This window comes from Mercenaria mercenaria, chromosome 5 (assembly GCF_021730395.1).
Source record: "Mercenaria mercenaria strain notata chromosome 5, MADL_Memer_1, whole genome shotgun sequence".
Classification (NCBI taxonomy): Eukaryota; Metazoa; Mollusca; class Bivalvia; order Venerida; family Veneridae; genus Mercenaria; species Mercenaria mercenaria.
Genome location: NC_069365.1, coordinates 45430926 through 45575104, shown reverse-complemented (window position 1 = coordinate 45575104; position 144179 = coordinate 45430926). Strand labels below are relative to the sequence as shown.

At 34.6% G+C, this 144179-nt stretch overlaps 2 protein-coding genes and 1 pseudogene across 10 annotated transcripts; 2 read left to right on the top strand and 1 right to left on the bottom strand.

The window, feature by feature from the left end:
- The first annotated feature begins 24106 nt into the window (after positions 1–24106).
- LOC123557079 (angiopoietin-related protein 7-like) lies at positions 24107–27718 on the top strand (annotated as a pseudogene).
- Positions 27719–50891: 23173 nt separating this feature from the next.
- LOC123557077 (protein diaphanous homolog 2-like) lies at positions 50892–133154 on the bottom strand. 9 transcript variants are annotated; one of them, XM_053543387.1, is made up of 27 exons: positions 122086–122422; positions 108586–108774; positions 107845–107946; positions 106470–106591; positions 105617–105685; positions 104702–104765; positions 103770–103903; positions 102757–102976; positions 101703–101821; positions 100850–100966; positions 99895–100013; positions 99048–99217; positions 95784–95912; positions 88557–88934; positions 88056–88167; positions 87480–87575; positions 86242–86438; positions 81486–81572; positions 77237–77389; positions 75441–75570; positions 74665–74798; positions 72255–72419; positions 70378–70513; positions 66774–66890; positions 64805–64828; positions 63022–63080; positions 56744–56946 (listed from the first exon to the last, which is right to left on the bottom strand). In XM_053543387.1, exons 1-27 carry the CDS (start codon positions 122116–122118, stop codon positions 56890–56892), a joined length of 3432 nt encoding a protein of 1143 aa, XP_053399362.1. In that variant the 5' UTR covers positions 122119–122422; the 3' UTR covers positions 56744–56889. The 9 variants fall into 9 exon arrangements, with proteins under 9 accessions (XP_053399360.1, XP_053399359.1, XP_053399361.1 ...); XM_053543385.1 differs by lacking the exons at positions 63022–63080; positions 122086–122422 and adding an exon at positions 133040–133154 and having other exon boundaries at positions 50892–56946; XM_053543384.1 differs by lacking the exon at positions 63022–63080 and having other exon boundaries at positions 50892–56946.
- A 37-nt stretch (positions 133155–133191) lies between these two features.
- Positions 133192–136430, top strand: LOC128557008 (uncharacterized). The gene is made up of 3 exons (XM_053543398.1): positions 133192–133478; positions 134644–134836; positions 135955–136430. The coding sequence occupies exons 1-3, from the start codon at positions 133425–133427 to the stop codon at positions 136317–136319; spliced, it is 612 nt and encodes a 203-aa protein (XP_053399373.1). The 5' UTR covers positions 133192–133424; the 3' UTR covers positions 136320–136430.
- The last annotated feature ends 7749 nt before the right edge of the window (positions 136431–144179 follow it).

Here is a 144179-nt window from a genome sequence, read left to right as displayed (position 1 = left end):
CGAGAAATTGATATTTTAAGATAAAAGACACATTTGCAGACATACTTAAGTAATGAAAGTAATATATATGTTGATTTATTATATTTCTAAAGTAAGTTGTTTCTGTTATTATCCTTAGAAAGTATAAAAACGTAAAATATATTAAGGAGGTAGGTTACCTTTATATTTGAATGTGCGCATGTCCAACCGGAAGCTAACATGACGATTTACGACGACGTTTACGACAAACTAAATGTGTTTGTATATTCATTCTTCTGAAAACAAATCATAGACCTGTCTTCGATCTGACGCTTTATGGATTAATAATGCAGAAATAATGAATAAATTGCCGCAGAAACGCTTCAAAACAATGTTGCCTTAAAATGACGTCATTGACGTCATGACGTTACGTGTCAGTTACCGCGCAAAATAAATAGCTTTTATCTTGAAAGTACGTAATTTTGTGCTTTTTCTTTATTCAAACTATTTTCAAATAACCATTATTTGCTGAAATATTTTTTAGGAATCTTTTGCTCTGAATAATAATCAATATTTTGCTTCTTTTATGTAGTTATATTGAAATGTTATGCGGAATGTAAGAAAATGGATGATGGTAACCAATGTTATTTGGAATATAGTTGGGTGAGAGTTTACTTGTTACGGCCATTTTCAAATAAAAAATCTAGCAGTTTCATTTGTAATACCTATTTTTCAGGTTCCGTTGATATTTGTTACTTATATACTAAAACTAAGATTTAAAATTGTTCAAATTTCAGTAGAAAATTGTGGTTTCTTGAATTGAATTGATGTTACCATGGAAACGAAGCCCGTGACCTATGTATATAAATGTAAAATTCAAAAGCGTTGACACTAGTCTATTTAAGAAACACAGCTTCGGCTTTTTATTTTCATTTCAACAATATCCATGAGAATAATAGTAGCATACTGAACGATTTTTCCATGAAAAATGCCAGACGAGGGGCACTGCTGTAAGAATTCTAAGCTTAGAAATTTGTTTGAATAAATGCAGATAACACGAAAATATAACTTACGTTAGAAATAATATGTTTTAAAGCTACATCAACTAGAAAGATAATCTTATTCAATATTATTTTATAAGAAATTACGACAAAACGCAAGACATAAGCCATTTTAAACGTCTCTGTTGCCATGGTTACTTTAAACTTTAAGAAAAATAGGGTACCATGTATAGTGCTTGGTATGTTGCTAACAATATTACCCAAATATTCCATGTTAGAGTGGCACTGAAGCCGTCGAAAACCCTAATTTTTATACATAATTGTTTAAAAATGGGAGAAAATGCGTTACCATGGAAACACGAGCCCCGCGACATATACATTTTAAGCTTATATTAGAAAGCTAACGTGCATACTAGTAAAATTATATATTATGCGGACTTCTACGAATATCAATGAAACTAAAATACACCGAAAAGTGTTAAATATCCGTATTTTCCTTCTTCTTTCAATATGAAATAGCTTTGGAGGGTCATGTTCTTCAAACCTGGATAAAAATTGAACTTGAAGGGACAGAGACAAACGAAACTGAGATTTTAGCAGTTCAAACTTCATATTACACGAAATACAAAAAGATGCTGCGTTTCAACTAATTTGAATTTACCCTTGTAACAAGGTAACCTACCTCCTTAATGGAAATAAGAACGCTAGAGAGTTCTGATACATTTCCCCAAAACACTACGCGAAAGACGAATAACAAAATTCCTTAAATGTAGAAGGCTACTTATCAAGTACATTGACTAACCCAATAAAGTAACTGTATTTTGCTTTTGAAAACTATACACTTAATCTACTAAGTTTTTGCTGTATGGAAACATACATACACAGGTAATATTCTTTTTATCACATGATAGCATTTCTTAATTATGTTAATGGTTTGTCAAGCATATCCAAAGATGAATGTTTTTCATATATATACCGCTAATAAGAAAAACTGCAGGTTGTTTTCAATATAGTATCTTACTATGATATAGACTAACTTGACTATCGGTCTAAACGCTAGAGGAAACAAGTTAATGAAGTATTGCCATGCAATACAAAGTTCCCCTACTGGAAGGCACCTAATTTGCTCTACTGCGGTATAACATAAATGATCTGATATATGTCAATGATGTATAAACAATATACTTGGATTAAAATTTGCATATACAAAAATCTACAGTTGTTGATTGTTTTATAATATCTACAAATGTTTATAAGCATTTAATTTCAATTTTGATAACATTATTACGTTTGATTTTGAAATTGGTGGGAAAATATTAGAAAAAAATGTAAGATATCATCATATAAAGGGAAATAATTCTGACGAAATGACACCAACACTTTTTAATTGGTTCAATTTGATACATGAGCTTATTTAAAAATATTTTACACACAGGAAAAGATCAATATTGACTTTGGACCTTCAGGTGTGACCTTGACCTTTGCACTAGCGATCAAGGTATTGCACATGACACATTAACTATAAGGAACATTTGTGTCAAGTAATATTAAAACCCATCAATTGATGACAGAGTTATTGACCAGAAAGCGAAATTCATATTGACCTTTGACTCTTGAGAGGGACCTTGACCTCTGAGATAATGATAAGGGTTGCGTAAGACACGTTGTTTCATTATGGAAAACATTTGTGCTTAGGAATATTAAAATTCCTTCATAGACGACAGAGTTATCGACTATACAGGAACAATACCCCATCGACCTTTGACCTCCAAGTGTGACCTTAACCTTTGAATTAGGGGTATTGGTGTAACACATGACATATTGTGTTATTATGGCGTACATTTGTTCCAATTAATATTAAAATCCCTTTATGGGTTGTTGAGTTACAGACCGGACAGGAAAAAAGTCCTGTTTGCCTTTAACTTCAAAATGTCACTGACTTTTCAGCTATGGGTCCATTTCTTGTTTGGCATGACACGGTGTCTCATCCAAATATTTGTGCCAACTGATATTTAAATCTTCTCTTGCATGACAAAGTTATAGACCGGACAGGAAAAACCACTATTGACATTTGATCTCCAAGTGTGACATTGACCTTTATGCTACGGTTCAGGGTGTTGCACATGGCATGTCGTCTGATTATGAGGAATATTTATACCAAGTAATATAGTAATCCCTTGATGGATGACAGAGATCTGGACCGGACACAAAACAGATGCTATTCATGCCATGTTAGCATTTGACTGCCAAATGTGACCTTGATCTTTGAGCTAGTGTTCCTACAGATATGCATTATATGAGATATGAGGTACATTTGTGCCAAGTAATATTAAAATCCCTCCACGGATGGCAGAGTTATGGACCAGACAGGTAAAAAGCCCTGCTTACATTTGACCTCCAATTGTGACTTAAATCTAGGGCTCGAGTGTTGTGCGTGACACGTTGTTTCATCATGGGAAATATTTGTGCCAAGTAATATTAAAATTCCTTGAGTAATAGCACAGTAATGGACCGGACACGAAGTTGCGGACGGACGGAAGGACGGAAAAGCGCAATCCTATAGTCCCCGAAACTGATTTTCAACCAAGTAGGGGACTAATGAGCTCTTTAACAGACGGTCATGTTCGCATTTAATGGCTTCGATGTTGACCTTGGCCTACGAACGTACGAAATACTCTGTTTATTTACAAGGTAGTATAAAAATGTTGCATCATAATTGATATATTGAAGAAAAGGCGGCAGTGTCTAAAAGTCAGAAAAAAGAGTAAATAGTATTTCTAAATCTAGGAACTACTGGATCGCCAGCCAAAAAGTCGATATTTGTAATTTAATAAAGATCTTATTTCTTCTTTGTGATGATTGTCAAATTCAATTGTTCATCTCACTTGTATTTCATTTCATCCATCAATGAATATCTAAAATAGAAATTTATAAATCAAATCAAAATACATTAGCATTTAGTGATGAATTCATCAAACATTTACAAAGAAGAAATGAAAACATTTAATTAATTATTATTCGAGAGACACCAAATTTATCGGCAAATTGAAGTTTATTAGTATACATCTGATCTGATCTTGGTTTGACATCTACTTTCAATAGCAACTCTCTTTCACTATACGTGATATGGCTCAGTCATCATTCAAACTGAATCCAATTCATTAATATTAGGAAAAATATTCCAAGCCAAGTAAAGCTAGTTAATTCACTTTAATTCAATATATGAATAGATTGTTTTGGTTCAACAAACGATAGATAGATAGATAGATAGATAGCATGCATATATTATTCATATGTCTCACAAGCATGAGTTTTTCAAATTTAATTACATGTACTACTGCAGAGCGGGCGTACTATTTCAAAATAAACCACACAAATACTCCTGGCATTTTATTTTAGTCTGGACTTAATGCTTCTTTATTCCAAATAAAGTGTTTTCGAAATATCCATTAAGCTGTGATGGTAAATGCACGAAACACACGTTATGGGGAATTGTAAACAGGCTATGAAAATTTAATGATGTACAAAAATACATACAGAGAGTATAATGTAAAATGTGAAAAAGCATTATTAGAAGAGGAAAGTTTTAAACAAGTTGAAATGAACAAAACCTACATAGACCTACTGACAAATTATAACAAGTTTTAAAGAATGGAGCATAATATCAAACATTTTCATGTCTCAATTTAAGTAAACAATAGCTCTTGCCAGAAGTTTTATCAAACCTCGGAGCAGGGAAGGTGTGTGTGTGTGTGTGTGTGTGTGTGTGTGTTCGGATTTAACGTCTTTTTCAACAAATTTTCAGTCATATAAACGACGGTGTCTACTTGTAGCAGTGAGCACAATGCCCAACTTTATAATGCTGCCTCACTGGAATATCACGCCGTAGACACGTGGCATGATACCCCACCCAGTCACATTATACTGACACCGGGCTGACCAGTCCTAGCACTATCCCCTTAATGCTGAGCGCCAAGCGAGGAAGCTGCCAGTACCATTTTTTACGTCTTTGGTATGACGCGGCCGGGGATCGAGGAGCAGGGTAGGTACTAAATAAACCAGTGTATGTAATTTCTTAAAAAGAGATGAATAGCCACACTACATTATAGAATGGCTTTAAAGTGATTAAATCAACACAGAAAGTAAAATAAGAATTGTGTTGAGGGAAAACCATATTCAAAGAATGCAGCTGTCCATACAGTACTCTGCATGTAAATAGGTATCACAGACTCCCTTATTTCAGGTAAGAGAGTTTGCCAGCTATGAGGAATCACCGCCTTAACACAAGCCAACTGGATAGTTTCCCTTCTTCATCCCAAGTACTGTTCAGTACTCAAAGCAGTGAGGGACATCACCGACCTTATCTCCACCTCCATTGATAAAGTACACTTAAGAAATAAAAAGATCTCAAGCGTGGTTTATTGTAGAATAACTCGAGTTTTGATTTGTTATGCGTAAGAATATATCACGAAGGCCGTAGGCCTGAGTGATATATAGTTTCGCATAAAAAAAAACAAAAAATCTCGGGGTATTCTAAATCACACTTGGTAACTTTGTAAAATGGTATTAACTACTTCTTACGACATGAACTATACAAATACAAATACATGGCATTTATATGGCGCAAAAATTATAAAATATTCTATTGCACTTTACAATTACATAACACACATTTAACATATATACATACAAAATATGAACAGGATTCTAGAACTTAGATTTAAAGATTTGGACATGTATAAATACTATTTTACACCACTTCCGATATTTTGTATTTTAACAAGACTACACTCATTGTTCATGAAACTGCCTAAATAATGTGTTTTTCAGTTTTGATCTAAAGCTGGCTTCAGACTGAATGTTTTTCAGATAGCTAGGCAGATCGTTCCACCATTTGGGACCAACGACTGCCATAGATCTGTCTGCTAAATTTGTTCGCCGTCTTGGGATGTTAAAGTTAGTGTCACTTTGTGAGAGAAGTCTGTATCGTTGTCGAGCAGGTACAAACATTTCCCTCAGATATACTGGAGCTGTACCATTGATGACACGGAATACTATTACTAAAACTTTGAACATGACTCTAGCCTTAACTGGAAGTCAGTGTAATTCTTTCAGAAGTTCGGTACTTGGTTTTTCATAGGAAGCATTCTTGACTACTCTAGCGGCATGATTTTGGACTCGCTGTAGTTTATTGATTTGGTAGGCTGGAATTTCTGTAAATAAACTGTTGCAGAAGTCAATGTGAGAATGAACCAATCCATGCAATAATGATTCAGTTGGCTTTTGTGTGAGATGTTTCCGTATAGCCCTAAGGTTTCGTAACTGCACATGAGCTATCTGACACTTTTTCTGAATGTGATGGTCAAAGTTGAGTGTATTTGTCATAGTTACACCTAGGTCTCTGACATGATCGACGCATTTTACGTCACACCCACCAACGTTTACACTTGTGATGTTCAATTTCGCTAACTGTTGTCTTGTTCCATACATAATAATTTCAGTTTTAGACTGATTCATTTTCAGTTTGAATGTTGTCATCCATTTTATGATTTCATTGAGACAACTGTCGAGTTGTTGAAGAACAGTTGTCTCATTTTGAGAACTTCCCGCTTGAATTTTTATCGCAATCTTGTGGTCGTCCGCGTATCCATAGAGATCAGCTGGATATTTCTGCACCACTCGGTTGAGAGCCGATATATACAGGGTAAAGATCACTGGTCCAGCACAAGAACCCTGCGGGACACCAAACCTCAGTGGCTCCGTGTCAGATGCTGACTGTTCGACTAAACCTTTCATTGTTCTGTTCGTGAGATAAGATTCTATCCATTTCAAGGGAGTGCTATGTATACCAAAGTCATCTTGAAGGATTTGAATCAGTGTCGGGATATCGATGGTATCGAACGCTGCACTCAAGTCGATCATGACCACGACTGTTATTTGATTTTCATCTATGGTTTCCAAAAGATCATTATACATTTTGACCATTGCTGTTTCAACCCCATGATATTTTCTATAGGCACTTTGGTAAGCTATGAGGAGATTGTTAGCTTCAATATGCTTGTTGATTTGATTTAGTGCAGCTTTTTCAAGAATTTTGGAGAGGAATGTTAAATTTGACACTGGGCGATAGTTTTGCAGTTCAAGTGGGAGACCTTTCTTCTTCAACAAAGGTTTTATCACAGCACTTTTCCATTCCTCAGGGAACACACCAGATAGCAGTGATCGATTTACAATTTCTGTCACAACGGGAGCAAGTTGTGAAAAATGCTCCTTTAATTTCTTTGTTGGTATCACATCAAGTTCACAAGTTGTAGATTTTGATGCATATAAAGTTTCAAAATATCGTTTTCGGAAAGTGGTTTGAACGCAGTAAAAGTATTCATAATCACAAGTGGATTTGAGTAGGAAGAATTACCATTGGGTGTTTCAGTTGATATGTTGTCAAGATCATTTCTCAACTTGATTATTTTATCAGCAAAGTATCGTAGAAAGTCATTTGCCAAAGATACTGCACTTGTGTGTGTAATGGGAGCGGATTGTCCTTCGACCCTCCCAGTAAATCGGATGTTACAGCATATAGCTTTTTGATGTTTCCTTCTGCTTCTCCAATCTTGTTCTGGTAGTGTAGTACTCATCCTTGGCCCTAAAAAGTTCAGCACTATATACATGTCTTACACCACTATACACTTTCTTTGAAAGGTCAGATTTGTCATTCATAAAGATTTTTTCTATTGATCGTTTGCATTGTTTCAGCTGTTTTAGGTATCCAGAGTACCAAGGAACTGTCGGTCTCCAGAGAATAGTTCTTTCCTTAAGAGGGGCATGTTCCCGAGGGATCTAATTTCCAGATTTTATTTACTTCACAACAGCGGGTGTTAAGTGCTGTGTGGCGGCCGTAAAAAGTCGCCCCGACTTCATCTCAGTGTTGTTATATTTTCTGGTCCTTCGGGGTCATTGATTTCAACCCATTTAGATTTGAAGGTTGAATACTGCTTAAGCCGGTGCTAGGGGGCGTGGGCAGTGTTGCATTTTCCATTACTGCCCATGAACAGACTCAATCAAACCGAGTCTGCAATTTTCACTGTTGCATTGTTCTCGATGCTTCCGAGGGACCTAATTTCCAGATTTTATTTCTGAACAATGTCGGACGTGATTCTAGTGAACTCAGACACAAGATCATTGACATTGGACGAGTTCACTACAATGTTATTTAATTGACCGAATTCTGATTGTAATATGTCACTGGATACAGATTTCCAATTGCGATATTTGATTTCTTTTCTGATCAAGGGAGGGCGACACTGTTCAATGTTACAACTAACAAAGCAGTGGTCAGAGATGTAATAGTCTGGCAAAGGTTCTGAGACATTCACGTTTGTCTTCTAGCTTTATGATCATCAGGTCAAGAATATGACCACCAGAATGAGTAGGAGCATTGACATGTTGAACCAGTCCAAAAGATCTCAAACACTGCTGAAATTGTTTTGTGTAGCAGTCTGACTTATTATCCATGTGGATGTTAAAGTCACCTAACAGCACCAGAGACTCGGATCTTGTCGTTATTTGTTCAATAACTCAGTGAATTCTGTCATAAACATAGCCTGAGTTACTGGGTGTCTCTCCGAATATGGCGGTCTATATATACCAAAGATGTAGAGGATGAATGATTGACTACGTACTTTCCATTCAAAGGACTGAAAGGTTTCTGCTGGGCATCTTGACACTTTGAGATTGTTTCTGTATTAACAGGGCAAGTCCTCCACCTTTACGGTCGGGTCTCGGGACATCATAAAAGCAGTAACCATCCTGAGACAATTCCCCACTGACAACATCATCACCATCCGGCTGTAGCCAAGTTTCAGTGATCACACTGAGGTCTATACCCTCCTCTAATATATGCTGGAGAAGGTCAGCAGACTTTCCTCGCACAAACCTTATGTTCACAGTTGAAAGTTTCAGTTGTTTCTTTCTTTGGGCATTCAATAAAAATGAATGATCTAGTTTAATTTGGATCAAATTTGAACGTTCCTGTTGTTACTTTCTGTGTGTATTTGATATAAATGTATGATCTAGTTTAATTTGGGTCGAATTTGTCAAGTGAATATCAGCTTAAGATTTTATCCTCGGGCGACCAGCTCGTTTACCTCTGTATTTCAAAAGATTATACTTTTTCAACATAGCTAATGTTTCTTTATTCGGCACATCTCTATAATCCAGTAAATGGTCTCTACTGTATTGTCTACCTGTACACGGATTAGCCATAATTTCGAGTGAGATGTTGTTCACCAAAACTGATTGAAATTATTGAAACGTTACTCCAATATGTGTCAAATTACGATTGTTTTACTACATCTCATGCTACGCACCTGAATTACTCTATACATAGATGATGACGTCACTACTTTGCACGCACATGGGTTATTGCAAAATAACCGAGATTGATTTTTTCTTATGTGTATATAGGTTATTTGCTAGTCGTGTTAGAATTGTAGTTTTATAGACAAATTTTAGTTTATACATAATTTATTTTAGGTCGATTGTGAAGGAAGTTCTACAACTTATATTAATCACTCTCGACACCTCATTCCTGATGGAATCCAACGCCACAAGGGTATGAGAGAAGAGGCCAGTTTCCCTTTTAATGCTGAAACAACTTTTGATAGCATATACATCATTGCACACTCCTTACTCTGATTTTATCTGATTATCATTAAACGAATCTTCTTGTTACATATAAAATGCTGTTGATACGGTCAAATATTTTCTGTAAGAAATAATATACTCTTGAAAGTGAAGCGCTTTTATTCATTTCATCATCATACTGAATTGTATGAATTCTAACCTTCTATTTATCAAATATAGCTTTTGCACGGTTCCTAAACTGAGTGTTTGCAAATGCTTCAAAAATATGTTAATCAACCTTCCATATAATTTAAGTTTACAATGCGTTTACTTTGCATGTTGTTTGATATAGAGACGAAATGTTAAAATTAATTTTCTGTCTGCTCATTATTCGAATTTCATTTATATTAATGAAATCGCATAACCTATTTCGTTGAACATGTGAGTAGCTACCACTTCTATCAGATGACATACCTACTACAAATTCGTTGAAATATATTCCTTATTACATCTATTCAATCACTGACTATTTTTAAAACTCTGCCATTACTTAGATTGTGATTTCTTTATTCGAAAGGAAAAATCGGAAATTTAATCTGGAAATTTTAGATCCTTATTTAAGATAATGCAAATTCTATTACAAAAATTAAAAAGAATACGCGCTACTAGACAACAATATCTATGCTGCAAATTGATATATTGTGCTTCTTGTATGACTCGCGTATAATAAGTTCATTTTACGGCCTAAACCTGTGTTGTTACGTATTGCCTTAACTTAAACATGACATCGGCATCTTTTGTGATGAACTTGGCATTTTTCGTTTATTACTTTAAAGTGAAATATTTCTGCATACGGCATTTAGATAATTTTCGTGAAAGTTATGAAAGTTTTCGAGAAAAATAAATAATATCCGCGAAAAAAAATAAATCTGTCATTATTTCATTGGACATTTCCCTGACAATATCAGCTCGTTCAACGTGAGTTTTCCACCTAACAGTCTAACAGTGAGATTGTAACTTAAGTGAATGAAAATATCATATGATTGAAAATGGGTAAGTGTATACAAAAAAATATAAAATACATTTTTATAGCTCTTTGGTTTATAATTATGAAAAGTTTCTGTAACATATTCCTTGTGGGCCAATTTCAGTTTCATCAAAATTGCGATTTTCCAATTGCAGACCTTTGTGGAAACTGATTGCAGCACAAATCTGTCTAAATAAAAATAAACACACGTATATATAGCTGTTGTTGGCTAAATTGTCTTCGGATGATGCTTGAATATTTTTTTGTTTGTTTTCTTTTAATAAATTCTACATTGTAGAGCAATATTGATTTCAATCGTACAGAAATACTTTAATGATGGTAAACTTCTATTTCTAATTAACGCCTCTTGCGAGACCAATGGTGTATTTGTAGTTCATTAAACCGAGCATATAAGATATTATAACGAAACTATTTGATAACTGTGTGTTCTAAAATAAATCGTTTACTGATAGTTTCTTTGCGTGTTGTAGCTAACTGTTCAATGCATTTGGAAAACAGAAAGTGTTAGGTAGCATTTTATTGGAGACTTAAATGTTTGATTTTACCATTTTTCGAATTGACATACGGATAAATGTGTGTACAAATTAATAAATGTTTCGTTTAAAGGAGAGAGAGTGGTCAGTGTCATATAAAAAAAAAAATGTTTGGCTTAAGAGTCTATTTGGAAAAACTCCTTTATTATACATAAATCATTTTATGCAAATAAACTGAAAAATACCTACCTTCTTTGTAACGATAACACTTTCAGTTACAAGTATGTGCATTCGCAATCTATATCAAATTGAAATTATCGAACAATTTCTTTTTCTAACGTTAATCTGTTTTATTTCACAGGATTGCATAAATCTGGGGGGTTCGTTTTGAGGAGGCTTCGCTTTTGGTGCGTGGCATTCCCTGTTTGATATTTTTCTTTGTTTTTAAAACTAAAGGACTTGCTACTTTATCACAGGTTCGACGTTCAGTGTAATAGTAAAGATGGTAGCTAAAGAATTTAAATATAGGTTTTCAGTCGGTGTGAAATGATAGCAAAGTACACCAAAGTACTTTTACCTCATATCCATGCAAAAGCAGAAACATATGATATTTTAAAAAATAACCTTCTACTAAACATATCTGAACTCTTGTATTGACAGTTTTTCATTTATTTTAGGATTTCCCCAACTGTAGTCTATAAAAGTCTCCACAGGAAAATAAATTCATATATTTCTGATTTTTTAATTCAATGAAGAGTGACCTGTACTGTTGCATATATCCATCTATACGTTGATTGAAAATGGGTAATACTTAAGATTTAAGACTGAAATTAGATATAAAAATTATGTTGATATTGTTGAGAATGAATATCTTAGAAAACTCTTTACATGTTTTAGGTTATCGTCACATGCCCTTGCAATTGAAACTCAGTCTGGAAGATATGTTGGACTTGATAAGCATATAATGTAAGGAATCCAGATTTATAATTCTAAACTGATGAATTGTATAATTTATTATATTTACTCATAATTGTATTTGAAAGTATTATCTGTATATATTTTTAAATATTTTCATGTATGTGCACATTGTGATAAGAAATAATTTTTTGTTCATTAGCGAAAGGCAAGTTATTGCAGATTTTTGCTAAATAAATGTATTGTTGTGTTGTGTGTTGTATGGTAATAATGTTATATGCACTGGTTTATTACAACTCTAAATTGTTTGTGAGTTAGCGAAGTGTTAAAGATAAACTATATCAGTTTTCTACCTGTATAATTCGCAAATATATTGCATCTTGTCTGAGATACTTTCTGAATGAGGATTAATTCAACCACATTTGTATTTAGAAAGTGGAGCCACATTTAAATAACCCATTTGCAAAAGTCAGTGTAAGAGGAAAATCCTTGGCAGTTTTCATTAGTCTGACTGACAAACCTGAGGTTATTTCTACCACTTCTAAATTACTTTCCTTAAAGTCTTGTCAAGAATACTTGGGTATTTCGAAATCTCATTTGGTGAAGTATTCAAAATAGCGAAAAGATAATGATAATATTGCAGCTGCTTGAATCTTGTCACTGAATTCTTGAGAAACTGGTAACAATCCTATTTTATTTCCCATTTAAACAATAGCATATAATACGCGAAAGCCAAAACTACATACACGTTATCATTTGATTAATTTTACATCGATCGGAAGTAGCCTGACAGAGACTTGAATTGTCTTTTTATGACCATTATTTCCTTTGGACATACATTTTATCAATAAGGATATTAAAGTGTGTTTTCATTTGTAAATAAATATACTGTATCTAAAATATTTAAAAGACGTGTACGTACGAATTTATCGACAAGAAACTAAATCTAAAAGAATGAAATTTTCAGAGATACAAATGAGTGATGACTTCGACTTCTTTTTGTAGTTTAGGAAATGAGATGTTAAAATGCCAAGGGGGTTGGATGGTTGCTTATTAGTTTAACGACATATTTAACACTTCCAAGACATCAATGATATTTAATATACCCACCTTTGTTTTACTTTAGTGCCACATGACAAATTTGTTTTATTATGTGAAGAACGTTCAGCTTTTCAATGTTCAGAAATATCCCAGATGACCTGAGGGGAGCGACAAGAGATTCGAAGTCAGTGACACCAACTACCATTTACATTTCCAAGCCGATATTACGCATCAGCGTAAAGATACAGTTAGCACACAATCAAACTCAAATAAGAATTTCTCTGGCATCGAATTCAACCATAATTTATTTTTCTTCAGAAAAAATACAATAATTCTAGAAATAATTGGATAATATTATGTTGACGCCACTAAGTATATATATATATTACCAAATTACACATTTTCTGCAGCTATGGCTGCAAAATTGTGTCATTCTGCTTTTTAGTCCACATTTACAGGCTGTGGCGAGGCAGGAATAAGATAGTTTTAAACAGAAACAGTAATTATTATATAGTAATACGATGCTAAATAATTTTCTATGAAAACAAACGAACAACAGAACATGAAATTGTATTTGAATACTGCTGTATTTTGACGAAGAACATCATTATCATAAAATGTGATTGGAATTAGGTTTCCCGGGATATATCAAGAAATAATTTAAAATATACAGGAAACAGATTTAAAATGAAACAGTAATTATATAGAAATATGATGCTAAATCGGGATTCTATATTCTCAGTATGCGATTTATGTTTTTTCCATTTTTACGAGTTGCCATTTACGTACTGAACTATACTTTCGTCTGCAGAATGCCGTATATGTAATCATACCGAATTTGCCGAGTGCATTTGCGGGTCCACTACTTTAATTAGCTTTTTAAGGAAATATATAATCATAGATAAGCTGCTGTTTAAAACAAATTTGACAGATGCTCAATAGTTCATTTCTTTTTTTTCTCCTCAACGTGAAATACATTAAGTAATCTTTGCTGTTATATCAGAAGATATACACTTTCAAGAGGGAAGATTTCGTGCACTTTTACTTCTGGTTTGAATTACCAAAAGAGGAAAATCACCAAATTTAATTTTCAGCAAATTCTGAAGTTATCACTTGCCAGCACAGTCAAATTTAAATTCCCTCATCTCACACTTGAGTTTTTCTGCTGAATTGTTGATTTAAGAGAGCGTGTTCTTACGGAAGTCTGAAAAACTTTGTGTTTATTCAAAATAAATTAGTGTTTCAATGGTTTCAATGGTTTTCTTTCGTCAATTTCTGTCTCGTACTTCTGTATACTTATTAGCAATCATTTGGTTTTATTATGTACAGTTGCCAGTCCTTAAAATAAAAAAAAATGAAACCAATATTTTCTGTTTGCTTGTTTGCTTAACGTCGCATCCTCACATCTTTATACTATATGGCCATGATCCATTTCACATCCCTGGCGAGGTTTCTAACCAAACGTGATGCGGGGCAAGTGATTCGAAGTCAGCGACCATAACCACATTGCCACGAACGCCCTGAAAATCAAACAGTCCGTAAATACATATAAATGCACATCATAACCTGTATCTATTGTCACAAAAAAGACATTTGTATAAAACAATACGTCGATTTTCAAATTAGATATATTAGCAAAACAATATCGTCATAAATATACTTTCAAACATGAACACGTAGTCTAGGCAGCCAAACATGTCCTGTTGTTAAGGCATACGGCAGCTGAAAATCCCTTACTTTTATGCGCACCAGATTTGTGAAATTAACTGATTACAGAAAAATCAAAATACACAATGTACACGAAAAAGCACATCTAAAACATGCGCATGCCTTGTCGCGTCTTTCGAATAATAACCCCGATCATGCCTATTTGGGGTATCACGGTTATTCATTTGGTTTCTTATTGAATGTTTCTGTTTTAAATGTCAAGCACATGGTTTGGGTAAAACAGATTAAATGATAACTTTTCACGTTTCAAAATAGATTAATATAAACGCAAAAATGTTTGATAGTAAAGCCACATATAAAATATAACTGTATTGCCAATTAGTGATTTCTCCGCAGATTCGTACAGTAACTGTATTTATCGTATTTCTCATGCCTTGATTAAAAACGTTAATTTTGCTATTTCGATGGGTTAGTGCAACACGGTCGTAACTCATTTTTTGAAAACTTTACAGGAGAAGCAAAAAATATTTTTGTATTCAAATGATGTAATGAAAAACAATACAATCTATATTATTTCTATCAAATAACAATAATAACTACAATACTATGGGAAAAAATGTCAAAAAAAATGTTCACTGAGGAGTTATTTGGAAGTTTTCCAGTTACGACCATGTTGCGCTGAAATGTGTGGAAATTTTGTCAAAAACTTAGTGCAACAAGGTCGTAACTAAATGTTAACAAAAAATTTATTGGAGATAATTCATAACAGAGATGTTTATTCAAAAGACTATTAATTCAATATTTTTAAGCATATTCATTTATCTTTTTCTGTACTTTCATTGACTTGTTTTACTCGCAAAAATGTCAGAAAAATCATATAATATGTAGAAATAAAAATGTACTACTACAAAAACACATTTTAAATTATTTAAAAGTATTTTACAGTAAAAAGACAATAAGAGCTTGATCTGGGCTAAGATATTTGCATATTTTACTGAATATTACTGAGAATTTTAGTATTCATGTTGTTTCAGTATTTTACAGTAAATGGACATTGTAAGAGCTTGACTGGTCAAAGGTACTTGAATATTTTACTGAATTTAGGCACTGGGATCCTTTATGGTCAAACTTATTTCATTACTTTACAGTAAATGGACAACAGAAGCTTGACTGGTTCAAAATATTTACATATTTTACTGAATATAGGCTCTGAGAACTTTTATGGTCAAAGTTATTTCAGTATTTTACAGTAAATGGACAATAAGTGCTTGACTGGTCCAAGGCACTTGAATATTTTTCAGTATGTAGACACTGAGTGTCTTTAAAGTACAAGATATTTGCATATTCATAGAATATAGGCATTATGAGCCTTTAAGGTCTAAGGTATTTGAATATGTCTGTGTTTAGTTATTAGATTTTCATCAAGAAATATGCACTAGTTCTGCAGAATAAATAATGCATGCAACAGGAGCACAATACTATTCTGCAAAAATACATATGCATGCTTCTTGATACAAGTCTAAAAGTCTTTTTATGCCCCCAAAGGGAGGCATATTAGTTTTCAACTGTCCGTCCGTCCGTTCGTTCGTTCGTTAGTTAGTAAGTTAGTTCGTCACAATGTTAACTTTTTGCATGAAGGCACATTTTAATCGCGAACCACTGCACCCAGGACCTTCAAACTTCACATGCTGATAGTACTTATTGAGTACACGACCCCTACTGACTTTGGGGTCACCAGGTCATAAGTCAAGGTCACCAGGACAAAGGTCAAGGCGCTGCGGGGGCATTTGTCACCATTAGTGACAGCTCTTGTTATTTATAATACATAAAAATCTACACTTAAACAATTATCAATGGTATAAATTTGCTCTTTAGCTTGAGTAAAACTGAAAATGTTATAATTAAAGAACATGACAAACACAACAACACAGTCACATGAAACTAACATCCAAAATGATGCCATACACCAGTCCTGATGTAAAATTTGAATGTCAGTATGGTCTGTTCCTGGAAATTTTGTAATATATGTATGAAATGGCAGCCTCTGATGTATGTTTTTTGTCTAAATTTTCAGGTATTAAGAGGGTCCCCACCTCCTGTTAGGTTGGTCAGGGGAGTCTCCCTCTGGAATATAGGTATAAAATGGAAGCCTCTAGTGCCTTTTTGGGTCACAACTTTGACTTACATGATTGGATACCTCCCTCCTGTTAAGGGGATCAGGTGGATCTCTCCCTGGATTTTCTTTTTTAATACAGGTATGAAATGGTGGCCTCAGGTGCAATTGGGTTTAAATGTAAAGGTAGAGAAGGAGATACAAAGGTAGAGAAGGGGTTCAGAGGGTTTCCCCCTAGAAATATTTTAAACGTTCTTATAAAACTACATATATTATAAAAACGCTTCTTGTGCATTTTTGGGTTTGAATTTTGAGGTACAAGAGGTTAACCCTCCCTCCTGTTAGTGAGACTCAAGTGAGGAGAGTGGGGAGGGGCTCTCCCCTGGAAATTTCTGTAATTTAGGTATGAAATGGTTGCCCCTTGTGCATTTCTGGGTCTAAATTTTGAAGTAAAGGAGGGGAATCAGGGGATAACTCCTTCCTGTTTGGTATAATACCTCCTTCCTATTTGGGGAGGAGGAAAGGGTCTCCTCTGGAAGTTTTTGAAATTTAGGTATGAAACTACAGCTGCTTTTGAGAAAAGCGCATGTTTCCCACAACTGCCAAATCATCTGAATAGTAGTATAAGATCGGACGAGAAATGTTCAAGCGTAAACCCTACACCCTATATATTCTTAATTCCCAATCAGACTTCCAGTGCTTTAATTATCAAAAACAACCCAATCAGACTTTCAGAGCTTTGACACAACCTAATCAGACTTCCAGTGCTTTGATTATCAAATACAATCCAATCAGACTTTCAGTGCTTTGTTTATCAAAAACCAATGTTTCAAGGGCCATACTTCCAAAGTGCCTGGGCTAATTTGGCTAGTTATCAAACTTGGCTGAGGACTTACTGGCAAACACATTTTTTTCAAGTTTGGTGAAGATCGGATGAGAACTGTTAGACTTAAAGAGTGTGGACAAGATTTGTGATAGACGGATGGATGGACAGACAGGAGTAAATCAATATGTCTTCCACCACACAGTGGTGTGGGAGACATAATAATGGCCTCTAGAGCATTTTTCGGTCTATATCTTGAGGTATAGGAGGGGATACTTCCCTCCTGTTATGGGCTCGGGAGCATCTCCCCTCCTGGAAATTTTGAAATGCAGGCATGAAATGGTGGACTCTGGTTCAGTTTTGGGTCTATATATTGAGAAAATATTATTTTGTTTGCATGCGACTTCGATGAGTTTAAGTTACTGGGGGGTATAGGGGGAGCACGGGCTCTCTTGGTCATGGCCCTTGATCACCAGGCCTTTATGTTTGTGTTTTGCAACATAAAAATCAAGTAAATCATTCATTAAATTTAAATGTAATGCTGGTCAATATATTTATGTTTTAGTGGTTTAACGACTTATACAAATATTCGATATACCCAACAAAATCTTCTGTATATCCAAATAAAACTTATCGGAATACGAGCTTTACAAGCAGAAGTCATGCTTCACTTATAGCACAGAAACATTTCCCCCTTTAATAATACCATTTTGTATTTTGCACAATTCATGGAAATGTGCATACAAAAAGGAAAAATGTTTTTTCATTGTTATCCTTTCACAGTTTTACATGAAACTTGCATAAAGGAAAGTTTATTTGATAATTACAATTATAAAAAGGTGCCTTTTTTCCTCTTAAAATTAAGTCAAGACATTATGAATAGGGCTTCTGATGCTAAAAATTATTGAATTTGGAAGAAGTTTTGCTGAGAAATAGTTAACAATTTTTTATCAGAGTAAGTGTTTTGGTAAAATCCTAAACATGTTGGTCAATAAATTCTTAACACCACTTTGCATTGATAAAATATGAAATAAGGTAACAGTATTAATTTGTAGTATTAATACTATTTTCTAAGTTGTTTAAAAACAAAAATTATCCTTATTTATCGTTTAACTATTGTAATATGTTACACTTTGTGAGTTACAACCATGTTGCACAGAAATTTCAAAGTGAAATAGCATACTAACTCTGTGCAACAAAGACGTATGTTGAGTTACGACCATGTTGCACTGACTGGAAGTGTCTTCCTGAGAAACAACCTTTTGACAATTTTACTTTTTTCACTTTAATTTTAAGAATGTGATGTAGATATTTTAACAAGTGATGTTTTTATGTTAAATAAGGCAAATTATGTAAAAAAGTGTATTTGGTAAAAAAATCAAGTTACGACCATGTTGCACTGACCCATCGATTTCTCTAGTCGGTCTTGAGGTATCTCTTGAATGTTGGTATCTCACCACAGCCTATATCTGACTTTTACTTACATTTAGTTTTTTATTTTTTTTTTATTTATTTTTTTTTTGTATTAAGGGAAATCATAAAAAAAAATTCTGCTGTTAGGAAGAAACTACCAGATGTGCCTTTGAAACGAATTTGAATTTGTGATAACATTTACACCAAAATAGGCATAGTAAGCGTATAAATATGGTTTCTATACAAAGAAATAATTACTGATCCATAGCAAGATTGTAGTGTAGATAATGACGTCAACATGTTTTTTATTAACAGACAGTTTCCTTCCAAAATAGAACAAAAGTGTTGCAAATTTCTAGGAAAAACACGGTGATGGATTTTACTTGTATATTATTGTCATTTTTGTTTTCTATCTTTAACTCAAGTCTTATTATACAGGAACGAGCACAGTGGCTAACCGAATGCATACTATATAAAATTCCTAAAGTGAAGATTTTTGACATTTTACTTAATGACATATCAAGGAGGTCGTAAATGTCAAAAAATGTGACTCTCTGCAGACCTGGAGCTCCTGTATAAATTACAGACTCCGGTATATACCGGATTCAAGCAATTTGAATAAAAGGTGTATATATTTTGTAACCATGGTAACACTAACCCTAATCTTTAGTCAGTATATTACACATATTATACACTAAATGCGTGCGGACATGCAATAATTTGTGTATTGTTGCCATGCGCTCCAACTGATCACTTCTGGACATGCGCAGAAGACCGCTTCAGCTCTGCAGTGAGCAACATTGAATGCCAGTGCTGTAGAAAATAAGTAATTATCAAAATGTATAACTAACATTATACCGACAGTAATTCTAAATTCGTAGCTTTATTAACAGTCTGTTGTGAAATATCTTATTCTGCCAGTATTGAAAAAAAAATGAACTTCTAGAATAAAAAAAGTTAAATAACAAATCGCATCGGAATACTTGGTATAATATAAGAAAAACTTTAGCCGTGAATAAAGAATTTGCAAATGGAAGCATTTTGATTACTTCTAACCAACGAAGTGCTCATTGCTCATTCGATGCGCAAAAATTATAGTTCTTCACAAATACTTGCAGTCTACCAGGACATCGTTTCTCTATATATTACATTGCTAAACAAAATGTAGTTTCCATTTAATTAAACACTTTGAAATTTTTCGAACGGTAAGATATAATAATAAAGGTGGATCTGTGAATGCCACGGTAAGAAGCTACTACATATATGAGCCGCGCCATGAGAAAACCAACATAGTGCGTTTGCGACCAGCATGTATCCAGACTAGTCTGCGCATCCGCGCAATTTGGTCAGGATCCATGCTGTTCGCTTTCAAAACCTATTGCAATCAGAGAAAAAGTTAGCGAACAGCATGGATCCTGACCAGATTGCGCGGATGCGCAGACTGGTCTGGATCCATGCTGGTCGCAAACGCACTGTTTTGGTTTTCTCATGGTGCGGTTTAAATTTTATGAAAACATTCCTCTGGCGTCTCAAATGTTTCGTTCATTTATGATGATCCGTTGTTTCTCAAACATTATTTGAAAATGTCACCCTTGATGGCATAAATGACCTGTGTAAGAAACGATCTAAACAATTTTTCCTCTATTTGACCTATTTGCAGCGGTATAATTTTACATAAACGTCGTTTGTATTAGATATTCCTGTCCATGATCTGTCTGATTCTGAGATGAAGAAATAAATCGAAAGTTAAGAATCAAATCTATGATTAGATGATCTCATGCACCGTCACTAAAATGTTGATTATTGATATAAGACCTTATTTAAGATGTTATATTGGGATATTTAATACAAAACACCTATCAAGTGATTTAGCGGAATTAACTCTTAAAAGAATGGTCTACATTATACAGTTGACCCCCTCTGAATCAAACATTCCTGAAGCTCATCATATCATGCCACATTTTTTCGCATTTAAACAAATTAAACAGATACAAACTTTAAGGTAAACGGAGAGGATTGTAGCTATCACACTATTGCTCCGCATAAGGCGTCGAACCGGCTACTTCAGTAATTTAAAAAATCCAATTACGTCTAACTCTTAATAGCAGTATTGACTGCCAAGTTCAATTCATTCGTCTAATTTGTATTTCATTTCAAATATCAACGATTATATCAAAAGGAAATGACAAATCAAATCAAAATTCATGAGCGTATTCTAAGAAATCTGGCCGTTAATCAAACACCAAGGAAACCAAACATTTTATTGCATTTCATTTATGAGACGCATCATTTAATTGTAAACTGTAGTTGATTACAAATACGCCTGATTGTGGTGATATTCCATCTACATTAGCAGCTCTCCTTTCACGTTGCGTTATATGGTTCACTTATCCTCCAAACTGTATCCAATTTATTCATCGCAGAAAATAAATCCACGTCAAATAAGGTTTACCATTCAATATATGAATAAATAACTTATTGGTTGATGAGGCAAGTTGCATTCATCTGTCACAAACAACGACTTTGTTGCAGTTATATGAATACTTAAGGACGTATGCTAGAATTTGGTGCGAAAATTTTCCCAATAACAGAATTTCTTCAAACTTTGGATATTGAAGGACAATCATCTAAGAAACAAAAAAAAATGCAATAAAAATCATAGGTCACCGGATTCGAAAAAGAGTTATCTGCCCTTGAAAACGGCATTTCCCCCAAAATGGACGTTTTCAAGGGCAGATAACTCTTTTTCGAATCCGGTGACCTATGATTTTTATTGCATTTTTATTGTTTTTTTAGATGATTGTCCTTCAATATCAAGAGTTTAAAGAAATTCTGTTATTGGGAAAATTTTCGCCCATCTCATATACAGGGAATTTTAGCATACGCCTTTAAGTGTAATATTGCAAACTAAATTAAACACATTTCCTGTTATCTCTTCTCTTCTTGTAATACTATAGAAAATTAAGAATCTTGGAAAATTATCTTAGCATTTGTGTGTCTTATTCTGGACAAAATAATTTCAAATTAAAGAGAGGCATTTTAAAGCAGGCATTCGTTGCAACTTAAAGCAATTGTGGAAGAATTCAACTATATAGGCAACAGTATGTATAACGTCATTTTGTACTGTTTTAGAACGAAAATCATTAATTCATTCGGTAATCGAAATTAATTCACCGACAAATCTTAACATATTTATTCCACTGGATTAACCAATGACACTGTGTCAAACATTTTGCTTTCTTAAACGATTTTATTATATTAGCTGACAATCTTTTTTTCCTACGAAAGTCTATTTAATGTCCTTTTCGTGCCTGTATCGTGAAAAATAACGTATTTAGCGACTCATGGCCATTTCATGCTTCCGTAAATTCAAAATGTATGATACGAAAGTCACTGAAATGTCTACCTTAGCAGCTCTCAAAGGTAGAAACATTTGGTACCTGAGGTTTCTGCTGCTCCTTTTAGGACAACATCAATAAGGGCCCTAAGAACGATTTGAAAAAATTCCATATACCTTTGCTCCATTATGGATCCATGTGGGGTCTGTTATATTCCGATATTTCGTGCTCAACCCCAGAGATTGTAAAATCGTACGAAAAGGCTATAACATAACTCCACCTTAGCAATACGAAATGACCGCGCGCATATTTTTAGATACGGTTACCTCTTCGCGTGACCAATAAAAAATTAGAAACTTCCAGTTTCAAGTTGAGTCTGTGTACATTCATTTTTATTACTTCAGGGAAAAGTTGAATATCGTTCGACGTCATTTTCTGTGTTGTCAAAACATACATATGCCTTGCGAGACTATATAAAATGTACGCGGTGTCCTAAGGATATCAAAGAAAGTGAAAAAGTTTGTGTTTACCTATGAAAAACTTGGCTTTGAAAGCCTTTTATTATGAAAGGAATCCTGAACGAAATGAAGATGTTATTTTCAAAATTGGTGTGTTGAATGTCAATGTCAAATGTTTCTAAATCAATGTGAATGCCTTGTGGCCAGGAGTAATGTATTTGAGTTTCAAAGAGATCCATCAAAAATGAATGAGTTATAATCACGGATAAACTTTGTGAAAGACAGACAGAGCAAAACCAGTATGCCTCCAAATCATTTGATCCCGAGAACAAAAAAGTATGGATAAAATGAAAATAGTTTCAACAACTAAATTGAATAAAACAATTTCAAGGTAAATGGCAAAAGTATGTTATTCTTGTTTAATTTTATAATTGGCCATATGACCAATTCAGCCTTTCAGTCTAGTCCAAGAATGTATGCTGTATTTAGGATTGCAATAATCTGAAGTGGATTCTTTCTACAGCTGAACATTAAACGAGAAATGAAAAAATAGTTGAATTCATTACACACAAAAAAAAAGATTGTTACAAGAAACACTTTTAACTTGGAAGACTCGAATTGGTTGCACCTGAAAACTACACCTGTACTCACATGACCATATACAACTCTTTAATCTTGTTAATTTATGAAAGAAAGATATTTTAACCAGATTTTATGGTATTTAATGGTAAACAAACCCATTTTATTTATTTATAGACATACACATTCCTTTAAGAGTTTCATTTGTCATTCACTCAACGTGGCACACACTTAGCAAGAATACTGCATAAATCTTTTGTATAGGTAAAGATACCTATGATACGTTATCAAGCAATTTGATTTGCCATCTTTGTCATTCATATGGCATAGTTCATTGTAGGTCATTTTAAAACAAGATTGATACTGCTGCGCCGAAAATAGATTTTGTTTCTAAAAACAACGAGCGGCAAATCCGAGTAATTTTAACCATAAATTTCATGATAGATAATCAATTAAAGAAAAGCAGAAACCGCTCGCACATATTTACAACTTAAGAGTTTTACGAGTGTTTGGTACATGCATGTCATATTATGAATTTCAAAATGCCCTCTTAATGTTTTTGTCTAATTGGCTAAATGTCTCGAGAATTATAATTAAAGCTAAAAACTTCCGCCATAAATATTCGATAATAAAGTATTTCAAGCAGTGTATAAGAAAACTCGAAATTAAATCAGGCAAAGTTGTATGATTTTGTACATAACAAGATTTGTTGTACATTTTATAATTGTATCAAACTTTTAGTATTGTTAGATAGAGAATGGCTTATCTATATCTTAGTCTGTGTTTGTCGTTGCTAACATTAAAGCAGTGTTCTTCATTTAGTGTGAAATACGCTCTGGACAGGGTGGATAATGTAGAAAGCAGACTTGAAGCAATGAACAAGTTGCGACGTGCCGATCTCGCGGAAATATTCGGCAAAATTCATGCAATAAGCAATAAAATGTGTGTGTTAAATACAACAAAGGATAACTCTAACAGTGAGAGAAAGATGGAAGTAATAAATGAAAAAGAGAAGAAAGAAATTTCTGATTATCTTCTAAAAGGGGCGGCTTCCGAAAAACTTGAAAACGTTAAAACCAGGAAGGCGCTGACCAGCATGGTGAAATCATTTGCGGCTTATTATACAAATAACATCGTGCAGTTACAAAACATATTACATGAAATGAAAAGCGAAAGGGACACGTTGGTCAATAAAGATTTGCTGAACACAACAATGGAGAACACGAGAGACCAATGTTCAAGTCAAATTGAGACACTCAAGTCAGAATTAGAAATAAGGGATAGAAGAGAGCAACAGATGATGACTAAGATGAACTCATTGGCAGCCTTTGGAACTGTCTATAATAAAAGGCTTGAAAAGCTAGAAAAGGAAACGACAGACAAATGTGCGAGTGAAATAGAATCACTCAAGTCAGAGTTAGAATTAAGGAAGAAGCTGGAGGAAACATTATTAACAAAATTTGACTCATTAAAAACTAAACTTGAATCACTAACAATTGAATTAGGTGTGTATAATAAGAGTCTTAAGAATACTGAAAATGAGACACTGTTGGGAACAATTTTGTCATGTTCTAACCCCACGCATGAAAATCAGCAAAAAAGTGTTGTTTATGTTCTAAAGAATGGTATACGAGTTTACTGTGATCAGGACACTGACGGTGGTGGATGGACTGTATTTCAGCGTCGAAAAGACGGGTCTGTAGACTTGAACGTAAATGGTCAGACTACAAAGCAGGTTTTGGCGATATAGAAGGTGAATTTTGGCTTGGAAACGATAACATACATGCTCTTACGGCAACTGGAAACCACGAGTTAAGAATCGATATAGACGACTTTGAGGGGAACAAAGCATATGCAAAGTACAGTAATTTCAGAATAAAGTCAGAATCAGAAAAATACGCTCTGGAAGTAAGCGGTTACAGTGGTGATGCGGGCGACTCTCTGATGAGACGTCATCATGAGATGGCGTTCTCTACCATAGACAGAGATAATGACAAGTCGGCAGGTTGGAGCTGCTCAAAGTTGTTTAAAGGCGCTTGGTGGTACAACAACTGTCTCGACTCAAACTTGAATGGAATTTATTATCATGGGGCCAATTCTCCTGCTGGAAAAGGCATTGTTTGGTATCACTGGAAAAACATAAATACATACTCTCTGAAATTTGTGGAAATGAAGCTTCGGTAACATTGAAAAAAAAAGTTACTTTGGAAGCAAATCAGCTGTACCAAAATAAGATATTTTCATATGAATTCAGCATCTTCTTTCGTGAAATTTATATAAGTAAAATCCATCTTTAAAAGAGAAACATGAAGAAGCACAGTATTATTATAAATTAAGCCTCTGTTTTATATAGAAAGTACATTAATTATTTATAAGAATTATAGAATATATAGCTAAGTCTTCCTAGAATTCTTTCAATTGATGATTTACAGTACACATTAGATAATAAAAAAACAAATAAGGGAGTCGTTTGGAAATACAACCAAGCAAATAAATAGCAGACTTGGATTGATTAAGTCATTTCATCAAGGGTGATCAAATGTGCACCAATCTTCTCCACGCATCTCCCTCAAAAGTGGAGCTTATACGGACTACATGATTCTAAAGGACCAGAAAATATAACAACATTGTGTCCGAGTATGGGGAGACATTTTATGGCCTGTAACTGGTACTTTTAACGAGTGTTTTTGGGTAGTGATATACATTTAAATTAAATATTTAAACAGACCTCCGCAAAGCGGGGCAATATACGCCCACAGTTCTAGATCAGGGAAAGGGTGTGGGGAGAGGAAGTGGCAGATGTTGGTGGGGAGTGGGGGGGGTGTTGTATGGCAGCAGAGGTGGAATACTAAGAAACAAGAAACTGAATGTAATTGTAGTGGCAAGGGCTTAATGTGCGTGCGTATGTGCGTGCGTGCATGCGTGATTAATGTTTAATGTGGCTCGTTGCACTTCTCATGTCTCTTCGTCACCGCCCACCTTTAATCTAAGTTTTAAGTCAATAACTTGAAGTTGTGCTCTAGACACAAATTACAAAGGACAGATCTGAAATCAATTTGTGACCTTGACTTTTTACATACCGACCAAGTTCGTGTGCTTGAATACTAAGGCACAAAGATATAAGTGTAAAATATAATTGTTTTTTGGCGGGAGGTGAAGATGGGGGAGTATTGTGGCTTACCGCATGATCGTGTACAGCACACATGTATAATATACAACAGCAGTCGAAGGTTGTGACATGCCGAAGTAAAAAAGGTATGAATATCATCATTCACATTTATCAGGTTGATAAATTACTTCATAATTATGATGTACATGCTTAATCTTTACCAAATTGCTTGATATTGCTATTGTTTCTTATATTCCTGACAACATACAATTCTTTAATAAAGCAAATTTACACAAACATGTAATCAAGACTGTATGAATGCAGAGCAGTTTCTATATCTTACGAAACAGCCAGTCCGCCTACTTAGCTCGGTAAGCTGACCACAAGACTTTGAAAAAAATATGTCACAAGTTCGTTACCTCAAGCGTGACATCTGTTCTCCTTGATTATTTAACGTAAAACAGGTGTGCTTGAAATTGTTCGTTCTAGTATCTATCATGTGGAGAAAATGTCAGTTGCATGCGGAGAACAATTCAATACTGGTACAGAATCCATAAGCATGTGTAAGGGTAACTGACGGCCGTTGCATGAAAATTAAAAGCACGTCTGCTTAGCTCAATAGGGAGGTCGCAGATGTACGGATGGATCGTGGGGTCGCGAGTTCAATCCTCGGGCGTATGTTCTTCGTGACGATTGATAAAAGACATTGTATCTGAATTTGTTCTCCTCCGCCCGTCATTCATGTAAGGAAGTTGGCAGTTACTTGCAAAGAAAAGTTTAATATTGGTAGAGAATCCTGGAACACTATTTAGGTTAACTGCCCGCCGTAACATAACTGAAAACCTGAAATATTGTTGAATACCGGAGCTAAACCCAACACAAACGAAACATAGCCGTTACGGATGAAAAAAAAAGTATTGTAATTAACATATAACAAATCAGCTAAACAATCGTCGTTCCTGTAAGTTAACGTTTTTGCTTTAAAAATAAGACTGGGAGTATCTTCAAAGCAGAATTATGTTGCTCAATAGATTTTTTAAAAACAAAATGTCTCAATATTCAGCAGTAAGGGACATTGCAGTACCAAAGTATTTAAAACACATGTCAAAGTCTGGCAAAAATGCCGAAAATATCTAAATTGCTATTTTTTAAAGTATGAGATAAAATGTGTACCGCGTTTCCGTCGCAATAGAGAGCTTTGTTGTTGTTTATTTATTTTTTTTTTTATTTTTTTGCTTAACTTCACTTAGCTATATTCTATCATTTAAATTTACAAGCAGTAAAGACTAGTACAGATATGTACTTCTTACAGTTTTCTCAAGAAAACGGAGCTTATTTTAATGTCCGTTTGATTGCTTTGTTGTTGTTGTTGTTGTTGTTTTACGTAGTTTTTCGCCGTTTTTCCACATTCTTTTTTAATAACTAAACGGAGGTCAACTAACCTAACCAGTTTTTATGGATTCCGCACCAGTAGTGACTTGGACTACACAAATTTACAATGGCCGATAAGGTTGCTGGCTTCGTATCTGTTGTCGATAACCTCTGTGGGTTCGAAACGTTGCAAAGGGTTAATAATTGTTTCTTCTCAGAAGCCATGCAGCTGGCTTATAGAAAGTCATTGGTTCTACCAAGGTGCCGACTCAAGATGAGCTAAAGTCCGGAGGCCACATGACCTATTAATGTGTCAGTAAAAAGTTAAACCTAGCTAAAAGTACCTTACACATTCAAATTACACGAATGAGGATATCGATTACACCTTGTCATCTTTCAAATCGAGCTTGGAATTAAAGTTCTGGATGCAAAGCAATGTGTTTTACTTTATTAAACTAAACAGGTGTGTTTACATGATAAAACGAACATTTTAAACAAATGTTACATATGCTGGAACTACAAAAAATGTTTAAGTTCAAACACTAAATTTACTCGTAAGTGTGCCTCTGTATTCATATCCTTTTTCAAAAGTGTAATATTAAACAGGGACATCATCCGCGCAGTTTTCAACATAATTGTTTGGAAGAAAAAAAAATGATTTTGTATACGCATGTTATGTGTACGTCGTTTGCAAAGCACGAGCGCAGGTTTGTATTCAAATACTAACCTAGTCGTCAGGTTAGTAATTGGTTACCAACCTGCGCTCGTGCACTTTTCAGGTTGATACGCTCAATACAAACCCAATCAAAACAAAGGAGTCATGCGGTAAATCAGATACCGAGCCTCAGTGTTGGTATGCATCGCCATACTAACCTAAGTCCGTGCAATGCGTGAATACCGAGCCGCGAACATGTTTACCAAATACAACTTGCAATCTGTCACATGTTATGTAACGATTCACCATTAATAAAAGCATTGTGTCCTAACTCGCACCGCTGCAAAATGTCCTATAGACTGCGGTAGAATAGTTTCCTTAACGTTTAAGTTTTTTACTTTCCATTACGTTTCCCTGGAGACAAAAACACTTTCAGATCCAAGACTAATAATTACATATATGCATAAACTCTCGATATTACAGAAATAAATACTCACACGGTATTGTAAAGGCAAAGACCATTGTATGTTTAATAGACCTTTCGGCGTAAATGGAAATGTACACGACTATTTGATGCTTGGTACTAATATGAACTAATGGAACGTTATTCGTTGTTGTCTGGAGAATAGAGGCATGCTCACTTGATGTTGATGATTTATATCCAGTTTTATTTTGTTTTAACGAGATCTGTAAAATGAGCTGGAAAAGTTTTTCACGGTGAAGGATCGACAGGCGACGGATACCGTATGCCTCACGGGTCTTCGACACCTGGGGAATTAAAATACTGATGGTACACACGTCAAAAGTAGCAACACGTGATATTTGACTGGATATAACATTCAGATATCTAAATAACACGAGGTATACAAGCGTCATATCTGAATTAACTAGAACTGTCACAGGAGTGACTCATACCCCCACCATACGGTCTTGTCACAGAAGAATGGCAACCATAAGGAATCTAGATGAGGCGGAACAACTATTTTAAGTTTGAATCAAATCCATTTAGTAATAACTGAGATATAGTGAAAATACAACAAAATTAACCTGAAATACTAAGTAAAAGGGGACATAATTCATAAAAACTTGGTGCCAGAGTTATGCACCTTGTGTCACATGATGTGGGCACATGATGTGGGTGATGAGGTGGAACATCTATTTTAAGTTTGAATCAAATCCATTCAGTAGTAACTGAGATAAAGTGAAAATACATCAAAATCAGCCTTAAATTCTAAGTAAAAAGGGGCATAATTCATAAAAAAATGGTGTCAGAGTTATGCACCTTATGTCACATGATGTGGGTGATGAGGTGGAACATCTATTTTAAGTTTGAATCAAATCCATTTAGTAATAACTGAGATATAGTGAAAATACAACAAAATTAACCTTAAATTCTAAGTAAAAGGGGACATAATTCATGAAAACTTGGTGTCAAGAGTTATGCACCTTGTGTCACATGATGTGGGTGATAAGGTGGAACATGTATTTTAAGTTTGAATCAAATCCATTTGGTAATGACTGAGATAATAGATTTCGGGACGCGACGGGACGCGACGCGACGGGACGCGACAAAACTGACTCCTATATACCCCCCTCAAACATGTTTGGTGGGGGTATAAAAACAAATATTCAAAATAACAGTGATACAAAATGCGAAAGGGACAAGTGATATGTGATATACTGATCTACATCGGCAATAAATCTATCTGTCGATATTTGATTTACAAAATGAAACAAGAGCTCAGATGTAATGTTTTATCGAGTTGGTTAGACTTTGGTCAATTGTTTGTATCTTATGATATTGCGTCAGAACTTGTAACAAAATATGGTAATGTTTGATTATTTATCTCTTCTATGTAATAAAATGTCCTTTGAAGTATGCATTTATTCATATTGCCGACGTTAAGTGCACTTTTATTTCTACTTTGAACGCTTTAAAAGCATCTATTGCATAATACAGACATTTTTTTTACATTTTGATGTATTGTCCCAGTGAATTTGTCAATACTGTTATTGATATTGCTAAACTTTGAACCTTATTACCTACTAAGTTACCTAATATTTTATTCTGTCTTCAGTTAAGGGAATTAGCTTAGTGCAATTTGCTTGAGAAACAATACGTAAGCTTAAGCTATAACATTGAAAACATAAGTACAGACACAAAAATGAAATAAATCCCGTAATACAAATAGTTTTCAAATAGAGTAGGGAGTTGAAAATATGGCCTCTAGAGTGTTAACAAAGTATTCCTATTAATTGACATAGTGATCTAGTTTTTGATCCCAGAGAACCCAGTAACAAACCCGTTTGAGATTTTATTGAGGGTAACATTTGTTACATTGTAAAATTGGCTATTTGTGACTTTACAGTCTAACGAATCTTGGTCAGATACAGAAAATATCCGTGGTTTGCTGCCCAGCATGTTGTCTCATTATCACTGACAAGCTCACTGACCACAGTGAATTATGACCCAACACTGGAGGCTGATATAATGTTGAACATCTTGGTAAATTGTAATCTAAAAATCTGTAACACATTAACTTTCTATGTTTTTTTCTTGATCAAAACTTGAAACCCTTTGTCTGAAGACAAAATAAAATGGTGATGTGTACGACTTCAGTCCCAGTCCAGATGCACATTTTACAATATCGGTGAGCTTCCAAGCATGTCTAAAAAGCACAAAAACACAGCATTCATGAGAGCACCACACAAAAAGGTCTCAGACTGAAGCAACCTGAATTAACCACTAAGTCTATCAGATATTACGTAAATTGATTATGGAAGTGCATGTTACACTGACACTACAGTTTATGTGCAAATATAATAAATGTATCATTTATTGGACATACTAGACAGAGGGAAGGGGAGAAGGGCATCAGACCGGGGCTTGGGGGAGTGTGTAGTTTGCCCCACCTCCAGCAAGTTTAGTGTTGATATGATGTAAGCTCAGGATCTAAACTGCTTATACTAATTTCATCTGTGGATATATTTAATTTTGAGTTTGAACCCTTATTCCAGACTCATATTTGTGTCCTCCATGATCCCCATGATAATATGACCCCCGCCCTCCTTGTTGAAATGGCTTCTACGTGGGTATGTATGTATGTAATTAATATATTACATACATGTATTTATACATGTACAAATTGTATGCATGTAATTGTTAGGTTTTATTAATGTATTTTAGCTCGATTGTGAAGAAAGCTTGTAACTAAATTATTGTTCAAGTAAGGGCAAAAGTTCAAAACTATGTACTTTAAATAATTTTAACTCTAAATATTATGCTAGCGGCAATTGCAGTGGCAATTGTATTTGCCTCTGCGACCATTGCAGAGCAAGATCATGATCTACACTGTTTGCAATTCAGTTAGTAAGTTTTCAATTAATATCCCTATAAACTATAAATGGTACTGTCAAAATTGAAAGATGGGCCAGTTTATATTGTAGAAACTTAACAAGGTACATAGTAAGAGTTAAAGCTTCAAAAGGTTGAATAAAAAAATTAAGGAATCATGATCATTAATATTTTTCGGGTTGAATATAGAACAAAAATGTATTTGTGTTGGCAAAATTTTAAAAAACATACTTGTAATTATTATTGCTTTTTATTTTTACTTTTTTGTTCTAAAAACATGAAAAGTCGTTTTTTTACTGTAAAAGCATAAAAAGTTTGGGTCAGGATGTTTAAATTAATGTCTACTAGGAGACTCAAGAACATCAAATTCATTTCTTTCCCGTCTGACTTATACATTAATAAGACATTATGAGAACATGTACATCCTTCTTATGCCTATTAAAAATGTCAGGCTGGTCTGGATCCATGATGGTCGCAAAGCCACTATTTTGGGTTTTTTTTCATGGCGCTGCTCTATTTTGTTCCCTTTTCATTAAAAGTTACTAAGTGTTATCATATATATTTGTTACAGAGACTACATATTATAATTAAAAACTATAACTATTTAGGGCTTTTAAATTGTTAAGCAATGTTTTACCTATATTGACATTGAAAAAAACTGAAATTAAAATATAACAGAATTTAAACAATAATTTATTTATACTTTAATTTTTGACACTCTACTTTTAAGCAGTAAAATCATTTATTAGCAATAACTGTATATACAAAAGCGATTCCCAAAATAAATAAATGAGATAATTGTTGCTATACTGATGTAAAAAATTATGCCCATATGTCTTCTTTAATATTGTTTAGCTTCTGCTGTGTGTTTTGTAATTCTTATCGCTCCACTCTATCCCTCAATTGCTGACCACCAGCTGACTGTCAGGGTATATTAGATCAAAGGGTCTGTAGAGTATTATAACTCTATTCCTGCTGAGGTGTTACTGCTCAGGGCTGAGCAGTTTCTTGTCAAGATTCCTTAGACTGTTTAAGAGTATTTACAGTCAAACTGTTAACGACGCACGACGGACACCGTTCACAGGGAGATCACAATATCTCTACTAACCACACTTTGTGCTCGGGTGAGCTAAACATTCGCTGTCTAAAACTTCTAAGAATAATATTTCAAATTGATTATTATCAGATTTTTCATTTCTGCTATTAAACATATTTTCCGTGTCAATGTGCAAAGAACATACATATTTTTATAAACGTTTTGAGCAAGTTATAAAAATGCAAAAACTTGTTAAGAAAATAACGTTTTCTTGATGTGTTTGAACTTCGGCAGGAAAAAAGAAACAAAAATTTATGGACAAAACAAACTCATTTACCGTCTTGATATGGTTATAATTTTATACCATCAAGACAAGTATTTAAATCTTGGATTTCAAGCGTTGATATTTATATATTCAACACAATCACATATAAATGTACTTCTGTAAAACAAAAATGTGATATTGCTTCTAGGAATAAGGGAATCGTTGTTAAGTGTTAAAACCTTTTGTAATTGATGATAAGAAACATTAGTCACAAACATGTCTGTGCTAGTGTCGCAATACGTCAGGTTAATGTACATTTAACTGGTGTTCACCCTTGGTATTTATAATGAAATAGAGAAGTGGTGTAGAATTGAAAATTTGTAGGGGCGGACATCAATTTTGTAGTCTGCAAATGCGCTTATTTGTCGTTTTGTGTAGTTACGGAGTAAAATATATAACGTGTATTTTTCCCCAGTATTTTTGTAATATAAGTAGCATTTTTAGCTGACAAAAACTGGACTTCTGAAGCTGTAAATTGCAATTACATGTATAACTTAAACATCTTTACATATCAGTAAAACCGATGGATGGTCCCCGAAATAAGATTATTGCATATTTGAAGCACAAAAGCGAATTTAATCAACTGGACACATACCCCGTCTCTTTAGTGAAGCTTCCAAAAATGTTTTAACCAAAGTGGATGTTCAATAAATGCACAACTCCTCTTGGGAGTGAAACTTCTTATAGACCCTATAGACGGACGTTTCGCTGAATATCTGCCAGGTGTTGATAAGGAACAGTTGAATAATCAAACGGCAAAAATAACCCAGTGAAAAATCGTCCGACCGGAACATGATGATAATATTCGCATTTCCTCTTGATAGCAAAACTTTCTATGAAGTTTCGATGAATTCGAGCCAGTGGCTGCTGAGGAAAAATCCAGATAAGAAATGGTATTGTAGTATACTGTAAAGGCAATAACTCAGTGAAAAATCATCCGACCGGAAAATGAAACTAACATGCGCATGTCCTATTACTATTACTTTTTGTGGCTGCGTTATGTGCTTCCAACTGATCTTCTCATATATTTTTTCAAGTCTCAAGACATCATACAATGTGTGATGGCATAATGTCTTCCCTCATAATTATTTAAAAGCATTAATGATAAACCAGTACATTAATGTGTCCGGAACAGATAAAACAAATCGCTTCGTGGATTCCGCCTATTTTGTTGATTCGTTCAATTTGCATAGATCTACCTTTTACAAAATTGTTGATTACCGCGCTCAATGAATCAATCACATTTCAATTTTATTTTGTCTATCAAAGCATTTTCAGAATGAGAAACACAAAATTACGAAGGCAATTGGAATACATTAGTGTAATCTTATAGACTTATTCGTCCATCAATCATTTGTAAAAGGAAACATCTCAATCAATTTTCTTTCACGAGACGCCATATTTATGCGCAAATTACAGTTGATGGTTGTCTATTTTATTACACAAACATCCTGTCATCGCTAGTCTCCAAACTGTATCTTATTAAATTATCTCCGAGAAATATTTATAAAAGTCAAGATATGTTATAAAAAAGTTGATCCGTTTGAGGTACTTTTGTCATGTATTACTACTATGAATTGTTCGTGTGTCATACATGTACAAAGATATTCCCGTTAGAAAATGTGTTTTCCAAAAACAAAATGTGAACTTGCAAAAAAAAACAAAAAAAACAGAGTTGACGATAATAATTTCTTGCAAAATAATTGCTTAGTAAGAACTTGAACTTGAATTTGTTGACAATAACACGTGATGTGTCCAGAACCTAGTGTCCGGAATTTTCATATGGATTATTACAGTCAATCTTTCTCCATACACAACGTTTATTAAGAGACTATTTGCATTAAGAGGGCATGTTTTCTTTTCTTTTTATGTTATTAAATAACAAATTTTGTTGTACTAAGATAACATGTGTGTTAACAGACCACGATTTGTCCTGCCATTACGTTGTCTCTTAATACAACGTGTACATTATTTTTACCATTAAGATAAAACATTGCATGATACACGTACGAATGTATTGTAATTCCATTTGTGAGCAATGAACATAGTCAAGCAAAATCAAGCAGATTCGGTTTGATTAAGTATGTTTGGAAAAGACTAATAAATGTACGCTACCGCTAATGCCCGTCGCACCGTCTAAAGCTGATTTCGACATTTTTAACGCTTAATTATTTTCATAGTACTATGCAAAAGAAGAGTAAGTAAAACGCAATAATTCATACATGCACAATAAAAATGGACATGCTCCTTTGCTAAATGATGGACAGCTTACGAAGTATGCGTAACAATGTAACTAATTTTTTTTGGAATATACTATCAGTTGATATTTACCGTAAAATTAAAATGAACAAATCGTCATGGTGCCTACCATATGTTTGAGGTGTACTGATCTCTTCTGTGATCTTCTGATGCCAACTTCACATAAAAATATTAATTTTCTTGAAAACAGAAGTTGGTACGAATTTCAATCAAAGATACTAGATTGTATTTTTTAACGTTGAGACTCCCATATACTCTCTTACACATTCCAACAATGTTTCTAATTAATGTTTGAAATCTAGAGGGGGCAGCGTCCCAAATTAACTAAAAAGTGTATCTGAGAACACAAACTATACATATACGACAATATGAAACATTCTTGTGAGTGTTTTTATTCATAAGATAATAGTTTTTTATTGATTCTATTTTCTATTAACGCACTATTGTCATCCAAATATATTGTCTAATTAAAACAATCGCAAATTTGAAAAGCGTTATTCATTAGAATGTATGTAAGTACAATTCGAAGAAAATACTTCCGTAAGTCATAAAGCAAACGTCTAGTAAGAAATAATATCAATATGAAAAAATAGCTATGAAGACAATGAAAAATATATTGTTCGTAAACAGGCTTGTTAACTGTATAGTTAACTGACCTGAAATGCTTTTAACTAACAATGATATATGGTATGTATACCATAGATTCAAGTTTCTGTTGTTGTTTTTTTTTTATTTATCCTCCCGATCTAATCTTATTTTCAGATTCAACTACATGTATATTAACAAACCTTCCTAGGATTGGCAGTTTTCTTTTAGTTGGCTGACTGTCTGATATTTATATCAAAATCTTTATACAAAACAAACATCCGATGAGCCCATGGATTCTTTTTATATATACTAGTAATGAGCTGTCATAATCCCATCACGAAATATATGAGTAAATACCATTTTTCTTTGAAGACATGATCTCAACAAATTGCACGTCAAAATAATTATGAAGGATTTTATTTTTGGTTTTTGTTTATTTGTGATCAATCATGCAATATTTTGAAATTCCGTCATAAGAAGTCGTCACTTATATTAAAAGAGGGAGCTAAGTTATCTGTCGTTACTATTTCTGTCATAAGCAAGACCTTCCGAATGTAACGTAGTAATTATGGAATATTACATGCACGTACGATTAAGGAGGTTCTCCGAAAAGAAGCTTAAGTATGCACATGTCTGCAGCTATTAACTAATTATCAGCTAAACATACGAGTGGTTTTCATAGTTTACTAATTTGAAAGATTTTCTAAAAAAAATTTGTTGTTGGGTTTAATGTAGCACCGACACAGTTGTAGGCAAAATGGCGAGTTTCCAGCTTGTTACCTCCAACCACTGTTGCAGAAACGGGCTGGAAACTGAATAGAATCACTGACCTTCCATAAGCCAGCTTGGTGGCTTCTTCAAGTGCAATAATTCAGCACAACAAACGAGTGTTTGGACACACAGCAGTGAAATTGTCTGCTTTAAATATCCATATATAATCCCATATAGCCAATGCGTTATATCAAAGGTACTGTTGAATTCTTCTGTACCTTTGATATAACGCATTGGCTATATGGGATTATATATGGATAACAACATCTTTCGTGCTTTTCCCTAATACACTCGTTTGATAAATAAATTAGCTCCCACTTTTCGTGCTTTTCCCTGATACCTGTTTGGTCACGGTTGATGTGGCGTTTATGATTTGTATTTAATGCATTAATACAACGAAGATGTAATTCAACGGCCAAATGAAAAGGCATCAAGTAGATTGAACAATTCTACTCGTGTACGTGCTAAGTTAATTACATTAATTCTGAAAAGCTCGCTGATATTTATAATGAAATTGGTAGTTGGAGATTGTGCATTATACAGCATGCATCATGGAATTGAATGTAAGTTGACGCACATCCAATAAACTGGACTTGTTGATTTTAAAAGGAATTCGTGTAAAAACATATTTTTGATGACATTTTGTCAAAAAAAAATTATTCCTCCTAGTTGATTGCACATAATATTGTATAGCCTAGTCAGTCTCCGATATGTACATCTCTGTTTAGGCTGCGGCATTCCTGCTTCAACTTTTGGACATGTTTGCCTCCTTTTATCTGCACGACATTCATATTTTACATAGGAAAAAACAACAAAAGAAGTGGACATCGAGACAAAAGTTCAAGTAAGATCATTTTGAAATCCAGATTATACAAATAACAAGTAGTTCAGAATCAGAAGAAACGGTTTCTTCAGGGATTGTGTGTTAAACCAATGACCTATGATGTAAAAGCAACATATGATCACCCTGCAACAGCTGATATCTATTATACATACATGGTGTACCCATACGAGCTGATTTCTTTTAAAAATCAAGTTAATTTCAAACTATGTTTAAATATTGTTTTGCCCAAAGACAATTTTCTAATATGCCTTTTAAACTAATTGTCATAAACTGCGTAATTACTAAATTTTACTGCGAAATAAAAGCAATGTTCTTGCCAATTTAGATAGAAATCAAAGAATAATGGATGTTAAATAGAAGTTCCATCATACACGTATAAGATCAATTAAATCATTTAAAAGTAGTTTGAATCGTTTTTCAGTATGTAAAAGGAACGCTTAGTAATAATATATCTTTAAAGATATAAAATATATTAATATAAAATTTTGATATGGTTTACTAAGCAGTTATAATAACTACACATTACCTTCAACAAGAAAAACTATACCGCTTCTAACAAATAAATCAAATTTATATATTAATTTCAATTCGCCAACAACTTCCAATGAAAACACTCTAATACAGTGCAAAAATTCTTCTTCGTAGCAATTGTTAGAACAGAATACAAACGCGGCAATTAAAAACACTTGATATTTAATAGTGATTTATCTTCATTCTGATTCCCATTATTAAGAAATATAGGGCTTGTTTTTCAATATATGTTTTGCAATGCATAAATGCATGACCAAAATTTTAGAAACTTTCTTGAATAATAAAGTAATCTTTCTCATTTCTTATTCATTTCATTCACTGAATTTTCAATTCAAAATTCACCAGCCCCCCATAGCTGCTACATTTGATCTGTAATTGGCAAAATGTCTGAGTGGAGATGAAATACAAATCTGAAACAGAAAAATTAAATTCCTGATATTGGGATCTCAAAAATTGTATTAAGATATAATAAACTGTCATAATCAACATTTCGAAGGGGTTTTAAATGCCTCTTTTATTACATGTCATGATAAAAGCAATTTAATTTTTGGATTTTTGAAAGGCGTTTATTCCTGGTTATTTCTGTCCAAATACTGCTGGCTAAAATTGGGGTTTCTTGTCTGACGAAAAAGTGGGATATTTGATCACAATGTAGCACTAAATTGAAATCTATTTATGTCGTAACGTATCGGGCAATTTAGATTTCAGAAAGCAAACAGAATGCACCTTATTAGTAGGCTAATCAATATGGTTTATAGTAAATATGTGACAAACTTATGACGAGTCACAAATAGAAACATTATTGGTATCAACGTCATAGTAAAAGAATTTTGTGGAACATAGAAGATAAAATTTACTGATAAAATAAGCGCTCAGTAATGGTCAGACTTACATCACTAATAAAATGGTATCGCAAAATTCTGGTGAATTTTGAAGAATTGATCTCCCTTCCTGTTGCAACTGTTTCATAGTTTTACTGATTATGTAATAAAAAATATGTGAATTTTGTCCTTTAGCCATTTTCTTCTTATTTGTGTATGAGACGGTCTTTTTCACCATATATTTTATACACCATGTTAAAGAACTGAGAGGAATGTGATAATAGAAACGCATAGAAACGTTTAAAGTGTTCACCATAACTTCATTAGGCCTACTCAGATTCTCGATTTTCATAAGGTATTTTCCATTGAACTATCATTATCCCAAATCCCGGGAATGTATCAATTAATACCGCTTTTATTAGATATATATGCCATGAGCAAACCAATTTTAATTTCGGAATTTTAAAGGAGTTGTTCATTTTTTATTATTTCTGTTCAGTTGACAGTTTTGAAATGCTGTCAAACCATTACTAAAATTGCAGTTTCTTGTCTGATGGCAGAACATTTGATATCACTGTATACAAGTTGTATTTATTTCATTCGTAGACGATCTCAAGCAAATTAGATGACACGAAATGACCTAATAGCGTATGCAGTATTAATAATCAACATCTCTGGTGTCTTTGTTTTATTGTAAACTTATATGACCATTGCATAACGAGTTACAAACAAAACTGGATAGGCGTTTTAGTGGTAATTTTTTTCTGTAAAAAAATAAGTGTTCGGCAAAGGTCAATCGTGTCTAACTAGTGCTGATATGTCATGGTTCTAGAAAACATTTCAGAATACCTTCTTGTTGGAACCTTTACATACTTTTACTTCTTCTTAAGAATGATAAACAATAATATTTGTACAATATGTCCTTTGGCCATTTTCTACTGTAACATCATGTTCGATACTATTGACTATCACTGCATTGTTTTCCCCGCCTATCCCGACTGATCTTTTATATTCGGTTGCAGATTGGGGTTAGCAAATGCAGTCTTTTGATCAAACTTTATTTTACGTCGGACTTTTCTTGATACAACTTTAAATATTGAACAATACCATTTATTTTATATATCATATATAACTCCGAGCAGGAGGATAATAGACAGTATTTAAATTTTTGAAATATATTTATTACTTTTTAATTTATCACCAAAGCACGATTAGGTGTTTTCATTGTACGTTTCAGCTATTCTTTAATCTAACTGGTCTAAATCTCTTTAAACTGTATACCGCTTTACAAGTTTTCTGTCTAGTTTTTTTTCACATGTTAGTCCAGCTCTTTGGTTTATTGTCTCATACTTTCTATCATCGTAAGTGCTATAAAAGCGTACCATTTAAGCTTCAAGTTTCTTACTAAATCCCTGGCATGATCTCTAATTTTGAAAGTTGTCAGTAGGAAGCCGTGCTAGAAATGTACAACCTAAATCCGACCATGTGTGGTATTTTCGCTCCAACTAAAGGAAACAACACTTTTCACCATGGCAAACATAAAACATTCACAAATCAAGTATGGTAAAAAACATGAAAAACAACTTGGCAGATCAATATACTGTAGGTACACTCTCCTGAATTGGCAGCTAAATTACATGGGGTAGGGTAAAGTAAATGGCAGACAAAAACTAGTGCATTATCTAAAGCACTATATCATGTGCACAATAACTCCAAAGAACCTAGGTGTCACAGATGACGATGTTTTACATTACTGCTAAGCTTTTGACACTCCAAATATTAATAAATGCTCCGATTGCAAGGACAGGCATCAGAATTTCATGGTCAAAATAATTGTGTGTAGTATGCTTCACAATTTTGGAATGAATATACATTTAATGCACAATATATATAAATACTGGACATTGGTTTAAGTAAGAATAGGTAGTAGCCAAGGAAACATGTAGGATTATTAATAATAAGAGAAACCTCCTGAAAACATAGTCTGCTACATAAAAGGAATTTATATAAATTTCAAAGTATCAAAACTGAGTGAAAGTAATGTTTTCTAACTTGTTATGTCTCCAATTAAACAATGAAACAATTGCAAATAATAAATTTGGCTTGTAAAGATTTTATCATACAAAGTCTTAGCCGGTCGAAAATAGGTGGTGGTCTGAAATAGGTTGTTTGGGGATATTTATAAATGAAATGTTATTAACTTTTATGATATCTTAATTAGCATGAAAACAAAATTTCCTTGCAAAATCAGTTTGTAAAATTGCTAATAAAAAGTGTTTTGTTTCTGGAAATTGTGCCTCTGTCCGAATTTTTACGAGAAAACAATTACTAAAAATTTCACCTGGAGTAAAAAATACAACGTATGTTACCAAATTGGGCAAAATTTGTACCCTATCTCAGAAAATAGGCAGTTTTGATATAAAATGAACAGAAATCTACTGACGCGGGTATATGTATATCTTATGTCAAACGTCCAGATGCCTTTCAATACTTTCTAATTCCTTATTTCATTCTAATATGAAAATCGTTAAAAATGTGTTACTAAAGTAGCCTACAAGCTATAGATAATCTTTAAGCTGCCAGACTAACAGCTGTAAATAACATTTTTTTGGAATGTCTGTGCAGTTTATTCTATTTCGGTATACTGGCTGACATGTGTGTGCCAGTGTTACACTCTGATTATGGATGTGTATCTTTTTGTGATACCGATAATTCTTAAATTAGGAAACCTTGTCTCAAATGTGATGGCAAACGACGTTACCCTACAGCTGAAACGGAGTAGTTAGTGTAAAGATATTGTATTTATGTCCTACTATTTTCAGAATACAGAATCAGATATTAATTACTTTCTTGGCGACCTTGTCTGACATAACTGTCACACCACATGGGATCGCATAAAGAATATAAACTTTATAAACTGTGTGGCTATTAAAAGAGAAAAAAAAGTTGTTCATAGTTTTCTCGATAATGACCATCTCATTGATTTGAGTTTTCAGTTTGCACATAGTACTTGTCACAGGAACGATGTATACCCATGCTTTACTAGCAATTATCTATCAGAAGATACCAGTTCATCTTTCAAAGAACTAAAAATTGAAAATAAAATCAGACAATACAAATGCAATCCGAATAAATCTGATAGATTTAGACTCTCATTTTTTCTTTCTTGATACAGATAGCCATCTATTTAGCCTTTAAACTGTATTCAATCACTTATCTCTGGCCGAGTGGTTGAAGTCTCTGTCACAAATTGACATACGGGCCTTATTTTTTATGTATTGTAAATGCAGGTATTGCATCATCTTTTTGTAAATTTTTGAGTTATTGAGTAAATGCAGATTTCACGCATGAAAACCTCTCATGTTTTTCTGTATTTCATAACCCTTAAATTTCCATGTAAATTTCATTAAATTCTGTTCCCGTAATAAGAAAATTGATATTTTATAAACTTCAGTAATTTATTTTTATCCCCAAAACCACTATAATGGGCCTCAAATTGTCAATTTAAATTCGCGCCAAAGTAGTTAACCCCGGCTATATCGTGAATCCCGTGGAAAACACAAATAGTCGAGCTCACGCTAACCGTGAATCCCAGAAATTTAGTATTTGGCGGGACATTATCCTTTAAATAGACTGGACTAGATATGCCTTGCGCATACCACCTTCCGACTTTAAGACGAATCTATGTCTGAATTATTTTCTTTCTAAAAATTTATGCTCGACGAGGTAAGAAATTTTTTGTTAGATTTTTGAGATTTTTGCATTACGATTTTTAATTGGTAAATTTTTGTTCTTCTACAGAATTCTGTAACATTTACTTTTCGGCACATGATTTTAGCTAGTTTCGGTATGTCAGGATAATTTATTAAATTTTTCAGACTTTTGTAAATTATTTGGAAAGAGGAATCTAAATGTTTCGTTTATAAAAAGATGTAAAATTTGTACTGAAATTTGTAACATGATATTTATAAAGTACTTTGTTTCAAAACTTATGTCAAACATTTCGTTATTAAAGGAACGCCATTACTGCATTGTATTTTTATGTATAAATCTAATATGGCAAGTCTAGTGCCATGTTTGTAATATATTATTGTAATTTGTAATTGTGTGCCAGTCTAAAAGCACATCTAATTAATGTCCGTTGTAGTGTATGGCATTTGATATTATATGGATGCCAACATATATAACGTTTGATTTATATTGAATTTGTTAATTTTTTAGTTGTAAATAATAGCTGAGTTTAATCATGTCCGTATCTATAATGTTTCATCATATACTTTTCATATCTTTTTCATACTTTAACTTTAGTCTTTTAATAAGTAATTTTGTAAAAATGGAAGTAATTAGTGGCGTATTTTAATCATGTGACGTCTGAACTTAGTAGCACATATGTTTGTATAAGTAGCACGTATTATTTTGGGAGCCTACGGGGGTATGGTGTACCCAAAGGAGCATTTTTATGCCCTGATTCATTTGTTTTTTCTATGGTGCTTATCATATGTTATATATTTTAGCTTCTTCCGCAGACGATTTTCCTGGTGATGTCATAAACCCGGGAAATACAATGCCCGAGGTTCACTTGTCTTCACTCGCCTGGATGTGATATTCCCCGCGCAGACTTACGTCCCATGGTTGTGCCGTAAACCGCAAAGACGATGATTTTTGTTTATCCTCTGAAGTCAGCTCAGGGATGCAATCACCTACCACCATAGGGAGCCAACACGGAATCAACGTATTCACGGTTTAAAGGGACTGAATTTAGAAAGCTACGTTTTGTTTGTGCTACTTAAAGTTTCACAATTACATTAAGACCTGTGCACGTCAGATTAGAATGGAACTATAAGAACTTTTGTATCTAGAGATACTGAACTTTTTTTTTCTTTCTTATAATCAGTTTTTTTTTTCTTTTCATATCTATTCATTGTAAATAATCATCTTATGTAAATAAATTTGTAAATATTGTAAAGGGTGTTGATTTGTTCTGATGGTTGCTGTCGCCGGTACGGCCTTTCCTGTCACAGTCTCTGACTTAGAATCACTTGCCCCTCACCTATGTGGTTTCGAGCCCCGCTCGGGCTGTTGAATTCTGCATGTGAGGAAGTCATCCAGCTGGCTTACGGGAGGTTGGTTGTTCTACCCAGGTGCCCGCCTGTGGTAAAATAATGCACGGAGGGGCGGAGGGGTACGGAGGGGCACCAAGGGTCTTCCTCCACCATCAAAGCTTGAAAGTCGCAGTATGACCTATGATTGTGTCGGTGTGACGTAAACAAAAAAAAAACAACAACATTAAATCTGGAACGTATATTTACACGTCAAAATATGAAAGCTTTGAAGACAAAATGGGTCCTTTTAAGTTACGCTGCTGAACATAATTCAATATATAACGTTTTTGTTTAAAACAGAGTTTATTTGTATAACGTAGCTTCTATTCTGACATATACAAAAACTGTTTTACAGAGTCATATAATTGTGTGATCGTTACAGGCGACAACTTCGTTTTGCTTCAGTCTCTGTGATTCCAGCAATTATAAAAGTTTTGATTTCAAACCTCTTTTACTTTTTTCGATGTAAATGAGATATGAAGCTAAAATGTTTATGTTTGGCGCTATTTAGTACCAGCACTTTGTTGGACCGCCATAAAACCAAAATCTACCATTAAACCAATAGATATCATTATCAGTAGGAGTGGTATACTAAACAAATGGTATCCCGTACTTTTCCGAGACTAAATTAATTTGTATGTTACTTAAAATTTTATTTTTCATGCACTTAACGTGCATCTCAAAGCAGGTTAACTTCTATATAAGGAAAGTCTTCTATATTTCCAACCGTATCTGATACGATCCAGTTCGTTGTATTATAAATGAAACATTCTGATCATCTGATAACCTTTCCGCCATTTCATTTATATATATATTCCATCACACTACCAGGCAAATGGATGTAACACTGTTAAATTTACATATTCGTGTTCCGGTGTAAGTAAGAAATTCATGAATTACTTATGGATATGTACTAAACCAATTTCAATTGCCAAAATAACCCTAGACTGGACCAGTGTATATGTGCTTTTATTAATTAAATAGTTCTTTACAATACTTTCAGCCTTTCCTCAGTGCAGACATATTGGTTGAGAGTGCTTAGACGCTTTCATACGGGGGTGAAGAGCCCTGGTTCGATTACACCCTACTTCCATTGCGTTGTTCAGCTAATGTAAATTTAAGATATTAAAAAGTGAAAGTAACCATTTAGCTTTAATTCCAACTGTAAAATGATAAAAAAAAAAATCGCTGTAACACATATTTACTATCTTATTGCATTTTAATCAAAGGAAAGATGTTTAGACGCATTGATCGAGAGGGCTAAGACGCTTTCCTATATACGGAGGTGAAGGCCACGGATTTGATTTCTGGCTGCTCCCATTGCACGGTGTGTCCTTGTGCAAGGCACCTTATCACGATCGCCTCAGCCGATCCAGCTAAAAATGGGTACCAGCAAATGGCTGGGGGTAAGGTAGAATTGGGTTTGACTGTTCTTTAAGTATGGTCGCTCAAAAGCTCTGCAAAGCTTATGTTCATTGTTCACAAAGCGACGGTAAATAAAATTTACCTAAATTTACCTCCAACTTTCCTCAGATAGTATGGACCAGTTCATCAAATGATATAACCATTAATTGGCAAATGTTATAACGCTTTAGGTGATGAATTTCATTATCTTTTTAATGTAATCATTTTACAGTTGAAAGAAGGAAATATTTAAAGGAGTAGTATTATAAAAATGCAAATGCTGTCAAATTTTCACAGCTAATGAACAGCCCCGACAAAGTAGTATTAGTAAAACTTTCAGTCTTTTGTAAACATATTATGTATGAATGCAGTTAACTACTACCAATTCTCTCATACTCTGTTTATATTACATATATGTAAACACACACACATATAAAAGAGGAAGTTTGTTTGTTTCGGTGTGTGACTGGGATGTCTTTCGCGAGCGAGCACCGGGTGCAGTATTTTCACAAGTGACTTAGCTACGAGTGGGGATGCAGGATGTGGTGTTCGTGAGTAGGGGTATTCGGGTCCCACATGTGAAGCAGGCAAATTTTCTTTCCTTTTATTGCATGTTTTGACTAATTTACCCATTTCAGTGAAAATACATTCAACTTTTAGTATTTGGTTCTCATTGCGAAAATAGCTTATTATACATCATTCTGTTGTCCAAACCTTCACTGAAAACATGCAATAACTAATAATATTTCATGCTGTCATACTTGAATATCATGCCATTTCATTATTTTGTTACTGTTTATATTGTTGTTGTCAGATGCCCTTAAAGGGCCATGACTTTATCAATAAAACTTGAAACTTGGTTATTACGGATGATGGAGTCCACTCAACTTTTCGCTTGTACGTCTGTGCTAGGGGACATGCGTATTGCAAATACATTACCTCTCATGTCAAATCAAGTCTGCTATTGTTTCTATGCTTCCAAAGGATATTCCTATGTTTTTCATTCCTTAGAAAAGGCTGAATAGTCGTAAACAAAATTATACAATATTAGTTTCTATTATTTTGCGCTAGCTCTCATAGAATTTGATTCTGCTAGCCTAATGGAACAATAAATCTGGTGCAGTAGTGAATTATAGTCCTGACACGGTGATCTCATGCATTGTGATTATATGTAATGAACTGACGTGTAACTAGAATTTCGATCAGTAAGGTGCTGCCGCAAGGAAAAGGACGGAATGGGAGGCAGAGAAGAATAACATATTGGACGTCAAAATTTGATGTTTTTGTTGAAACTCTGTCAAAAACTATGGGATTTTTAATTTAATCAGGAAATATATGCTCCTTACTAGAATACAGTTGCATGAATTTAATAATAAAACAATTGCGAATGCATACCACTTTTCTCAGGTATCACCGAATATACAGGCAACACTTGTTTTATTATTACATCAAATCTTCAATAGATAGTGTATGACGTCATGTTGTTACGACTTCACAATATGATGGCATCACTACTACAGATCAATATTTTTTTTTTGCTCCGACCACGAGTCAATACGAATTTTATCATTAGTCATGCGATTTGAAAAATTATACAGCCGTAAATATAATTTAAATACTACTGATGAATATTACTTAAACATACTGCAGGATGATATTGATCGTTAAACTATTGAATTAATGATATGTATATCGTATTTTTATTTATTTATCAATCAAGGACGGTGGGCGAGAAAATGTTGCAAAAAATGAGTTTGTTTTTCTAGTCGACAACTCCTAACATTAAACAAATTGTCAGTCCTGTAAGCTGCCAGCCAAGCCAAGGGAGTGACAAACTGCGGCTGCTTAATGCAGGTGTAACTTTGTCGAAAATGACAATAAATTTAAGAAATAAGACGATGGCTTGCTTAAGGCAACTGACTGTTTAATACAGCTGACAGCTTGGGCAGGTTCTTTTTTTCAAAAACCAGACGTACAGCTCACTGACATATCAGCCTAGCCGTTTATGTAAATTCTCTGATGAATAAGAGGCAGGAATAAGACATATAGAAACCGGACAACAATCCGATTTTTGTTTTGGCATCTCTATGTATTGTACTGCAAAGCATATGTTGTACAACGTGTCATTACATATTCTGTTGTTGTTGTTTTTTCCACACAATATATCCTTACGACTGACAAGTACTGGTATAAAAGCTTAAAAGAGAGTAAAATACTGGAGAATTGGCTGTGAAATTCCTAGAGTGATGTCGTCAGTGAGGGACTTGCACATAAATACAAAGTCTAGGTCGACATATACAACCTTCAATTTGCCCACATTTCGAGCAGTATTTCAAAACTTGTAGTCATAATGCAATTTCTCTCGTCAAATTAAGTTTCGTCTAAGATCTTTAATTTAACAGCCCACTTAGCTGTACACAGGTGGGTTTAATGGCACTGCTCCTCTAATTAGGCAGTACATCAAATTTGTCGAGATAACGATTGCAGTTTTCTATGGTTTAAAACTTGTTTTACTGCATTGTGTAGGAGGGACTTCCATTCTTAGACTGAATGGTTTCTCATATAGTATCACTAAGTTCGGTTATTATCGATTGTCTCTTAAAATGCAGACGGGCGGTTTGAGGAGATCCCAGACCCTGCAGCATGTAACAACACTTTCTTTCTTCCATTAATGACTTCGATCAAGACTGATGGTGGCAATTTCAGCAGTCAGAAAAGTTGATAAAACAACTACCCATATCAAGGGCTGAGCGCGAAACTATTGTAACTATACATGAATAAAGAACAAGATACAATAGTTTCGCGCTCAGCCCACGATATATAATACAATATATAAAAGAAGCAATCTTGAAGCCGAAATCGCTCCGACAGCCATATTACATGTTTAAAAAGGGTAGCCGACACAACCTGCTAAAACTATGTACAAGGCTATACAAGTCAAATGGTTTATCGCGGCCAGAAATTTGTACAAACCGGACAGAAGTTGCGAAATTGTCATTTGTGCAGGAATGAAGCGTTTACCATAATGTCCAGTACTGGACAGGTATAGTGACCATGCACGGACACAGCCAATTTTCTCAGAGGGGGTCCGATCCCCTGCCCCCACCCCCACCCGCCCTGGAAATTTTGCAATTTGGCACTTCATTTTTTGCATTCTGGGACAGTTTTATGGACTAACCTGTTAAATTTGCGAAAATGATAAAATCAAGCTTTCTTGAAGGTAAAATTCTTAGTTTCTTTTAGATAAATAATATGAATTATGTCGGGGTCGTATGTAGCAGCAGCCGCATATACTTTACATGCAGTCCTAATGTTGCCTTTTTCGAAAAACATTTTCTTTCCTTCTTGTCTTCTTTCCTTTTTTAAAGATTTTCCAGAGGGGGTCCGGACCCCCGGTCCCCACCCCCCATCTGGATCCGCGCATGGTGACATATCATGCTTTCTGTTTACGCAGGTAAACTTGTGTTTGGTTAAATTTCAACAGAGCACAATTGTCTGAACAGTGTCAGACTCATTACTGTTTTTTCAGACAAGGTAGGAAAAAAAGTGGTAGACAATGAAAGCAGTAACATTTTTATTTAAAAAAAATAAACAATGAGACAAACATTTCCAACATCTTTGGACGGTTCAAAAATCCCATGTTAAACATACGATAAAGCCCGAAACGCGTGAAAATGTTCCGAATGTAAATCGGGTGAAGTAAGCGCTCTATGTAGATTATGCGTCTTGTGATTAAACTGGGCGAGTCTACTTACTTATTACTTGAGGATGAAAAAAAAAACGTGTTTTTTAAATGTTGCTCTTAAACAAGGGTGGCGGTTGAACTACTAAAAGTACAACAACAGTTGATTCACAACAAATCGTACGGTATGTTTTATAATCAGTAGAAGCTAGTCGTATTTACGCTTATGAGACCTGTTTCACCCATAAGTAAAGAATTGACAGGTCCATCATGAAATATTTTCCCCATCGTGCAAATACTTGTCCTATTCAATATGATCGCGGCCGCGATCAACTACATTACACCGACATAATGGCCTTCTTGAAGGAGTTCAGTGCTAATGGAGACAGTTGACTCAGACAGGCCATTCCAGACTGGTATTAACCTTGGTAAGAAAGAATACTTGAAATAGGCTGTGTGTGGAGAAGGTCTATGGTATTGATAGGGGTACCGTGTCTGATTCTGAGTGACCTACTTGTAGTCGGGGTCAAGTACCTATCCTTGTCAATATAGACTAGATTATTATGTATTTTATAGAAAAAGGTTAGACTTGAGACCTCTCTTCTATGCTCTAAACTATCCAGATCTAATTCAGTCAACATGTCACCCACACGACTAGTCTTACGCCACCTCCTACATACCCATCTTGCCGCAGTGCGTTGTACATTTTCAATCCTCTGCACATTTTGTTGGGTGTGTGGATTCCATACTAGGGACGCATACTCAATTTGGGGCCTGACTAAAGTTTTGTATGCCATAATGCCTGTCCCCTGTGGGGCAAAGGAAAAGTTACGAAGTATGAAATCCAGTGTTCTAGAGGCCTTGCTAGACACATTGTCTTATGTGTTTGGACCAATCCAAAGTATTGGTGAAAGTTACACCAAGATACTTAGCAGAGTCAACTGCCTTCAAGCCTTGACCATGGAGCACTAAACGCTCATCCTGTATTGTGATTAGTTCAAGGGCAGACACAGGAATAAGAAACCAAACCAGAACTCAATTTTACATAATATGATTGCTTTAATAGTTTAATAGTATAAGAAAAACAGAAAACTTGTATACTTAAAACAATAATATGTGTAACAGATTATATGCAATGAGCTGATAAAAATGGTTTTGCAACATGTAAATGCCCCAATGCAGGTTATCAAAATGGGTTTTATCCTGAAGACATTTGAAGCGTAGGTACAATGTATGCTACCTACATATGAGCCGTGCCATGAGAAAACCAACATAGTGGGTATGCGACCAGCATGGATCCAGACCAGCCTGCGCATCCGCGCAGTCTGGTCAGGCTCCATGCTGTTCGCTTTTAAAGCCTATTGGAATTGGAGAAACTGTTAGCGAACAGCATGGATCCTGACCAGACTGCGCGGATGCGCAGGCTGGTCTGGATCCATGCTGGTCGCATACCCACTATGTTGGTTTTCCCATGGCACGGCTCATATATAATAATTAAACAACTCTAGCTTTATCAAATACATCAGTGGAATTCTTGTTAAATTGAGAAAATAAATTCTTAACTCAATAACTGTTACATAATTCAATATTTCTTTTGTTTTTTATTAAACTGTGGCACTTTTATTCAGTCTATTAATTATTCTGAAGAAAAAAATATTGGAGCCATTTAAATCTGATATGACGAAATAAGTAAAAATGAAAGAAAAAGTGGCAAGTGAGATGTTATAGTATCAACAAAACAGAAGAAGCACAGAGATTTATAAATAAAGATTAAATAAATATTGTGTCAGATTTTGAGATAATAGAAATGAAGCTTGGACACTCAGTGAAAGCATAAGATGTACAGCTGACAAAGAAAACGGCAAAATAATCCTAAAAGTTGTTAAATCAAGCGTGAATAGAGAGGCTGGCAATTTCAATACTTATATGTGTTATGTGTAGTAAATCTGTCAATTTGTATTAATCATTCAATAAATTCTATCAAAGAGATCGCTACAGATAAGTCTACATATTTCAATGAACTCCTGATTTAGGTTTTACAAGATTCTTGACTTTTGGCTTTAATGGAGCACCAACACAGTATAGGTTGGGTTTTACCAGAATGGTGGAAAATTAGATACTATACTGTGTGAATAACTTGCTCATAACAAAATAAAGTAGAAAATCCTACACATAACCATTCTCATACAAGTATGAAATTGTAACCTCATTAATTACAAAATTTGTGATACATTTTATGACTAGGTATCCTTCAAAACATATTACCTTGCAACAGTTACAACATTTTGTAACAGAATAACATTTGAGCCTGTGCATTATAGTGAAATAATTAATTCTGTGTAAAATCATAATTTATACTATTTTATATCTATATCGACTTTTTACTTTCTGTCAAAAATGGGATATTACGTAAAAATACTGATGAATATTCTATACATGTAGTATATTTATACATTTTGCCCGAACATATATAATAAAATATGGGACTGTTAATTCAGTAAATATAAATTAACCTCTACAAAGAAGTAGCCTGATATGTATTTACTACTTCTGGTTGGAATTGCAAATTCTACCCAATGTTAAGGCTAGTTGCTTAATATCAATTAGCCCTAGATTGAAAATGTTTCCTATATAACATAAAATACAGATTCCGTTAAATGTGCTATCCATTACAGTTTTATAATATATACTATGGATGGAGTAAAAATCCTGAAATTCCTATACATTACTCATTTATATTGGAATGCTTTATAACAAAATACTGGTTTATCAATGAAGGTGACTAAACTACAATTTAATGCAACTTATTTTATATTACTCTCAAAGTGTAGCAAAAAGTGTAGCAAAAATATATTTTTACTTCACCCAAGTTCAACACATACTAAAGTTTCTACTACATTTTACAACAATATTTCCCCTAAGATAACATTACGTTATAGGAATGTTACTGTATTTTCTTGCCTGGCCTAATCTTAAATTTGGTAGAATGTTAAAATAGCTTATTTTTTCTGCATTCTTAACCATTAGTAATTGTTCAAAACCATGCTGACAAAAATTGTTAAAACAATAACAATGTGCATTTAAAAACATAAAAGCATTGTATACATGTCTAATTACATCACTCCATTTCTGGAATAACAGTTTTAAAACAATTATTCCTTTTTCAAGTAAGGAATAAATCAATTAGAAATGTTTAGTCATTAAGAACCAGGATGATCCAATTTAAAGCCAATGAAATGTTCCAGGGATTACCTGAATCAAAGAGATTGCTTCAATTAGAAAAAAATGTAATTGGACTGGGTTCACTTAACCCTTAGCCTGCTGGCGGCAGATGATTCTGTGCAGTCTGATCATGGTCTGCACTGTTCGCTATTCAGTCAGTAAATTTTCAGTGAAAACCCCTTTGAGTAATAAGTGGTACTGTCCAAATTGAAAGATGGACCAGTCCATTATAGAAATATAGCAGGTTAAGGGTTAATGCCAGAGCATGCAGCAATTAGTGACAGGCAAATAAAACCGAGTATAACTAAAATGAGCCGTGCCATGGGAAAACCAACATAGTGGGTGTACGACCAGCATGGATCCAGACCAGCCTGCGCATCCGCGCAGTCTGGTCAGGCTCCATGCTGTTCGCTTTTAAAGCCTATTGGAATTGGAGAAACTGTTAGCGAACAGTATGGATCCTGACCAGACTGCGCGGATGCGCAGGCTGGTCTGGATCCATGCTGGTCGCACACCCACTATGTTGGTTTTCCCATGGCACGGCTCAAATAATGTTACATTAAGATAATGTGATTCAACTGATTCTAAGGTAATTTCGGGATCAAAATTAATCAAATGTTAAAGATATGACATCTTATATTAGTTCATTGAACTAACTTCTTTACAGCAAACATTCGAATTAAGCATGCAAGTACACACACTGTTATTATTTAATAAATGAGAGCAAATATGCCAGTTATCTTTGATCAAAATATGTATATTCATACTCTACATTATTTGAATAAATAAACCTAAATGTAAGTAAATGGGCAATATTTGATGTAAAAGCTAAATAATTAAACACATACCTAACAGCTAATCCTATTGGTCCAGTTTAACAAGTGTAACAAAATGAACACAATAAAGAACAAAATATGTTGCCAGGTATGTATTATGAGCAGCAAATAAGACAAGAGCTCCATAAAAGGCGGGCAATATACCACCAAAGTTCTAGATCAGAGGAGGTGGAAGAAAAAAAAAAAATTTTTCGGAGTATTGGAGTGGGTTGTAATGTGGCATATGGTGGTGGTGGGGTTGGGGATTTTTGCACGGCAGCGGTGATGGAATACTAAGGCACAAATAACTGAAAGTAACTGGGGGCTGGCACGAAATATTAGAGTCAAATTTGACCTTTGAGCACATTTGTGACCTTGACCTTTGAATTACTCATTGCCGTCTACCAATATGCCAAGTTTAAAGTCAATACCTTGAATAATTATTGTGTTATGCTCTGGACATGAACAGTCGGATGGACAGATGCACGCACCATCACATAATACGTCTGGTTTTTTTTTCAAAACAGGCATATAATAAAACAACATAAAATGTGTGTGTATAAAACTCATAGCTTCTATTTACAAACTCCAAACTAATAACTTTTTTATGTTGCATAAATCCTTAATATTAATATTTTTGTTAGTTTAACTTCAGAAAAACACTGTTATAGGTTGTAGTTTCAAACACACAGAATTGAGTGGCAAGTGATTCACAGTCAAAGAACTTCAGCATTTGGCCATGTAGGTTGCGTTTTATATATTAAGTATTCCATTTTACCTATTTTTGGTTAAAGCCCAGTCAATAAAATATAAATAATCATGAAGGAGTTCATGAAATAATTTAGCACTTCTCTTTTTTTAACACAAAAACAGTCATGTTCTTTCAAATCCAGATCTAATTTTTTCATAACAGAACTTGAAAAGAAAATTAAATCTAAAATAAAACTAACATAACAACAGTGACCCTGATGTTTCTTACTGGGGAAAAAAACAAACTTCACAATCCTGGTTAAACGGGAAGACTTCAGTGCCTGAATATATGGAAAAAAAGACTAAACAATGCTTTACACATGGATTCAAAACAAAAATCAAACAGTATGTGGATCCTATAACCCTTGTCAAAAAACAATGCACTAGCAGCTAACATAAAATGCTAACTAAAAGCTTATATTCAGTTTGATAATAACAAGCAATTATACAGCCTACATGTGTACATGGTTGTTCAATTCAAGCTCATTAAAGTTTTTGCAAATATACATATTTCAATTCATAAAAATAATAAGCCTTAAAATACTGAATTTAGAGAAGAGCATTTCTTACTATGCACCTTTATGATGATCCATTCAAAAAATTGTTTAGCAGTATGCCAGTACAAGTATTACTGGTCCCATTAATTTTCTATTCTGTTTTTAGACAGGCTTTTAAACATACAACATAACTACAAGAGCAGTGTTCAAAATAAGTATTAAATGCACATGTTTACATCAGGATCCAAGTTTACAAAACAAAATTTGGAGACCAGCCTAGAAATTCAGCCTTGCCATTGGTCAATTTAGAATTGAAGTTCAAAATCAACCAATCAGATGCTGTAATTTTTAGACTGGGTCTGCAAAACCAGCTTCATCAATTTAGACCCAGGCTTAACAAATGCCAAAGACAAGTTTATATAGAAATGCATAATTAATGTTAATTGTAAGATGGCTGAAATGACAATTTTTGTCTTTTAGTTAATCTTTCTTTTTCCCATCCCTAATGAAATCCTGAAAAGCTTTCTGCCAATCTCACAACTTATAATGACCTTTTTTCAGATGTGTACTTATCAAAAAAGAGATACATTTCTTGATGAAATCAGAGCTTATGTTGCAGTTGACCATAACCATCTCACACCTACAAGGAACCTGATTTACCTGATCCCACAATCTCATATGCAATACCATTCTAACTCCTTTTTTCCAAGAACAATTTGTTCCTGGAATGGTCCTCCCCTACACAAACAATCTAGCCCCAGTTTGATTCTATTCACTGAGAGGCTGGCAACTGTAACTACAATTTTAATCTTAACAATTGTAGTTCTTTTTTACTTTGCACCTAATGAGCTTGCCAATCTTTTAACAGTCTGTCCCAGACAAGCGCCTCCCAGTCATAATCAGAATTGATTGTTACAGTACATCATAGATATAGATGAAGATGTAAAAGACATTCAAAAACCAAACAAAGTCAACGAAATAGTGCCATGTAGGTTTCATCCACATTATCTGGAAAGGGTGTTACCATAACTTGCAGTGTAAAGAACATGCAAAACTTCCTTAAATAAAGTTAAAATAAAAGCTTGATGAAATGATGACAGGTCAAACGAAATTAGACAATGAACAGGGATTAGTAACAATTAAATGCTAATACAACTCTAAGTGACCCCCTCCCCCCACAAAATCTTTGGGAGGGGGGCACAAAAAAATTAATTAGAATTTTAACTAGAATATTATAGCACCTTTTTAGAAGATTAATTGAACTTTAACAAATATAACGAAAGTAGCATACCATTAGGATATTATTTAAGACTTCCACACATTTTCCCACTCCTCAATTAAGTATTGACCCCCCAAAAATATAAGTAATATAACATGGGACAATCTCAGCCAGCTGTGTGAAAAAAATAATGTTATGTTTTTATTGTTCAAACCTTCTTATATTCTCAGTAAGCCTAAACTGATAACTGTACTGTAGCTAAAATTGAGATTCAACAAAACTAGAATTTTACTCAAGGCCAAAATTGCCCAAATTTGCCAGAACAATTTTTATTATATTTCTAGTAATTTATGAAGTTTAGTGATAGCGAGACATAGCGATTGACTGTAACTATATATAAACACTCAAATACTTACTTCAGACCTTTGAATTTGAATTATCAAAAATATCAAAACACTATGACCTATTTCAAGTCAGAATCTACAAAGAACATCGAATAAAAGAACACAGTTAAGTTTAAGATATGTAAGTGTATTTACAATATAAAGTTGCTGGAAATCACCCCAACCTCTGTTTTTCCCCCAAGTTTTTAAGTTGACCCATAATTTTCCATCTGTAATAAGGTAAAGACTAAATTGTCAATCTGATTGACCCCCACCCACATGTTAAATTTAACCACTCTTCCTTTACACAACATAATGAAGAATCATGCATCCACCCTTTCTTCATATAACCTCTTATATGTATCCCAAACCTCTCTTTTTACAAATATTTTGTCATATCACACAAATGCAAATTTAGCATGCTACTGTATAATACATAGTTGCTTTAAAACATTGCTTGGTTATAACAAAAAAACCTTTTCTACTTTATACATTAGCACACATATATGTAAGTTTGTATCACATGTCTACACCTCGTCTCGAAGCTTTCACAAAGCTCGTAGACGCGCTAGCAACTTCTCCGCTTCAGATTCATCAGCATCCTGTTGACTGTTCCGCCGCGGAGCGTTATTATTGGAAGGCCTTACGGGAGAGTCTGTTAGAGTATTGTCAAACGATATTTCTCGAGTCACAGTGTTCTCTAGATTTGAGATATTTGTTCTAGATCTTGATCTGGAAAGCTGAGCCCTGCGTTCAGCTGAAAACATAAAAATACCTCGCTGTTAGAGAATGAAACAAATCTAAATGAATTACACTTTCAAATGACCTATTTCATACCTTATTCATCTAAAAAAGACATTTATTAAAACATACAAATGATAAACAAGATAAGATAAGCAAAAAATTATTAGCATCAATCAAACTTCTGAAACATCTATCTAAAGACATTATGTATAAAAACATACATTAAACATAAGGAAGTTGTTTTTCAAAAATGGAAATAAATTCATAAGTTTAAATGATATTTTTGAAATATATAAATCTTTATACTGAATCACTTTTTAGATTTGGTAAAATAATACAAAAGGGAGTATTCATGACATGATGCTGATTAATCATTCAAGAATATTCTTTTATATGTGTATTACTTGAATTTGCTATACATTTAACACAATACCAATCTACTGTCTTAATATTATACACTTAATAAAAGGCTTGCAAGTCAATAGTCAAAACTATTGCCCAAGATCAGAAGGACCCAGGGCCATTAGTGCACTGACCATCAAGCTTTCCATTAAGTGTTTTATTACATTACATAAGAAATTAATTTTCAATTTTATTTTTAAATTTTTGACCTACCCAGTAAATAATTATGTGTTGAAAACAGACTGGTCATATTGCAAAAAATATGGACCGGTGATTTATATAATACATAACATTATCTGCTGTGTAATATCTATACTCTTACTAAAAAGCTTGCAAGTCAATAGTCAAAACTATTGCCCAAGGTCAGAAGGACCCAGCGCCATTAGTGCACTGTCACCAGCAAGCTTTCCATTAAGTGTTTTATTACCTTACATAAGAAATTGATTTTCAATTTTATTTTTAAATTTTTGACCTCAGTAAATATGTGTTGAATACAAGACCGGTCATATTGTAAAAACTATGGACTGGTGATTTATATAAAGAAACACGTAACAGATTTTAATACTGTACTGTACAACATACTGGGCAACCACTCAACATCAATACAGTACATAATATAAAAGCAATAACAACAACAACAACCACAGACACAACAATAGCTACAACACAGACATACAAGCAATCGTGGCCAAGGAATTATCTATGGCAAAACAAATGAAATATCTAGAAAACAAAAAAGCTAAAAATACAGAAAAGACCTGCCCAAATGAGTCAGTTCTCTACTTAGTAAATGAAACAAGTTTTGGCAAAAAGGATCAGTCAAATAATGAAACAGGATGTTACTAAATTACAAATGTATATATATTTTCAAGGTTTAAATGACAAGAACCACCTGTACAAAAAAATCTATCTGATCTGTTTTCATTATTAAAACAAGAGCTGTCTCCATAGGATGACACATGCCCCCGATGGCACTTTGAATGAATAGTAATATGGCCGATGTTAGGAGTTTAGGACCTTTGACCTACAGACCTGGGTCTTGTGCGCGACACGTCGTCTTACTGTGGTACACATTCATGCCCAATAATTTTAAAATCCATGCATGAATAACAAAGATATCGACTGGACACGCCCATCAATGCACTATCATGAAATATGACCTTTAACGTCTAATTGTGACCTTGACCTTTGAGCTATGGACCTGGGTCTTGCGCGCGACACGGCGTCTTACTGTGGTACACATTCATGCCAAGTTATTTGAAAATCCATCCATCGATGACAAAGATATGGACCGGACACGAATGCACTATCATGAAAAATGACCTTTAACGTCTAAGTGTGACCTTGACCTTTGAGCTACAGACCTGGGTCTTGCGCGCGACATGTCGTCTTACTGTGGTACACATTCATGCCAAGTTATTTGAAAATCCATCCATCGATGACAAAGATATGGACCGGACACGAAAATTGCGGACAGACCGACAGACTGACAGATGGTTCAAAAACTATATGCCTCCCTTCGGGGGCATAAAAAACACCCTTTTTTTAATTTACATTTTTGACTTTAGTGTCACATTTACACAATTAGGTAATATGGTTATTTTTCCCACTTTTGATGGTGGAGGAAAACCCCAGGTGCAACTACTGGCACTTGACGGGCACAAGGGTAGAACCACTGACCTTCTGTTAGTTAGCTTGATTACTTCCTCACATGAACCCCTTAAGTTAGGTCTCTAACCAACATCGTTGAGGAGCAAGCCATTTTGAAATCACATCATGAATAACATTGACTTTACAAAAGAACATAAACTGCTTATTTATAACTTTGGGTTTGTTTTCGCTAAATAATGGTTTGCATATTTTCCCCTTATTTTAATTGAGAAATGAATAAATAACATTTTACTTTTCCCAGTAAAAATGTACAAAATCATTGACCTTTTGATCTTAAAATAATGCATTTTCAAACACTTCTTTTCGTAAGTAATGTGACATAAGTATGGTACAAAGCTTTTTCTCAAAATGGCAACTTATCAAACTGAGTCTGGAGACCAGTTCAAAAACTCAAGCATTTGATTGGTTGCTTCTAAGCACAATTTTGAAACTGACCAATACCAATGAAGTGTTTTGAGACTGGTCTACTTGCAAACTCATAATTTTATAACCTTGGAAACGGCTTTCTGAGCAAGCTCAGTGATATAGCATATAACTAGAAAGATAGATGTCATGTGTTTGATCTCCAGCAAGTGGCAGAGTATCTGATCTGAGTTTGTCCAGCGTCTACCAATAGTTATCCTTTACTCACTTTTAGAACCTCCTCGAACTAGAGTTAAATGGCTGCTCTGTCAGAACTGAATTACTGTTTGATAATGGCATTTAATCCAATTTCAACAAAGAAACAGAACTTCTCAAACCAAGAGTGTTACTGTTTGGAATCAATAAAAAAAAAACTTGTCAGATTTACGAGACAATAAAATCAGACTGACAAGATTAGCTGAAAAATATATTTCAAAGTATATGACTGATGGTGCAATCCCAGTAAGACAAAATAAAACCAAAGTTCTGAAATTAGATCTGCAAATTATTCAGATGAAAACAAAACACATTACTTTTAAGATTATTTCTTATTTCCTCTTGTATCTTCATACAAACAAATTAAGTAGTTTCAATGCTTTCATCGAGTTAAATGTAATATCCAATAGGTACCGTACTGACCGTAATTGCAGCGCTTTCTCATACATTTGGTATTTTTCATGTCAGTTATATTTCGCAGTTTTATCATGCTGAAGAAACTACAGCTATGTCAGCGTTGTAAAGCAAAAGCGCTTCATAGCTACGTATTCATTCCTGAATTTTTAGAAATGTTTGCAAATTTTGGTAAAAAACAAATTCATCACACCTATCAACCAATCAACAACCTGTACTAACTAATGTAAAATAATGAATCAAGAGTACTGTAAGAATTCTGAAAGATTATAGACTCTTCTATGGGCCGTGGGTTCGAGCCCCACTGGATCACAACCAAGCCTTCTCATATGAAACCAGTACTGGTTTTTCCAGGAAGCAGACTCGTCGAAAGTGGATCAAATAAACTTGAAGCTTTCATCACAATCGAGCTAATATAAATTAGTATAAACCAAGTGATCAACTTAAAAAGTAAATTTATCTTTTCACAATCTTCTAAAACTTACTTTTCTGTTCATAACCATTTCAGATGACCAGGTACATACTGTATATACATAGTTAATATCTTAGTGAACAAGTTCCATTTAACTTCTTTCCTCTTTTTAAAACTCAAGTGTTAAGGATGTATGCTAGAATTTGGTGCGAAAATTTTCCCAATAACAGAATTTCTTCAAACTTTAGATATTGAAGGACAATCATCTAAGAAACAAAAAAATGCAATAAAAATCATAGGTCACCGGTATCGAAAAAGAGTTATTTGCCCTTGAAAATGGCATTTCCCCCAAAAATGATGTATTCAAGGACAGATAACTCTTTTTCGATACCGGTGACCTATGATTTTTATTGCATATTTTTGTTTCTTAGATGATTGCCCTTCAATATCCAAAGTTTAAAGAAATTCTGTTATTGGGAAAACTTTCGCCCATCTCATATACAGGGAATTCTAGCATACGCCTTTAAATGGTTTTGCCGCCATACTGATTACTGGATGCACCAAACAGAAACGATACGGTACTCTAATAAATGTAATTACTGACAAACAAATGGAATTGTGTACAGCAAATTTTAAATAGCAAAAAATAGATGAAGGATTTTCAAGACTATTCTTTTTTTTTTTTCAGATTTAATTGAACATCTGAACCCAATTTGAGAAAACATATAAATTCATTCAACATGCAGATGATGGAATCATAAACAAATTGCTTCGGACAATCAAAATTACACTTATTTTAGCTGAAAGAAGACAAAATGCTTCATAGGCTGCAAAAAAAAAATCATACTTTGAAATAACATGCATCAAACATCAAAGAATATCTGCAACTTTGCATAACGTTTTTTATATGTTTAAACTAATCATGCCTGTGACACAATTCACATGCCAACAGTGGGTGATATATTTAGACAACCTGTCTTGTGAGCTGTTTTTCCATTATTTTGATGTCTGTTATAAAATGATAATAAAGCATTCGTTATATGATATACATTCACTTAACAAAAGCATGATCAGGCCTTCACATGCCCAATAACATACCCATATTCTACTGGTGATTTAACTTTAAATGTCAGTGTAATGTAACAATACATCTCATCAACATATAAATTATACGATTTACCCCTTACCCTGCTAAATTTCTATAATGAATTTGTCCAGCTTTCTGTTTGGACAGTTTCCATTAACTGTTAAAAGGGGTGCTAACCAGAAAGATACTGACTGAATGGCAAACAGTGCAGACCATGATCAGACTGTTGTTTAAGGTTTTTATTGTTTTTTTTGTTGGGTTATAAGGTCCACACAGTCGAGGTGATAAGGTGTTCTTCAACTGAAATGCTCCTTCAGGCAGAATTTCAGACACAGGCTTGCACCTGGATAAAACTACTGTGAGCCTAATGGATGGCCTAATAGACACTGTCAATTTTCACAATATTAAGTGACACAAGGTGAAGGAAAGTAACTCGAGAGTAACTGGGAGAATCTGCCTGATTATCGAACTTGTGCAAGATATTATGCCCATATACATTGTTACCTGTTTGGTGAACACTGGATAAAAGCTGCTCAAGTAATAGAGCTAACGCTGTCAAATTTCACAATTTTTAGTAACTCCAGAGCCACTGAAACAATCCAGCTGGTAATCAAACTTGTCTGAGATATTATGCCCATAAACATTGTGGCCAAATCTTATGAACATAGGGTAAGAACTACTCAAGTTAGAGAGCAGACAGCTTTAGTGGATCAGGCCCACCTGCCTGCTGCCAGCTGCAGGTGATCACAAAATATGTCACGTTTTACAGCTTATAAAAATGTGCCTTATCCTTATCTAACTCTATAATATCTGTTCAAGACCATGATCCATAACTTGCCGTGCTAACTGCAAAACAAAAACAAAAACTGTCTACTAGTCTATAAAAAAAAATTTATATCAGCCATTAGCAAGCTACTGGCTGACCAGCATATGCATTATTATACTGATTAGAGTGACAAATCAAACACAAAGATATCACATAAAAGTGTCTTTGATAAATGAAAACTTCAGCCTTTTGCCTGCTGGTGGCAGGTTATTCTGCCTTTGCAACCAGTGCAGACCAAGATCAGCCTGCACAGATGTGCAGGCTGATCATGGTCTGCACTGTTCCCTATTCAGCCAGTATATTTTCAGTGAACACCCCTTGGAATAATACATGGTACTGCCCAAATTGAATGATGGACCAGTCCATTTGAGAAATTTAGCAGGCTAAAGGTTAGTGACTTGAGAAAACAACTGTAAGTTGTACAAATATCTTCAAACATGATATCGCTAATAGTATTTTTAAAATGTTTAAAACTGCAAAGTTATAATTTGTATTTCTTCATAAAATTTACAAATTACAGCAAAGGTGTGTTTCTAAGAATGATTTATCACTCCACTCAGAAATTATATTCAATCAAGATCCCAGCATGCATGATGGAATGGATAGTTCAGCAGACGGCAGGCGTTTCACCTTCATGTTGATAATGAAAGAAGCTTACAGGTTCACTCTCCTCGCTGCGTTTCCAAACTCGTGATCGGGACATATTTGTATGCCTATCTGTTCAACATATCATATAAATTTGATGACTAATATTATCAACATGTATACTTTTGGTCTACAATCTTAAGGTACCGGACCCATAATGGCAATCTGCGATTTCAACAGGATTTAGTATTGCTATCTGCTATTTTGCAAGCTTTAAGTACGTCAAATGTTATAACATCATTTAGCATTTCGGATAATGTTGCATTACGGTAGTTAAATGACAGAACATTTTATTATTTTTCTATGAAGAAGACCCCAACCAAAAAAGTGTTAGAAAAAAAATAGTAAAACTGAGATAAATGTTGGAGCCGTTCTCTTTAATATATTTAATATGCTATTAAGGTATTCTTCGTATGTTAAGGTAGCTCACACAAGCACATGACGCTCCCTACCAGTCAGGAAAACTGGTATCACATATGGAAAATATGCAGCTGAATGCCATTATGGGTGCATTACCGTAAGCTATAAGTCAATGGCAAAACTAATGAATGAGATAAAACAGTTAAAACTGTTAATCTGCCGAAGATTCTGAAATGAATTTTTTATTTGTAGTATTTGTTCTAAAATGCTCTGCTCACTATAATTTCTTAAACCGAAAGATATGACAAGTGAAGACAAGTTAACATAAAAACACCATATTAAACTAAATAGATATTGCCAAAGTTTATTAATCAGAACTTGATGGGCAAGTAAATGCACTTCTAATTCAAAAAGTGGTAAAAAAGAAATAATGAGAAGTAAATTTTTGTATGAACTATTTAAAATAAAATATGAATTATGGATAGGCAGTTAGAATTGTTGTTAATAACAGCAAGTGTTTGTCTATCATGTTTATCATGCAAGAGCTGTTTCAATGAGAGCATATATCAAACTGATATCCATTTTGAAAAGACTGAACAACATGATGATATTGAGACCTTGGTGTATGACCTTTCCCTTCAAAGATTAATTGGGCCGCACCATGAGACAATCAACATAGTGGCTTTGCGACCAGCATGGATCCAGACCAGCATGCGCAGGCTGGTCTGGATCCATGCTGGTCGCAAAGCCACTATGTTGGTTTTCCCATGGTGCGGCTCAATTCATTACTGTTAACATATTTAAGATTAATCAAAAAGCAGGTATATATGTATATAATGCAATGTCAACATGTATCACATGTGTATTTTATATCTTAATACAGAAGCAGCCAGTAATATACAACAATAAAAAATAAAAACAATTTTGCCACCTCAGCACAAAAAAAGTAGGTAAGTGCATTGACATATGGAGCACAAGTCCACTTTTAATACAAAGAACGGCATGTCCAAAGTCTGCATAAAGAGGGCACTCACAGAAAATAAATTGTTTGAAAGTTTCTTCCACAGTCTTCAAATGATATGTTAATGGATTTTACACAGGCTAAGTATTGAGGCAATCCACTTTTACACGAAAACTATATATATAGAAACAATATGTAATATGTATGCATGTCACGGCTATTTGGGAATTTTACAAATCATTATTCCAGACACAATGTAAGTATGACCTTTACAATAATAAATAATTTCTGAAGCACATAAATTGCATAAAATATCAACTATACATGACTATTAAGTCTGTACGGCTACATAAAACACCTTGATTAACAAATTTACAATATGATTATATGACCATTGGACTACAGTGTCTATATTGTAGGCATATAGAAAAGCATGGTACACAAGGTAGATGTTTGTGTTAGTTCCAGCTGATACCTTCAGCCGTCTGCCGCCATCCTCCTGTCAAGGGAGGCAATCAATGTCAATATTAATTTTGTTCTTCTAAAAAACAGCTGTATGTTATACAAAAGTCTCCTCATGATGGCCTGTCAGAGGGTACTAGGGTATGAAATTTTAAGTCTCAAAAAAATACTTTGACCTTGAACTTTGGTTTACTGGCCCCTAACAACAACAGAGGTCATCAACTAGCAGGCAATTATCCTATAAAGTTTGATGACGGTAGAGCCAAAGGTTCTCCAGTTTTATTTATTTGAACGCTTTACCAGTCTCGGGGGCCACTGTGACATCAACCTTTAAAGTACTGACCTTCAAAACAAAAAAGGTCATCCACTGACCACAACCGATCATGGAGTTTGACAACCTCAGATTACTGATCGGAAACCAAATGTTCTAGCAACTGATCGGCTAACAAGCAAAAGAAAATATCCCCTTCTTTGTGGTTGCAAGATAAAATCGGTCCCTTCAAAGGTTCCATGCACACTTCTCATAGATATTAAATAGACTAAGATTTCATACTTTTATTCTTGTTCAGAACATAGCAATATTAACTAAATTTAGGCATGTACATGTCCATGTCCAAAAACAGCTGTAAAACCTAACTTTGCCTTTCATGTATTGTACTGAAATCTCAAATTCTCTATTCTGTTTGTTCCTAAAGTAGAAAATTTGATAAGCCACCAATTCTAGTTAATGATTAGAAAACATTTAAATCATAGGCTTTACTATCAAGGAACAAATAGGCAAAAACAATAAAAATGCTAGGTGTTTTTTTTTCCACAAAAACATATGTCTCCCCCTATGTATACCCTTAGCTATGGCGGCCATTTTGTGCAGGGGAGCGGAACCTGTCGGCAATATGCACAACTAGACTTGGTACTAATCACTCCTTTGAAGTTCTGTCGAAATCGGGTCAACAGTTTGACCTGTGAAAGCTGGACAAGCTTAAAGCGGACGGACGGATGGCAAAGGCAAAAAACAATGTCTTCCATGTATTGGGGAGACATAATAAGTACTGTTTTCTTATGAAAAACATTATAGACTATTCCTTCTAAACAGAAGAAATGTATTTGTTTCATTTAACTGTCATGGATTCTTTAATGTTAGTTGCACTTTCTGCCACAAATTACAGGGGTTCTTATAGCTTGTATCCTTTTTTGTACAGGTAAGAAGTATGTAAATGACTTGATAAATGTCTGAGGTAGGACCACCTAAACTGAAGTTTTCTTCAAATATAATATAGCCATCTTTCCATCTGTATTTCTTCAGACTTCTATTTCTGTTTTTGGCATTTTCAAAAACTTCGCTTAGCTTGCAAAGAGACTAAAACAATGATACCAAATGTGAAAGCTATTCCAAATCTAAACACAGACCAACTCTCTGATTATGTTTACTAATAGATACATTCACACATCCGTGTAAGCACTTCCTAATGAAAAGTGATTTTTGACTAAAACTAACTGTAAGCTGTGAACAAGAATTAACGCTGTGAAGTAATTGTATGTTAATTCAACCTGAACTGTCCTCCTATAATTGCATTACAGTAACTGCTAGCTCACATCAGTAACTACTGCTTATTCTCAAGAGTTACATATCATACAGACCTGCATTACTGAAGTTAACTTCTTTCAAAGAAAATGTTTAAAGTTTCCTCTAGTCTCTGTTTATACTGCTCTTGAAATAATAAGCAGCAAAGGTAGAATGCACAAAATGTAGTTAAGGTAGTTCTGCACATTTGGATCAAAATTTTTTCTATAACATTACGCCATTACTTCTGGCTTATCAAACATGCAGTACTACCTTAAGTAGTGGTACATAATGACAATGGCAATTTCCCTGTAATTACGTATTTCAGTAATAAAGTTAAAGGAACAGAAATAGCCAATTGTCATAAATTAGTGCACTACCTTAAATGGCGTAAAATTGTTAAATGAAGATCAGTGTTTACCTCCTGCCGCCCTGGGCGTTCTTCGTTTACCATCCCTCTTCTCTCTACCAACATTAAAAGCGGAGCCTGTCTTCAATGCTTCTAACAAATTATCCATAACACCTTCCTGGTTCTCGTCTGGAAATGCAAATCAAACAATCTTAACTTAAATTTTAACACTAGGTTCTGTTTGGCAATCCTGCAAATTTTGACTGGATTCAGTTATGGTCATAAACTGAATTAGTCAAATATCGCTTGGCAAAAATAACTTAAGCCATATTAATTGAAATTAATTCTCACTTACCAGAGACTTAACTTAGTTTACTGGTTGAACCTTTGGCATATTTTTCCTATTTTCAGGTTTGTTTACACAAAAGGTTAAACATTTCTATCAATCACTGTATTTTCCAGCAAAATGACTAGGCTAATCAAATACTTCCATGAAAAGCAGGTCTGCTTTCATTTCAAAAGTGACATAACTATGAAAAACATGACTGTTCCTTTCTCAAGGAGAATTTCTTAACTCTGTGGAGTTAATCTTTACTGATGTCAGCACAGACAGCTCCTGCCCATCTAATAACGTTCATCAGAATACTGTCCTGAATTAAACAAGAGGGCCATGATGGCCCTATATCGCTCACCTGTTATCATTGCACTTGAGGACAAGAAGGTCCTCAGAAAAAATATCTAAGTCCAAAGGACAGGAACAACATAGGAAAGAAATTTAACCAAAAAGAAAAACAAAATTCTTACAAGGTACAGATATGTCAAAATACACCTAAAAATTGGAGGTACCATCCATGTTCTACCACAGAAAAGTGGTCTCAGTTTTTCCCTACGGCCAATAATAAAAAAGTTACTAAAAATAGGCTATTTATAGTAACGTAAAAGGGAAGTAATTCAAAAGAAAATTATTGTAAGATAACAAAAGAAGGATCTGCCAAACAAATCTGTTAACATAAATGAAATTTCAGATCAGTATCTTCATTAGTTACGGAGATATACCCATTTCAAATTCAAAAGGGAGGTAATCTGACATAAAAGTAGTCCATAGTTATATACCCTGATTGCCTCGGTCCAACTAATGACAATAATGAAATTTCAAATAAGTCCTGTAAGTACTTACTGATATAAATCCATTTTGACTACAATCAGGGGAGGTAATCAGATATAAAATAACTCTTGAAACTACGAATTGATCTGATTTGTCATGGAATCCAAGATTTATTGTTGTTGAAGATATTTTGGAAGTTTGTATCAAATAAAACCATAAATGAAGTCTCTTTATGGCTGTAAAAGCCAAAACAGCCAATATTGGACATTTAAGGGGCCATAACTCTGGAACCCATGATGGAATCTGTCCAGTTTAAGAAAGGAACCAAGATCTTGTGGTGATACAAGTTGTGTGCAAGTTTAGTTAAAATCAAATCATAAATGAAGTTGCTATTGTGCAGACAAGGTCAAAATAGCCCTTCAGGGCCCATAACTCTGGAACCCATTAGGGGATCTGGCCGGTTCAATAAAGGAACTGGAATCTTATGGCAACACAAGTTTTGTGCAAGTTTGATTAAATTCAAATCATAAACTAGAAAATGCTTTTGTAAAAAAGCGCATGTCTCCCCCAATGCAAAGTCCAATAGGCAAGCAGTCGATAGGGGTCAGGAGCGAAAGTCAAAGAGACACTGATGGTTAGCTGCAATAGGGATCATCTACTTGGCATGTCCAGTCATCCTGCTAAATTTCAACACTCTTGGCCTAGTGGTTCTCAAGTCACTGTTCAGGCTCCTGTGACCTTGACCTTTGATCAAGTGACCTCAAAATAAATAGGGGTCATCTACTCTGCATGTTCAATCATCCTATTAAGTTTCAATATTCTAGGTCAAGTGGTTCTCAAGTTATTTCCAAAAAATGATTTTACATGAACAGGCCACTGTGACCTTGACCTTTAATAGACTGACCCCAAAATCAATAGGGGTCATCTACTCTGCATGTTCAATCATCCTATGAAGTTTCAACATTCTGGGTCAAGTGGTTCTCAAGTTATTGATCGGATTTGGTTATCAATGTTCAGGCCCCTGTGACCTTGACCTTTAACGGAGTGACCCCAAAAACAATAAGGGTCATTTACTCTGCATGAACAATCATCCTATGAAGTTTCAACATTCTGGGTCGAGAGGTTCTCAAGTTATTGATTGGAAATGGTTTTCCATGTTCAGGCCCCTATGGCCTTGACCTTTAACAGAGTGACCCTAAAATTGTTAGGGGTCATCTACTCTGCATGACCAATCATCCTATGAAGTTTCATCATTCTGGGTCAAGTGGTTCTCAAGTTACTGACCGGAAATGGTTTTCAATGTTCAGGCCCCTGTGACCTTGACCTTTCACAGAGTGACCCCAAAATCGTTAGGGGTCATCTACTCTGCATGATCAATCATTCTATTAAGTTTCAACATTCTGGGTCAAGTGGTTCTCAAGTTACTGACCAAAAATGGTTTTCAATGTTTAGGCCCCTGTGACCTTGACCTTTGATGGAGTGACCCCAAAATCAATAGGGGTCATCTACTCTTTATGACCAATCATCCTATGAAGTTTCAACATTCTGGGTCAAGTGGTTCTCTAGTTATTGATCGGAAATGGTTTTCAATGTTCAAGCCCCTCTGACCTTGACCTTTGAATGAGTGATCCCAAAATCAATAGGGGTCATCTACTCTTCGTGACCAATCATCCTATGAAGTTTCAACATTCTGGGTCAAGTGGTTCTCTAGTTATTGATCGGAAATGGTTTTCAATGTTCAGGCCCCTGTGACCTTGACCTTTGACGGAGTGACCCCAAAATCAATAGGGGTCGTCTACTCTTCATGACCAATCATCCTATGAAGTTTCAACATTTTGGGTCAAGTGGTTCTCTAGTTATTGATCGGAAATGGTTTTCAATGTTCAGGCCCCTGTGACCTTGACCTTTGACGGAGTGACCCCAAAAACAATAGGGGTCGTCTACTCCAGCAGCCCTACAACCCTATGAAGTTTGAAGGTTCTAGGTCAAATGGTTCTCCAGTTATTGCTCGGAAATGAAGTGTGACGTACGTACGGACGGACGGACAGGGCAAAAACAATATGTCTCCTGGGGGAGACATAATAAAGCTGCTATTGTGCAGACAAGGGCAAAATAGCTAATTCTGGTACTTTCAGGGGCCATAACACTGGAACCAATATTGGAATCTGGCCAGTTCAAGAAAGGAACCAAGATCTTATGGTGATACAAGTTGTGTGCCAGTTTGGTAAAAATCAAATCATAAATAAAGCTGCTATTGTGCAGACAAGGTCAAAATAGCTGATTTTGGCCCTTTCAGGGGCCATAACTCTGGAACCCATAATGAGATCTGGCCAGTTCAAGAAAGGAACCGAGATCTTATGGTGATACAAGTGGTGTGTAAGTTTGGTTAAAATAAAATCATAAATGAAACCACTATCGTGCAGACAAGAAATTGTTGACAGACGCACGGACGGACGCACGGATGCACACACGACGGACGACGGACAAAGGGTGATCACAAAAGCTCACCTTGTCACTATGTGACAGGTGAGCTAAAAAAAAATCTTGTTGACAAACCAAATGTATTTATACCTGTTGTTATATCTACTAGAGCTCTCTGCCGTGCTTGTCTAGCCTGCTTTTCTCTTTCAGCCTTTTCTTTTGCTTCTTTTGCTCGTTTGATCTTTTCCTGCGTTTCTCTTATCTTTCTGTTCTCTTGCACAGCACGCTGTAAAAGTCGCATAAGTAACAAGTGAATGAAGTGCTGCTGTGCAATACAAAGTTCCCTACTGGAAGATGACTAAATATCTCAACTTCAGTATAACCTAATGGTAGGATATCTGTGGATGATTCATGTACAATTTTGTGCTATATGGTCAGAGACAACCATTCAAACAAGAGCTGTCCGTAAGACAGCCAAGCTCGACTATTCGAAATATTGTCCCAGAAGCAGGAAAATATTACCCAAAAAGGTTAAATATTAAAAGAGTTTTAAGTTCAAAAGGAGGAATAATTTGGCCAAAATGCATATCAGTTATGGGACTTGCTGCTATCAACTAGTTTTATAACCCTGAAGGCACATGTGAAGTTTCAATTCAATATCTGCATTAGTTTTGGAGATAGAAACTTGCATGTAAAACTTTAACCAGAGTTTTCAAAGTCCAAAAGGGGGCATAATTTGCCCAAAATACATGCAAGAGTTATGGGACTTGATCCAGTGAGGTTAGTAATTGATCTAGAAAAAGAAAAAGTAAGTTTCAAATCTATATGCCTTTTAGAAATAGCTGTATGTACTTGCACGCAAAACTTTAACCAGAATTTTCTAAGTCCAAAAGGGGGCATAATTTGGCCAAAATGAAAGTCAGAGTTATGGGACTTGCTGCTATCAACTAGTTTTATAACCCCGAAGACACATGTGAATATTCAAATCAATATCTGCATTAGTTTTGGAGATAGTAACTTGCATGTAAAACTTGAACCAAAATTTTCTAAGTCTAAAAGGGGGCATAATTTGCTCAAAATACATGTCAGAGTTATGGGACTTGACCCAGAGAGGTTGGTAATTGACCTAGAAAAAGAAAAAATAAGTTTCAAAGCTATATGCCTTTAATTGATGGCTGTATGTACTTGCATGCAAAAACTTAACCAAGGTGTGACGCTGACGCCGACGCCAGGGGGAGTAGAATAGCTAGACTATTCTTCGAATAGTAGAGCTAAAAAGTACAGGGAACATACTCGAAATGAGGTTAGTGTATACCTGGGAATAAGATAACGTCTGTGCGTTTTGGTTGGTCAGTCATGTAAACAAACCAAAGAAGTGGTTATTTTTTTTCAACATTGAGATTTTTCACTACATTTACAGTATTTTATTATACATTTTGACAAAATTTGCTTCATTTTATGTGTATTGAAAAAACGTTTTATCAAACGAATTTCCCCTGCCATGCCAACCATGTAAACTGGGGGTCATCTCATTAGCACGAAAATTACTTAAATAAAGTATCACTATTCACATGTTTTTCGTCCGATATTTGGTAGAACTAAGACATTTCTTGAAAAACATGTAATTAGATATACATGTTTCGATGTATGGAAGGCCATACACATCATAATGTTATAATGTAAGTCTATGGGAAAACAACTGGTGGTCTCAAACTATATGTACAATATGTTACAACACACAATGTTTGGTTCTAAACTTGCATATATACAAGTCTACAGTTGTTAATTGCTTTTAACATCTAATAATCTCATATAAAACACATTTTAAAGAACAATTCATCTTTAAATTTGTGGGAAAATAAGAAAAAAAGAAACATGGAAATTCCACACAAACCAGGTTTTCAAACTTTACACCACGCTACATACATGTAGTGTCCGATGCCTATTTTTATTTATAAAATAGCCCTTTTTTTCTAAGAATGTGCAAGAATAATGATTAGTTATTAAAAAGCATTGTAAGAACTTACCGTAAATTCATCTTTGAACAGTTTGATATCTCCAAAGAACTCCTCCATTGAGTACTTGTTTGGATCAAATGCGTAAAACTTTCCTAGACTTTTGTATTGGCTGTCTAGCTGTTTGTACATTGTATTTAATACTTCAAATTGTTCTTTAGCTGAACCAAGGAATTGGTGAGCACATGTCAAGGAAATAAAATAGGCACTTCAAATGAGAAATAGTTTATGCTGACTTCATCACCTACAGGCAATTATAAACTATGGACTGCCTTTCAAACAAAGACATTCTGTCAAGATTAAAAAGGTTGAGTCTATTACTAAATTTATGCATATGTGAACATAATTAAATCTAAAAAAAATTGAATGTCACAATATACGCCCATCAAAGCAAATTTCTTTACTCTAGCAGCTGTATTTGCATATGGAATTTTAATTTTGTGGTTGTTTAGTAATCATTGTAAGTCTTTTGTTTTTCTAAGTCCACAAAAAAACTCCTTACCAGGTAGAGATACCTTAAAATACACCTAAAATTGGGAAGTAACATCTATGTTGTACCACAGAAAAGTGGTCTTGTTTTTTCACTACAGTCAATTATAGAAATGTTACAACATAAGTTATTTATAGTAACAACTAAGGGAAGTTAGTCTTAAAAAAAATAAATAAAATTGTAAGTCCACACAAAAATCTTTACCAGGTAGAGATTGGTCAAAATACACCTCAAAATTGGGTGTAGCATGCATGTTGTACTACAGAAAAGTAGTCTCGATTTTTCCCTACGACTAGTAATGAAAAAGTTACAATAAAAGCTATTTAAAGTAACAACAAAGGGAAGTAACTCTAAAGGGAACTGCGCATGACACTTCGTCTCATGATGGTGTATAATCCCTCCATGCATGAAGAAGAAATGCTTCGGACAAAGTCATTCTTGTATCTGACCTTTGGCCTCTAAGTGTGACCTTGACCTTTGACCTAGGGACCTGGATCCGTGGTGAACATTTGAACCAAGTTATATCAAAATCCCTCTATGCATGAAGAAGAAATGCTCTGGACAAGGTTTTCATTCTTGTATCCTTTGACCTCTAAATGTGACCATGACCTTAGACCTAGGGACCTGGTTCTTGCGCATCACACTGCGTACTGCACTTCCTCCCAATGTGTTCTATCAGTGTATGAAGTTTGAAGAAAATCCTTCCAGTACTTTTGAAGTTATGCTCAGGACAAAGATCGTTGCGGACGGACGGACGGAGAGCATTTCTAATATCCCCTTCGCCTTTGGCGGGGGGATAAATAAATAAGTGTACCAAGTTTTACTGCTATAGTTGTGATTGTTTCCAGAAAAAGTAAACTCACAGTAGAACAACAAATTCAACAGATTTTGTTACAAGCACATTCTATTTTGTTCTGAAATAGATGACTGCTCCTGTTTGAACTGTTTGGGGAAAATTTACACCATAATTCAAATCTAAAACAAAATATCTGGAAAATTTGGTCTTAATTTACATCAAAATTAGTTTCCTGCAATAATTACTGTTCTTGGCACGAGTAAAAACATCTCTAAATGTTTTAATTACTGTAATTAAGCAAGACGTTATTTTGCATCAGAATCTGCCCTTTGTTTTATTTGACATTTAATCTGCGCATGTAGTACCTTTTAAAGCTTTGTTAGGTCAATAAACCTGATCAGGGACTTTTCATTTGCAGTTAATATTGAAAAAACTAAAATAACTACCGGGTATGTACATGAAATGACTAGAAACGTAGCTTTTTCTCAATTTTAACATGTTTAATTTGACTTTATTACATACTGTATTTCTACCTCTCATGAAAATTTATTCATAATCGATCTTGATTATAACTTCTTCTTAATACTGAAAAGTTAAAACTGACAACTTTCCCATATGAATCAGAGGTGGAGAATGAATGATTTCAGACACAATATTTTTTATCAAATTGTCATGGAGAACATACACCTCACCCGAGGATCCAACTCATGACCCTGCGATCTGTAGATCTGGGTTCTCCCTACTGAGCTAAGAGGGCTACAGAAAGGGTTATTTGCGAAACAAACGTAATTTTCTTTATTTCCTTAAAAAGCCTCTTAAAATCTTTTCAAATTTTTTCAATAAACATTCCATCATTTCAGTACTGTGTATGTTTGTTTCATTTATATCATTTCAGTTTGTTTGTTTTGGTTTTAACACCCTTTTCCAGTTAATAACAGCTGGCAGTAAACCAAACCAGTGTTTCTGGATTTTGTATCAGTACTAACCTGTTCTCCACAAGAAAATGTCAACTTTTCTACATGAATCAGGGGTGGGGGATGAACAATTTCAGATACAATGCGAAAAGTGTTTTACATGAAAGTGTTTACAGTATTAAAATCATATAACAACAATGCCTCAAGCATATGAAAGGATATATTCATAACATCTGAGAACTTGTCCCTATCGCCTTTGTCACCAACTGATTTTTTGATTGACTTCAGGTCTGTCTCTAGCTGTTTAAACTGTTTTTCCATTGCTTTAATGTTCTTCTTCATGTTCTCATCCGACACTGAAATAAGGTAAAAAAATTATGCTGAACTGGAGCAGCTGTTACAGTGCTATTTATTTACTTTTGTTTTGTTTTGGGTTTAGTGCCATTTTCAACAGTATTTCAGCTATGTAACAGCAGGCAGATAACCTAATCAGTGTTTTTTGACTCTGTACCAGTACAAGCCTGTTCCCCACAAGTAACTGCCAACTTCCCCATATGTATGAATCAGAGGTGGAAGATGTGTCTCTACACATGTGCAAGACATTTGCCTTCTGTCATATATAAGCATTTATGTAATGTAATGTATCAAAACTCACAAATTTAACTTTTTAACTCGACTTTCTTACTCAACATATTGGTATAAAACTGCATGTATGCTAACCATTTTATGAAATACACATACTTGCAGCTATTTCTACATACCAAAATAATTTCTCATCAGTTTTGAAATAAGATCACAATATTTCAAGGATTTCATTAAAATTTACATACAGTGAACTAGAAAAATGTCCTATTTGACGTGCAGTTGTAATGTATAGTACATAAAATCCAATTTACATTTCGAAACTTCTTTCACTTCTCCACGCCATGGTATTAAACTGCAATCACACCAACACTTTCACGAAAAATAAATGAAACACAGACACAAAATGTGCCTACCTCTGGCAGCTTTATCTAGATGTGTGAGTTCTTCATGGAAGTTAAGGATGTCTGGGTACTTGTTTTCACAAACATTGGCAATAAAATGTAATAACGTAGTCTTTCCATCTTGAGCTTTAGTGTTTCCAAGCTGTAAAAATGATAAAATAATTCTGACTGGTGAGGCAATAAAAATTGCAGAGCCATTTTTGCTTTTAAAATTGTATAGCGAAGTATGCTAATCTCTTGGTTTCTAGAAAATTTGTAGCCTGCTCCGATATTTATTTTTGGAGATTATATTAGTACAAATTAGGCCACAAGTCAACTTTGCAGCCTGCTCCGATATTTATTTTTGGAGATATAAATCACATTAGTACAAATTAGGCCACAAGTCAACTTTCCTGCTTTTATGGTGATGGAAGATCCAAGGGCATCATTTCAGACATGGACAGATAGACTTTTAACCCTTACCCTGCTAAATTTCTATAACGAACTTGTCCATCTTTCAATTTGGACAGTACCATTAACTGTTGCATACCAAATACTGACTGAATGGCGAACAGTCCAGATCTTGATCATGATCATGATCTGCACTGGTCACAAAAGCAGAATAAATCGTGTCCAGCACAACAAGGGTTTAAGATTTCTATGTGCTGCCCTTCTGAAGCCTATATATAGCAATGGAAATTGTATGTTTTTAAAACATTCGTAATATGTTCTACCTTACAATACCATCAAAATTCAAAAAATATTTCTCAAGAATGACTTGGGAAAGTAATTGCCACAACAATGTTTTAACAGCTCATGAATAATTCAATCACACAGTAATAAATCACAATGAACCAAACTGGTTTTTATTGCCTCCCACTAAAATAAAGAAATGAAAGTTGTTTTTATTTTCATTATCCCGCACTAAAACAGAAATTATGAAGCAACTGTCTAAAATTAACTTGTGCAGTAAACAGAATCAATGAAATAATCAATGCAGTAGTTAATTTTTCATTTTCTAGAAGTCTTATATATCACTGTTGCTATTTGCACTGACTGAAACTTTTTTTAGAGAAATTTGTTTTTAGAGATTTTTCTTTGGCTGGGATTATGTCACACCAACACAATTAAGGTATTATAGAAACTTTCCAGCTTTGAGTGGTGGAAGAAGATCTCTGGTGCCCTTCCAGGTGTTACCTCAGGTACGGACAGCTGCCTGGGAAGCATTTCTACCATCAGCATGTCAGCTGAACTGCTTCCAAACATGATGACCCAAGCAGGGTTCCAACCATCTGACATGAGGGGCAAGTAAACAAGGCAGAGACCTAAAACACTTCACCAAAGAAACACCAATGTTTTAGAGAAATGTAACTTGCAATCTTTAATGTCAAAGTCAGTGACAGACTATTTAACAGAACTGCTGGATGAACAATACAGTTTTCCCAAAGGTGTTCTAATCACCTATCACTTTGATTTTGGGTTTAATGCAGTTTTTTCAATTAAGAAATACATAAAGGCAGTTTTTATTTATTTTGTTGGGTTTAACCTCTCACCAACACAATTTTAGGTCATATGGCGACTTTCCAGCTTTGATGGTGGAGGGACCCCCAGATGCCCCTCCATGCATTATTTTATCATGAGTGGGCACCTGGGTAGAACCACCAACCTTCCGTAAGCCAGCTGGATGGCTTCCTCACGTGAAGAATTCAACCACCCCGAGTGAGGTTCGAACCCACATCAATGATGGGCAAGTGATTTGAAGCCAGCAACCTTAACCACTCGGCCACAGAGGCCCCCACATGAAAGGCAGTAAGTATATATCAACAAACCTTTGATAAGAAGTTTATATCAAATCCTAGTGACTGTTCATTTCTGGATCCAGTATTTAAGTAATTACCCACTAGCAGTATAATCTCTAAGATTCCAGCAAATTTTTTACTCTCCATTATTTCCTCGCAACATTCTCTTGCATTTACCAGATCCTGAAATATATATATACAAATGAATTCTATAAAAAAAACCCTGACAGTTACTAAAATCAAGTTTAGGATTATTATTACTCAACATGTACTTGTAACTATGTATACTTATAAAATCTACCCACAAGTCACTGTCTATGACAGAATTTCTTACATTATTTTATCTGTAAATGCATGTAAAATGAGATTTCGCTATAAAAGTATTTTTAAAAGCAACAGGTAGCTGAACATTAATGTATACATTAAAATCCCTTCCTTATCTAAAAATGCATAAATAAAATAAAGAGTATGACAAACAAATTACATCATGACTGTCTATATGTATTAGATTCTCTATAAATATGTGTTACTGTAGATTGCGCAATATTTGCAACAGTTTTATGTAGAGATAATGCATGTAATAACACCAAACGAACATGAGCTAACATTATTCTAGCATAAAATGCAAAAGCAAAACAAGAGGGCCCTGAAGGCCCTGTATCGCTCACCTGATGACCCAGATTCAAACATCAAGATAAACATTCTGACCAAGTTTTATGAAGATAGGATCATAAATGTAGCCTATAGACTGTTAACAAGCTTTTCCTGTGATTTCAACATTATGACCTAGTTTTTGATCCCACATAACTCAAATTCGAATTTACCCTAAAGATCATCAAGACAAAAATTCTGACCAAGTTTCATGAAGATAGGGTCATAAATGTGGACTCCAGAGAGTTAACAAGCTTTTCCTTTGATTTGATCTGGAGACCTAGTTTTTGAACCCACATGACCCAGATTCAAACTTGACCTAAAGATCGTCAGGAATAATACTCTGACCAAGTTTCATGAAGATATGGTCATAAATGTGGCCTCAAGAGTGTTAACAAGCTTTTCATTTGATTTGACCTGGTGACCTAGTTTTTGACCCATCATGATCTAGATTCGAACTTGACCTAAAGATCATCAAGAATAACAGTCTGACCAAGTTCCATGAAGATAAGGTCATAAATGTGGCCTCTAGAGTGTTAACAAGCTTTTCATTTGATTTGAACTGGTGACCTAGTTTTTAACCCAACATGACCCAGATTCGATTATGACCTAGAGGTCTCAAGACAAACATTCTGATCAATTCTCATGAGTTTTAAACTTAAACTTAGGTTTCTAGACAACACACTTTACCTTTGATTCAAACTGGTGACCTAGTTTCTGACCCCACCTGACCAAGATTGGAACTGACCTAAAGATAATCAAGATTTACATTCTGACCAAGTTTCATTAAGCTATGGTCATAAATGTGGCCTCTAGAGTGTTAACTAGCTTTTCCTTTGATTTGACCTGGTGACCTAGTTTTTGACCCCACATGACCCAGATTCGAACTTGACCTAAAGATCATAAAGATTAACATTCTGACCAAGTTTCATGAAGATATAGTCATAAATGTGGCCTCTAGATTGTTAATAAGCTTCACCTTTGATATGACCTGGTGACCTAGTTTTTGACCCACCTGAGCAGATTGGAACTTGACCTTAAGATCATTAAGAATAATATTCTGACCAAGTTTCATTAAGATATGATCATAAATGTGGTCTCTTCAGTGTTAACAAGCTTTTCCTTTGATTTCACCTGGTGACCTAGTTTTTGACCCCACATGACCCAGATTCCATACTGGCCTAAAGATCATCAACATTAACATTCTGACCAAGTTTCATGAAGATACAGTCATAAATGTGACCTCTAGAGTGTTAACAAGCTTTTCCTTTGATTTGACCTGGTGACCTAGTTTTTGACCCCACATGACCCAGATTCTAATTTGACCTATAGATCATCAAGACAAACATGATCAATTCTCATGAGTTTCAAACTTAAAATTAGGTGTCTAGAGTGTTAACAAGCTTTTCCTCTGATTTGACCTGGTGACCTAGTTTTTGATCCCAGATGACCCAATATCGAACTTGCAAAGATTTAATTGAGGGTAACATTCTGACCAAGTTTCATTAAGATTTGGCTAAAATTGTGACCTCTAGAGTGTTAACAGTCAAATTGTTGACGACTGACGATGGCGGACACAGGGTGATCACAAAAGCTCACCTTGAGCACCTTGTGCTCAGGTGAGCTAAAATAAATGAATATATTGTCCCTCAACGTCATTAAATTTCCAGAAAATGCAATGGAATGTATGCGTTTTGTTTTCACACTGATGTCATCTACTTTCGACGTAATAAGTTGATGCTTTGCCACGAAACATGCACATATGAAAAGGTGTTTTAACAGCATGTGAGCACAAGAATCTCTCTGTTAACATGTTAAAACACCCCCAAAAAGTGACAAGAACAGCAGTTTTGTGCTGGATTTTTTGCTAATATTCATCACTCCCAAATAATGCCAGTTCTGAACTTAAAATACTCATTAATATTAATCTTTATTATATACCTATTTAATCTGCATTATGTTCTTAAACACAAACCTTCACCGTTCGTAAATTCTTAACACTGCCAATAAGGTTACTAATCATTAAATTCCTAAATAAACAAGAGGGTCATGATGACCCTGGATCGCTCACCTGAGTAATATGAGCTACATGTTGCAAATGTCAAACTGATGATTTTTAGAAATTCTTTGGAAGACTTTCCAATGTACAATCAAGTAACCCCTGGGGCGGGGCCAATTTTACCCCGGGGGTCATGATTTGAACAAAGTTTGTATAAGTCTACTAGGCAATGTTACCTGTCAAATATCTAAGATCTATGCCTTCTGGTTTATTTTTAGCAAATTTATGAAGATTTCCCTGTGTACAATCAAGTAACCCCTGAGGCTGGGTCAATTTGACCCTGGGGGGGGGGGTCAAGATTTGAACAAATATTGTAGAGGTCCACTAGGCAATGGTACATGTCAAATATCTAAGCTCTAGGCTTTCTGGTTTATTTTTAGAGAATTTTGAAGATTTTTCTATGTACAATCAAGTAACCCCATGGGGCGGGATCAATTTGACTCTGGGGGTCATGATTTGAACAAAGTTTGTAGAAGTCTACTAGGCAATGCTACATGTCAAATATCTAAGATCTATGCCTTCTGGTTTATTTTTAGAAAATTTTTGAAGATTTTCCTATGTAAAATCAAGTGACCCCTGGGGCGGGGTAAATTTTGACCCCGGGGGTCATGATTTGAACAAATTTTGTAGAGGTCCACTAGGCAATGCTACATGTTAAATATCTAAGCTCTAGGCCTTCTGGTTTATTTTTAGGAAATTTTTGAAGATTTTCCTAGGTAAAATCAAGTGACCCCTGGGGGGCATGATTTGAACAAATTTTGTAGAGGTCCACTAGGCAATGCTACATGTCAAATATCTAAGCTCTAGGCCTTCTGGTTTATTTTTTTAAATTTTTTGAAGATTTTGCTATAGAAATCTATGTAAAATCAAGTGACCCCTGGAGCGGGGTCAATTTTGACCCCGGGGTCATGATTTGAAAAACTTTAGTACAGGTCCACTAGGCAATGCTACATGTCGAATATCTAAGTTCTAGGGCTTCTGGTTTTTGAGAAGAATATTTTTAAAGATCTTCCTATGTAAAATCAAGTGACCCCTGGGGCGGGGTCAATTTTGACCCCAGGGTCATGATTTGAATAAATTTGGTAGAGGTCCACTAGGCAATGCTTCACACCACATATCTAAGCTCTAGGGCTTCTGGTTTTTGAGAAGAAGATTTTTAAAGTTTTTCCTTTTGGTTGCCATGGCAACCAGAGTTCTGCATGGAATTCAATTCTTTGAATAATTTTGAAAGGGGGCAATCAAAGGCTCATTCCTGTGAAGTTTGGTGTAATTCTGCCCAGTGGTTTTCAAGAAGATTTTTTTAGAAATTGTTGACGGACGACACACTACGCCTGACAGACATCAAGCGGTCAAAATAGCTCACCTTCACACTTCATGACAGGTGAGCTAAAAATAATAAAGCCAGTGTGATAATTACTCATCTACAATGCTAAATTATCATAATTAATCAAGCATTATTATAAGTTTAACATAAACAAAGGAACATTACTTTTCATAAGTTAAGTTTTGGAAATTTTTGAATTTCTTATAAATATATCTTACGGAATTTTTTTGTGACGTTTTACTTACTGGTTTAATATCATTCAGGTTTTCAGCAAATCCCATCTTAAATAACATGGCATTCAATCTTGGAACTAATTTCTTTATGGAAGATATCTGAAAATATACAATAAAAACATGTTTATAAGCATTAGTAAATCATTACATGCACTGGTATTCAAACAGATATATAGGCATTCTAGCTTCTTGTGAAATATGATTTTCTGAAAGTTTAATGGAAACAAGAACATTTCTCTGAAATAATTGCAAAACAGACAGTACTTTTTGAAAATGTTGTTTGAAAATATTTCTAATTTAAGCTCTCTGGACCCCTATGTGCAACCAAGCAGAACTGTTAGAACAACTTTAAAAGAGGACAAGAAAAGGAGCGGCCAGGCCAGACTTTATCAATTTCAGAGGAGATGTAATCTGAAGAAAATGTTGATGAACTAAGGATGGTGTGTGATTACAATTGCTAAACTTGAGCACACTGCGCTCTTGTGAGCTAAAAGTTCTATTCATTTCCAAAAAAGCTTTTTCACAAACATACTGCATGACACAAGCCCATTTATTTGTCTGATCATGATCTGCACTGTCCGCCATTCAATCAGTATCTTTTGGTAAGCACCCCTTTTAACAGTTAATGATACTGTCCAAATTGAAAGATGGTCAAGTTCATTATAACAAGAGGACCATGATGGCCCTATATCGCTCACCTGTTATCATTGCACTTGAGGACAAGAAGACCCTTAGAAAAAATATCTAAGTCCAAAGGACAGGAACAACAAAGGAAAGAAATTTAACCAAAAAGAAAAAAAAATTCTTACAAGGTACAGATATGTCAAAATACACCTAAAAATTGGAGGTACCATCCATGTTGTACCACAGAAAAGTGGTCTCGGTTTTTCCCTACGGCCAATAATAAAAAAGTTACTAAAAATAAGCCATTTATAGTAATGTAAAAGGGAAGTAATTAAAAAGAAAACTGTTGAAAGTGAACAAAAGAAGGATCTGCCAAATAAATCTACTGACATAAATGAAATTTCAGATCAGTATCTTCATTAGTTACGGAGATATATCCATTTTAATTTGAAATAAAGGGAGGTAATTTGACATAAAATCAGTCCATGGTTATCTACCCTGATTGGCTCAGTCCAACTAATGACAATAATGAAATTTCAAATAAGTCCTATAAGTACTTACTGATATAAATCCATTATGACTACAATCAGGGGAGGTAATCAGATATAAAATAACCTACGAATGGATCTGATTTGTCATGGAATTCAAGATTTATTGTTGTTGAAGATATTTTGGAAGTTTGTATAAAAAGAAACCATAAATGAAGTCTCTATATGGCTGCAAAAGCCAAAATAGCCAATTTTGGAACTTTCAGGGGCCATAACTCTGGAACCCATGAAGGAATCTGGCCAGTCCAAGAAAGGAACCAAGATCTTGTGGTGATACAAGTTGCGTGCAAGTTTGGTTAAAATCAAATCATAAATGAAGTTGCTATTGTGCAGACAAGGTCAAAATGGCTAATTCTGGCCCTTTCAGGGGCCATAACTCTGGAACCCATTATGGGATCTGGCCGGTTCAATAAATGAACTGAGATCTTATGGCAACACAAGTTTTGTGCAAGTTTGATTAAATTCAAATCATAAATGAAGCTGCTATTGTGCAGACAAGATCTAAAGAGCTAATTCTGGCCCTTTCAGGGGCCATAACTCTGGAACCCATAATGGAATCTAGCCAGTTCAAGAAAGGAACCAAGATCTTATAGTGATACAAGTTGTGTGCAAGTCTGGTTAAAATCAAATCATAAATGAAGCTGCTATTGTGCAGACAAGGTCAAAATAGCTAATTCTGGCCCTTTCAGGGGCCATAACTCTGGAACCCATAACGGAATCTGGCCAGTTCAAGAAAGGAACCAAGATCTTATGGTGATACAAGTTGTGTGCCAGTTTGGTAAAAATCAAATCATAAATAAAGCTGCTATTGTGCAGACAAGGTCAAAATAGCTGATATTGGCCCTTTCAGGGGCCATAACTCTGGAACCCATAATGGGATCTGGCCAGTTCAAGAAAGGAACCGAGATCTTATAGTGATACAAGTTGTGTGCAAGTTTGGTTAAAATAAAATTATAAATGAAACCACTATCGTGCAGACAAGAAATTGTTGACGGACGCACGGACGACGGAGGAAGGGTGATCACAAAAGCTCACCTTGTCACTATGTGACAGGTGAGCTAAAAATTTAGCAGTATAAGGGTTAAGAGACTACTGTCTCCATCTATAAAATGTGAGCTCAAATTTGAAACTGACTAATGGCAAAGATGTATTCTGATAAAAGGTCTCCAGATTCGGCTTTATTGAAACTAGGTCTGGCATCATGTAAGAGCAGATGCAGTGGTCCAGAGGAGTCACTGACTATGAAACCAGAGGTACCGAGTTTGAGCACCAGTTTCTCTCAACTAAAATTACTTACATTGGGATAGGAGGATTTACACCTGGCAAGCTTAACAAGAGGACCATGATGGTCCTGAATCCCTCACCTCTTCCCACATGACCCAGTTTTGAGTATGACGTCGTTTTTTCTATTATTTGACATAGTGATCTAGTTTTTGAGCTCATGTGACCCAGTTTTGAACTTGACCTAGATATTATCAAGATAAAAATTCTGACAAATTTTCATGAAGATCCATTGAAAAATATGGTCTCTAGAGAGGTCACAAGGTTTTTTCTATTATTTGACCTATTGACCTAGTTTTCAAAGGTATGTGACCCTGTTTTTTGAACTTTACCTAGATATCAAGGTGAACATTCTCACTAATTTTCATGAAGATCTCATGAAAAATATGGCCTCTAGAGAGGTCACAAGGTTTTTCTATTTTTATACCTACTGGCCTAGTTTTTGACTGCACGTGACCCAGTTTCAAAACTAACCTAGATATCATCAAGGTGAACATTCAGATCAATTTTCATGAAGATCCATTGAAAAATATGGCCTCTAGAGAGGTCAAAAGATTTTTCTAATTTTAGACCTACTGACCTAGTTTTTGACCGCAGTTGACCAATTTTCAAACCTGACCTAGATATCATCAAGATGAACATTCAGACCAACTTTCATACAGATCCCATGAAAAGTATGGCCTCTAGAGAGGTCACAAGGTTTTTTTATTATTTGACCTACTGACCTACTTTTTTATGGCACGTGACCCAGTTTTGAACTTGACCTAGAAATCATCAAGGTGAACATTCTGACAAATTTTCATGAAGATCCATTCAAGGGTATGGCCTCTAGAGAGGTCACAAGGTTTTTCTATTTCAAGACCTACTGACCTAGTTTTTGATCGCAGTTGACCCAGTTTCAAACTTGACCTATATATCATCAAGATAGACATTCATACCAACTTTCATACAGATCCCATGAAAAATATGGCCTTTAGAGAGGTGACAAAGTTTTTTCATTATCTGACCTACTGACCTACTTTTTGATGGCACGTGACCCACTTTCAAACTTTATCTAGATATCATCAAGATGAACATTCTGACCAATTTTTATGGAGATCCATTCACAAGTATGGCCTCTAGAGAGGTCACAAGGTTTTTCTATTTTTAGACCTACTGACCTAGTTTTTGACCGCACATGACCCTGTTTCGAACCTGACCTAGATATCATCAAGATGAACATTCAGACCAACTTTCATACAGATCCCATGAAAAATATGGCCTTTAGAGAGGTCACAATGTTTTTCTATTATTTGACCTACTGACCTAGTTTTTGATGGCACGTGACCCACTTTCAAACTTGACCTAGATATCATCAAGATGAACATTCAGATGGACTTTCATACAGATCCCATGAAAAATATGGCCTCTAGAGAGGTCACAAGGTTTTTCTATTATTTGACCTACTGACCTAGTTTTTGTGGGCATGTGACCACTTTCGAACTTGACCTAGATATCATCAAGGTGAACATTCTGACCAATTGTCATGAAGCTCTCATGAAATATATGGCCTCTAGAGAGGTCACAAGGTTTTTCTATTTTTAGACCTACTGACCTAGTTTTTGACCGCATGTGACCCAGTTTCAAACTTGACCTAGATATCATCAAGATAAACATTCAGACCAACTTTCCTACAGATCCCATGAAAAATATGGCCTCTAGAGAGGTCACAAGGTTTTTCTATTATTTGACCTACTGACCTAGTTTTTGAAGGCACGTGACCCAGTTTCGAACTTGACCTAGATATCATCAAGGTGAACGTTCTGACCAATTTTCATGAAGATCTTGTGAAATATATGGCCTCTAGAGAGGTCATAAGGTTTTTCTATTTTTAGACCTACTGACATAGTTTTTGACGGCACGTGACCCAGTTTCAAACTTGACCTAGATATCATCAAGGTGAACATTCTGACCAACTTTCATAAAGATCCCATGAAAAATGTGACCTCTAGAGTGGTCACAAGCAAAAGTTTACGGACTGACGCACGCACGCACAGATGGACCGACGTCGGACACCGCGTGATCACAAAAGCTCACCTTGTCCCTTTGTGACAGGTGAGCTAAAAACAGGGAAGATTATGAAACTGCGAGTGAGTCTTCTGTCTTCTTACACAATCCTTCCTACTTAAATTCTGACTCTGGAAAGAGTCCTTCATATGATTCACCGTTAGCAACTATAAATAAGCTTAAATACACACAACACCATGTATCTACATAGTTTTTCCTCCATGATAAGTTTAAAGATTTTCTGATTACCCTAATAAGGTTAAACTTACAACAACACAGAACTGTTCTGGTTCAGCTAGCTCATTGTAGTGATCCTGCATGGAAGCAAGTTGGTTAAGGGAGTCCTGGTCTGGCATGTATTTGAGCAGCTGTTCTACCATAGCTGCTGTGAGGTTCTCTTCATCCATCTCTATTATCCGCCGATGTAACTCCTTATAAGGCACCTTAATGGATCCCAGCAATATGGCTGAAATTAACACAAAATAATTAAACTACTACATACAGGTAAGTTCTGTACACACGAAACTGCACAATACACACAAGATAAAAGGGACGGTTGGAGGCTTCCTACTTATTCCAATGCAACTAATGTCCTATCATCACAACATCATTTCATCCTAAAACTGTTTTACCAGGAATATTCTTAAAAGCAGCAAGTTCATATTTACAATATGCTGGGAAGTGGCAATGCAAGTCAATTAAATCTGAGATCACATGGGCTCAAGCTTATAACACTTTGGAGATCAGTCTCAAAACCTCAGCGCTTGACTGGTTGTTTCTTAGCATAAATTGTTAATTAAACAATGGCAAGGTAGCACTTTTACGACTGATCTCCAAATGCTTCTCTCTTTTTTTCGTCCCAGAACCAGTCATGAATGCACCTCATTTAAAGAACCAGTTCTCCTTTTTTCCACTGGAAAATGAGAGATTCAAATTAACAAGAGCTGTCAGTGGACAGCGCGCTCCACTATTCTCAGTGCTTGATAGTATAATATAAGCTACGAGTAAAACCGTGACATTACAATAAGCATATTCTAAGTCGAAAAGGGGCCATAATTCAGTCAAAATGCTTGATAGAGTTGCCTCCTCCTTTTTACAGACTGGGGTCATGATGGTAAACAAGTATGCAAAAATATCAAAGCAATATCTCAATGGACTTTGAAAATATTTGGGGTGGTACGCAAACTTTAACATTTGTGACGCTCACGCTAACGCTCACGCCGACGCCGGGGCGAGTAGGATAGCTCCCCTATTCTTCGAACAGTTGAGCTAAAAATTATGCACAAGCTTTATTTTTGTAAGTGTGAATAAATGATATTCAGCTTCCAATTTTCTATGACCATTTTGTGTCGATTCACCGTAAAACCCAACTCACTCACTCCAATTTTCTAACAACAGATTTCGAAAGGTTATCAAAGAGATGAGGCAAATGACCTGTTTTAAAAAATGTGAAAAAAAAATACTGTTCAAAGTGGTGCAAATCTCTTGGCTACAAAATAACACTTACAAAGATTTTGTCCTGATTTTGGATCAAGAACTTTGAGCTCCTTGCCTTTCTTAGCAGGTTTCTGTTCAGCATGTTCATCTGTAGTTTGAGGTTTAACTGAAATTAAAGCACACAGAATCTTACCAAAAACAGATATGTATGGCAATTTCTATTACTAATTTTTGCCGTATACCATGAAATCGTTAATATTCAAGGGGGAATAATTTTTGTGGATTTCGAGGTTAAGTCAATCCATGAAATCAAAATCCAATAGAAAAGGAAACATTCCTATTAATTTTATTTTCAACAGTTGAAATTCACGAATTTATATCCCTTGAAATAGTCGTTTTCATCAAAACCATGTAATTTTGTGCCCACTAAACTAAATGGTTTTCACAATATACTATTTGTGACATAAAGGAAAGGAATTGTCTGCCTCTGTTGAGTGTTGCAGCCCTCAATAAATGTCTATTAAGAGGTTGAGCTGTACAATATTGACAAGGATGTTAAATGTTTGGAAACTAATGCTTAAGGAGTTAAGATCATCAACATATATGATATAAAATTTATACAGCCAGTAGTGTTTCGAAGCTATACCTGTTTTGGTAGAGAAGTTTTCTTGCAGTCCTGACAGAATATCTTCACTTTCAAATTGACTTTCTTTTGCCTGCACCCAGAATGAGTTTTTATCCAGTTGTTTTGGTTCAACCTGCAGAGTTGAAAAGCATAAAACTCTTGAATAATTCTAGTCCCACTTCAGTGTCTTGAAGTATTTTCATGATTGATTCACTAACATCAAGCCTTGTAAAATGGTTGAATTTATCATGTGTCAGTTAAACTATAGCATAGTCTCATTTACCTTACTATTAAAGGTAACAAAATAAAACACCAAAATCCTTTAACCCACACCAAAAACTCATAGGCTTGCAAATGCTCTCATGCCAATAACAACAAAAGGCACACCATTGCCGTTTAATATAATGACTTTCGCTTTTGAACTATTATTAATTTACAACATTTTTTATACCGAACACATTTTTTTCCCAGAAATATGCAAATGTGGTACAGATTCTATACTTGAAAGAAAACAAAGATTACCTTTTTCCAGTTGGCTCTTTTCATTGGCTGTTTAACTTGGTATTTTTTCTTCGGTTGCATTCCATGTGGTAGTGCTTTAGATACAGGTGAAGGTGCTCCAAAAGGTGGTGGTGGAGCCATTCCTGGAGGCATTGGTGCACCAGGTGGTGGAGGGGGTGGTGGGGGACCTCCGCCAGGTGGTGGAGGTGGGGGAGGAACACCTCCTCCTGGGAATGGAGGGGGAGGAGGTGGTGGGGGAGCACCTCCTGGTGGTGGAGGTGGGGGTGGGGGAGCTCCTGCCCCAGGAGGTAGAGGAGGTGGTGGGGGAGGTGGCGGGGCAGGTGCACCACCTCCTTTATTTATCACAGCTGATATTTGTGAGCCTACTCCATCCAAAACCTGAAAAACGAAAGAATAATTATATAAATAAGTATATGTAGTTAAGACTTCAAAGAGATCTATTTGGATCCATATTCCAAAAAAATTTATCTGCTTATAAATCATGGAAAATAAGAAGACAATAAGACACTAGTCAACACCTCACAATCAGTCTGTTTCAGTTTCATTCATGCCAAGTCTCTAGAGCTCCCTCATTCTTAAAGGTAATTACTTTGTCAAACTGTTGTAGATTAGCTAATATTATTTGTTTACACTTCACCAACCATATCTAGATAACATGCAAGAATGATAGATTTCATTTCTGTCCAATTTGTTTTTTATTTTATTTCTGTCTTATTTCTGTAGTGAGTCATTGATACAAAATGTATCAGCATTCTCTTATTACAACACATACAAATATACTTCCACTTACCATAAACTTCTTTTATATAAGCATGTTTTTCAATCAACTTAAAAAATTTTAATCAACTTAAATTGGAAACTTAACCACTATTCTACAGCTGCACAGATGGGAGCTAAAATAGCTATAATATTCAGTCGATATCAAAACTTGAGCTTCTACCTAAAGCTAAGGGAAACGTATACAAAGCAAATATATACCACTCATAATTATAAGTGCTAAAAATAATCAGAAATGTGCAGCTTTGCCTGAACCTAGCTTTCTTATTTTAATTCAAAGAGAATAAATATTGAACAAGAGCTGTCTCCATAGGATGACACATGCCCCCGATGGCACTTTAAATGAATAGTTATGGCCGATGTTCGAGTTTAGGACCTTTGACCTACGGAGCTGGGTCTTGCGCGCGACACGTCGTCTTACTGTGTCACACATTTATGCGTAGTTATTTTAAAATCCATGCATGAATGACAAAGATATGGACCGGACACGCCCATCAATGCACTATTATGAAAAAAGACCTTTAACATCTAAGTGTGACCTTGACCTTTGAGCTACGGACCTGGGTCTTGCGCATGACACGTCGTCTTACTGTGGTACACATTCATGCCAAGTTATTTGAAAATCCATCCATCGATGACAAAGATATGGACCGGACACGCCCATCAATGCACTATCCCTTAATGTCTAAGTGTGACCTTGACCTTTGAGCTACGGACCTGGGTCTTGCGCGCGACACGTCGTCTTACTGTGGTACACATTCATGCCAAGTTATTTGAAAATCCATCCATCGATGACAAAGATATGGACCGGACACGCCCATCAATGCACTATCCCTTAATGTCTAAGTGTGACCTTGACCTTTGAGGTATGGACCTGGGTCTTGCGCGCGACACATCGTCTTACTGTGGTACACATTCATGCCAAGTTATTTGAAAATCCATCCATCGATGACAAAGATATGGACCGGACACGCCCATCAATGCAATAACCTTTAATGTCTAAGTGTGACCTTGACCTTTGAGGTACGGACCTGGGTCTTGCGCGCGACACGTCGTCTTACTGTGGTACACATTCATGCCAAGTTATTTGAAAATCCATCCATCGATGACAAAGATATGGACCGGACACGAAAAATGCGGACAGACCGACAGACCGACAGACAGTCGGTTCAAAAACTATATGCCTCCCTTCGGGGGCATAAAAACTATCTAAAACACAGACTGTAAAATGCGGCAAGAGCTGTCAGAGGACAGTAGTGCTCATCTATTCAAAAGCCCTGTCACTAGAAAAGTTAAATTGTTGAATATCAAGTAGAAAAAGGGGCATAACTTTATGAAAATGTAAAAAATAAAGTTATGGAACCTGTGATCAGCGTCTCAGATCATCATTAACCAAAAATTGCTGCATCCAAAAGAGAAAACAACACATAGAAGATGCAAAATAGAGTTATGGAACCTGTGCAATGCACAGCAGATCATCACAGTAAACAAGAGTGTGAAGTTTCAATCCATTCCCTAAAGTGGTTACTGGAATACCAACTAATATACAAGACATAAACCAAATTAGGACACAAATGCTGATGCAGACTCTGTTAAATGGGTGAGTGCAATAGCTCTGCCTACTTTTAGAATAGTCAAGCTAAAAATTATTAAGTGGGCAGTGCTTTATATGGAACAGCCTTGATGCCAATGAAATAATGTAAGTGTAAGTTTCAGTACACCAACATGTGGTAAAATAAACAGCGGCAAGGAAGTCCTTTTCATTAACATCCCATTGCAATATACAAAAATTCAGCCGACAAATAATATCACTGACCACTTATTCATAATAATTATTATAAGAATTTAGAATCTAAACCCTCATTAAAATGTGTCTGGCTTCATACAAAGTTTGTCTGTTAGAGCTTGTGATACCACTTGACAATAATTTTAAGCAGTAATTACATTATGTAAATATAATCAGTTAAATTTTCACCATATTCAGTACTAACTTGTTTACCATAAGTAATATTTAAAGCTTTCCTAATTTGATTTTAAAGTCTCAGGATGAATGATTTTAGACACACCATCTTCTGTTAAATGAGCTAAGTATACATAATAATCCCACACAAAGATCAAACACATGTTACTGAAGACTGACACTCTCCCATGTCACTCCCTAGCTGAGTGGGTGGGCTATCAACAGTCTTTGAAAACAGTGCTAATTTCAAAGGCATCACAAAAATGCCATAAGTATGAAAGTCTAGCATACGCTTCTTACTACTTTTTGTGAAAATAACAAGACTAATAATGAAGAGATGGCCCTAAATGTCTTTAATGGCTTCTTTTTAGGAATGTTTACCAATTTTCTTCCAGAGAAATTGAATTAAATTTCACAGCAAAGTTACACCTACATTGTTAATACATTTTTGCACTTAAAACAGAGCCATTAACAATGTTCAGAAAGAAAACACCTTAAACAAGAAGCTGCGTTCAATAAACGCTTGATGCCACCGGTGGCATCCTTGTCAATACAAAGCAACCTAAGTCCAAAACGAGGTCAAGGTCAAACTGAGGTCAGGTGATGTTTGAAGATGAGGAATGGTCACAGGTTACATCTGTATTAGTATCAACTCATTCTTGTAAGCGGTATTAATGCTAGACGAAACGGTCCCATTTGGTTAACCAAGAGATGGCCCATATAAAGCAACCTAAGTCCAAAATGAGGTCAAGGTCAAGGTCAAACTGAGGTCAGGTGATGTCTGAAGATGGGGAATGGTCACAGGTTACATCTGCATTAGTATCAAGTCATTCTAGTAAGGGGTATTGATGCTAGACGAAACGGTCCCATTTGGTTAACCAAGAGATGGCCAATATAAAGCAACCTAAGTCCAAAATGAGGCCAAGGTCAAGGTCAAACTGAGGTCAGGTGATGTCTGAAGATGGAGAATGGTCACAGGTTACATCTGCATTAGTATCAAGTCATTCTAGTAAGGGGTATTGATGCTAGACGAAATGGCCCCATTTGGTTAACCTCATACGGACGGACAGGACTATCACTATATGCCTCCCGCATCAGTAGATGCCGGGGGCATAAAAAGAACAAGAGTGCCAGAATGTCACAATATATGCCCGTCACAGCAAATTTCTTTACATTAGCACCTGTATTTGCAAATGGAATTTTAATTTTCTAGTTGTTTACAATGTTGTTTTTTTTTTAGAAATTATTGTAATTCTTTTATTTTTCTAAGTCCACAAAAAAAAAAATCATTACCAGGTCAAGATACCTTAAAATACACCCAAAATTTGAAAGTAACATCATTGTGTACCACAGAAAAGTAGTCTTGGTTTTTCCCTACGGTCAATTATAAAAAAATTACAATGTAAGTTATTTATAGTAACAACTAAGGGAAGTTAATCTTTAAAAAAAAAAAAAAAAAAAAAAAAATCCCCCCCCCCCCAAAAAAATTCTAAGTCCACACAAAAATCCTTACCAGGTAGAGATACCTCAAAATACACCTCAGAATTGGATGTAACATGCATGTTGTACTACAGAAAAGTGGTCTCGATTTTTCCCTACGACTTGTAATGAAAAAGTTAGAATATAAGCTATTTATAGTAACAGCAAAGGGAAGTAATTCAAAAGAAGGGACCAGTGCATGACACTCCATCTCAAGATGGTGTACAATTGTGCCAAGTTACATCAAAATCCCTCCATGCATGAAGTAGAAATGCACCGGACAAGTCATTCTTGTATCAGACCTTTGGCCTGTAAGTGTGACCTTGACCTTAGACCTAGGGACCTGGTTCCTGCGCATGACACTCCGTCTCATGATGGTGAACAACTGTGCCAAGTTGTATCAAAATCCCTCAATGCATGAAGAAGAAATGCTCCGGACAAAGTTTTCATTCTTGTATCTTTGACCTCTAAGTGTGACCTTGACCTTACCCCTAGGGACATGGTTCTTGTGCATGACACTCCGTCTCATCATGGTGAACAATTGTGCCAAGCTACATCAAAATCCATTCATACATGAAGAAGATATGCTCCGGACAAAGTTTTCATTATTGTATCCTTTGACCTCTAAGTGTGACCTTGACCTTAGACCTAGGGACCTGGTTCTTGCGCATGACACTCCCTCTCATTATGGTGAACAACTGTGCCAAGCTACATCAAAATCATTCCATGCATGAAGAAGATATGCTCCGGACAAAGTCATTCTTGAATTTTTCATTCTTGTATCCTTTGACCTCTAAGTGTGACCTTGACCTTAGACCTAGGGACCTGGTTTTTGCGCATGACACTCTGTCTCATGATGATGAACAATTGTGCCAACTTTCATCAAAATCCCTCCATGCATGAAGAAGATATGCTCCGGACAAAGTCATTCTTGAATTTGACCTTTGACCTCTAAGTGTGACCTTGACCTTAGACCTAGTGACCTGGTTTTTGCGCATGACACTCCGTCTCATGATGGTGAACAACTGTGCCAAGTTTCTTCAAAATCCCTCCATGCATGTAGAAGATATGCTCCGGACAAGGTCTGTGGACGCCGCCCGCCCGCCCGCCCAACCGCCCGCCAGGGGCGTTCCCATAATACGTCCCGTTTTTCAAACGGGCGTATAAAAATGTCTCATCTATTATTAACATCAGCTGCCAATAAACATTACCGATTAGCAAAAGAACAATGCACAATCAATTTAATTAATTCAGCCCATCACTGTCACAAATTACATGTACAAGGAACAGAATATAGACAATACTGTAGCATACAGTTAAAGGGAGACAACAACATTTAAATTCTTAGCAGATTTCTTCCATTACTTATTTCCCCTTAACTTGCAAAAACTGGTAACAAAATGCTTGTCAACCCTAATTTTTTCTCAAAGCAGTATAATGGGTTTGTTTGTTTCTGAAAACTTTCATCCTGATGATACTATTTCTATAAACATTTATTTACATGTTTCATTTAAATTAATGAGTGTTTCTGAAAACTTTCATCCTGATGATACTATTTCTATAAACATTTATTTACATGTTTCATTTAAATTAATGAGGCCACTAGACGAAAAATATCTAATATTCAGTTTTAATTTAAGATCTGGAAACAAAGAATTAGAAGTACATGACATGAAACACTAAATAACCCTCAAGAAAATTTAGGCCAAGGTGTAAGTGATTTCATATTAAAATAAGCAGAAAATTATAATAAAATACAGAATTCTTTTTATGTATATATACTGCACTCCTGCTGTTGTTAATATAGAAAAAGAAAGTCTTAGACTAGAAATAAACAAAGGTGTATTCAGACATGTGCCGGTGCGGTACCTACAAAATTTCTTCACCTATGGCAGTCCATGTGTTAATCATTAAAATCATGACAGCTTATCTTACATACCTGCAAATTTTCTCTTAGAAATACAATTTTTACAAAGCAGTGTGCAAGAAAATTTACAGCAAAATCCCAAATGGCAACATCTGGCCACTAAATCAAAATATCAGTGACTACACCCCTGTTGTTATATTAATTTAAAAGCTTTTGAAAGCTCTGGCGTTAACACACACACACACACACACACACACACACACACACACACACACGTCAAGTAAAGATCTTTTTAATGATATACAAAGGTCAGCTTTAACCATGGTCATCATACCTTGTGCAAAATATTAAAACAACATGCATTTCCTTTGTTAGGTTACTTATCAATGAATAAATTGGCACATATGGGAGTTAATCTATCTTGCACTGATCGCTTTAAAGCTGTTGTTAACAATATTCTAGTTAGTCTGTTTGACCGATGATGATTTCGCACACGTGTTCCTGGATTCTGTACCACCAGTACCGTCCAATGTTATCTGCATCTGATAAATTCCCACATGATTCTGTGGTGGAGAACAAATTGCTTCATATATGTTGTCTTCAGTGAGAGAACATAAGCTTCATCCCAGTGGAATCAAAGTAGCCACCTCTTGATTCAGTCTTGTGCTTCAAAGCTAACTGGGCATGTTCAGTGTGAAATAATTCTCCTACAGGGACCTCTCTTATTACAGTTGGAACAAGAAAAGATACTTTTATAATATAGTTCTGTGTCTGGAAAATACATTTCTGTGAAATTTTACATCAGTGCACAAGTTACGCAAGAAACAGGATGGTGTTTGTAGGTATACAGGAAGAATATAACCAGCATCTAACCATAGAAAAGATACTGGAAATTTATTTGGTAAAAGTTTGTGAAAAGTATTGGAACACTAAAAGAAACTTTTAGAGCAGAAGATACCCTTGGAAACGATACTGCTAAGGATGGGAAGGAAATTTATAGGATGGAATAGGTCTGTATGACAGTAAATGGGAAATATACTGAAAAAAGTTGTGTTATCAGTAAATGAAAGGGAACAGTGCTAAATATATACACACACGCACACATGCAATGGAGTGTCTATACTTATATCTAAGATTCACACACCAGTTCCTCGGCAGATGATTTAGACGCTGCCTCGCATTTCGGGCAGACGACCATCTGTTTGTCAGGTGGCGCAGCAGGCTTTTGTTGTGTTAATTTTGCCTCAAGGGCCGCCTGTTGATCCGCCTTCATCTGATATAGCAAACCATGCGTAAAAATAATAATGTTAATAATTATAATAATAATGCAGTTTTATTGATTTATAGTGGCGAAAATAAATCCGAAAGCAGAAGATATACTTCAAATACCTCCATATTTATACCTTCATAACTTACATTTGGATTATCGGGTTTCTAAAATAAAGGTTTAGATTCAAAATTATCACTTTTCAGCATTCTTCTTTTTATATCACTCTTACAATTTGAATCCATTTTCTACAATACTATGCTTTCAAACATGCATAGCTGGAGTTTTCGTTCCTTGAATACAAAAAATCTACGTATTCAACAATAGCGTAAGTCTCAAAATTAATACAGACTTAAATGTTTTAAATTGCTAATTTTCTTTTTCTTCTGTCACTGCTTAAAAAGTAAGCGCAAGCTTGACTGGAACTCTGCATAAGTGGGCTTCCTTTGCCCATAAGCTACACACATTTAAAAAAAAAACAAAAACAAGAGCTGTCCGTAAGACAGCCAAGCTCGACTATTCGAAATATTGTCACAGAAGCAGGAAATTATTACCCAAAATGTTAAATATCAAAAGAGTTTTAAGTTCGAAAGGGGACATAATTTGACCAAAATACATATCAGAGTTATGGGACTTGATGTTATCAACTAGTTTTATAACCCCGAAGAAACATTGTTAAGTTTCAATTCAATATCTGCATTAGTTTTGGGGATAGTAACTTGCATGTTAAACTTTAACCAGAATTTTCTAAGTCCAAAAGGGGGCATAATTTGGCCAAAATACATGTCAGAGTTATTGGGCTTGACGCAGTGAGGTAGTTAATTGATCTAGAAAAAGAAAAAATAAGTTTCAAATCTATATGCCTTTTAGTAATAGCTGTATGTACTTGCATGCAAAACTTTAACCAGAATTTTCTAAGTCCAAAAGGGGGCATAATTTGGCCAAAATGAAGGTCAGAGTTATGGGACTTGGTGCTATCAACTAGTTTTATAATCCCGAAGACACATGTGAGGTTTCAATTCAATATCTGCATTAGTTTTGGAGATAGTAACTTGCATGTAAAACTTTAACCAAAATTTTCTAAGTCCAAAAGGGGGCATAATTTGCTCAAAATACATGTCAGAGTTATGGGACTTGACCCAGAGAGGTAGGTAATTGACCTAGAAAAAAAATAAATAAGTTTCAAAGCTATATGCCTTTAAATGATAGCTGTATGTACTTGCATGCAAAAACTTAACCAAGGTGTGACGCCGACGCCGACGCCAGGATGAGTAGAATAGCTAGACTATTCTTCGAATAGTCGAGCTAAAAACACTATAAATCAATTTGTAAACAATCACAAAGTTTTGGCGAACTGCATACAAAGCATCCTTACATCTCCATGATTCTTTTCAACCTGATATTTCACATTATTTAATTTTCTCTTTAATCTATTTTATCATTAAACAAAATGAATAGACATAATAGACAGTAGCTTGTTGATGTTTTGTTTCAAACATTTATGAATATATACATGCAATTACATATTTTATGATTTTTTTTTTCCTATGGTGTAACAGGCATTGTATAAATATTTTCTATTACTTAAACATGCTAGCCCTGATACAGCTGAAATCTAAACATTCATTATTACATATAACCTTAAAGGGGCACCCCTCCCAGAGTATATCATAGTATCAAGGAGATAGCAATGTCCATGGACTATCAAAAACTATGAATCAAAATAATTTAATGACTGTATTACCCTAATTTTCTCAATTACTTTTAGATAAAAGTAATTTCTATCTTTTTTAAATTTGATTTCTAAATTTACGAAAAAACAACAACATAAATCAATCATTGTGCCCCTTTAATGCAACCTTAACCACCTACTGTATTCTGTAATTGTTATCTAGATCAATGCATTGGTAAACACTAAACCGCAAGAGACACTGAGATTTCAGTATAAGCGTGTCAAAAAGTATTTGCAACAATTTATAACAATGACAAGATTTTTTTCATTTTTAATTTCATCTTGACTTTGTGGAAAAAAAAAAGTTAAGATGGAAATTTTAACATAAATCTACCTATAAATTTGTATGAAATCTCAACCTCTTGATTACCTATGAAAATAAATTGCTGTACCATTAAAGAATTCTTTTCATCCGTATTTTCTAAAGGACGTAAACAAGCGTCATCTTGGCGCCAGGTCGCCTCCTACATAACATACAAATATAAGCTCACAGTGACCTCAAGGGCACTGAATACACTAAGTACTGATACAGGTCTAGTTTGTAGAAATATGGTAACACCCCTCAGTTATTCTAATTATTATTATCATTATTACAACATTTATACTGAAAAAGAAGTTATTGTTTATAGAACCCTATAGATACGAGATATACAAGTAATAAAGTGCACAGTAAAGTTCTGCTATGAAATAAGACCAACAGGGTATTTCGGTTGCATTTTTTGAAGAATAGATTTATTTGTATTGTAGATCAACATTTTTGCCAAAACTGGTACCAGTCTGCTATTTTCAGATCCACTGATAGTAACTGTATTGCTGTTTGGAATGCTTAACATTTAGCATGCAGGCAGCAAGTGTATTTGCCTTTGCGACAGTGCAGACCAAGATCAACCTGCATATCTGTGTTCTTGGTCTGCACTGTTCGCTATTTAGTCAGTTAATTTTCAGTGAAAACCCCTTTGAATAACAAGTGGAATTGCTCAAACTGAATGATGGACCAGTCCATTTTAGAAATTTAGCAGGGCAAAGGTTAAAACAATCAACAGTCCCCCCTGCCTGTAAGTTGATAACTCATCACACCTATCATCCGAAAGCAGTGAGAACTTTATACTCAGACTGACATTTACAATACATTAAATGATCAAAGTTTTACTTTGCAACCCAAACACAGCAAAATGCTATTTAGTCAGTTTCTATGGTCTAATCAAGGAGACAAACTTGACAATACATTTCTGTAAGAGCTGCAGTCTTGATTGCAGAATTTTACTGAATTACATATATTTTTTATGGATTTCACAAAAATTATCACAAATGGGTACAATCATGTATATTTTTACATCTCAATATTATAATTAGAATGCAACAAAACCCAAAATGCAGATATTGGAATAAACAGAACACATTTGGCTCACCTTTTCTTTTAAATTCGACAATTCCTCCTCGTATCTCTTTATTTTATCTTCCATTGTGAGAACTTTAGCTTCTGATTCTTGTTTTGCTGTTAGCGCAGTCTCGAGTTTGGAATTGATTTCTACCACTGATACTTCATTATCTTCAAATTTTGATTTTTCACTTAAAGTATCTGCAAATTGAAGCTAACAGTTTTAATTATACATGTATATTCTTTGTGTCTTACCAAACAAACTCCAAAAAAAATACAAGGAATCAAAACTAATGCTCTGGTTATTTGTCTGTTTTGATGAGATTTATGTCACAATGACACTATGTTAACTTTCCGATTATCTAATGGTGGAGGATTTTTTCTTCTTTTTTAAAGGTTCAATGTAAGACACCAACATGGCGACTTTCCATGGTTAAGGAAGACCCCAGGTGCCCATGCAGGCATTATTTCATCAAAAACGAGCATCTGGGTTGAACCACCAACCTTCCGTAAGTCAGCTGGATGGCTTCCTCAAATGAAGAATTCTACAACTCAAGCAAGGTTTCGAACCCGTATCAATGATGGGCAAGAAATATGAAGTCAGAAACCTTAACCAATTGGCCACAGAGTGGAGGAAGAATTCTTGGTGCCCCTCAGTGCATTACTTGAGGCATGAGCAGGCACCATGTAGAATCACAGCCTTCCACAGTGAAGCCAGCTGATAGCTTCCTCACTTGACTTCTTTTACTGGGATCATATTACATGATGTAACATCTTACTAGAAGTTCCGAAAGTCGTAAGTTTTAGTGACTTTGGCACCAAAATCAAGCATTACAGTAATAATTTGCATTAAAAGGAACATTTATTATTCTACTTACTAAGTAATGGTTCAACATCTATTTCAAATTTCTTGGTGAGTCTAAAATCCGGGTCTACTCCAGACCTGTGAAGTACAATCTGAGTAACACATTCCTCTATCAATTTGTAGTACTGCGGTCTGAAACAGTCATATATTAAGTAAATCAAATGCCTTTTTTTTAAGATTATAGTTTGTTTCATATAGGTCAAATGCCTTTCATAAACACTGTGTAATGGTGGTCAGCTAACCTTACCAGTTTTACAGAACTAAAGTACCATTAATAACAAGTCAATGACAACTCTGCCACATTAATCAATGGTGAGGCCTTGCCATTTTTATCCATATATATCCATGTGAAATGATTTTTTAGATATATATTCTTACATAGTTTGATTTGCTTGTCAGTTTAACAAAGAATAAAGTCAAGCCTTATATAATAAACAATGGTTGACACATGGGACGACATAAGAACATTATGACACCAAATAGCTGCATGACGCCTGGTTCGTTAATACTTGGATGAATGAAGTTCAATGTAACTTTCAACCGCATGTTTTAATGACAATAAATGTTTTGTTTGGTTTAAATTCGCACCGACAAAATTATAGGTCATATGGTGACTTTCCAGCTTTGATGGTGGAGGAAGGCCCCAGGTGCCCCTCCAGGCATTATTCCATCACGAGCAGACACCTGGGTAGAAACACCGACCTTCCATAAGCTGGATCAATGCCTCGAGTGAGGCTCCAACCCACACTGGTGAGGGGCAAAAGATTCAAAGTCAGCGACCTTAACCACTCAGCCACGGAGTAATTTCATTGTCTAGCTTTTAGAAAGATAGTTTTTTGGACCAATCTGGGTAATTAATGATACATATGCTTTCAGCAATTAAACACTGATGATTTGGACTGATTAATCAACATAAAAAATTTGATTCCTAACATTTTTTTTTGCTCAAAACTTAAAAAAAATCTTACCTTGCATACAAGTCATCTCTGACACATAATAAATGCTGCATTATAGATAGAAAATATGGTCCCGCCACTGTGTCTTTTACTGAGTTGTGTACTATATGAAAACACTGTTCAGCATCTGTACGCACAGTTAAGGAGAACAAAACTTAAGACAAAAGTTTGATCAGAAGTTATTCATACCTAGTCTTAAATACACTCCCATTTTAAAGCTTACGACAGAAACATGTACGATAAACGTCACTTCATGGAAATATTCAGAACAGATACATAGCAATGATGTAGTGCTAATGAAATCTTTATTTCTGTTCTCTCTTACTCTTTGACGGTTTAAACACCATTTTGACCAGTAATTTAGTTGTCTATGGTGGTTGGCTACTCTTTCCATTTTTTTTTATATTTAATACAAGTATAAGGTTGTTCTCTGCAAGTAATGGAGGACAAAAAGCAGACTATTCTGAAACTGACACATTTAGATTTGTTTGGTTGAATGTCTTTTTTCTCCAGAATTTCTGCAATATTTGTGTCTCTGTAAATTTAACCAGTGTTCCTGGATTCAAGGACTAATCTGTTCTCCACAAGTAACTGATTAACCTTTATACACATTAATCAGAGGTGGAGGATGCATGACCTTAGAGGCACTGCCTTTAGTCAGTCCCCACAGTGAAGAAATGCCAAATCTGGAATCTCCTGACCGGAGGTTTTGTGCTCTACCAACCTAGCTTATCAATCAGAATGATATCAAAGAAAACTACATTAACTGCACTCAGGCATTACACTAGTTCAGTGCTCCCCCTTAATGAGATACCATGGGGGATGGGTAACCTTTGCTGGTTGAGACTTAGAACAGAAAGGATATTCAAAGTCAAGCCTGGCATTATCGTATCTATGTGAGAACTCTTCATAATCCTCATCTGTATGGTCATGGAAGATCTGTAGGTGTGTCCGCAACTCATTGTCTTGTGAATTATCTAGTGTCTGCAAAAAAAACACAATTTTTAAACAATTACAACACTAAGCTTGTAGACCAGTCTAAAAATGTAATCTTGTCATTGGACAATTAAAGATTATGCTCAAAAACAACCAATCAGATGGTAGTGTTCTCAGGCTGGTCCCCAATCTCTGCATTATAACCTCTAACCTAGAACATTGCAATCTCAATTAAATCGTTTCATGTTAAATGTAACAAGCAAACTTAAATTATGGTAAACAGTCCTAGCAGCCCTAATACAACAAATAAATTTGTTGCTAAAAAGTATCTGTAACACAATCACAATGTTTTCATATGGCATTTGCTCTATATATAAGTTCCTTCTTTTTGGCTAGACTCTAAGTAAAACTTAAGTACTGGATGGCCTAAATTTTTCCATATAGTTTCGAAGCAAAGTAGCAACTGAACATTTAATAAAATCATATCTTTTTTGCTCAAACTTTATAAGCATCAATGCCTCCTAATAAACATTCTGTGTGAGCCTGATGATGAGTCACACTATCTCATTGTAAACACATACCTGCTAAAAGCATGACTCATTACAGCTTTGAGTGAAGTATATCTCTTTTTAATTTTTTGTGGGAGTTTAACAAATGCACATATAAGTTTATCATAAACTGTGATATGATTAAATTTTCTTGGTATAACATTTTGTGGTTTTCAGCTATTTCATCCTGGTTTCAATTTGTGGAATTCAAAGTTTAAAGATAAAATAAACAAGGATTTTATAATATTATGTGAAATGGTATTTAATTTCCTAGGCCGACACAACTATGACAATTATTTAAGATTTCACAGTAAATGTGCCTGATACAAGACATACTAGAACGAACCTGTTTAATACACTGCTCTTTCATGTAGACTGTAAACTATTTCTAGGAGTAAAATATTAGACAAGCGCAAAAAGGACTAAGCAACTTACAAGAAGTAAATCCCCTAAACCCGTCCTCATAAATTCATTACGTAGATGTAACCGGAAGTCAAGATCCTCCGGTGTAGAGACGAGGGCATTGACAAGCTGTATACAAGCAACCTGCATCTGCTGGTTATCTCTCATACCAAGACCCATGATGATCGGGACAAATCGCTCCTGATTTCGTATTTCACCACAAACAGTGATACCTTCCAAGGCTTTTTCGTGCCTGAAATAAAGTCACATTGATATAAAGTTCTATACTGGGCAAGAATACACGGCGATATGTTGATATAAAGTTCTATATTAGGCAGGAATATACTGTGACATGTTGATATAAAGGTCTATAATGGGCAGGATACACCGAGTACAATGTCTTTATTTATGAGTCAGAGCATGGTTTTCCCCAGTCATTAAGATTTAACAAGAGGGCCATGAAAGCCCTGTATTGCTACCGGACCCATTTTTAAAATCTGACAAACAAGCACATTCTGAGACGGATTCATGTAAATCTGGTAAAATGCGCAAGGTTTTTCTGACTTAACCTAGTGGCCTAGCAACCAACATTTTTACAATGTTTTTTCCAGATGAGGCAGAATTTGGCCTCTAGAATGTTAAGAAGGTATTTCTATGATCTGACCTAATGACCCAGTTTTGACCCAAGTATCAAACCTGTCCAACATCTTACTGACGCAAGCATTCAGACTAAGTTTTATCAAAATGGGGCAAAAACTGTGACCCCTACAGATTTTTCGGTGAAACTGTTAACGACATACACTATTTATATAGTTCCCTTTTAATGATAAACATGTTCAATGGTGCTTTTACATACAAATACAAACAACAGATGACAAAGTAATCACATTAGTTCAATGTACATGTACTGTTTTTTCTCCTCATGTATTTGATTTATTACAGTGACTTAAAAAAAAACCTTGAAACTTTCTTTCATTTCAGCAAAAATACAATATTAGCATAAACGAAACAACAAGATTAAGGAATGAACAAAACAGAAAACTTACCCATTAGGAGGCACAAGGCACACAGCTGCCAGCAGTCTGACTGCCTCTAACATGGTCAACGTGTCTGTAGGATCCACTGTCCGTGACAGTATAGTGAGAGCTTCTTCATGCTTTATTATCTCCATCAAACCAAACTATCAATATATATATAATACAAAATGAACACATCTTAGTGTTTTCAAAAGAATTTATAAATATCATATTCAATTTGCTTGTTCTGTATGGGTTTAATGCCAAATTTTCAACAGTATTTCAAATTTGACATTTAGTAACTGTAACCAGTGTTCCTTGACTTTATGCAATTACTTTCTATTCTCCACAGGTACCTAACACCTTTAACCAGAGGTAGAGGATGAAAAACTTCTGACATATGATTATCATTTGCCAGCTTATTTCTCCCAACTGCCAGTCTTGTGTTCTATCTACTGAGCTTAGAAGGCCAGCTGCATAGCTGTCAAGGGTTTCCTGTTCTGAAGTAAATGTCTCAAAATGTCATGACAGTAGACGGTCAATACTCATATTTTCTTTCAAAATCAAGTTACAATAGTAAGCTTGCATATAATTTTAAATTGTATCTGTGGCAGGTGGCAGGAAACTGTAAGAAAGTATAGGTCAAACTTCGCTTGAACTTGAAGGGCCAGGCAAAATAAGTTCAAGTTATTAGTAGTTCAAGCTTTGGAACAATATACATTACATATGAATTTTGCCTTGATATGACAATGAGTTCAAGTGAAGGGTGATGTTCAAATTAACCAAGACCAAGCAAACGAAAATTGACTGAACAGGCATGGAAATTTTGAGAAGAAAACACTTTTGTCATTTTGTAAAAATATTAGCTTTTTCTGTTGAAGATCATGGCTTGCTTCTTAGTTCCTTACTTATGTATCACACTAAAGCAAGACTGGCAACAAAGTAAGCAAAGGAATACATACTGTATTATTCATGTATGCTTTCAAACAACGAACACACTCATATGTTGCTTTTCTCTCGGTTCTTCTGAAAAATGAAAATTTAGATTCTTCTTAATACGTTTAAATATAACTAGAGCTATCACTAAATATGATCAATACCACAAATACCTCTTTGTTAAAGGAAAGAACACATTTTGCATAACAACAAAAAACTGGAAGGGGTGGTGGTGCATATTCAAAGTGACCTTGACCTTTCTGAAATTATTACAAGAATTGTAAAAGGTTAAGATAAATACTTGGAGGTGGGTTTAGTTGCAACCATATCCCATCCTTTATCAACTACAGTAAAATATGTCACAGAGATTTATGCTTTATGATGATCATGTGTTAGAAGTTTCATAGTCTTACCAATGGAAAAAAAAATGTGACACACAACTAGTAGCTGCATGATGTTTTTTTGGATTCTTTCTAAAACTGAGGAAGTTGTTTGCACCACAAACCTGAGGGTGAATGGATGCCCACGTGCCCCTACCTTTGTCCTCACAAGAAAATAATTTGCCAAATAACTATAAACTTCACGACGATCACCTGTACGAATTCCATGTTATCCCTTCAAAACTATGGTACAAACAAGCCAACCTATCAATCAAAGGACTATAAAACGTCTCCTATATTCCTCCCATACTTTGTTTTCAGGGATATAAATATCATCAATATTTTCTGAACAGAAATTTCACACCACAACTACCTTGTTCTTCATCTTTAACTTCCATAAGAAGACATAGATATGGTAGGTACTTCCAACTTAATCTGACAGATAATTCCTACTTGATGCTTTTATTTCTTATCTGGGAAAGCCTGTTGGCTATAATGCAATCACATTTGATTCCATCATTTATTTGATTAGGAACATAGATTATACGTTTATATACATACGAGTCACAGCAATAGGTCAGGTTTCTGAGAATGGCATTGAGACCAGCTACTCCAAACTCTTGTACCCAGCTGAAAATATAGGAAATGTCACATTTTACAATTCTAGATTTATTTTTTAAAAGGTTAATGCAAATGAAATGTCGAAATTTCTAAACCTTTGTGATGATATTCAAATACATTGTTTTGTTGTTTGTAAACTTATATTAATAACTTGAGATATACCTTACACAAAATCTTACTGGTAGAATTCTCTCCAGCTTCTTAAATTTTGTAAAACAATTATAACAAGTTCTCATAGGTTTCACGGCTGTTGTACTTTTATCTTTTCAACTTTAATTAACTTACTGTGAAGTCATTAATTTTTGTGGGGGACTAATTTTCGTGGATTTCGTAGTTGAGTCAATCCACAAAATCTAATCCCAACGAGCAAGTAAAATTCCCATTCATTTTATGTTCAAAAGTTGAAATCCACGAATTTATATCCTGAAGAAATTGTCTTTTTGACCAAAACCACGAAATTTCATGCCCACAAAATTAAATGATTTTACAGTATTTATATCTGCAGAAAAAACTGTTTTTGCCAAATCCTAAGTTTATTGCAATGAAAACAAGTATGTTCAATTATATATTTAAGATAGACAAAGTGTACATGTATGTACTTAAAGGGACTTTTCCATTGTTCTATAATTCACAAACCATTGCTTAGATTAATGACAGCAAATGCTTAGATTAATGCCAGCAAAAACTATCTCTGTGAGTATACTTCCTTTCTGCCTATATGGATGGCCAAGTAGTGTTTTCTGTCATTATTCCCTGCAGTAAGACTGGTATGTCACACTAAAAATGTTGTTACCTTACAGGATTACTTGTCAGCGATACCCTCAGTGACTCCAGCACTTTTAATCTTTTCTCTCCCTTAAGATCTGCATTACGTAACTCTGTAACAAAACTTCCAGGCGAGTCCAGCTCACCTGCCTGAAATCAAACATCAAAATCAATTGAGACATACACATTGTAGCAGTGATCATCTTTGATTATGCTGGTACTTGGTTTACTGCCATTTCTTAACAGCATTACATGTATGACAGTCAAATGCCTTAAACATGTGTCCCCATTCTATACCAGTCTTAAAATGTTTAATAAAATAGATTTTATATGTTACCTGATTCGACCATTGTAAACAATGAAATAATACATGTATCCAAAGTTATATAAAAGCAAATAGTATAAACTAGATGCCCTAGGGCAACATGTCGAGCCTGCCAGTTGTCAAAAGGACCAACAGCACCAAGTTTTAACCTTTGACCTATAAGTATGACCTTGACCTTTGAGGTAGGGGTCTGGGGGTTGCACACACCACTCTGTCTCATTGAGGCAAACATTTATGCCAAATATAAACAAGATTCCTCAATGTGTGTCAAAGTTATGGGCCGAACAAGATCTGACATGACCTTTGACCTCCAACTGTGACCTTGACCTTTGAGATAGGAATATGAGGTTTGCGTATGACACACTGCCGCCCTGAGGTTAAGATTCAGGCCAAATATAAACAAGACTGCTACATGCATTTCAGAGTTATGGTCCGGACAAACAAATCTGGACAGACGCATGCACATGCACCGAACAGCCATTTGGACAACTATGTCTTCTATCCGCAAGCAGGTTCGAGAAAAAATCACTGAAAAGATCCATCTTGATGCTCTAATGAGACTCTACCTAGTGACAGAATGCACAAAGGAAAGACTGCTGGAAATAGAAATGTTAAAAAAAAAAACAGAGAAATGTCATTGTAGAGACTTAGACGGCAAGTTAGAGCAATAAAAGCTTTTGAAAGGTGTTTGATGCTTTTTTCTGTTCATTAAGACCTGCAAACCTTGTCTCAAATTTTAGAATTACCCCTCTTAATTTTCCCAAATTTTTGAAACAGCGAGCTATTTCTTTCAAATTTTGGAACAGCGAGCTATTTCTTCCAAATTTTGGAACAGGAGCTCCACCAAATGGACAGGCACAGGCACCTTCCTATTTTTTGTAAAAAAAAAGACCCGATATTGTCAATTTCTTTCCCTACTTATATTTACTGTTATACCAATGGACATCCACGACAGATCAATTTGTTTATGCTCCATGCAATCATGAAATGCAATGCAGACTAGTCAATAGTGGCTATGGGACAATGCCATTCTACAATACAGGTCTGAACAGATTGAAAATTAAAATCGTCCCCGTACCTTTGCTGGGGCCTTGTAATGCATGAGCAACATAGCTTTCTTGTAACCAATGTCTCGGTCCCTCAATGGAGCTTTCTTCTCATCTGTCAAGTTCATGTCATCCTAGAAATAATTTGTTAATAGTAAACTTTCATAAACAAAACAACGAAGTTTAAATAAATAAATTTATAGAGCAATCTCCAAGACCGTTTGCTTCCAAATTTCAAAATTAAATTCTAATAATTGTAAATAATTAGTGAAAGCAAAGTGATTTGTTGGCAACAAAATAGTAATGGCAGTGTCAACGTATCATTTCCATATTAATCACACAGAAAAAGCAATTTACCTGTACTCCATATTATCCTCTTATCTTATTTTTGATATCTTGTAGATAACTTGCTTTAAAAGGTTTATATTTTATTTAAACATTCAACATTAAATCATTTAATTACTGTATGATTCCACAACTCATGTTAACAACTGAGCTTACATGTAATTATTGCAATGTAGATAAAATTGATAAATACCATTCATTGAAGAATTTATCATGTTTATTTGATGTCAATTTCTCCGATCTCACTACTCCATTTTTACAACAAAATGGCAAAATTTGCGTGGGCTTTTCCCTTTTCCTAATATGGACAAAATTCACAATTACATTCAAGGTGGACAAAATACTTCCCTTTTTTAACACCTTCGTGAAACCGTCACTGAGCATGGAAATTTCTGCCCAGAACAGGTTTTGTTTAACAATTTACTTACCAGCATGCGCTCAAACTTATCAATGACCTCTTGTACTGTCATGCTATTGATGACCTCCTGTGCGGGAGGCCCACTTGACTGGCCATTAGCTGATTCTTCAGTGGTCGAGGGTAACCGTGACCCTACAGGCAGTGTGGCTGCTGCATTCTGCTTTTTCTCCTTTTTATCTTTCCCAATCTTGAAAGACAACTGGAAAAGAAGAGAGTAACTAGTGTAAGCTGAAGTCATGAATCAAAGTGACCTCAACACAATGACATCACCGACTACTCTACTAAATGGCCAAAAATGTATGCACAAATAATGCTTATAACAAGTATCTCATTTGATTCACACCAACAACAATTATAATATTATATTGATTACAGTGTTTCCTGCAGCCTAGTATGTCATGTGACATACTTTAAAACAGAAGTGTTAACAGCTGTCTAAAACATAACATTATGAAAACTATTATTAGTATTATAACATTCATATTCTCCACAGTGAGGAAACCAAGATTGCAACGTCACCAAAAAGCAGCGCAAATGAGCTGGCCACACACAAATTTACGTCAGTTCAGGTAAGAAAAGTCTTGTAACTTTTTTATTACTGCAGCTTTCGACTCGAGATAAAGAGCACCGTACCCGGTCTGGAGTATACTATTCTGCGGTAGTGTTCCATGTTGTACGTATAGCTTGGTTTTTGCTCGAAAACGCGAACAGCTGGCAAAGAGGGTATGAGCTGTACCACACTTTTGTCTAGGAAAGTGAGTTTTGACCGTATTTTCGTGAAATGATGACAGTTTTGACGCTCATTTAATATCGGTGACAAGCATAACAGTCAACCATTGTTTTATTTTGCTATGTACAAGGATATCTGACGATATTTTATTCAAAACAAACAACATTATTAAAATGAAAACATCCACACTGACGACTTTGTTAGAGAACATCCACACTCTTAATTACCATTATTGCAGTTATTCTTCCTAAAAGCTATGTCTTAGGCAGTCAAGCTACGTTGTTCAACAACAAATGTCGTCTATGCATACAATCAGCAGTTCTAACCATTTACCGCGAGGCTATAGACCAGTTAAAATAGATCTGCCAAATCATATAGCAATGGCTGAGCACATGTTAGGCTAACATTAATCTCTGTGTATAGTGTGGCATAAGAACACGGTGTTCAGATTGATTGCATCTTAGGAAAAACATTATTTTAAGATAACAAGACAAATTTGCATAAAAGTCCTGCAAACAAAGTTTAAAAGCAAATAGAGGATTGAAATAGTTATTGTATTGTTATTTTGTTTTTAACTATATCCACCCCAAAGTGTACAAAACACGGATAGTTAGTACTTTAACTAAATATTATAACTGTAAGATATTTTAAATCTTATTTCAGCAAATGGAAGTCTCTTTCAAATATTAAATACAATCCAACCTTATTCATAAAAAAGGCATTATCACTTAAGGTGATTATGCAGCCCTTTTTTTGTAAATTTGGGGAAGGGTACCAGGTCCCTTTTGGAGGGGAAATTTACGTCGCGAAATCATTGTTTGGAGGAATATATTGCTGAAAAGTTGTTAAAATCAGGACTGAAAATCAAAACTAATTTCATTTTTTTGCATGGGGAATTTTTTGCAAGGTTGGAAAAAATTTTAACTTATTTAGATTGGGAATGGGGCCGAATTTCGGCCCTAAAATCAGCATAAAAAAAGGCCTGTTATGCACATTTGATAAACCGGCAGAAAGGCATACAATGTATTATCATTATGTAGACTAATGCCTGGGTTCTGCATACGAAACCGAGATTTATTTATTGAATGGCAATCCCATGACAACAATATTATATTTCTAAAGATAAAACGTGATATTAAAATTGTTGAACATTAAATAGTTCTAAATAGTGTCGTTAAATCAGCTTGAAAGCGCTGATCTCTTAAAATAAAGGCAACGTCTATAGCCTAGTGGTAGAACGTCAGCTTCAAGCGCGCAAATTCGTGGGTTCGATCCCCGGCCGCGTCATACCAAAGACGTGAAAAATGATATCCATTGCTTGGCGCTCAGCATTAAAAGGGAATTTTCGACTGAGAAGCTTCATTGGGGACAATTTACTTTTAAAAAGATTATTTCCTATAGGCACATATTACAAAAAGTTACTTAAGGTCAAAACATTTCGTTAAGCAGAAAAATCACATGACATTATCAATTTACATTTGCCAAAAGTTGCAAGTTTATTCTATAATTTGGAAAAAAATCGGAGTTTAATCAAATTTCAAATCAGTAAAGAAAAAAGAATGGATCCGAACTTGTAGAACTACCTTAGGCATCATACCGAAAAGATTTTCATGTGACGCCTTAAACTTTCGTCAGTATTTATACACCTTTCCACACTCCTCACATCCTTGATTTTCTCTCTCCGCTGTGACTGTCTGAAGTTTTCCCGCAGAGCAGGTTTTCCGGCTGAAGCTTAGCCCCTAATATCGCACTTCAATCAAATGCTGATTTATTAAAATAAATTTCCCATAATTTGAAATGTACTGCAATACCTTGGACAAACAAGAGGACCATGATGGTCCTGAATCGCTCACCTCTTCCCACATGACCCTGTTTTGAGTATTACATCGTTTTTTCTATTATTTGACATAGTGACCTAGTTTTTGAGCTCATGTGACCCAGTTTTGAACTTGACCTAGATATTATCAAGATAAAAATTCTGACCAATTTTCATGAAGATCCATTGAAAAATATGGTCTCTAGAGAGGTCACAAGGTTTTTCTATTATTTGATTTACTGACCTAGTTTTCGAAGGTACGTGACCCTGTTTTGAACTTTACCTAGATATCATCAAGGTGAACATTCTCACTAATTTTCATGAAGATCTCATGAAAAATATGGCCTCTAGAGAGGTCACAAGGCTTTTCTATTTTTATACCTACTGGCCTAGTTTTTGACCGCACGTGACCCAGTTTCGAAACTGACCTAGATATCATCAACGTGAACATTCAGATCAATTTTATGAAGATCCATTGAAAAATATGGCCTCTAGAGAGGTCAAAAGATTTTTCTAATTTTAGACCTACTGACCTAGTTTTTGACTGAAGTTGACCCAGTTTCAAACTTGACCTAGATATCATCAAGATGAACATTCAGACCAACTTTCATACAGATCCCATGAAAAGTATGGCCTCTAGAGAGGTCACAAGGTTTTTTTATTATTTGACCTAATGACCCTAGTTTTTTAAGGCACATGACCCAGTTTCAAACTTGACCTAGATATCATCAAGGTGAACGTTCTGACCAATTTTCATGAAGATCATTTCAAGGGTATGGCCTCTAGAGAGGTCACAAGGTTTTTCACTGACCTAGTTTTTGATCGCAGTTGACCCAGTTTCAAACTTGACCTATATATCATCAAGATAAACATTCAGACCAACTTTCATACAGATCCCATGAAAAATATGGCCTCTAGAGAGGTCACAATTTTTTTCATTATTTGACCTACTGACCTATTTTTTGAAGGCACGTGACCCACTTTCGAACTTGACCTAGATATCATCAAGATTCTGACCAATTTTTATTGAGATCCATTCACAAGTATGGCCTCTAGAGAGGTCACAAGGTTTTTCTATTTTTAGATCTACTGACCTAGTTTTTGAACGCACATGACCCTGTTTCGAACTTGACCTAGATATCATCAAGATGAACATTCAGACCAACTTTCATACAGATCCCATGAAAAATATGGCCTTTAGAGAGGTCACAAGGTTTTTCTATTATTTGACCTACTGACCTAGTTTCTAATGGCACGTGACCCACTTTCGAACTTGATCTAGATATCATCAAGATGAACATTCAGACCAACTTTCATACAGATCCCATAAAAAATATGGCCTCTAGAGAGGTCACAAGGTTTTTCTTTTATTTGACCTACTGACCTAGTCTTGTGAAATATATGGCCTCTAGAGAGGTCACAAGGTTTTTCTATTTTTAGACCTACTGACCTAGTTTTTGACGGCACGTGACCCAGTTTCGAACTTGACCTAGATATCATCAAGATGAACATTCTGACCAACTTTCATAAAGATCCCACAAAAAATGTGACCTCTAGAGTGGTCACAAGCAAAAGTTTACGGACGGACGACGGACACCACGCGATCACAAAAGCTCACCTTGTCACTTTGTGACAGGTGAGCTAAAAATAATTTCAAACACTAAATACTGTTACAACTGTATTAATAAATTTACTAGTTGCGGACACCTATTCACATTAGCAGATCTTAATAATTTCGAAATGTTTTATAGAGCTTGAGCCGTATTGTTTGTTAATAGTAGTTCAGCCAGGAAAATTGTAAGGGTGTTTAAGTATAGGTTTGTGGTTTGGCAAAAGAAATTTACATATACTTTGTTATCTCGCATATGTAATTGGTGCCAAAATTATTTAAATGGAATGAGGTTTTATTTTTCTAATTATTGGCTAACCTGTTTAAGTGTTTAAAATTATTTTTGTTAACAAATTTTAGCTCCGCATACTGTAGGCTATGTGATTTACCGGGTTAATAAACGACTGGAAGTAAATGTTGATTTGACAAAATTAATTTCCCAACGGTCAACATTTGTTGTTGAACAACGTAGCTTGACTGCCTATAAGACATAGCTTTTAGGAAGCATTACTGCAATAATGGTAATTAAAGGTGGATAATCAGATTTTGGCAATGTAACAGATTTGTTTGAAACTTAAGTGTCTGATCATTTACACCCATTTATGTTCTCTTAACGCTTAATACAAGTTAGATTTTCACAGGAGGTATTTCTAAAATTTATTTTTTCTATCCTGGTTGCCCAACTAAGATGGAGTTAATTTATCATAAGTATAAATTTGATAAACATACTTTGCCTAAGGAAAGGTATAAATATTAGAAGTATTGTAATATATTTGTAAAACATTTGCATTAACAATTATGTATTTAGTTGTTATTCATTAGAAACGCGTTTGAAAAAATATTATTATCTCCCTTTTTCTACCTTGGTTGCGCAACCAAGACAGATTGGAAATAAATGAATTCAGAACATACACACAGCTTTAAAGCTTGCCTTTTGGTTAGGATTGTTAAATACTTAATATGTCTATCAAATGCAAATGTAAAGCTAGAAATTGTATCGAAATAAGAAGAAATATCCAGCTTTTTAAATACTTTAATATTAAAGGGGAGTAATTACAAAATTTTATAAAAATTAATAAAATATACATTTCCAATAGGAATCTATCTCTATGTAATGGGTCTTTTGTTCCTTAAATAAATCTCTACCAGAATATACAAAAAGTAAAAAATGTCATAAAATGTTGTTTAAATATGATTGACCACCTTTAAGAGTGTGGATGTTCTCCAACAAAGTCGTCAGTGTGGATGTTCTCATTTTAATAATGTTGTTTGTTTTGAATAAAATATCGTCAGATATCCTTAAAAAAAAAAATAGCAAAATAAAACAATGATTGACTATTATGCTTGTCACTGATATTAAATGAGCGTCAAATCTGTCCTCATTTTACGAAAATACGGTCAAAACTTACTTTCTCAGACAAAAGTGTGGTACAGCTCATACCCTCTTTGCCAACTGTTCGCGTTTTCGAGCAAAAACCAAGCTATACGTACAATATGGAACACTACCGCAGAATAGTATACTCCAGGCCAGGTACGGTGCTCTTTATCTCGAGTCGAAAACTGCAGTAATAAAAAAGTTACAAGACTTTTCTGACCTGAATCGACGTAAATTTGTGTGTGGCCAGCTCATTTGCGCTGGGTTTTGATGACGTTGCATTCTTGGTTTCCCCACCGTGATTCTCCCTCCAATTACCATGTAATGCAGTTCTCATGTAATGTATACTAGACATCTAAACTCTGCCCACTTCCAAATAAATATCAGTCTATAAGTCTATAAAATCGGTCAATCCAATACTCCATATTCTGTCTTAGTGTCACCACATACCAGTGAGACATTCCAGCCAATCGGGGCTATTGATTGGCAGTGTCCAACTGTCCAGTAACTGGATGCCTAGCCTGCATTTTAGCCATCCTGTAACCAGATGCCTAGCGTATTGTATAGGGTTTTTCTAAGGCATCCGGTAATCAATCTGTTTATTAATAGTGTGATGAATTAATTCAACTTACTATTTTTGTTTGTCTACAATGCAAACAAATGCTAGACTGAATTTTTTGGGGGAAATGCTGTTTTCAAGGGCAGGTAACTCTTTTTCAATACAGGTGACCTATGACTTTTATTGCATACTTTTGTTTCTTAGATGATTGTCTTTCAATAGCCAAAGTTTGAAGAAATTCTGTGATTTGGGAAAGATTTTGCCCATTTCATATACAGAGACTCAAGCATACGCCTTTAATAACTATTTCGAGTAAAAACAGAAATAAGACAAATTTTATAATGGCAAAATGATGAAATAAAGAAATAAGTTACCAAAGTTTAAAGGCACACATGTTCAAAGATCTGAGTTTCAATATAACTGACACTTCATTCATACAAATTTAATCAACATTTGTAGATACAGTGCAAAACTTTTTAAAGAATTTTAATATTATATTTTGTTGAAAGGAATGTTGAAAATGGTTAAAGACATTTTAACTGAAATCACAAGTCTTTATTTCTATGATCATCTTTAACAAATCTAGATATTCATAAGCATGTTAAAAGAGTTATTTCTAAAATTTCTCATTACTTCTTGTGCACAATAATCTTCTAATGCGCAACAGTTCATCTTTGCCATCAAGTTTGAAATTTTGATTGTTGATAATTGTCCCGGCACACATACCGCACAACAACAACACTGGTTTTCAGTTCGTCGAATCTTCGTTAATTCCGATGAACTGAGTGTGATGATAACGAAAAACGGCTGCATTTTATTACAAAACTGGGCCTGTTGTTCGATTTTTATTCACTCAAGTGTTCATGTCATCCGCTTAACTGGTGCAAACTTAAACGGTTTGATAGCTGACTGACAAATGTTACACGCTTGTTATGCAAACAATCTAATTTTGACACGGTACTGATTGCCTAATTGTCACATATCTACATGTATTCAAACTTTAACAAAGGCGATACACAAACAAGTAAGCTAGCAGACAATTATTGATTTTTGACACAGTTGTCATGGCAAAGGTGTTAAAGTACAAAGTTTACAGGTACACGTAGTTTTAATGCTGGTTATGATCAAATTAAACAAGATCCGCGAACTGGATTTTTGTTTGTTTGTTTTTTTAACTCCTGAAAATTCTGGAGCCAAGGGCCTACCGCGGTATATCGAGTAGTGTTATAACGGGTTTCGAGTGTATATATATATATATATATATATAAATGTATAGTTTAAAGTAAATATTTCATTTTAAAAATATACATACAAAATTATATCCATTATATACAATAATATTAAATATCTAATTTTAAAAATATACATACAAAATTGTATGCATTATATACAATAATATTATTGTATATAATGCATATAATTTTGTATATATATTTATAAAATCAAATATTTACTTTAAACTATACATTAATATATACAACAAATCACATTGGATAGCTCATGCAACTGTGGTTGGCAGAAATGAGAACTGTTATTTTTATTAACTTTATCATAAATTTTAAATCAATATTTTCTGAAACTGACAACTTACACAAGTGTATATAAACATACATGTACCTGACTTCATACTGCAATCCAAAACTTATCCTATAAATATGTTATAATCTTATCTTACACAAGTTTAGACCCAGAATCATTCTCAGGGCTTTTTCTGGCCATTTTGGGAAAAAGGCCCCTGTGCTTTTTGGGAATTTTCGACTCGCGAATACTGCCATATTGGGAAATATATGTATCAGTTAAACATCCAAATTAGGAAAGTATTTCCATGAAAATCAGTCTTTTTTTTTCCTTACGTATATTTCTGTGATTTCTACTGCTAATATTCATAAAAGGAAACTGCTTTATATTCAAATTCAAGCTGAAAATTCAATAAAATCTACAATACACTATAATTTGCAACAAAATAGGTCTAAAAAAAAAAAAAAAATTTTTTTTTTTTTTTGCTTTGATTGGGAATTTTTGAACAGCTATTGGGAAAAAAAGATGCATATTTGCCATTGGGAATGGGGCCGAATTTCGACCCCGTAGGACCCACTGAAAAAGCCCTGATTCTGAAGCCAATCAAATTCATTCAACCATTTCTGTTTGAATGCACGTGGAGTAGCACTTTCAAATGTCGACTTTTTAGATGACGGAGTACATGTATCAGACAAATCTAGATCTAAAAAGCATTTAATACGACCTTTATTTAACTTACTGACATAAAATTTTATTTTCAACTTCACGACCATGCACTTCAGAGATATCAGCCAAGCTGAAAGAGGGGCTATAATTATTTTTGCAGGCTTCCCATCAATTATGGCATATGTAACAGCTAATTTGTTCGGTTTTCTTTAATCATCAGTTCAATCATCTTTAAACAAAAATACGACTGAGTCCCTCGTGTCAAACACAATTATTTTCAAGCTGTATATTGGCACCTCCATGTGTCACAGATTTTATACCAATGTTGGCAAAAAAACGGTCAATATGTCAGTATGGGCCGGCAGTCTATACTGGTTAAAACCGGTCAATACTGGTTGATTCAATACTATGGTCACTCTTGGTTGGTCAATACTGGTTTATTCAACATTTTTACATAATGTACATTCACATATTAGCACAGGCTGTAATAGTAATATAACAAGAGGACCATGATGGTCCTGAATCGCTCACCTGTTCTCACATGACCCAGTTTTGAGTATGATGTCGTTTTTTCTATTATTTGACACAGTGACCTAGTTTTTGAGCTCATGTGACCCAGTTTTGAACTTGACCTAGATATTATCAAGATAAAAATTCTGACCAATTTTCATGAAGATCCATTGAAAAATATGGTCTCTAGAGAGGTCACAAGGTTTTTCTATTATTTGACCTATTGACATAGTTTTTGCAGGTAAGTGATTCTGTTTTGAACTTTAACTAGATATCATCAAGGTGAACATTCTCACTAATTTTCATGAAGATCTCATGAAAACTATGGCCTCTAGAGAGGTCACAAGGTTTTTCTATTTTTATACCTACTGGCCAAGTTTTTGACCACACGTGACCGTGAACATTCAGATCAATTTTCATGAAGATCCACTGAAAAATATGGCCTCTAGAGAGGTCAAAAGATTTTTCTAATTTTAGACCTACTGACCTAGTTTTTGACTGCAGTTGACCCAGTTTCAAACTTAACCTAGATATTATCAAGATGAACATTCAGACCAACTTTCATACAGATCCCATGAAATGTATGGCCTCTAGAGAGGTTACAAGGTTTTCTTATTATTTGACCTACTGACTTAGTTTTTTAAGGCACATGACCCAGTTTCAAACTTGACCTAGATATCACCAAGATGAACATTCTGACCAATTTTCATGAAGATCCATTCAAGGGTATGGCCTCTAGAGAGGTCACAAGGTTTTTCTATTTTAAGACCTACTGACCTAGTTTTTGATCGCAGTTGACCCAGTTTCAAACTTGACCTATAAATCATCAAGATAAACTTTCATACAGATACCATGAAAAATATGGCCTCTAGAGAGGTCACAAGGTTTTTCTATTATTGACCTACTGACCTAGTTAAGTTTTTGAAGGCACATGACCCACTTTCGAACTTGACCTAGATATCATCAAGGTGAACAATCTGACAAATTTTCATGAAGATCTCGTGAAATATATGGCCTCTAGGGAGGTCACAAGGTTTTTCTATTATTTGACCTACTGACCTAGATTTTGATGGCTCGTGACCCAGTTTCGAACTTGACCTAGATATCATCAAGATGAACATTCAGACCAACTTTCATACAGATCCCGTGAAAAATATGGCCTTTAGAGCGGTCACAAGGTTTTTCTATTATTTGATCCACTGACCTAATTTTTGAAGGCATGTGACCCAGTTTCGAACTTGAACTAGATATCATAAAGGTGAACATTCTGACCAATTTTCATGAAGATCTTGTGAAATATATGGCCTCTAGAGAGGTCACAAGGTTTTTCTATTTTTAGACCTACTGACCTAGTTTTTGATGGCACGTGACCCAGTTTCGAACTTGATCTAGATATTATCAAGATGAACATTCAGACCAATTTTCATGAAGATCTTATGAAATATATGGCCTCTAGAGAGGTCACAAGGTTTTTCTATTTTTAGACCTACTGACCTAGTTTTTGAGGGCACGTGACCCAGTTTTGAACTTGACCTAGATATCATCAAGATGAACATTCTGACCAACTTTCATAAAGATCCCACAAAAAATGTGAACTTAGAGTGGTCACAATCAAAAGTTTACGGACGCACGGACGCCGCGCGATCACAAAAGCTCACTTTGTGACTGGTGAGCTAAAAATAATAAACCAATTTGAATAATATAAAGTTTTGTTCATTAAAAAGGATAGTGGTCAATACTGGTCGATTCAATTTTGGTCCTTGGCAATGTATCCTGGTCAGGCTCCAATTTGCCATTATACTTAGACTGGTCAATAGTAGTTTATTCAATGTGTTCATCTTCTTATAGTAGCCTTTACTTTAAATTAATTAAAGATTTTATTACTAACAAGAGCTGTCAGTGGACAGCGCGCTCGACTATTCTCAGTGCATAAGCCAAAAAGGGGCCATAATTCAGTCAAAATGCTTGATAGAGTTGCCTCCTCCTTTTTACAGACTGGGGTCATGATGGTAAACAAGTATGCAAAATATCAAAGCAATATCTCAATGGACTTTGAAAACATTTGGGTGGTACGCAAACTTTAACATTACAATAAGCATATTCTAAGTCTAAAAGGACCATAAGGAGGTTTTTGCAAATTCAAGCACTTTTCATCTAGCAGATTGAAATTCAAGGAGTTTTCAAGTCTGTGCGAACCCTGTTTAAGCAATAACTCAAATGGGTTATAAACTGCGATAACTTGAAACAGTTACACCCTGACTGATAAAATCCGCCAGATGAACAGATTTTAATTAGTGATGCCACGGCGATCTCGCCATTCTTGATTTCGGCAAACTTTCGTTTAATCGGCTGAATAATGCAGTGATTTATTGTAAGTACTTAGTATGTATTCACACAAAATTTTATTTGCAGGTAAGTATCAATATCTTTCAGTAGATAACATTAAAACTATATAAAATCATGACTTATTCATTTAATTAGGAAATCAATTACCAGACAGCAAGAAAATCCTCCGAGGATTTGCTAGCCATCCGGTAACCTGACGGCTAGAACGCAGTCTAGGCGTCCGGTTACCTGACGGCTAGACACTTCCTTAAAAAAATAGGAAGCGGCTATTCCTACGGTCCCGTAAGAATAGCCTCATAGGCTATTCCTACGGCTCTCCCGTAAGAATAGTGAAATAGCCTGCAGGTGGCTATTCCTACAGCTCTAAAGACAGTTTTGTATGTCCATCTTGAATTGCATTGTACTGAATTAATTCAAATGGTATATTTTCGAACAAATTGTTTACTTTTCAGTATCACATCGAGAGAACAGGAAGTGATTTCGAATATAGGAAAAGGCTAATTTATGTTTATGTGTAATATTGTTGTCATCGAAATGATATATATGTATAGAATATGCAACAAATCAATGAATGTAATGATAATAGTGTGAGTAATAAATATGTCATTATCTTAAGTTTACATCATGTTTTGAATATCATTTGGATTCAGTCTTCGAATTTGGCACTAGTCCGAAGCCCGAGGCTAGTAAAAACCTAGATCGGACTAGTATTTGTCTCTAGGTGACTAGTCCGCGAGGCTAGTAAAAAAAATCGAGAGAATACGTATAAAATTACCCAAAAAATCCATAGCGTGAGTTTTCTACGGTGTTTATTTCACGAGTGTAGATATTACGCGCACCGGCGGAAATAGACTGGTTAAGCGTTCCTTTTCGCTGAATTATCCTTAGCGAGAAGCAAAAGGAAAACCAGTCTGTTTAACCTAGCGTGACCTTTACCTTACGAAAATAGAAGGGTAAATTTGTAAACAAATGTTTCAACTAATGTATACACCCGGGGCCATCCCGGAAAGGCCAATAAGCGGCATTTATCCGAAGAGGAAAAAATATCCGCAAAAAAAAAGTATGAATCAAAAAGAACGCGGAGCTTCCAGCCTTCCTGGAAAAAAGTTTTCCGTGCTTACTTACAATTCTGATCTGGCAAGATGTTTTGCACCTTTTGTATTAAAACATCAAACGAGTGTGTTTTTACCACCGGTGGTTCTAATTCAAAGTGGAAACACTAAACGCTCACCAGGAAAGCCGTGGACACCAAAAGGCTGCTGGTGAACATCATGCAAAATCTGCCCCCATCCACTCCAAAACGAGTGAGGCAGCAAATTGCCTGTTAAAACTCAAGCAAAATGAGTATAAAAAATTTAAATTTATAAAGTTTAGGACAGCTCATGCCCTTGCTAAATCACACCAGAGTTTTAATTTCTATAACACCATCTGCCGGTTAGACAAGGTCAAGGGCTTAGATGTGGGAAAGAGTTACTTAAACGACAAAGCAAGCCTCCTTTCACTAAAGCCATGCCGATGATGCTGATGATGGTTATTCCTCAGATGAGTCAGAGTGTGACATAGTGAGGATTATGTCACCTCGATGCTTGAAAATGTTCTCTCGTGAATAAAATGTATAATGAACCAAAATAAAAAGAAAAGAACCTTGTTTTGCAGTTATGTTCATATTTTTGCATATGTATGATAAAAATGCAATAAGCAATATCAAACAATATCACACAGAGTATAAAAATGACACCAAACAAATAAAAAATACACCTTTAATAATTTACTGTTCGGACTACCAAAATTCCTTTCGGGCTAGTAAATTCTGCTATGTTGGTAGTCCGGCTGGCTAGTACTTTGAAAAGTTTTTCGTGAAGACTGTCAATGGATAGAGTTGAAAACTGATATTCAACTATAACGAAACGCTTTCTGTAACTAATACACTTTATGTGATGACAAATATTGCCCATTAGACATAAATTAGCCTTTTCCTATATTCGAACTCACTTCCTCTGGATGTGATACTGAAAAGTAAACAATTTGTTCTAAAATATAGAGCCATAGAAATAGCCACCTGCGGGACTATTTTTACAGGAGAGCCGTAGGAATAGCCTGAGAGGCTATTCTTACGGGACCGTAGGAATAGCCACTTCAAAAAAAAATATGTCCTTCTATGTTTTTGATGGTTAGAATGCCCTTCACAATACAAAACAATCTGAACGCATCCTGTCACCGGATGGCTAAAACACTGGCTAGAGGTCCGGACACTAGACAGCTAGAATGCAGGCAGTGCATCTGGTTACCAGATGGCTAGACAATTCCGGCTGGATAACACACCTGAAACCTACAAAACTGAAACCAACTAATATTTGACATGTGGAACCAGATAAACTTACAAAACTATTTCTTTTGTCCTTTTTATCACCCATGATTGTATATTATATCTTTATCTGCGCATAACGTCTGTACAATGTCACTGTCACGCAAAAGATAACTGATTCGGTTTATGAGCCAAGCCCAAGGTTAGACTTTTGTGACCAATTCACTCTGTCTATCTTCTAGAAACTGTTTTTAATTATTCCAGCTGCTATTCAAAGATGTTCCACCGCTTTGCATTACATAATCATACTGTGGTTTGATTTAATCAGTCAAAATAAACAAATGATGTCAAATTCTGAAATGATTAATTCTAACTTCCGCCATTCAGTCCTCCCAGAAAATTGTCCAATCAAATGCACTTTTACTTTTTTGGCTAGGAGTAAGATTCAGATGTCGCTGTCATCCGTGGCAGTTGGTTGCCCGTACTGAACCGTACGCTCCTTGCTTCTAGTACTTGTATATATCCTACTACAAGTGTTTATTTATGAAGAGTTACTCATTATCTTACTGCAAATTACTTAAACTATTTAACAGATTTATTTAGACTCAATAGGCTGCATCATACCAAAGAGCTATAAAATAAATATTATTTTATACTTCTTTGATCATACTGAGTCTGCTTTTATTTTTCTTGGTTGCTCTCTCTATATACATAACTACATTTTCTATATATAAAGATATGAATATGTGTGTTCCCATCAATTTTAATTAATTGTAGATGAAAATTAACTCATATAATTTTATTCAAATGGGCACATTTAAAGCCTAGCTTATTTCAGAATACTTCAAAAAGAATTTCAGAATTCAGTAATTTTAAGGTAAGGCAAAATTCACGGTTCGCTTGCGTGACTTACGGTTAAGGAAGCTATTCTGCATGCATTCAACAAAATTTCTAGATAACAAACAATTATGATATTTAGACATTTGGAGCAATTTCTGCAAGTTTTCCTTCTAATTTTAGCTTCCGTACCCCCATAGGTGTGTGCAGTGGAGCGGGAAGTCTCTAAGTTTAAATTGAATTTTGATCTTTGATGTCAGTGCCAACCTCCACTTATGACAGAGCGATTTGATAATATCGGATGTACAGTAACTGCTATTGAACAATACACCAAGCTATTCATTAAAGCTTATTAATTATTATCATTAAACAAAATATTATAATAGCACTTAAATATTATAAATAGAGATTTCTATTTAAGTTACTGATAACATCTAACTGATTAATCCGTGGTCATTGTTATTGATATGAGCCTTAATATCATTTGTCGGCATGTGTCACCCATATGACTGAAATAACACAATCTAAAATATTTATTGTAACAATCAAGATATTTACGACAGTCGATTTATCTGACAAGTCGATATCCAAAGTTGTTATCGACTTTTTGCGATGAGCCTAATTTTCTGATAGGCATTAAGTTCAGTGGAGTTGAACAATTTATTCAAAAAAAAATCCTAAGAAAAGTCCTTGAACGGATGCGCTGATCATGTACAGAATCTATGGAAAGAAGCCGTTTAAATGTATAAATTGATACTGTATGTTAATAAATAAGTGACTGGATATTGGCCCTGTTATTTGTCTGAGGACAGTCGTATTGGCTAGAGGCCGAAGACCGAGGGCCAATACGGCGACTGTCCAGAGGCCAGATATCATGGCCAATATCAAATCACTTATTTATTGACAATTTTATTAAATAACTTCATGTACTTAAAGGATTCAAAATCTAAACACTCAATTTATTATTATATGTTCTGTTCTGTTTAATAATTGTAACAAAGAACAACTCTAAAAATGTACAATATATTTACACCATTTATATGGAAATGTTAAGTAAAGCAATCAAAATATATATCACAGTGCATTTTGAAAATACATGAGTATCTTTTCATACTGAATTTATTAAACGAGTTGAATAAAATAATAAAACGCGAGGCTCTGCCGAGCATTTTATCAATTTTATTCAACGAGTTTAATAAATTCAACGTGGAAAATCACAAATGTAATATTCTTTTTATCACATTTTAACCTTTCCTGTTGGAACATCAAAAATTCTACTTTCTTTTACTATATAAACAAGTCAATTTGACCGACGTCTCCTACACTATAAATGACGTCGACGTCAAAGCTTTATTACACTATTGTATTATCATTTTTATTTAATGGCTTTATTACACTCCCGCGACGTCAAACATGTGGTAAACAATGTTTCTGTTTTACTTTGTCCATCTATTAAAGTACTTACAGCGGTTACATACCATTAAATCGTGTTGAATATTTTTTGTACGCTAAAACTATGAATAAGTTCCGTGCTCCAACTGTCAACGTTAACTGACTTTAAAAACAAAATGGCTGCCGTTTCCAAACTTCTAGCTGCGAATCTATATCATTTTACTTTTTTATTATTTTTTTTTTTTTTTGCCCTGCCTAATTGGCCGATCAAATTCCTTAAAATGCGGGTTTCATATCTATATCACTTTTCGGCCCGGGGCCGCTGACTGGTATAGATATTTGCACTGTTATAGAGGAGGCCTTTAAATTGTATTATTGGACGCGGAATCTGAAAACGATTTACGAAATGCATTAAATGTATTTAAATCATATTCTGACCAGTGGAAATTGAAAACTAATGTTGACAAAACACAAATACTCATTTTTGGTAAAGGGAAAACCAGACGAAATTTGAATTTTTATATTGGAAACAGTCAGGTAGAAATCGTCAAGGATTAAAAGTACCTTGGCATTTATTTTACCAAGGGTGGATCTTTTCTTACAACAAAGAAATATATAGCGGACCAGGGAAATAAAGCATTGTTTTCATTTTTGAAACAAATTAAACCCCTTAATTTGTCATATGAACTGCAAATAGATCTCTTTACCTGTATTACTGTATATGGTTGTGAAATTTTGGGTTTTGGAAATGTTGAAATTTTATTAATATATTTTAAAACTTAAGAAGTCAACACCGTCATATATGATATATGGTGAATTTGGTATCTTTGGTATTGATATCTATAGAAGAGTAATATCGTTTTGGACAGAACTTATTAAATGTCCTAATGAAAATATGAAAAATTGTCTTGTAAAGTTTACAGAATGATATATGAAATGAATAGTTCAGGTACGGTAAGGTCCAAGTGGATCGACAATGTTAAGTATTTATTATGTTCGTCCGGATATTCGGGTGTATGGTACAGTTTGAGTTTCTTAAATGACAAATGGCTGATTGAGGCAATTTGTCAAAAATATAGAGACAACTTTATACAGAAATGGAATTCTGATTTATAAATAACATCAAGCACTAATATTTACAAAGCTATTAAAACTAATTTTCATAGAAGTGCTTACATCAATCTTTTGTCATCTAGACGTAGTTTATCGATTATGCGTGTTTTTTTTACTAAGAACCATACATTACCCGTGGAAATAGGAAGATGGCAGCGAATACCATCTTCTGAAAGACAAATGTACTTTTTTGTAATAATGATGTAGGAGATGAATTTCACTTTCTTTTTATATGCCAACAATTTGTTAATGAAAGAAAAAGTATTTGAAACGCTAATACTATGTGAATCCGAACTTTTTCAAATTAGAAGAATTGTTTTCTAGCACAAATATAACTGTACTGAACAAACTTAGTATATTTGTCGACGTAATTATTACGAACCTTTTACACTAATATATTTATCGGAAAATTGGTAGAACACACTTTACAAAAGGTCTACATTATCACCATTTGATATGCTTTGTAGTATTACGTAAATTTATCAGACAGCTATATATATTATGTTTGTCGTTCTCCATTGAACTGCAGTTTGTTAATATGATATGCCGTCATTATTTATTATTTACTGTATAACTATGAAAATGATGCTAATGTTGTTTACTTGATGTAAACCTAAGTTGGAAAATAAAGTTTGACAAAGTTTGACGAGGCAAATGCTATGGGGCTAATAATTAATAGTTATTGAAAGTCGACAATAGTACGCAATTATACATGCTTTCCACTTGCCTAGTGGTAGTCCAGCCAGACCGTTTGTACAGCTTATTAGACATTCTGATGGGCAACTGTATACAAATGTCCAAGTAACGGAGATGGTATGGGACTAGTCTGTAGAGGTAAATATATTATTTGTATGAGTAGTTTAAGTGTTGACAAGAAGCAACACTTCTGATGCCTCAAAAAGCCATACATATCACTGTGCTCAAATAATAAAGTTTCAACCTCTGCCTCAATTTATTTACGTGGAGTTCCTATCTGCACTCAGGCAAAACGGGCTTTACATGCATGTTTCTCATTGACAATACTGTTAGAAACATTTAGGTCTTACTTAACATGAGTTAAGATTTACCATTTTTTTCTTTCTCTCTGTATTGCATTTGATCGGAACCATTTGATAAAACAACAGGAAGGTCTCTGAAAAAATTTGGTACGAGATTCGTAAACATCCATTAAGTGATTCATGAGTAAAAAATATTTCAGTTATATTTTATCTCTATTTTACCTTGAGAAAAGTCCATGAAAGGTTACTAGAGACCAGTTTTGATGAATATACATCGAGGAAAGATGTGGATGACAGACGTCGGACGCAAGTGTGTAACAGGTGAAATTAATTAGACCTTGAGCTGACAATAACCCCCATCTCCCCCTCTAGGGATATTTCTACGCTATGATTTTCTTAAAGCATATAATATGAGCTATCAATTTAAAAATTCTGCCATCTGGCAGTCGGGTTCTTTTTACGTTACAGCCTACTTTATACGTTACCATTAATAATTTCTAGAAAATACTGACTGGCACTACAGTTACCCATAAATGGTTTACTAGCTACACAATGTCAATATATAAAGACAGATTATACAGATTTATATTTTGCAGGTAAAATTGACACTTATTGGCATGTGCTTTACGTTATCAAATGTACCTTACCAAAAATTGTAACGAAATTAGAGAATATAACTATGTGATTTTATATTTTATTTGAAGTGTCTATGTCAAAAGTGTTATAAAAAAAGGTTGTGGTTATAACAGATAAGAGCTTGACATAATTATATTTATTGTGAAATATTTCTAATTATTATGAAAAAAATAAACGATAATGTATAGTAAAGAAGATAAAATAATATAATGTTGACAATATGAGTTTCAAATTTATGACACTTTTTTTTTAATCGAAAAATATTTGGGATATGGTAAAATATTTCGTTTAAACAGATATGTAACATATACAAATTCCATAAATATGTATTATATATCTTAAAACATATTAATATATCACAAAATATAAATCTTTGTAACGAACATTACTTATTACATAAATTATATATAGTTTTCTTTAAACAAGATTAACAAAAAATCATTTTTCATGTGAAACGAAACTGATTTCATTGAGTGGAAAATGAAATTAATTGAAATAAATAAATAAATGAATAAATAAATAAATTACAAATGTGTGAAATGATTTGCAGAGAGTGAGTGCTCAAACTTGCTTCATATATATGGCACCTTCGAATTATTCAATCAATGATAATGCTACAGTCCAGCATATGTTAAAACGTCAGAAGATGCAAGTAATGAAGTTGGCCAGAAATATTCTATAGTGACATGTGACTCGGCTGTTGCTAAGAAGGCATATTCTTTGGTTCTGCTGTCTAGAGATGGACTTGGTAACATAATTGTTAGAATGGGTGTGTTTCACACAATCTGCTCTATATTTGGGCCTGTAGGAAAATTAATGAAGGGCAATGGTCTTGCAGAACTTGCAATAGAATAAGGAATTTGTTCTAGTGGTTCACTTGATGAAGTATTATCAGGTAAACGCTACAACCATACCCTAAATGTATACAAGACTGTAATGGAAGTTCTTGAGCGTTTGCTTCTATGCAAGTTTGAAGAGACAGAACCCCACAAGAAAAGCATTTAAGAAGATACTAATATTACAGAAACGGACTGAAAGTTCATGCAAAGAAAAGATGTTTGAAATAGTAACTCTCCTGACTTTGAAGAGTATTTCAACAGACATGAGCAGTTCAAATCAGAAATCAGAAAGGGTGAAAGTGGCAAAACTGCTCAATTTTGGTGAATGTATGTAGACATAATTCACATGATATTGTTGCTCATCAAAGCAACACAGATTTATGCTTTTAATTTACATATATCATCTCTGTACAAACTGTGCTCTTAGTTCTTCGCATTTAACCGCAATAATTATGCCCGCTACCTCCTCGTTTACCCGTTAACATTGATGAATATTGATCCAGGCGCAGAAGAGCTACTCTGAAGTAATGATTTTAGTGTATCCAGGTCTTCTGTACCGGCATTGAGAAATGCTGTAGATATTACTACAGAGCAGACATTTAACAGACATGCAAAGTCTGAGGTAGGTGTACTTGGCTTCAGTAGAAACTATGCTGCATATTTCCACTGATGCATGACCCGTCATTACAGGGCCAGGTATGTTGCAGCAAAACTTCCGAATGCAGACATACATAGAGAAGACATGTCTGACCACAAAGAAGTATAACCTGCTCAGATAAGCTTGAGTGAAGAAGAAGTTAACAGGATTATGATGGCATAGAACCCTTCACGAACTTATTCCAGGCTGAAAAAATAAAACAAAAAAATAAAATTTACTGTGTGTCGTCTAGTATTCCTGCGAAAGCAGAAGTCGCTCATACCCTTAAGGCAACTGAAACAGGTAAAAAGACAATGGATGGATTATCAAAAGAAGATTAATTGAAAAATCAGTTCCTTTCCAAGACCCCATTAAGAGAAGAAAACTTAATATATTTGCCACAGCTGAAGTTAAAAGGAAAGTAACCAATTCTCAAAAAAAATAAAAAAATACTACAGATAAGAGCAGAACGTAACGTGTATGAACAGTTGGTACTTTTAGCTGTTCAGCACAACATAGATCTAGAATTGACACTTTCTTTTCCTCTAGGACCTGTCACCTGGCCGTTATAGCTACTGCGACTGGAATGCCAATGAAAACAAACAAGTCAAAACTACTTCACTATATGGAGACTGCAGCCATCAAAAAAGATGACATTGTTTTGTTGATTGACAGTAACGCCCTGCTGCAAAGCTTAGTAACCATCCCTGCAACATTCCAAGACATAGCCGAAGCTGTGTTCATTCAACTACCCAAGACAGCTCATGCCGATTTTGTAACTGACACTTACAGTCCTCAGTCGATCAAATCATATCAGCGTGGAAGACGTGGATCTGCTCCAAAACTCTTACTTGTCAGGAGTGAAAACCAAAGTACCATGTGACTGAAAAGCATTCATGTCAAATAGTGAAAACAATATCTTCAAAAACACGAAATACTGTTTTATTTACACTGGAACAGGCAATAAAAGACGTCATTTAAATGCTCACAACATCTTTATAAGCAAAGGAGAAAGAATCTGCTCAATTTTGCCTGCAATACTCTGTCTGACTGGTTGGCATAACCAGTGCTTTTGTTCGCGCAGGGAAAGTAACACCCCTCAAATTAGTAAAAAAAAACAACAGGTGTATGTTGCAACAATAGCAGAAGTAGTTCATACACATCACTGATCAGATGGATTGAAGAATACAATAACATCAACAAACTTATATATGACATGTTTATTGCAAAGTATCAAGTACGTGCTGGCAATGTCCCGAGTACATATAATGGTATGGACATGAGTATAGCTGAAATAGTGACACATCGGCACATGTGACTGATGACTCTGATGATGACTATGAAGAAGTAGAGATGACCAATATAACTGACACCATTATGACGACTTAGATGACTGAACCCCGCAACTTAGTTGTTTCTCAAATTTGGTTTATGTGAATTTATTTGGTTAAACAGATAAGCGGTTGTAAGCGTGTATTTTTAAGTTAATAAAATACACATTCAGTAACTTATCAGAACGTAGGTTACAATGTCAGTGCTGTGCTATATGCATATTTACATCAAACTAGTCCGAACTTGATAAGATACTTGCATTATCTAAGTTTGAACATAATTATAAGGATTACATAAACAATCTATTGACTTAGAAATGAAAGTATAATATTGTAAATTTTAGTAACGTATATAATAACGGTAACGTACTTGTTCTTAAAACTGTTGAACAATAGATTCTTAAATACTAATGTATTGTGTATCTGAAAATACCATACTTTAGACATATCTGATATTTTCTGACAATCAAACCTGCTGAATTAATTGATACGAGTATTGTTATAAATTATAATGGTAACGTAAATTATAAAATGAATTGATCGATTTAGAGAACAAGCGGGAACATTGACAACAGCATATTCTGCATATCACTGAACCCACTTGCTATTGATTTTGGTTGTTTCTACCATATAAATCACCACATTCCAGTTTTATCATTTATTAAATAATTGTTAAGGTAACGTAAATAACAGGCTGTAACTCATAGAGAACCCGCTTGCCAGATGGCAGAATTCAGAAATATGATCTACGTACAAGGGGCTTCAAAAATAATGGGGTCTACAAAAATCCCTAGAGGGGTGGGGTGGGGGAGGGTTTCACCTTCCAGCTCCAGGCCTAAAAAGTACAGAACGTCTTATATACAACGATTTCTTTTTTTGGTATGTACCATGCAGTTGTCGTTTCTGATCTGAGTTTCATATCTTTCAACGACTACATATTAGAAAGTCTGCGTCACTTACCAACAATGGAAAGTCGCACGGCTAAAGCAGGATAATGTTAAATAAAATCAAACGAATGACTTCCTTATAGGACTATTTTCTTACAGAAGCGTATTAAATAACGCGCGGAAAATTTACGTCCGTACATAACATTGCAAAGAAAAAAAAGTGCAGTGAAATGCTATGTTTTTTCCGAAAATACCCTTTTAATATTGAGAAATACATTAGAAGAAACAAAAATGACCTAACAAGGTATCTGAATTTATTCCGATTTTACTTAGAATTAAGAACTTTTGCTCGAATCTACTACATAGATAGATGTAGTTAGTTATATGTCATTTATAGCTTTCTAACACTGGAAGAAACACCGGAAAATCCTGTGTTTCGTTTCGGAAAGAGTTCAAACCACATCATAAAACTGCATATACACATTTTTTTTTACCAGCGATAAAGGAAATCCGGATTTAATTCGCACAATCTGATAGGAATAACTTGATTTTTGTCATGAAATTAAATGATAATAAAATCAATAACGTTTTGACGTTATTTTTTACGTTACGCTAATTAACTTCAATATCTGACTTAATCCGATTTAAGCAGCTACCCGACTTCTGGACTAGTTTTTATTGCAGAATTAAAGCATGGCAATTGATTATATCATTAATTCCCTGACTATTTATAATCTCATAATCCCTCAAATCTGTTATTTAAATTTACTGTCAGAATTACAAAGTAAATGTTTGTATTTAATACACAAATGCATGTAGACAAATGCTAAGTAGAGAAAATGAATTCTTTAACGTTACAGAGGCTGGAACGGGACTACACTTTATCACAAATAAATGTGAGTATGATATAATCATATTGTCTGTGACTTTTACGTATATTAATTTGATTATTCATTCTAATGCGCTCTGTTTCATTCGCCGTAGTATTCAATGACATTTAGTCTTTCAATCTTGCCTAAGTGTTTCAGTTGAGAAAATGGATTCCTTTCAATGTTCTGTAATAATAAAACCGTTGCTAGGCGGCCAGATGGATTGTACCTCTCCCGATCAGACAAAGTCCACTTTGGTGTGTGTGTGTGCGTGCGTGCGTGCGTGTGTGGTTTGGGTTCTATCCTTCCAAAGCTCTTTATACAGATTATTTTGATTTTCTATGTAATAGGACGCATGTTCCTTTGACTATGTGACACATAGGAAGACATGACTAAAAATACTTTAACTTACACGTATATAATTCATATCTATATCATTCGTTTTAAAGTTCACAGTTTACTTTTGTTCTATGTATTTTTACTTACATTTTTGCAAGTAAATGCATCAGTAAAAGTAATATGAAAATAGACTAAAGAAGATCAAAATTAATTTGATTATAAGACAAACAGCATATTCGTAGAGAAATTATTCGAACTGTGGTGGCTGATTTCTGTTTTTGCCCCGAAAACCCAAGGACACGACAAGCAAGCAGTTTGTCGACATTTCAGGTCTTTGTCCCAAACACAGAGGGACACGACAAAAAGAAATTTTGTCGATTTTCTTGTGTTTGCCCCGGACACATTGGGGCACGACTCATCTTAAAGTGTTCGAGTTCAGATATCAGCAGCAATATATAATTTTATGTTTATGTTGAGCTAATAATATAAATTGTTTAGTCATTGCGACATTTTTTCAAAGTAAAATATTAGATATCAGTTTTAGAACAAAAAGCAGCAAGTCTTATTTAATGTTCAACGTTTTGGATAAAATGGTCAACCTTTGAAACTTTCTAATAAAGTTTAAACGAGGTCTACTATTATAAAAATATTATGGACACAATTTTACCCCTAAAATACGACTTTAGACATAATTCTTTTTATAATATATATAAGTTTCTTTTAAGATATCTTTTAATGAGACGCTATAAAACGGCAGTTTTTTTTTTTTTTTTTTTTTTTTTTTTTTGCAATATCACAGTTGCTGCATACGATACTTGACCTGAGATAATATTTTAACCAGTTGTGTACGAATGTAAGCTATTAGGACTTATGTCAATAAACATGCTTTTGTTTTATAGAGGCAATAAAATATATTTAAACAGTTGTACAGGCTTCATGATTGTGTGTATATATGTTTTGTTTCCTAAAATAGAATTAAATTGACTTCATGACTGTCTGAATTTCCAAACAATGATTTCAGCAGATTAACTGAAGATTATATATACAGATTACTATGGAATATCGTTTTTCAAAATTAAGATATCAATGAAATATTTTTAACAAGTTATATAGAAATGTGTATAATATAAATTAGAAAAAGCAAAGACACACCTTTCGTACGTGCATTTTCAAATATTCCTCATAATATGTATAAAATGCACAATTTTACGCGGACATTAAATGTTTAATCTGTAACTCGAAACCGACTTTAAACAATGACTCAAAAAAATGATCATTGTCCTCTCTATATATAACTATACAATCTTAATAAAGCGTACTTGAGGACAAATATGTTGAAATAAAAACAATGAACCAGATAATGGTTTCAAGTTATTGTAAATTTTAAATGTATTCTAAAGAAACTTTTGAGATACATGAATATTACATTTTGGCTACTGTTAGAAAACTATTTTTTTTCAGTGGTAGTACGGAGCGCATAAATTGAAACTTGTGTATACAAATAATGTAATATTGTATATAGAGACATTTATATTAAATGGATTTAAAGAACCCAGGACTCTCTCAGTCGGATTATACGTTTCTATATCAGGTACATTGACTGATTACACAAACCAGAATTTAAAATTTATCTCTGATGTACTCTATAACACAATTTTTCTCAAAAGTGACATGACTCAACTGACGAATGTATTTCTTTCTCAAGCAGTGCATGAATTATATTCTTATATGCTGTTAGACTTAGTTTTATCTCATGTATTGCATGTAATTTTCCAATGTACCTCATTATTTTTTTTATCTCTAAAGTCTGAAGTTTTGCATGACTTATTTTTTATGTACCCCATGATATGCTTTTTTTTCTAATGTATTCCAGGACATAATTTCATAATGTAATCCATGGATTTTATTTTCTCGTTAACCGCATGAAATTTTCTCGTGTAAAGCATTACCAAATTGTCTCATATATTGCAATACTATGTTTTCGCTTGTATTGCATTACTAATTTTTCCTATGTAGTGTATTACTAAATGTTTGCATGTCTTGTATTTTCAAGTTTTTTTTTAATGCTAAGACTTCTAATATATTGTATTATTAAGATTTCTAATGTAGAACACCAGTAGATTTTCTCAAATGTTTCATTACTACGTTTTTTTATGCATTACATCGCTAAGTTTTCTAATGCATTGTATTACTTAGTTTTCAAATGAATTGCATTACTAAGTTTTCTCATGTACTGTATTACTTAGTTTTCAAATGAATTGCATTACTAAGTTTTCTCATGTACTGTATTACTTAGTTTTCAAATGAATTGCATTACTCAGTTTTCTCATGTACTGTATTACTTAGTTTTCAAATGAATTGCATTACTAAGTTTTCTCATGTACTGTATTACTTAGTTTTTAAATGAATTGCATTACTAAGTTTTCTCATGTATTGCATTACTTAGTTTTCAAATGAATTGCATTACTAAGTTTTCTCATGTATTGCATTACTTAGTTTTCAAATGAATTGCATTACTAAGTTTTCTCATGTATTGCATTACTAAGTTTTCAAATGAATTGCATTTCTAAGTTTTCCACTGTATTGCATTACTAAGATTTCTAGTGTATTAATTACGTCACTAAATTTTCTCATATCTTTCATACTACTCATTACATCGCCATTTTGCAGGATATATGACATTACCAAGTTTCCTCATGCGTTATACCAACAATTATATTGAATACATATTGTATATATGTATATCTATATTTCAGTGGAATCGTTCCCTCACTGACCTCGATCTAAAGCGACGCAAAGCAGACAAACGCGAAAGAGACAGAATGCAGATTAGAATTATAGAAAAGATAGCGAACCCTACGCTTGGATTTGAAGTAGAAAACTTCAAACTCTTTGGAGGCCTCAAGAAAACAACGACAGAAATTCACAACACACTACCGTCACTTGATAGTTAGTATTGTTATTACTGTTACCTCTGATATAAGCTATTTCGTATTTTCGCTCGCCGAGCGGAGAAACATGAGAATTAAGAAGTTTAAATGGGAGAGGCGCGGAGCGAAAACACAATTATTATCTGGGAGTGAAAACAAAACCCGCCAGTTAACGGAGATGGGGAGATCTAAGAGTTCAAGCAGCGGGAGGCGGATAGAAATCCCGTTTTAGCGACTGTTACCGCGGAGAAATGGGTCGCGGAGCAAAAACATGTGATGGCACAAATCACTCCCCATATATTACAGCCAAAAGCAATATAATGAATATTCATGTGTACATAGAATATTCACAATTAACTGATATTGTTTTATTTGGCGATGTTATAGATCCATTAAAACCAAAAGTGGTAAAATATGAATACTAGTACATGTTATATATTGAATGTATTTCAATGTAAGTTTAAACAAAATCTTCATTTAAATATCGCGATAAAGTAGCAAAAAAATGAAAATGACAACTGAAATATTAACATACAATTTCTGTCAGTAATATTGCAGTAGCATATATTTCCACCGTCTAGACCATTTTCGTAGTACATATATCAACCTACCTAGAACAATGGCCTATGTACGGTGACCATATTTCAACTGCACTATAATTCGCCAGAAACATATGTTAATTTCTGTAGCTACACACGTCAGTGAGAAACTGTCGGCTTATTCAAATACATATAATTAACAACAAAGTAACATACATTGCCCGCCCCCTTTCCACGTTTTACATCAACAATATTCACATTTTCATGTTTTAAGGCTATGTTTTTAGTCCTAATATAGATTTAAGCTCGGTCCCATTATAGATTTATTTATTTATTTATTTATTTAACGTCGCACCGTCACATGATAGGTCATATGGCGACTTTCCAGCTTTAATGGTGGAGGAAGACCCAGGTTCCTTATAGATTTAAGCCCGATATGCCAATACAGTTATATTTTGTTCGTGAAGATTTGTCTTCCATTCTTATCCATTCATTTGATGCTTTGATCAAAGTATGACATATGAGCTAAAGCATGTATTTCATTTTGTGGAAAATTATTTTGAAATAACAAAATAACACTTCTTAATTTGTCTTTCAGCTGTTTCCGCAGAGAGGGAATGTAATTCTTTCGAGGATAAACGGAGGCGCCAACCTCATGCAGTAAAGTACAATAACTTCTATGGATGTATTCAACAAGAAGCCACAAAACCAAGAACTCCCAGAACCGCATCATCTGTTGCTATATCTGGCATTGACGAAGAACGCACAAGTTCTCGGATTCAGTTAACATCACGTGAACGTGCAAACAATCAATCACGTGGCTCATTGTTTTCTCAAAATGAACAAAGTGGCTCTTTATTTTCAAACAGTGAATCGGGCCGTAAATCTGACTTGCCGTCCCGGGGTAGCAAAGACTTTTTAGAGCCACGTACTCCAGTACCTTATAGGAATAATATATATTGAACTTATTTGCTGTAAATATGAAAATACATTCTTGCATTTAGCAAAATCCGGATGTCTAGGAGTGGGTAAAACGTATCATTTTGTAAATTATGAAATAAATTATAACCAGTCTCTGTTTTTCTTCACAACGGGTCCTATAGTTACGAAAATGTCTTGCTCAAGTTTTGAAATGCCTCCAACTGTTTTAAGGGCATCGTTGTTGCATCGTGCAACCAAAAGTCAAATGCTTGCAGTTTTTAATATTCGCGTTCTATATTTTGGTAGAATCCAGTTTTATGTATTTTAGAACTGCAATAAACTGTACTGAAACATGTGAGCCGTGCCATGGGAAAACCAACATAGTGGGTTTGCGACCAGCATGGATCCAGACCACTGTACTACAATTGCAAAATTTAAAATGTTTTTGCCATAACTTACCGTAAGTCTATCATTTCTATTATGAAGTAGCATATTTTTTAAATATAGTTAATTGCTATAATTCCTATTCAGTCTATCCAGGAAATGATCTTTCAATTTTTCATTTTTTCTTCAAAAATGTTCATACTTAGCATTTCTTTATGCTTTGTTTTCTTACTGTTTAGTTTGTTCATTGTTTGTCGCCAACTGCCAAATAGTTCCCTTTTCTGCCGGTTCCCTGGGGTATTACCCATCCCACTTAATACAAAAGCCTGTTGTTCATTCTCCATAATTATTGACTTAAAACTTTTACCTAATAGGTAATGACATAGCTTCATGGAGAGTGACAATAGGGCTTTATTACAATGGTAGACAGAGAGTTTCTAAATCTTATTGTTTTGTTTCATATCCAATCCTTATTGTGACCAGTTATTTCATGTGGATAAAAAATAAGCTGGTTAAATATGTTAATAACTTTACTTCTGAGATTGTCCATCATATTCAGTGTGATTTGATTTTAGCTATTGTTCTGTATAGCTCCATAAATCTTCATGAAAATTTTTACCAAAACAGCAAATTTATGAATGTTCAATCACCTGTACACAATTCACATATTGACTTATTACCTAGTTGTTTTTGTTACATGGTTTTAATCAAATTAATACTGTTGTCAGGAGATATTGAGCTTAATCCAGGCCCTGTAAATGATACGGATCATTGCCTTTCAATATTACATCAAAATATCCGCAGTATAAGAAACAAAATTAACTACATCAAAGAAAATTTTATGGATTACGACATTCTATGTTTCACTGAAACACACTTAACTACTGAAGTAAATAATAGTATATTGTCTCTGGATGGTTTTGATTATTTATTCAGGAAGGATAACACAGCACATTCAGGTGGATTTCTTGTTTATGCTTCATCTCATTTGAGACCCCAAAGATTATTAGACTTGGAGAATTTCCTCCCAGAATCTGTATGGATTGAAATTAAAGATAAAAGTAAATCTTTTTTGATATGTACAGTCTATAGACCACCACACTATACTGTAGACTTCTGGGACAAACTAAATATTTGTATTGAAAAGGCTTCAGAGAAAATAAATAACATAATATTAGTCGGAGATATAAATGAGGACCAACTTAATTCACTTAATAGAAAATTTAAAGATACTCTTAATCTGAATAATATGAGAAATATTATAGAAGAACCAACTCGTGTAAGTGACTATTCAAGTACATTAATTGATCCAATTGCCATTTCAAACAACATTATCACATATGAATCTGGTATTTTTGAAACAGACCGACTTATAAGTGATCACTATGCCACATATGCTCATATAAAAATTAATTTTAAATTTAGTGCTCCTTTTAAGCGGCGTGTTTGGAACTATAAAAATGCAGATTTTGATAAACTAAACCATACTATAAGATTAAAAGACTGGTCATTTCTTTTAAATGGTTCAATTGATGAAGCTTTCTCATCTTTTGTCAGTAAATTTCTTGACATGGCTAAATCATGTATTCCAACCTACTTTGTAACAGTACGTCCCTGTGATAAGCCATGGTACAACTCCGAAATACGCAGAACATCAAGAAAACGCGATAGACTTAAACAAAAGGCTGTGCAATCAAATAATATTTCAGATTGGAATAACTTCAAACGAGTTAGAAATAAAGTAAATAATATGAAAAAGCATGCCCAAGAAATATTTTTTAATAACATTGAGTTTTCACTACATGATTTAAATAGTACAAATCCTTCACAGTATTGGAAACTGGTAAAATTGCTTATTAAAGAAAATTCGACCAAATGTGACAAAATACCACCACTTAAGAATGAAGATACCTCTTATTCTGTTTCTGATGACGAAATAGCCAATACCTTAAACAATTATTTTGTTTCAATATCTACAATTGATGACTCTCAGTCTGAACTTCCAGATTTTGTTTCAAAAACTGATGCCTCTATTAACAATATAAATATCACAGAACAAGAAATTTCTGATGTTCTCTCCAACTTAGTAATTAAAAAGGCAAGTGGACCTGATGAAATAAGCCATCGTATGCTGAAAGAAACTGCTAAAACATTATGTAAGCCTCTTTGCATTATTTTCAACAGGTCAATGCAAGAAACCTCATATCCAAGTAGTCTTAAACTAGCTAATGTAATGCCGTTGTTTAAAAAGGGTGACAAAGATATTCCATCCAACTACAGACCAATTTCATTAATCAGTTGTCTTGGTAAGACCATGGAAAGAGTAATCTTCAAACACTTATACAATTATTTTCATTCAAATAACCTCATTTACAAAAATCAGTCAGGTTTTCTTCCTGGTCACTCAACTGTGTATCAACTAATTGATATATATCATCAAATTTGTAAAGCATTTGATGAAAAAAAATTTACTTGTATTGTCTTTTGTGATATATCAAAAGCATTTGACAGGGTTTGGCATTCTGGTCTTTTACACAAATTAAGACAATATGGTGTTACAGGCAAACTTAACAAATGGATTGAAAATTATCTTAGTGACAGAATGCAAAGAGTATTTGTAGGATCTTCTTTTTCTGAAACAAAATATATAAATGCCGGTGTTCCTCAAGGCTCTGTGCTTGGCCCTCTCTTATTTCTAGTATATGTTAATGACATAGCTGATTCTTTAGTAAGTACTGCACGACTTTTTGCTGATGACAGCAGCCTAGCAGTATCATCTTTCGATACAAACACAATTGAAGAAACGCTTAATTCAGACCTTCAAAAAATTAATGAATGGTCAAAACAATGGTTGGTAAATTTTAATCCGCTAAAAACAGAGGTTGTAACGTTTTCCTTGGCTGATAGATCACTCCCAAAATTAGTCTTTAATAACGCTAATCTGTCTCCTGTCCAGCACCATAAGCACCTAGGGGTAACGTTAAGTAATGACGGCTCTTGGCATGAACATGTATCTAACATAACGTCTTCAGCATCAAAAGTTCTAGGTTCAATGCAAATGTTAAAATTCAAATTAAAACGTGCTACACTTAATCAAATATACATTTCCTATCTAAGACCTATTTTAGAATACGCATCCGTGGTTTGGGATAGCTGCACTGTCTTTGAAAAAGAATCCTTAGAAAAAATGCAATATGAAGCTGCAAGGGTAGTAACTGGCCTTACACGTTCCGTTTCAATCAATAGATTGTTAAATGAAATTGGCTGGGTGTCTCTTTCAGACAGACGTAAAATGCAAAAACTTATATTAGTATACAAAGAAAAACATGGTCTATTACCAATATATCTTTCTGACTTATTTCCGCCTATTGTTAATGAAACTAATCCTTATAACCTGAGAAACAATTCAAACTTTTCATCAATTCAAAGACGGACAGAAATTTACTCCAAATCAGTGATACCGTCTTCTATTAAATTATGGAATGAACTAGACCAAAATACTAGAGATTCATCTACACTTTCAAACTTCAAATCATCATTAAGGGACCATTTTAAATCACCGGATGTACCAAAATATTTTTTAAGTGGTGAAAGAATCTCTTCAGTTTACCATGCTCGAATCAGAAACCAATGCAGCAATTTAAATGCAGACTTGTTTAAAAATCACTTAAGACAAAACCCTACATGTGACTGCGGTAGTGGTGTTGAAGATGCTGAACATTATTTTTTCAAGTGTAAACAATTTACATTACAGAGGCGTAATTTATTCCTAGCAACTAGAATCTTTCATCCTTTGAGCTCAGATAAGCTACTGTTTGGAAACGAACAATTAACTGATGCTGAAAACGAATTCATTTTTAAAGAGACCCAAAAATTCATCAAACATACCGAAAGATTCAAATTCTAAAGCTATTAAACTTAACAGATATCAATCATCAAGTTGTAGCCAGACCAGGACTCGAACCTGAGACCTTCCTATAACTTTGATGTGACAAAGTCTAGGCTGCTCTTCCATCTGAGCTACCTGGCTATTTTTAAACTTGCAGCTATCAGCTGATAATTTCTTAGCTATCCTTGTTAAGAAATTACAATAATTATATGTTAGCTGATGTATGTCTATGCCCATAATTCTACTTTTTCATTTATCATAACAAAAAGAGTAAAAGAGTAAGCTACTTAGAATACACTGTCTACAGCACTAGATAATTTATAAAAATAAATGCAATGTCTGCTTGAATTAAATATATTGTTTTTATACACAGATCTAAAAATAACCTCGAATATGAAAGTTATCATTTTTGATGTATACTTAGCTTGACGGCACTTTTCTATGTCCTGAAAGTCTAAAATCAGATGACTTGAGCTTGTATATAAGTAAATTAACTGAAAAATTCCCGCTTACCTTCGAAATCTTTCGAAATAATTAATGTAATTCAAACAAGAAAACAAGGAAGTTACATGTACACGTGTTTACCGTAAACAGGCTGGTCACATCTCCCAATCGGGGTAAATTACCTCGTTCGGGGTAATATACCCCGATCGGGGTAAAAGAAGAACAATAGAAAAGTACAAAATTTTTGATAACTTTTTTATTAAGGAAGTGCTAATGCTCATATTTTCGGGTCAACTTCGTATGATATAAACAGTTGACAATATGATAATTTTTCAACAGATTTTTGATGTAAAAATTTCAGAATTTCACCATTTTTTAACATATGCAAAATTGATAAAATGTTACAGTATTAAGGGGGCATTTGACAAATCCTCTTTTTTCTTTTCCTACTCTCTTTTTCAAAATTAATTTATCTTGTCATTACGTAGTTATACATTTTCTACGCTGTAATAAATCTACCATACAATAATTGCAAGACAAATATCGGAACAGATATATATGTGAAATTGTGACGTTTTGGGGAGGGCTGTCGCTAATGTTGTTAAAACTTGTAGCCCGACCCATTTGCACTATATATATATATATGTATACATATGTATTGTTTTCATTCATGTCTGTAATAGTTGCAATAAAATATTATTAAACTAAATCCAGACCAGCCTGCGCATCCGCGCAGTCTGGTCAGGATCCATGCTGTTCGCTTTTAAAGCCTATTGAAATTGGAGAAACTGTTAGCGACCAGCATGTATCCTGACCAGACTGCGCGGATGCGCAGGCTGGTCTGGATCCATGCTGGTCGCAAACCCACTATGTTGGTTTTCTCATGGCACGGCTCATATGTGAGTCATGTATGTAGTTGAAGCTTTGGCATACTGGTTAGACACTGTATGTCGAACATTAGAAACAAGTTTGTCAAAAAAAAAAAAAAAAGAGTCATATATGATACCAGTAGACGGAATATAAACTTCTGTAGCCTGCAACTTGCGCAATGGCATTTTGTAGCACTAAGATTTACGTTAAATCCCTTCTTGAAAGTTTATCAGTTGTTCAAGTTTTCACACTGGACGTGGTTGAAAGTATAGCATTTTTTGCCCGTCTAGCCCTCTCTTGATAGGATCACTTAACAGAACAGAGTCTAAAACAAGCCTATCAGTTGGGAAGTTACTTTCTCTTTACAATATCAATTCTGTCTTAAGGATGGCATCTCTTGTGTCGGTAATCCAGACAATCATTATTAATGGTGAGGAAATAGTTATTAGCATTATTGATACGCGAGTTGTGTCATTTGTACTCGCGGGAGACTAATTTCCATGTATTTCGCGGTTTCATCAAGGCACGAAATTAAATCACAACGAACAAGCAAAAATCCCTTTTGTTTTATATCAGTAGTTCGTATATAATTGTTTTTAACAAAACCATTAAATTCACGCCCAAGAAATAAAACAATGATTTCGAAGTACCATTGCCGCATCTAGTACTAGCCTGCATATGATGTATTTGTGCTACGGCTCTTATATAATTATGCGACTTTAACAAGTTAAGGTAACGCTATCAATGAATATGTCAAAATATCAAAATATATATGTAATTGGTATGAATATTCCTAAATAGTTTAAACTCCCGTCCGATTATTTCTACGTAGTATGTATTGTATCGAGTACGAAGTTGTTCTGTTTGCTAAACACGTTCCGTGATGCCCACGCGTTACATGTTTCATTAAACCCGTACACAGAAAGGCCAATGTACTCGGTCGATATCCGGCTATGCTTGTCAGTCCATAGCTGAAGAACATGATGCCAATAAGAAACGTTCAAACGTATATTGTATCTATCACACAGCTGTAGTTTTATTTTGTTATAATGATTATCATATGCAAGTTGCCACAGGACCAGTTATTAAAACATTTAGATATATACTTTCAAATTCAAAACTAAACAGTGGGTTGGTTACATGACGTTATTTCTAGTTACTAAACACTTGGCTATATTTCAATGATGTAATACAATGAAGTATTGCACTGTTGCTTAAAGAAGATTCAAAATATTTATGTTTTGCTTTTTCGACTTTCGGCATATTTCGACAAAACAGCGAGAAATTTCAGCATATATATTAAAGTTATGTTACATATTTAGATAACACGAACTTTATTTTATTATTAAATGGTGTTGAATACCCAGGAGGCATAAGGTTTGAACTGTTAAACCGTCCGTTATTCCGCCTGTCCATCACACTTCTTCACAACTTGGGCACTCAATTCTTTCTACAGCTTTCATCCAGTTCAAACGAAACTTGAACTACATCATCAATATCAAGTGGACATGCTTATATTATCAGGATTTTCATGTCCGATCATTTTCTTGAGTGATGTGTCCTGTTCTACTTTACAATATCACAACCGTTTTGTATGTTGTGTACTCAACTCTTCTTACAGTTTCTCAAAAAATCAAGTAAAGGTAATAGGTAAATCATCAACATAACGTGGAAACGCTCATTATCGGTCATTTGATGTTGGATTTATTTTTAATAATGCCCTTATTTACACACTTAAATAATATGCTATCAAGCATTTTCAGTGGGGTATGTGTCATACGATGCTGACATCATTCTTGCTTGATTGTCCTTGAGCTTATCATCATACGTTTATATACCTATACTGTGTTGATGCGCCGTAAAACCCAAATAAATAAATAAATAAATAAATAAATAAATAATCATACGCTTAATATCATAGATTAAATCTAACCAAATAGAAAATATCAGAATAATGTTCAGCTTAAGTTTATAAAATGTAAAGTTTCAACTGAAAGCTAAATATAATTTACATTATGGCTTTATTGGTCCGATGACTTCCAAAACTACGTCGATTTCGTTGATAACGACTGACTTATTTATTTCAAAAAAAAATGTTCTACACATCTGCAGGCATATCACTACACGTGGTCAGGTCTGAATAGTGAAACATAACAGACCTATGTATGTGCAAAGATAAACTTCTCCTACGAGATTTTTTTTATTGTTTAAGAGGTACTTCCGAAATATATAGACACCACGCAAACAAAAAAGTAGGTGTGTGACAATGGAGCGAATTATAAATACTGTGTTTTTTTGGCGGTATAAATAGCATT

What these genes read in the sequence shown, in the direction of transcription:
- LOC123557077 (XM_053543384.1), bottom strand. Translation starts at nt 122,118, where the DNA reads ATGGGTGATAAAAAGGACAAAAGAAATAGTTTT. An exon ending in AATCATCTGCCGAGGAACTG is followed by an intron (nt 88,935 to 95,783) that starts GTGTGTGAATCT and finishes TTCGTTTTTCAG; the next exon opens with GTTTTGGATGGAGTAGGCTC. An exon ending in AACGCCCAGGGCGGCAGGAG is followed by an intron (nt 64,829 to 66,773) that starts GTAAACACTGAT and finishes CTCCCTTGACAG; the next exon opens with GAGGATGGCGGCAGACGGCT.
- LOC128557008 (XM_053543398.1), top strand. Translation starts at nt 133,425, where the DNA reads ATGGATTTAAAGAACCCAGGACTCTCTCAGTCGGATTATACGTTTCTA. An exon ending in ATTATACGTTTCTATATCAG is followed by an intron (nt 133,479 to 134,643) that starts GTACATTGACTG and finishes TCTATATTTCAG; the next exon opens with TGGAATCGTTCCCTCACTGA. An exon ending in CACACTACCGTCACTTGATA is followed by an intron (nt 134,837 to 135,954) that starts GTTAGTATTGTT and finishes TTTGTCTTTCAG; the next exon opens with CTGTTTCCGCAGAGAGGGAA.